General features: G+C 40.0%; 13 protein-coding genes and 2 long non-coding RNA genes across 36 annotated transcripts in view; 8 read left to right on the top strand and 7 right to left on the bottom strand.

Moving 5' to 3' along the window:
- The window catches only part of fli1rs (Fli-1 proto-oncogene, ETS transcription factor-related sequence), a 14,884-nt gene extending 13,652 nt beyond the window's left edge, over nucleotides 1-1,232 (bottom strand). For 2 of the 3 annotated variants that reach the window (XM_029450990.1, XM_029450992.1), the window contains exon 1: nucleotides 1,074-1,232. In XM_029450990.1, coding sequence (XP_029306850.1) covers nucleotides 1,074-1,091 — 18 coding nt within the window. In that variant the 5' untranslated portion in view covers nucleotides 1,092-1,232. Of the gene's footprint in view, nucleotides 1-556; nucleotides 827-1,073 lie in introns of those variants that run through there. The other variant, XM_029450991.1, reaches the window with a different exon arrangement.
- A 3,852-nt stretch (nucleotides 1,233-5,084) lies between these two features.
- Nucleotides 5,085-10,498, top strand: etsrp (ETS1-related protein). 2 transcript variants are annotated; one of them, XM_029451688.1, is made up of 8 exons: nucleotides 5,085-5,494; nucleotides 6,180-6,261; nucleotides 7,639-7,725; nucleotides 7,934-8,008; nucleotides 8,090-8,239; nucleotides 8,606-8,866; nucleotides 9,184-9,302; nucleotides 9,675-10,498. In XM_029451688.1, the coding sequence occupies exons 1-8, from the start codon at nucleotides 5,429-5,431 to the stop codon at nucleotides 9,957-9,959; spliced, it is 1,125 nt and encodes a 374-aa protein (XP_029307548.1). In that variant the 5' UTR covers nucleotides 5,085-5,428; the 3' UTR covers nucleotides 9,960-10,498. The 2 variants fall into 2 exon arrangements, with proteins under 2 accessions (XP_029307548.1, XP_029307545.1); XM_029451685.1 differs by having other exon boundaries at nucleotides 7,606-7,725.
- Nucleotides 10,499-12,188: 1,690 nt separating this feature from the next.
- Nucleotides 12,189-12,845, top strand: LOC115021814 (uncharacterized). The gene is made up of 2 exons (XR_003833757.1): nucleotides 12,189-12,226; nucleotides 12,702-12,845. It is a non-coding gene; the product is annotated as an uncharacterized LOC115021814 (long non-coding RNA).
- On the bottom strand, nucleotides 12,807-16,121 carry LOC115021812 (uncharacterized). Its single transcript, XM_029452493.1, has 7 exons — nucleotides 15,837-16,121; nucleotides 15,314-15,339; nucleotides 14,842-15,207; nucleotides 14,546-14,561; nucleotides 14,392-14,497; nucleotides 14,081-14,299; nucleotides 12,807-13,422 (listed from the first exon to the last, which is right to left on the bottom strand). The coding sequence occupies exons 1-7, from the start codon at nucleotides 16,093-16,095 to the stop codon at nucleotides 13,401-13,403; spliced, it is 1,014 nt and encodes a 337-aa protein (XP_029308353.1). The 5' UTR covers nucleotides 16,096-16,121; the 3' UTR covers nucleotides 12,807-13,400.
- Nucleotides 16,122-16,352: 231 nt separating this feature from the next.
- pycard (PYD and CARD domain containing) lies at nucleotides 16,353-20,449 on the top strand. Of its 2 annotated transcripts, none has more exons than XM_029452495.1 (5): nucleotides 16,353-16,503; nucleotides 17,611-17,869; nucleotides 18,483-18,527; nucleotides 19,315-19,362; nucleotides 19,636-20,449. In XM_029452495.1, the coding sequence occupies exons 2-5, from the start codon at nucleotides 17,617-17,619 to the stop codon at nucleotides 19,896-19,898; spliced, it is 609 nt and encodes a 202-aa protein (XP_029308355.1). In that variant the 5' UTR covers nucleotides 16,353-16,503; nucleotides 17,611-17,616; the 3' UTR covers nucleotides 19,899-20,449. The 2 variants fall into 2 exon arrangements, with proteins under 2 accessions (XP_029308355.1, XP_029308354.1); XM_029452494.1 differs by having other exon boundaries at nucleotides 16,375-16,503; nucleotides 17,497-17,869.
- A 1,458-nt stretch (nucleotides 20,450-21,907) lies between these two features.
- dnajc28 (DnaJ (Hsp40) homolog, subfamily C, member 28) lies at nucleotides 21,908-24,618 on the top strand. 6 transcript variants are annotated; one of them, XM_029450832.1, is made up of 3 exons: nucleotides 21,908-22,045; nucleotides 22,205-22,260; nucleotides 23,125-24,617. In XM_029450832.1, exon 3 carries the CDS (start codon nucleotides 23,138-23,140, stop codon nucleotides 24,320-24,322), a length of 1,185 nt encoding a protein of 394 aa, XP_029306692.1. In that variant the 5' UTR covers nucleotides 21,908-22,045; nucleotides 22,205-22,260; nucleotides 23,125-23,137; the 3' UTR covers nucleotides 24,323-24,617. The 6 variants fall into 6 exon arrangements, with proteins under 6 accessions (XP_029306692.1, XP_029306691.1, XP_029306693.1 ...); XM_029450831.1 differs by having other exon boundaries at nucleotides 22,205-22,269; XM_029450833.1 differs by having other exon boundaries at nucleotides 21,911-22,006; nucleotides 22,205-22,269.
- Nucleotides 24,619-24,654: 36 nt separating this feature from the next.
- LOC115020832 (potassium voltage-gated channel subfamily E member 1-like) lies at nucleotides 24,655-25,120 on the bottom strand. The gene has a single exon (XM_029450841.1). The coding sequence runs from the start codon at nucleotides 25,106-25,108 to the stop codon at nucleotides 24,686-24,688; it is 423 nt and encodes a 140-aa protein (XP_029306701.1). The 5' UTR covers nucleotides 25,109-25,120; the 3' UTR covers nucleotides 24,655-24,685.
- Nucleotides 25,121-26,624: 1,504 nt separating this feature from the next.
- Nucleotides 26,625-31,231, bottom strand: LOC115020831 (sodium channel subunit beta-1). 3 transcript variants are annotated; one of them, XM_029450838.1, is made up of 7 exons: nucleotides 31,083-31,219; nucleotides 30,918-30,979; nucleotides 29,994-30,160; nucleotides 29,109-29,343; nucleotides 27,781-27,940; nucleotides 27,457-27,504; nucleotides 26,625-27,313 (listed from the first exon to the last, which is right to left on the bottom strand). In XM_029450838.1, exons 2-6 carry the CDS (start codon nucleotides 30,958-30,960, stop codon nucleotides 27,465-27,467), a joined length of 645 nt encoding a protein of 214 aa, XP_029306698.1. In that variant the 5' UTR covers nucleotides 30,961-30,979; nucleotides 31,083-31,219; the 3' UTR covers nucleotides 26,625-27,313; nucleotides 27,457-27,464. The 3 variants fall into 3 exon arrangements, with proteins under 3 accessions (XP_029306698.1, XP_029306697.1, XP_029306700.1); XM_029450837.1 differs by having other exon boundaries at nucleotides 30,918-31,231; XM_029450840.1 differs by lacking the exon at nucleotides 30,918-30,979 and having other exon boundaries at nucleotides 31,083-31,185.
- A 4,171-nt stretch (nucleotides 31,232-35,402) lies between these two features.
- Nucleotides 35,403-64,400, top strand: gramd1a (GRAM domain containing 1A). 4 transcript variants are annotated; one of them, XM_029450827.1, is made up of 21 exons: nucleotides 35,949-36,062; nucleotides 37,294-38,305; nucleotides 47,459-47,717; nucleotides 48,638-48,658; nucleotides 48,875-48,959; nucleotides 49,136-49,239; nucleotides 49,452-49,547; nucleotides 49,877-49,957; nucleotides 50,521-50,639; nucleotides 51,137-51,446; nucleotides 52,578-52,731; nucleotides 53,718-53,864; nucleotides 55,759-55,880; nucleotides 56,446-56,588; nucleotides 57,729-57,832; nucleotides 58,733-58,963; nucleotides 59,574-59,658; nucleotides 60,236-60,247; nucleotides 61,621-61,728; nucleotides 62,450-62,571; nucleotides 62,814-64,400. In XM_029450827.1, exons 2-20 carry the CDS (start codon nucleotides 37,836-37,838, stop codon nucleotides 62,481-62,483), a joined length of 2,685 nt encoding a protein of 894 aa, XP_029306687.1. In that variant the 5' UTR covers nucleotides 35,949-36,062; nucleotides 37,294-37,835; the 3' UTR covers nucleotides 62,484-62,571; nucleotides 62,814-64,400. The 4 variants fall into 4 exon arrangements, with proteins under 4 accessions (XP_029306689.1, XP_029306687.1, XP_029306688.1 ...); XM_029450829.1 differs by lacking the exon at nucleotides 37,294-38,305 and having other exon boundaries at nucleotides 35,403-36,062; XM_029450828.1 differs by lacking the exon at nucleotides 60,236-60,247.
- A 2,474-nt stretch (nucleotides 64,401-66,874) lies between these two features.
- Nucleotides 66,875-80,596, bottom strand: scn1ba (sodium channel, voltage-gated, type I, beta a). Of its 2 annotated transcripts, XM_029451086.1 has the most exons (7): nucleotides 80,138-80,596; nucleotides 78,553-78,599; nucleotides 71,254-71,420; nucleotides 69,748-69,985; nucleotides 68,390-68,531; nucleotides 68,087-68,158; nucleotides 66,875-67,682 (listed from the first exon to the last, which is right to left on the bottom strand). In XM_029451086.1, exons 2-6 carry the CDS (start codon nucleotides 78,596-78,598, stop codon nucleotides 68,092-68,094), a joined length of 660 nt encoding a protein of 219 aa, XP_029306946.1. In that variant the 5' UTR covers nucleotide 78,599; nucleotides 80,138-80,596; the 3' UTR covers nucleotides 66,875-67,682; nucleotides 68,087-68,091. The 2 variants fall into 2 exon arrangements, with proteins under 2 accessions (XP_029306946.1, XP_029306945.1); XM_029451085.1 differs by having other exon boundaries at nucleotides 78,553-80,596.
- A 1,398-nt stretch (nucleotides 80,597-81,994) lies between these two features.
- On the bottom strand, nucleotides 81,995-87,746 carry LOC115021492 (uncharacterized). 2 transcript variants are annotated; one of them, XM_029451986.1, is made up of 5 exons: nucleotides 87,598-87,746; nucleotides 85,525-85,888; nucleotides 83,941-84,210; nucleotides 83,182-83,235; nucleotides 81,995-82,911 (listed from the first exon to the last, which is right to left on the bottom strand). In XM_029451986.1, exons 2-5 carry the CDS (start codon nucleotides 85,817-85,819, stop codon nucleotides 82,778-82,780), a joined length of 753 nt encoding a protein of 250 aa, XP_029307846.1. In that variant the 5' UTR covers nucleotides 85,820-85,888; nucleotides 87,598-87,746; the 3' UTR covers nucleotides 81,995-82,777. The 2 variants fall into 2 exon arrangements, with proteins under 2 accessions (XP_029307846.1, XP_029307847.1); XM_029451987.1 differs by lacking the exon at nucleotides 83,182-83,235.
- An 845-nt stretch (nucleotides 87,747-88,591) lies between these two features.
- psmc4 (proteasome 26S subunit, ATPase 4) lies at nucleotides 88,592-95,197 on the top strand. 2 transcript variants are annotated; one of them, XM_029450694.1, is made up of 11 exons: nucleotides 88,592-88,712; nucleotides 89,361-89,459; nucleotides 90,287-90,473; nucleotides 91,169-91,315; nucleotides 91,548-91,657; nucleotides 91,800-91,893; nucleotides 92,101-92,268; nucleotides 92,477-92,553; nucleotides 93,043-93,211; nucleotides 93,991-94,046; nucleotides 94,170-95,197. In XM_029450694.1, exons 1-11 carry the CDS (start codon nucleotides 88,680-88,682, stop codon nucleotides 94,281-94,283), a joined length of 1,254 nt encoding a protein of 417 aa, XP_029306554.1. In that variant the 5' UTR covers nucleotides 88,592-88,679; the 3' UTR covers nucleotides 94,284-95,197. The 2 variants fall into 2 exon arrangements, with proteins under 2 accessions (XP_029306554.1, XP_029306555.1); XM_029450695.1 differs by having other exon boundaries at nucleotides 88,667-88,769.
- Nucleotides 95,198-95,301: 104 nt separating this feature from the next.
- On the bottom strand, nucleotides 95,302-97,850 carry LOC115020758 (uncharacterized). The gene is made up of 3 exons (XR_003833678.1): nucleotides 97,804-97,850; nucleotides 95,930-96,187; nucleotides 95,302-95,569 (listed from the first exon to the last, which is right to left on the bottom strand). It is a non-coding gene; the product is annotated as an uncharacterized LOC115020758 (long non-coding RNA).
- LOC115020755 (beta-1,4-galactosyltransferase 3) lies at nucleotides 97,530-114,894 on the top strand. Of its 5 annotated transcripts, none has more exons than XM_029450693.1 (8): nucleotides 97,530-97,699; nucleotides 98,571-98,663; nucleotides 105,557-106,890; nucleotides 110,359-110,594; nucleotides 111,254-111,441; nucleotides 111,545-111,667; nucleotides 111,957-112,061; nucleotides 112,253-114,894. In XM_029450693.1, exons 3-8 carry the CDS (start codon nucleotides 106,617-106,619, stop codon nucleotides 112,590-112,592), a joined length of 1,266 nt encoding a protein of 421 aa, XP_029306553.1. In that variant the 5' UTR covers nucleotides 97,530-97,699; nucleotides 98,571-98,663; nucleotides 105,557-106,616; the 3' UTR covers nucleotides 112,593-114,894. The 5 variants fall into 5 exon arrangements, with proteins under 5 accessions (XP_029306553.1, XP_029306550.1, XP_029306548.1 ...); XM_029450690.1 differs by having other exon boundaries at nucleotides 98,568-98,663; XM_029450691.1 differs by lacking the exon at nucleotides 97,530-97,699 and adding an exon at nucleotides 97,799-98,045 and having other exon boundaries at nucleotides 98,568-98,663.
- Nucleotides 114,895-116,786: 1,892 nt separating this feature from the next.
- Nucleotides 116,787-119,181, top strand: LOC115020999 (extensin-like). Its single transcript, XM_029451111.1, has 2 exons — nucleotides 116,787-116,791; nucleotides 118,350-119,181. The coding sequence occupies exons 1-2, from the start codon at nucleotides 116,787-116,789 to the stop codon at nucleotides 119,179-119,181; spliced, it is 837 nt and encodes a 278-aa protein (XP_029306971.1).
- Nucleotides 119,182-122,500: the final 3,319 nt, after the last annotated feature.

Below are 122,500 nucleotides of genomic sequence, written 5' to 3'. Positions count from 1 at the left end.
TTTTCGTTTCAGAATGTCCTCATTGTTCCTGCACTGGCCCTTTAATAACTCATTATTTATTTCATAACGAAAATAATGTAACTTGATTAACTTAAAAATGCATCAACCGACATGTAAATATATTTTCTTTAAACGAAACAAGAGAGACATGAGTATAAGCTACACTTATTAGTTCCTCAATCCTCTGAGGCCTCTTTTATTCAAATGCGTTTTTTTCTAGTTTCACTAATGGCTTAATAAGAAAATATAAAACTTAAAATAAAAGCCTTCTAAGGGAATGTCACACGCACATTCGTTAAAAAAAACATCAATCTGTTGAGGCCTATATGCGTGGCCGACATCATCAGATACAAGTTTGCCTTTTTTTCCGTTGCGCAATAATCAGTTTTCAGTGTAAACTTTATTTTAAAAAAGTGCTTTTCGATTTGAAGTGCTGACACGAAGTCTTTTATGTCTGCATTATTGTTTAGAAGATGTGGAATTGAAACATTTAGCCTTTTGCGTTGGTTTCGTCTGGAGAATATTAACAGATGTAAAAGCGTGAAATGTGAAATACCAGTCATCTGATAGAAATGGGTCCTCCTGCTCTGCTGAAAAGGGGCTCTCACTGCATCCAAATTGATCCGTGGCGCCTCCATGGACACCTGCCTTGTGCGCACCAATAAAATCCAGCATCTCTTCATTTAAAGTTTGTAAACCCGCTAAATGTTCAGAAAATGTCACTCTCCCTGCGTTATTTTTTGAGTATGTGTTCCGTGGATAGTGATCTCCCATTTACAGAAAGTAACACATCAATTAGAAGAAGAAAAAAAAAACAGAAATGTGTTTGGAAATCCTCTTTTACGCGTGTAACCGGTCACCAATTAGTGTTTTTATCTGAGTGTAAAGATGTAGTGGTTAGTTGTGTTATTATAGAGCCGACATACGACCACGAACGGGAAGGAAGAGGAAATTTTGTACAAGAAGGAAAGAGTGGGGAGCTCGCTTTGACTCTCTCACTCAGCAGACTGGTGTGGGTGGCTGCCTTTCATTTTCACCACCAGCAGCAACGTTAAAAACGATTAAACACTTACCTTTATCGTACAGTCCATTGCAGCAGCCTCGCAGTCTTTGTCATTTAGTCGTTTTTATAAATGTTGCAGCTAATTTAGCCTTCTAACCTCACTTCAATGCATGCAGGGGTGCATTGGCTCTATGGCGCAAACCATTGCAGTTACAATTTTTTGCTCACAGACCAAAACCGGATGACGAGTTCTCTCTCTCTCTCTCTCTCTCTCTCTCTCTCTCTCTCTCTCTCTCTCTCTCTCTCTCTCTCTCTCTAAATTGGGAAGTGAAGTCACTTTTTAACACTGAAAGCTTCTCATGAAACCGACACTTACTGCTCAGAAGGAAAAACAAAAGGCAAGTTTGTGTGTTGTGTGTGTGTGTGTGTGTGCGTGTGTGTGTGTGTGTGTTACAGTATATTCATGTGTTATTGGAAGACATGACATAAAAGTGGAAACACTCACAATCGTTCATTTAAAACAACAGATTCTTAGTGTTTGCAGCCACAGAGAAGCGAAAGGGGCCACTGAAGGCTGGAGGCCTGTAAAGAGTCAGAAGAAAAACAGCTTTGGTGGTTAAAAGAAAAGACATCTATACAAGATGTGCACTTTCAGGAGACATGTCATATATAAATGCTTAAATGGCACATTAGACACCAGTATATGTATAGTAATGTATAATATAATAATAATTTCACTGGAATAGCTTAACCAGATAACATTAGATACTTGGAAAACAGTTTTTAAAACAGGTGTAAAAACTCAAATTCCCTCTTTTTGTTACTGTTCTTCCACAGCAGGAAACTTTTATACTAAAAACACAAATCAAATATCACTTGAGTTGTATCAATGTCATTAAAAACTCTTAATCCTCATGATTGTTTGCACTTTTTGTAAGTCGCTTTGGACAAAAGCGTCAGCTGTAATGAACTGTAATGTTAATATAATTAGATTTTTAATGAAATGAAATAGTTGCAATTAATTTGTCATTGAACTAATCGATTAATCTACTCATCGTTTCAGCTCCACTGGTAACCAGAAACCAGTGAATCCCAACAGGTCGAAGGTTAAATCTGAGGGGTTGCAACATAGGAAAGCAGACTCATTTCTGGTGCACAAAATGTTCTTTTTATTTCTATTTTTATAATCTTTGCTTTTTTTTTCTTGTGACTTAATGGTGGAATAAAGTCATTTGGTGTTAACAACAGATATAAAGAACCACTGTCCTAAAATGCAACCAAGGATGTAAGTAACATCTACTTTCTTGCACGCACCGATTGATTTATATTTGTATGAATGTTTATCTTTTGAAGGCCAGTATGGACAGGACGAATCATTTGAGAAAGTAAACCCTGTTTTAATGTTCACTTGGGCACCTGGCTGTTGTTTTAGGGCAGACTTGATAACATGTCAACCTATAATTCAACTTCTTAAACGTTCGTGAGCATTTTTAATCGTCCATGATCCTGCTGAATTAACAAAAGTCACTTTTTTAAGCCTTGGAACAATTGTTGAAAGTGACTCCACACAAAGATGACCATAGGAAGTTGTAAAGCAAAATTAAATGTCTTTAAAAACTACTCCTCAGTTACATATTGAGACTAAATATCAGCACTTCCTGTCACTGCACAGGCAGTGGTAGAATAACTAAGTACATTTACTCAACTGTAGATAAGTAAGCACTTTAGATACTTGTAGTTTACCTTATTATTTTCTTTTCAGGACGCTTTCACCTTCTATTCATTACATCTCAGAGGGGAGTATTGTACTTTTTACTGCACTACATTTATCTGACGGCTAATAATCTAATGATGTAATATATGTACAACAGTCACAGGGGGCGTTTTTCTACATTGATTACTTTTACTGTTAATGCTTTAAGTAGCCTACATTTTCCTTAATATACTTATACATACTTTTACATTGTCTGCTGAACATTAGGGCACATTTAGGTGTTAACCTGCCAAAGAGTTGATTTCCCTAAAACATGTTTTAATGAAACGTCTACTACTCCAGAGTACCATTCAAAATTTTATTATTTAAAATGTCCTGCAGATTTGGTGCTTTTGTGTTGCTCCGTGACAGTTTACTTTACCCCACTGTGTCACGTGGACTCCTGATAGTTCACTGCAGACGGTTGTTAATCACCTCGTGTTGTGTAACTTTACCCCGGCTGTGTCCTTGTCTTGAGGTGGGGCTCCCAATCACGACTCCCGTCTCTCGCAGACGCGCACGATTTCACCCAACTCCACTTTTCCAGATGGAGCTGGCGGTCAGTGTGTGTGTGTGTGTGTGTGTGTGTGTGTGCGTGTGTGTGTGTGTGTGCGTGTGCGTGTGGGTGTGCGTGTGCGTGTGGGTGTGTGTGTGCGTGTTGTTTGTTTATACAAGGCCCTGGGCTCGGCCTTATCTACTGCAGCCACTCACGCCGTGATTTCAGACTTTCTTCAGCAACTACTTGTGTGTGTGTGTGTTTTTTTTTTTTACAGGCCATTGTTTTGTCAAATGGTTTCTTAAGATACAGAGATTTTTTTTTCTTCCTCCCACCTAATTAGAAACCGACTGCTCTGATTTCAAAAGCCTGCACTTCATCCCCACCCAAACTCTGGCTCAGTTATTCAGACCCGCCTGCCAGACAATCAGTGACCGAGGCTTTGAAATATGTTGAGGCCATTCAGGGAGAGAATAAAAATAAAACTGGTTCTTGTTTTGGCTGCCAATTATTCATCCGTGTAATCAATATTGTTATAGTTCTTTGTATTCTTTTTTATTTAATCCTCAATAGGCTTAATTATGTAGAAATGTTCAATTTACGTCCATTTATGCGTCTCCTTGATGCCCATACTAGTTAAATAATGCTTAAACAATATGTATCGAGATAGTAATAACCGTACTGATTGGCTAAATATCACGTGTTGCTGTGACATTGTGTATTTCTGTATCTTGTGTTTTTAGGACATTCAACTATCAATTAGGCCTATCTTCATGATCAGTTAATATTGCTGATTGTTATCTTGATTAATCAATTAACCGTTTGGTCTATAAAAAGTCAGAAACTGGGGAGAAATGTCAAATTGTTTTTCACAAATGTCTTGTTTTGTCTAAAGAATTGATTTAAACATTTAATTGATTATCAAAAGTGTATTTTATTGGGCTTTATTTTTATTAAAGGATGAAGTTGCCAAGGAGGAATAAAAAAAACATTTGTTTTGTTTTTACAATGGGTTTTTTCAAAGGTCCACAATCGTGCAGCATATGTTTAAAAAATACTTTATTTTAATTTAAATGTTGGATCAGTTAATGTACTAATAAAACAGATATCCTAATATCTCTGATGATCAATCAGCATTGTCCCTGACACATGAACTGAAAGATATTATGAAGGTATAGTTTTATTTGTGGGACTCGTGTTGAACAGAGTCAGTGACATTATTGTACTGTTTGGGATATAATTAATCTACAGTATCCCCATGATTAATAGTTAATAGAAGAGATTATTATTATTATTAGGCATTAATATTATTGTCATTACTTTTAGAATATAGGTAATCTTTAACAGTAAGTTGTTTATTTGTATTTTTATATATATATATTTGTTATTAATAAATAATCCTACAGTTAGTGATATAAACCTATATTTAAGATAGACCTATGTATGTTACACGTCTATCAGTGGTGGAAAGTAACTAAGTACATTTACACAAGTACCATGTTGATGTAGTTGTAGGCTACTTGAGTATTTCTATTACTTTATATCTCTACTCCACTACATGTCACATTTGTTTAACACCTTTACTTTTCAGATTAAATGTTTAGGCTACACATAGTACAGAGCCTACAATGCGTTTTTTAAATGTTCTATTCCACCAACTAACTTGTGCACATTAACTGTAACTGTACAACAGTAATTGTAATGTTAATACTAGTCGCATACTAATCTATAGTAGCCATTATGAAAGCATTTAATTACATTATGCTGCGGAATGAGTTTTTAATTTGTATACTAGTAGCCTACTTTTTGTTGCTATTACTTTTATAGGTCTACTTGTAACTGAATATGTTTTACAGTGGACATTGATACTTTTACTAAACTAACATTTATACATATTTTCCACTACTATTAGAGCTCGTCGTGATATATTTTACCCGAGGATTACTACTTTGTCAGTGAGTATTTTTATGAATGAATGTTCAGTTGCTCTTTGCTAGGGAGGGTGCGTCTGACGTCATCTTCTATTAAACAAACCTGGTCACGACGCAGAGCGGGCGCGCGCCCCTCCCACCTCCGCAGCGTTTATAACGGGACCGGTCCGGCCGGAGACTGACCACTCGCTGTTGTAGGTGTAGCCGGTAAATAAAGTGAGTAAACCTGGGAGAGACAGAAAGAGATGTACTGGGACACTATCATCAAACCTGGAGACAGAAACATTGACAGCAAAGACTTGAAAATAAAGGTAAGTTTACATTTTTATTTGTAACCATGTCGTTCATTCATAGCAGCAAGCATAGACAACCATCTCATTCATTCATGCATAGTCATATGTCATCTGTAATTATTTATCCCACTTAATAAAGGCACATATTGGGTTCAATAGCAGGATGTTGGTAGTGAACTATGATGGGGTGTTCACTATGTTCTGACAATTTATAAACTACTAGAAAAACAATTATTGAAAATGAAAATAAGTGTAAGTGGCATCCCTACGTTTTGTTGTTGTTATCTGTGACTGTATAATCATTGATGGTGAATTCAAGGAATAAAGCAATGCAGTCACAAATTCAGTTGTAATAAAATCTCTCAGATTAAAAAGACATTCTTCATCCTGAAGAATCTAATGTCTGATTTTTCTCCACAGCACCTGAATGCACCTGAATGCATCAGAAATTAAGTTATTTTAAATGTATTTTTGAATAGGCCCTCCTCACAGCTGTACTACTGCATAACAATAAATAAATAAATAAAAACAGGTGGATAAGTGCTCAACCTGATTACTTATTTCAAGTGTCTGTATAACAGAACAACCCTTTTTTGTTGAAAATAATATGAAGTGAAAGGCTTTTCATGTTGCGTCTGCCTCTTGATCAACAATGAGAGTTGCAATGATGATGAAAGTTGTAATCTCGACTCTTTCAACACAGATGGAGATTTCTCAGACTGGATATTACACAGAAGACTTCAGGACACAGGAAGTGCCAGCTGGCTTCGACTTTGCATCTTATGGTGAGTTTCAATCATTTTCACTTGATGTTTTCTCCATCACAAGTTGAACACCATGACTTTTTGATGGCACAAGGTTTAAACTCTCAGTGATGTCCAGGCAGATTATTTTTCTTTTCTTTTTTTTTTTTATTGTTTGCACGATCTGTTTCCTCTGAATGTGAGCAGCTGAAGGACAGAGGAAATATTTGCCCAGACTGTATCATCACATCTGTCAGAGCTTTCCCAATGAGACCTTGACACCCGGGCGCTCTCGCTAAAACCCAGGATAACGGGGTGTTGCTGTAGTGTGTGTTGTGTGTGTGTGTGTGTGTGTGCGTGTGTGTGTGTGTGTGTGTGTGTGTGTGTGTGTGTGTGTGTGTGTGTGAATAATGCTTGAATGGGCTGAGGTAGGCAAAGACAGAGGGAAAGGGTGGTCAGGTTAAAGACACTCCCCTCTCTGCCTTCCCTAATCCTTTCCTCCAGACTTCCTCCTCCAACAGATTTAGAGTCCCCCCCTCCCCAGACCTTCATCACTACTCTGTCACACTCCCTCCGCTGGCGTTTCCTCCTCTCTCTCTCTTCCTCCCCCTCCCTCCCTCGTTTCCTCTTAGCTGCCTCCATCCATTGAGCTGAAAAAACCTGGTGCTTGGTGCTGATTTGACAGTAAACAAATGCCTTTTACTTGTGTCAACATCCACCGTCAAGACAAAAACCAACAAACTCACCCCATCTTTCCTCTCTTAATAACTCTTTTGCTGAGCTGCGCTTTAATTAACCTCCTGTTTAAAGGACCATACCAATGAGTTTTGCTCTAGCACATTTACTACACAGTAGACATTTTTAGACCTTTGCTTTCAGTTTATTTCAGCATGGAAAGACAGTCCACTTGCAGAGACTTGAAACATACTTGAGATGCTGTAGTGATGCATCCAATGATGTTCCAAAATCAAATATTGACACTTGGCTGCCAAAAAGCAATGCACTCACAAGTTAGGTTATCAGAAAATCAAAACAGTTACTCTGATGCAGTACCTATATGCATCAGAAATTTAGAGATTTAAAAAAAAAAAGGCCCTTCTCACAGCTGAACTACTGCATGAGAGCATGTCTTTGACCAAAAATAAACAAGCAGGTGGACACTTTTCAATCTGATGTATTACTTATTTCGTGTCTCGCACCGTACTGAATTAAATGGAAACCAATATTTTGCCCAGTAGTGATAAAATCAATCAAACTCACATTTTTAAGCATTAATGTCAAATAAAACCATTGGTGTGGTCCTTTTTACGAGCATGAACTGTGCCTCTATCCTGCCCTCATCCTCACTCACTCCCTCCACCTCTCTGTGTTGTGTTTAACCTCCAGACTACCCTGGTGAAGACCTGTCTTTTCTGTTAGACAGTAAAGCACCCGGACAGCAGCAGTACGTCGCAGAAAGCAGCTACCCAGAGCCACCAAAGGCTTCTCACCATTACGACACTAAAGGTGTGTATCTGAAACCTCAAGATACAAATACATATACCCTTCTGGTTGCTTATATGAGTCGTATACAGTGGTGGAATAATTGGAGTACAAGTACCTCAAAGTTGTATTTAAGAACTTGAGTAAATGCACTTAGTTACATTGGTCACTGGTCTTTTGTTGGTGTTTTTTATTTATCTCACTCATTTCTTTTTCTCTTTTTTACCCTCAGTGAGCGCCAGTGACATTTCCCTCTTCAACCTGGACTCATACCAGGAGTTCAACTGGTGGGCCTCATATCCACATGGTGAGCTCATTCTCATACTGTATTTACATTTGTTTTTTAAAGGAACTTCTTTTTGGGACTAATGTTGTGTTTGATGTGCAGATGTGCTGACAGTAGACCAGTCACCAACTGGATACCAGGAGTCTCCACAGACATACCAGAACCTGGTGCCCCAGAACGGACAGTTCAGCCCGGCCATGGAGGGCAGCCACAGCCCCTTTCTAACGGCAAAAGGATCAAATACATTACAAAGTAAGACATTTCACATGTGGAGGTTAAAACTATGGAGTAATGGGAGTGACATAAAAAATAAAATAAAAATCTGTAAAAGAATAAGTAAAGAAATTGGAAAAATCAAGGAAGAAATTAAGAAGAAACACATTTAAATAAATAATAATATTTTTGCCAAACAAGATAAAAAAATAATGGGAAAAAACAAAACAATAGGGAAAAATAAAGGTATAAAAAGTATTATTATTATTTGTCTTTATTATTATTATTATTTATACATGTTTTTTAATTTACTTATTTATTCTTTTATTTATTCCTCTTTATTTTCTTATTCCTCACTCCTATTTTATTTTGCAGTTCAGTGTCTAATTCTTCTCTATGTTCCAGGTGAGACAGATCAGAGCTACTCGTGTCACTCGGCTGAACTATACGACTCTGACGGACAGAGGCAGCCATCGTCTTTCTGGCCTGAATACTCCTCTCCCAGCTTCACTGCCCCCCTGCCTCACCCGCCTCCGGCCTCCTGCCACCCAGACCACGGCCCTCAGACCTCAGAGCAGTACTGCCCCCGTGTGGTCAAACGCAAAAACACACACCTCCAGAGGCCAGACAGGGAGGGCCAGATGACAGGAATGTCAACTTATCCAGGTTTGCAACTTGTGTATTAAGTATAAAAATTAGCACCATCTCAACCAACTACAACATTAAAATGCTACTTGCACATTAATGCACTTGCACTTTAAATACATTTAACTGATAATACTAATGTACTTAAGTACAATTTTAAATACAAATTGGAATTTAACTTGTAAAGAAGTATTTTATACGCTGCTCTGTTGCTTAATTACTCAAGTAAAGGATCACAATACTTCTTCAACCATTGATTATAACAGGTACATATAAAAAAAAGAGGCTGCCATTATAAGTCCAGTTCTGTAACCACATTTATGAATTTATTCATTCAGGTTCTGGTCCAATCCAGTTGTGGCAGTTTTTACTGGAGCTACTTCTGGACTCTGCCTGCTCTACCTTCATCTGCTGGACGGGAGACGGCTGGGAGTTCAAGATGTCCGACCCCGCTGAGGTAAGAACATATCTTGTTTTGGAGTACTACATGGCAATAGTGGTAATACAATTCTGTAGTACACTTTATACTTCACTATATTTCAGAGCTGAATATTGTACTTTTTAACACCTGTTGTTACAACTAAATGCTACATACTTTTGATACTTGCAGTACATTTAGCTGATAATACTTCTTATACTCTTACTTAAGTAGGATTTTGAATGCAGGACTTTTAATTGTAATGGAGTATTTTAACATTTTTGTATTGGCGCTTAGGTAAAGGATCTGAGTACTTCTCCCATCTTTGCTACATGGACAGTTTATTCAGTGTTTTTATTAAATACAAACACACCTCATTTTAACTTTATGTGCTTTGTGTTGACCTCAAAGGTGGCCAAGCGCTGGGGCCAGTGCAAGAACAAACCCAAAATGAACTACGAGAAGTTGAGTCGTGGCCTGCGTTACTACTACCACAAGAACATCATCCACAAGACGGCGGGCAAACGCTACGTCTACCGCTTTGTCTGTGACATACAGGGCATGCTGGGAAAGACAGCCCAGGAAGTCCTGACCAGCCTGAACATTTTGCCCACAAACACAGAGTCGTGGCAGTCGTGCCCCGGCGTTCCTGCAGCGACATCAGAGCACAGCAGTGAAACATGGGCGGCCCAGTAGAGAACGGGTGCCTGGACTCTTGGTGCTGCTGGCTGAGAGGGACCAGCACATTTTACTAGAGTACTACAGTCTATAAAGTAAACACTGCCTCCTCGAGCCCAGGCTGAACTATAGGGTGAGGATTTTAGCCAATTTATAGGCTAGATTTCAGGGAATAGAATAACCCAAAATGTATAAATTCATGCAGTCAGTCAATATGTCACTTCTTCTTAAATAATAGATCATTTTCAATGAAAGTATTCCAATACATGACCCATAAACACATAGCACCTCAGGGCCAAATAACTGCAGCACAGTGGCTGTTGAAGCACTATAAATAGATACTTTTTTGCAACGCCATGTTTTAATTTGTGTATCTATGAAGGAATTGATTTGTAAATAGTGTCTATATGATCGCAATGTAGAGTTTTGTGCATTTATATATATATTTTTTTAAATACAAAACTCATGTCTACCTCTGCCTGAAAATAATCTCAGTTTATGGTTTTCTGATTAGCAACAATCACTGTGAAAGTTTTAGCCGATGTGATGATTGTTTTGTGTAAATAAACTGTATATAAACTAATAAATGTGTGTGAAGAGTCTCACTCCATACACATTGTGGACTCTGCCTTTAATTATTATTACTATATTATTAATTATAATTTATTAGCATACAAATGTGTGTTTCGGGTACTCAATACATCAGTTTTTGTTATATTGCTTTTTATTACCTGAGGTATAACTACAGTTTGTTTTTTACTCCTACTTATAGATATAAAAAGAAACTTAAAAATGAACAAAGGTATGATTTAAATAAGTCATTTTAGTAGCTAAGTATTGGGGCCTAGCCAGTGGTCTACTGATATTTTAGTTAGTGTTGATTAAATCAATTAGTGTGTATCAAGCCTGCTGCATGTATACATTTAGTTATTAAAGATATATTTTGGTATAAATGCATCAATTGTGAGTTTATTGTTTGGCCTATAGCTGCTGTATGCATATACATTATACGATACAGTTTAGCATGTATAGGCAGGGCCTATACTGTACATGCTAAACACTTGAAAGCATCATAAAGTACACCAGGGGTCGTACGTTACTGTTGCTACAGATTGTTAACAACCAGTTGAGAAACGGGTTACCAGATTTCCAAATATTTTTATCACATGGTCCCATGTAGAGAATAAGGTCGTTACATAAATGTTACAAGTTGTATTCATTTATACTGTCTGTAATATTATTCTTATTGTAATAAAAAATGTGCACTTGAAGGGTTGACACCTGAGAAATCATAATGTTGATTTTTCGAGCGACATTGAATGCCTCCTTTCTGGGTGTCACCTATAGACCCATGGAGGAAGATACGACTGCATACAATCGAAACGGCAATTTGAGATCTCCCTGCAGTGAATAGGTTTAGAAAATGCCTCCTAAAACTTGTAAGAGGGCTCTCGCTAACATGTTGGAGAACCTGTCAATGGAGGAGTTCCAAAACTTCTGTCATGGGCTTCTTGACCGCAGAGAAGAGCCGCGAGTCTTACGCAACAAGGTGGAGGGGAAAAGCCGTTTAGACATCGCACAAGTCCTGGTCTCAACGTTTACTGAGCCCGGAGCTCTCCATGTGGCTGTGGAGATACTGAGAGACAACAGCTGCAACGAGGCTGCAGAGGAACTCGGTCAGTATCTTACGGCTACATGATTTGATGCAGAATAAGAAAGAACAAACTGTATTTGGGTGCTTCGTTTTTACTTTCACTTTAGGTCAGTGTAGCATGATTTAAATTGTATTTTAATACTCAATGTGAGTAATGTACATTTCTTTTTTTTAATCATGTTTATTCTCCCATCATCCATTCATCTTAAAACTTTTTCTTTTAAATGCCGTTTTTTTTTACGTGTTCATCTGCGTTTTACTACAGCTGGTTATTGAATGGGCCCACGTAGTTCCTGATTCTCCACTTGTGAAATAATAGTTTCCTGGTAGTTATGCAATACTTGACTGCCTGCCAATTTTAAGTTCAATTGTCATCTCATGAATTATCATCACTAATGTTTACTATGCAGGAAATCTGTCGGTGCTATTAAACATTGTTTCTGTTATACAGTCAGAGCGACAGGACAATAGACATCTCGTAATTACGGTGAGTTGGTCTGTGAAGAATGTTTTTTGTATGCATGCACGGAAATTGTCAACATGTAAAGCTTTGTTACTATACAAATTACATCTTTTCTTAAATGTTTTACAGCTGCAAGACCCTCAGCAGGAGCCATAATGATGGGAGATGGTATGCATTGATGATTCTGAACATGTTTGACTGCCTGCATGCTGGGTGTTGGCTCATTCTAATCTAAAGAAAAAACATAGTTTATATCAAACGTTTCCATCTAAATTGAGATAACCACAATATAGAGGCAAACAACTGCTAATTTATCTTTATATTCATGTATATAACTGTTCATTTTGTCACTTTAAACTTCTTAAGAGCCATTGTTGATACTAGTCTGTGTTTTTCTTTCTGTTTTACCTGGATTCAAATTGCCTATAACATGCTCACGCGGGTCATAGGGAACGTTGCAGCGTGTAATCCATCGTATCTTTGTTACAATTTCTCAGGTTGAATGATCAGTTTTGACATCTTGAATAAGTTTCCCACAGCGACATTTTTGGATAAAGATTTTTGCTGTATAACCTGATATAAAACATGAACTATGAACTCGTGTTATTCATTAATGAGTCGATGTTGTTCTCTTTCTCCTCAGGGAAACACTCGATGTAGCGACGCATGTGTGCTCTCGTTGGATGAACTGCCCAGCAAGATTACTGTCTGCAGAAACCAACCTGAAAGAATGATCAATGCTTTGTGCTTTGTTTTCATAATAAAAAAGCATTTATTGGGTATAATATTCTGTGACTCACAGTATTTTAAAGCATAGGTATTCATCAATATTGTTCAATAAATTTGGTCATCATCAATCAATCAGGTCTTCATGTAGATGAAGGTCTCTAAGAACATTTAGCTGTGTCCGGGTTATAATGAGGCCCTGATACATTCATGTGTTTGACCTGTAAGTGCTCTTTAAACAAATGTCTTTATGACTGTTCATACCATTTAAACAACAATGCATTATGTAAATGTGACGGCATAAGAGTTGCTAAAGAGGGATTTATTAATCTTGATAAATACGGAATTAGTCAAGTCAATTTTATTCATTTAAGCCCAATGTTATAAATCTCAAATGTGCCTTAAGGGGCTTCAATCAGCATGAAACCCTGTCCTTAGACCCTTGATTCGTACTAGGAAAAAAATACCCCCCAAAAGTAATTAATGCGATATTCATACTGGGGAAACATCTTCATGGCTCCGTAATTGTTGTTGTCCCACGAGTATGTGAGTGCCGCAGGAGGACAGGCCACTGACTTCCAAAGAGAACAAGTGATGGTCACCGATGAGACGCCTTTTACAGCTTCCTCCTTTTGAACCTGGAGGGGAGGCAGAGAAAACTGGAGTGAGGCAGGCCAAGGCATGCGTCACCACATTAAGTGGCACTTTACCGAGAGTACACATTAAGTTCAAAGGGGATGACTCCTTGCCCCTCTTTCTTCTTTGTGACACCTTGTGAAGATGGCCTGGAAAATATATTAAAAGTAGGTCACAAAAAAGAAAAACACTCTCTTGCAAGTGCAACACTGAGCTTTGGTGCAGGGATATGGGGCCTAAAATAATCAGACATTTCAAACTACAAGCTATGGAGCAATTTATTGTATTCTGGGGGTTTATAGATTTGTCCCCATTGAATGGAGTAGATTGAATAGATAGATAGGGTATAGGTGTCTGCGTGACACAGTAATAAAAATGTAATTTGTTTATTCACTAAATCGTTGGAGTTCCCCTTTAAAAGAAGAAAATAGTGGGTAAATGTAGATCAGTGACTCGAAAATAAAAGCATTATTTGGGGAATGTTAGTACTTAATGTGAGATGGATTAGACCACAAGACAAAATGCCAAAGCAATTTAGGAGACACTAGAGTTACTTTAGCAAGTCTGCAGTAGATATTTACAATAAAACCTGCAGGACAAAGAGGTCTTTAACAACACATAGTGCGCTACATACAGAAATGGTAGTCAGTAAACACAGACCATGGGGCACTGGTTCGCTGGTCTCTGGTGCTTTGGACCCTTTTTCTTCTGGTATATGTCTTTCTGGCTGCTTGAGGGGTGAAGCTGTTTTTCGGCCTGTTGGTGCCAGCTGCAGCCGCAGCCCGTATTTCGTCACGCTTCAAAATGTATCGGACAGCAACTTCCATTTTGCTCCCTGGGTTGCATTTTGACTTCATTCTCCGGAGGTAGTTGACATAGCTGTGTAAAAAGGATGGAGTGGAAGCCTTTAATGTCTGCTAGCGTTACTAACACCAAGATCCACTGCAATTAACTAATGCATTCTAACACACCTGACGTCCTTCGACTCGTACAGCTCCTGCAGTGTCTCATCTTTGTACTTTCCAAAGCCAGCAAGGGCCTGTCCTTCTTGGTCTGACTGGAGGGATCTCTCATAGTCACGACGAATTTTGATTTCTTTCAAAACCTCAGGATAAGCATTCGCGTATTGGGTCAAGGAATCCTACATATGAAAATACATTTATGTTATTATTAAAGCTACATGGTTCATGTACAATGTAAATATTGATGTTTGGAGTGCTAGCTGTAGCCGCCATGTAAAGGTATATTGCATCTTTTATGTCTGAAAGATTTGAACTTCGGGGTGAAGGCACACTGAGTGCAGCTGTAGGATATCTGAAGAGGGACATATCGGCTTGGAGGAGAAGACCTTGAAACAAAAACATTTTGGGAGCTTGGTAATTCTACAGTGCGCACAGCATCACCCTTTTTCTTTGCAGTACCTTGTTGGTCATCAGCGAGTCCTGATGCATTGGGTCCCGTTCATCCTTCTGGTGGCTATTCACTAAGTAAGCAATGTAGCCCACATTATTCTCCAACAGCCATTGGAAGGTTTTACCTTTGTACTTGCCAAACTGAAGCTTATGCCTGCTCAGAACGAGACTCTCATTAGAAGGGTCCCCGCCCTCAGAGAGAACGAGGGCCTTCGCTTCCGCCTCCACCTCATCTGGAGTCTTCACCTTCACACGAGGACCTCGGGGCACATTAACTTTTAAGGGCAACTGGCCATCCGCATGGTTCAGAGCCTCCTGAGAGAGTTTTGTCTCCAACTCCCCGGTCGAGGTCCTCCGGAAGGTGGGGACACCTTTCTTTAAGAAGTGGAAGACAAATAGGAAACACGATTGTGAGTAACATTTTTAATGACCACAATGTTAAAGAGAATATTCGAATGTCATTGTGCGAAGTTGAACTTACATCCACACAGACTCTGGTTTTTGCATCTGTAGAGAGATTATATGATGGTTAAAGGTGGATATAAGATAGTTAGTATTAAATGTTTCCACTGTGCCACATACAGTGTGACATAGACCCCTCCGATCTCATACAGTCTCAAGAATACTCTGGTGTAGGGACTTCTCAGTTATATCAAGACACTGGAGACATTTAACTTTTCATTTTGAGGTTTAATCTTTAGGAATTTTATGTTTGACAATCCGTTTTTACTCGACTGGTGTTAAATGTTCCCTGTAAGATATTTTACAAGAGATGGAGCTCAAATCTTTTTGCTTTCAGTTCATTACAGGATTTTGAGTGTCTGTCTGTCTGTATGTATATATATATATATATATATATATATATATATATATATATATATATATATATATATATATATATATATATATATATTATATATTATATTTATATTTATATATATATATTTATATTTATATATATATATAATTTTAGTGTGAAGACAAAATCATCAGTGTTTACTCACGCAGTTTCTCTGCTTCGTCGTTGCAGTTCATCTGCTTCAGTATATCCACAACAACATCAGAGGCTTTGCGCTCGGTGAAGATTGAAACCAGAAGGTTTGTGATCTGCAATATACTTTTATTCTCCACATCACTGAGGCTGACCTCTTCTTTGCTGTCGTGCAGCTCGTGACAAAACGTAAGAAAGTCAGAGCCACACAGATCCTTCAGGCACTTCTTTATATCCTGTTTGATTGTTATGCGGGCCATTTTCCTCCGCATAGGCTACAGTATATCCGGAATGATGGCAACCCAGCTTTCGTGTTTCGCGCCAAAGAATTTAATTCGGATCCGCCTCCGATGACACATGGGTAACGTCATCCTTATTGTATACAGATTATATTACAAGACTATAAAAAAAGTGGAGCCTTCAGAGACAGTCGGAAATACTAACATTAATTGCGCGCTAAACCTCTCCCATTCATAACCTCGACTCTTGGCACTAAAAGCGCCAAAGATATCTCTCAGTACTCTCCGGTCACGACAGAGCAGCCTTTGGATCTGTCCACGTGTTGACGCAGTGTGCCAGCTGTGTGCTTTTAAACAGCTTGGATGGTTGTTTCTTTTCTTCCCGAGCCTTTCTAAACCAAAAACACGGGGACAAAAGTGTAAGGAATGGATTAAACATTTGTAAGTAGCCTATCTACCGCAGTAACCAAGTAGGTGCAACTACGTAGGCTACATACTCCGTTTTACTAGACTTCTAAAGTATTTTCTTTATTTGTTATTAGTATTGTTTTTACAATCAACAGTTGAAAAGATGTAGGCACTTGCAAACAGGAGGTTAAATGCGTCGGTCGAGGTCTTGGGCCCCTTCCTCAGGTGTTTCTCAGGTGTTCAGATATTCCAACCTTATATGTTAATTGTGGCAGTGTGAGTTAATATTTGTATTTCTTTCTTTAGTTAAAATAGTAAAGCAGAAAATGGAAACCTGCATCTCAGGCTTTCTTTGATGGTTTCCTGTATTGTATTTAGTGTGCAGGGTCAGGCAGTCTGTCTTTATCTCCAGTGTAATATATTTACACAAACATTGACACCTGTTGGTTTACAGTGAGTACGAATGCATATGGGTGTGCTGTTGGTTGTTGTTTCTCATGTCTGGGGGGGGGGGGGTCTTGGTCCGAGGGGGTGAGGGGCCTTTTGCATGTCTGTGTAATAAACTCATAATCCAAGACTATAACAAAGAAAATCCAGTGATGATAAACAATAGACTAATACCAAATCAAGCCCATTCTTGCAATGCAATACAATACGGTATATGTGCAGCATCTATTAGCTCAGTCAATCACAGAGAATGAATTGGCAACTATTAATCGTTCCAGTCATTATTTAAGCGAAACGACTTCAGCTTCTCAAACATAATGATTGGCGGCTTTTAATATTTTAGAGTAAATTGTCAGTCGGACAAAACAAACAAATGAAGACATCAGCGTGGGCTTTTTCCCCCCATAATTGTTTAAACATTTTAAATACTTAACGAACAGTGTCGCTACAGTAGGCTATGTAGACCTATGCCCATGTATATGTAGACATAATACATGTATACTGTATATGTATATATCAATAATATTCTATATGTATATTATCGATATTTCCATATTGATCATAACATTTTTCCGACAGTATCTGAAGGCAACACGTCTTCTGTTTAGATCTTGGCACCCGCTCGTTTTCAGGAAGTCTGTGCGTCTTTTTGAGCTGATCTTCAAAGAAGCCACTTTTTCCGATATTTCTTAGTGAACAATGGCTCCAAAACCCATACGAAGAGCTTTAAAAGACATGTTGGCGAACCTGTCAATGGAGGATTTTGAGGATTTCTGCCATGAGCTTGTTAACCGCAGAGGAGAGCAACAAGTCTCACTTAGCAGGGTGGAGGGGAAAAGCCGTTTAGACATCGTACAAGTCCTGGTCTCAACGTTTACTGAGTCCGGAGCTCTCCATGTGGCTGTGGAGATACTGAGAGAGAACAACTGCGGCGATGCTGTAGAGGAACTCCGTAAGTATCTTACTTGATATAACTATATCATGCTTTTTGAGAACATAACTAACTAGTCTGCAGAACAACACGGGCCTAATTCTTACCTTCACTTTCGAGCAGTGGCTCGCCCAACTTGCTCCATCTGCAGTCAGTTACCAGTGAATAGTAGTTTATCTTTATTTTTGTTATACTATGTAGCTCAGTGACAAATGATTTTTTAAAAAAGCTGGTAAATCTATCTTGATATAAAAGATTAAATGGCTTTTCATTTAGAATCACGAACATTTCATAAGCGAGTTAAAAATATACAGACTTACATAAAAACACCAGAGGATACAATAAAATAAAGTAAGTATAGTATATACAAGAGTGGTATGATAAAACCCAGCAACATATTAAATACTCATACATTTCCTGTATGTAGGAAGTTTTATATAGCAGTTTTATGTTCGGTAAAAATCTTTTTTTAAACTCTTTTAGTTTGTACAACATAAAGAAAAACAAAGTACACATGAGCATGTGACTATTGTTTTAAGATAGACTTGAACATTTTTCATAAAGCAAAGTAAGTAATCTCATGCACAAACCCAAACTCCCAGTATTTATAACGGTGTCTTTCTATTTCTTGCAGTTTCTTGCACGGGCGGACAGTCCTCAAAACCTGGTTCCAGCGAGAGTGAGTTACTTTGCTGTTTAAAAGAAAGAAAGAAGATGTTGTAGAAAATGAGTTGCATTGTTTGTGAACATTAAGACATATCCTTCTCTAACGTGCACTGTGCTCTTGGAGTTGCCACACAGTATTTCTAGCATTAAGATGTAAATGTTAAGATAAAAAACTGTGCTTTGACATTTGAACTTGTCAGTTAGCAAGTTCAACCAATACAATATGTTATGTAGCTATTATACAATATTAGACTAGAATAGAAGAAAACTTTATTTTCCACCAGAGTGAAACTTTGTCTTTAGTGCACTAAAACATAAAAGCCTTTAATGGATTAAAATGGAGAGATTTTGCAGGTTTGCAGTTCAGTTCTGGGAGAGACTAGTGATAGAAGAGTGAAGGGAACATTTTAATCAAAATGTATATCAGGATTACATTTCCTGTGACAAACTGCACCCTTGACATTTATGATGACACTGACATGACACTTGTGCTGTACAGTTACTAAAGGCACAAGATTTTATGCCGCATTCATTCACTAGAAATAGGAATTACCTCGGGTACGAGCTGGGTGGTTGTAACAGAACTGGGGAAGGTGGAAGGTATTTATGGTTTTGGTCTTTTATTTAGTTGCAATTAGAAAAGAATAGAATGTTTTAATCTGTTATTAAACTGGCAATACCTAATATTGATCCTATATTTTTACCATAAAAGATCTTGTTTGCTGTGTGTCTGGAAAAACAAGCATAAACACTAGACCATCATTAAGCAATTTACATTTTTTTCCCTAACTTTGTTTCAGCTGGAGCTACTGGTGTACAAACCAAGGCAGACAATGGCTGCACAGATGGTAAGATGTCTTCTCAGTTAATGTCTTGTTCTATGTTTGTGTTCAGTCATTGATCAGATCTGTCTACAAACCCAGAATAAAAACAATTCTGAATGACAGTGTGTACTCGTCCTTGGACCCACATGCCGTTGAAAACGTTTCAATTAATGCAAAACTCATACCTTTGAACTACCGAAATCACTCTCGCATAATATTACAGCCTTTTCTTAGAGATGTATCAAGTTGGCTTCATGTTATTGTCAAATCATTATTCATTATTCCCTCTTTCCTCAGGGGAGCACTTTGTGGACAAACATAGAACACAGCTGATCAACAGAGTGTGCAGCATTCCCGAAATTTTAGATGAGCTCCTCGAAAAAAAAGTAATCCAACCAGGGGATTATGAGGAAATCATGGCTCTCCCCACCTCTCAGGGTCAGATGAGGAAGCTCTACAGTGGTCCCCTGAATGCAGCTGGACTTGAGGGCAAAGACGTCTTCTACAAGATCCTTGAGAAAAAGCAGCCTTATCTCATGAATGAACTCAAGAAAAACTAGTGATTGTTAGACCAAACATACACTCTTGCCTGCACCAAAAATGTTTTTAAAACAATAACAATAGAGTAATACTTATGTAATGCTATGTCTCTCTGGGTGTTTTCTAAAAGTAATTGCTTCTGTGCTTCATGTTTAATCAGTGATCCTTAATTTGACTCTAAATGAGTCAACACTTATATGGTGTGTGGTGTCTTTTCTGCCCTCATCAGTGAGGCTCTTTTTAATGAAATACATTTTTTCCTGTAAGGCTAAAACCGGATTCAGCAAATGTGTATCTGACAATCATGTAAGAAATGAATGAGGGTTCTCACCAGACATGTAACTGCAAATGGATAGTCTGTTTTTAACCTAATTATTTGATGTATATTAAAACAATCATGAATGATTATCCATAAGTGTGGCATGTAAAAAAGATTTAAGCTTTGATTTATGCCAAATATGCTAAAACATTGTTTTATCATTTAATTCTACCAAATGAGAGTATGTTTACTTTTGGAGGGTCATCTATTTTGTAATTTTATATACATTTTAAATAAAATCTTCTGATTATGTGTGGTTTTACATTTTGAGTGTCTTAAAAGTCAAAGCAAATGTAATGGCTTAATAGAGTTTAAAGTATGTGCTCGTCTTTTCCCCCCAGGTGTTAAATACATACTTTTATTTATGTCTGATTGTTCAGTAATCAACTATTTAATTGTTTTATGATTGTATTGAAAGCTTTTCCTTCTCCTACATTTGGATGAAGCACTGCTGCAGGTGAGGAGCATGTAAACACTTTGTGATCTTTCCTCTTATCTGCCTGACAGCAAACATTACTGAGGGGTTCTTCTGTCTCTGACAATGTGCAGTACAGTGGACATTGGTTTGAGGAGTAAAGATCTAAAGATAGTCTGATATTACAACGTGTGTATTTATTGATTACACCTGATACCTGGTATAAAAAGAAATACATAAAAAGCGGTGTATGCTGCTGGAGCAGAGTGATATGTGATATATGCCACACTGATAAAAAGGTCCTCATTCAAAGTATGTCACACCTTTGCCAGGTAATGTTCTCGGACGTTTATATGCATGATCGCATTCTACTAATAACCATGCTAACATTATATAAGTATCGTTTAGTTATTTGGCTTTACATTTCTGTCATCGATTAGTCACACTGGTGTTAGACGAGAGACACGTAACGTTATAACATCCTTTATTTACGGTGCTATGTTGTGCATTATTGTTTATAAATAAAATATTAATGTATGATAAATATGCATCACTGGACGTGACTAGTGTTGGGTTTTGAGACCCAAAGGGCGCTGAGATAGTCTTTCAATTGAATCCAGTAAACTTCTAGTTGATCAAGATACTTATTTATTTAAAGTGATGATGACAGCAATGTCAAAAAATACCCTCAGCCGAGGACACTTTCACACACCAAGTCCACAGTCCGAATCAATAAAGAGCCAGTTAGCTGTCTGTTGGTACAAGTGAAAGTGTTACAAAAACATCATAAACATTTTGCTATATTCTCTACAGAAGGGTGTCGTCGTCCCTCATTGGTCCATGTTGGCGCGGTTATGCCCCTTGGTGGGCCGTCTTGTAGGTGGCGAGATGGAGGTGGACCTGAAACTCTTTGAAGAGAACCTACAGTGCTTCATTCATAACTAATATAGTGCTCATTATACATTTGTGCAGAAATACATGTTGTGCAATAATACATTTTGATTGAGGTGGACGAGTACATGTGATAATCATTAAATGTGACACAATACAATCAGGAGTTTATTTACTTCTCACTAGTGTGACAGTGTGACAGTGGTATAGTACTTTTAAGCGGCACCTGTCGTTAGGAAACTGTATTTGGCGGTGGATCACCATCAGCCACGCTTCTACCCCTCTCGTCTCGTGCCGTTTCCGGGTTGGGGGCAGAGTTACCAGACGGACGACAGAGGGCGGTAATACAACACAACGGCAGAGAAATGCGATAAGAAGTAGTAGAAGAAGAAGGTCGAGTGCGTAAAAAGAAGTAGCAGAAGAAGAAGAAGGTTCAGTATGTAACAACATAAGGAGCCACCTTCACCCAGACCGGTGATGCCTTTCTGTAGAGGTTTAAAGTTGTAGGTCATAAACATTTAACGTTCGTCCATTAATATACCGTAAGAATGCGTATTACTGTACATTTTTTAGTGTTTGATTCGCGTTAAATATCTTGTTCTGGATTATTTTTGCTAATCTCTTTTTAATGGTAGCGTTACATAACTAGCAGTGAATAAGGCTTCAATTTTAATCTCATTTTTGTTGTTGTCATTTGACAGTTATTGATGTGGATTTGTGGGTCCTGATGACCAACGTGCAATATCGCTCAAAACAGGCATGTACTGTAAGTCATTATATTTAGCTTCAGCTCGCATGACACTACTACACAACTGTCTGATCTTAACTGAAAAAGTCTTAACAAAAGTCTTAGCTTTGATTATGATAACGAAGGAAAGGGTTACCACCACCATCATTTAGTGTTTAAATAAAGTCAGAAGGAAAAATATTTGAAAGAAGAAGAAAAAAGGTTTATTTTGCAAATATATGATCACATACAGCGAAGGGGTCTGCGAGTCCCCAACAAATGAGGACACAAAGTCAACAAAACACAAGGGTTACATGAGACATATCATTTTAAAATTTGGTAAATATTTATCGAAATGTAGGCTACTACCAAATTTTATGAATGTGCTAAAAATAAGGAAATTCACTAACATGACAAGTGAAGAACATTGAGTTACCCTCAATCAATCAATCTTTCTTTATTGCCCCCAATTTGGTTTACAGATAGATGACACAATTAACACCAAACCAAAGCAAAAATAAGAGATAAAATGTAAATCCACAAGTAAACCCCACTAAACCAGATTCTAAAACATCCAAAGACTGAAACATTCTTCAGTATTGTAAAGAAACTGTATAATGAGAGAGAAACAGGCTTACTGCAACACACACAAAAGATGATTTTGTCCTTTTGGTGTATCCATCTGCAATCTTAAAGTGACAACTAGTCATGGCGAGATGAAGCTTCATAAAGCATTAAAACTTTCCGGCAAATTGCTTCCTGACAAAAAGATTGACTTTGTTATTTCCGTAAGATATCTCCTACCTGACAGAATCATCTACCTTTCTGTAAAGATCATTTATATGACTGGTTGTTGTTTTTTTTGTAACTTTTTTCCCTTTTTCAAATCCGCAGGAGTGTGCCAGAGATGAGTTGCACTTTCCACCTCCTGGTTTCCCGCAGCGGCTTCTATCATGGCCGTGTTCTGCTTGTCTTGTCTCGACAGCCCCTGGCGCTCAGAGCACTCAGCTCCATGCACAAGATCAGCTGCAGCCTGCGAGAGAGCTACAGGCTCCTGCAACTGACTGACGAGGGACACAGCAGTCCTGGTCAAGTGAAAGAGGCCTACTTGCGACTAGCCAAGCTCTACCACCCGGACTCTGGCGCTCCGACTGCAGATGCAATGCTTTTTTCTCGGGTTGAGGAGGCCTACCGTGCTGTTCTGGTACACCAGAGCAAGAACAAGCAACCCGATGGAGGGAAGGAAATGGAAGATGAGGATAAGCCCAGAGGTAAAGCACTTCCACACAGACAGTACCTCAGCTACGAGGGTGCGGGTTCAGGCACACCCAGCCAGCGTGAGCGTCAGTATCAACAGAATCGCGTTGACCGGGCATCCGAGCAGGTTTTGGACTACCGGCAGAGGGAGCACGAGAGGGCAGCCGCTGCAGAGGGGGCGCTGGTGGAACGGGACATTCGTCAGCGCAGCCGAAAGATCAAGATCACCCAGAGTGTGGAACGGCTTGTGGAGGACCTTATTCAGGAGTCCATGGCGCGAGGAGACTTCAGGAACCTCAGTGGAGCTGGAAAGCCCCTCAATAAGTTTGAGTACAATCCATTCGCCGATCCTATGACCCACAACCTCAACCGCATCCTCATAGACAATGGTTACCAGCCACCCTGGGTCATCATACAACGCGACATCCGAGAGACCACTGCTCAGATCCGAAATAGGTTATTGGAGGGGAGAGCCAGGCTCGGTGACCCCATGACCCCCATAGAGCAGAGCCAATGGGAGCAGCTGTGTGCATCCGTAGAGGAGGAGTTGGTGAAACTTAACAAGACGGTGGACTACAACAACCTCATCGTACCGATGCTCGGCATGCAAATGGTTCACTTTAGTTTGTCACGAGAGATGGACCGCGCCGTGAAAGGAGCCGAACAACACAGACTGGACCAGCAGAGAGCGAGAGAGAAGGAGGGAGAGGAGAGAGAGAAGGAGAGAGAGAGGAGCAAGGAAGAGAACAAAAGAGCCAACGCAGTAACTAAGCCTAAAAACACCAAACAAGGCCTGATTTCTTGGATGAAGAATTTGCTCAGATTAAAACACTAAAACTCTGATTTTAACTGAACAGAAACATTATTTGAGACCAGTTGTTTATTTATTTATTAGTTTTCATTAAAACCAACTATTACAGTCCATGGGGTAAATGCGGGATTGTCTTCAGGTGCTCGTGAAGAAGCAGCAAGGAGCAGTCGTGGTTGCGTGACTGTAAAATGTGAGAAACTGCACGTGTTGATAACAGACTACAACATGAGGCAAACGTATAAAACATGTTGTTTCTATGAAATTACTCATCTGAAAATACAAACCCAACACTGTATGTTTTGGTTGCTATGTGACATTAAAAGTTAAGGTAATTAAAAAATCCAGTGTTACAGAGTTTTAAATGTTTGAATAGCTGAATGTCTCGTTCTAGTTTGGCAGCTGCTCCAGTGTTGCAGGGTTGCAGATGACGACGGGCTCCTTGCTGCTGGCTCCGTTTCCTGCATCTACCCTGTGCAGCGCCTGAGCGACGGCTCTGGACGGGGTCATCACCTTGGTCCAGTCGTGGGCAATGTATTGGTGGTACGGATCATCAGAGCTCTCCAGCTTCTTGGAGCGAATGTAGCTGAGCATAATGCCGAATGTGAAGAAGCTGAACATGCCAACCACCAACAGGATGTACATCATGCCCTCAGACTGAGCGTTGGCCCTGACTCCAGCCACGTGGTGGGCAGCCTGCTGGGTAGTGTAGTTCTGAGGTATCTGTGGAGACAGTATACCCGTGCTGTTGAGGCACTGCTGCAAGAATGAGAGCAGGAGCGACTGCAGCTCAGTGGTGTTGATGTGTGACATGTCTGACCTCTGCTGGACGCTCGGCAAACTGCAACTGAGGAGGAAGAGGAGGCAGTAAGAAAAAGATTAATCACCCCCTGCTACAGAAATGATACTTTATTCCACTATTGTATCATTTGTAGTATTCCTCCTTTTTTATTATACAACACCTCTACAGGCAAATAAGAAAAGCCTGATTTCTGACGACTACATTCACAAGTTGCTAAGATATTCGACATGTTTTCCCCTTGATAGAATTAGTGCATGTTAAGGCATTAGAAAAAAAGATGGAGGAGCTAAGTGAGAGGCATAATAAGCAAGACTGAGACTATCTCAGAGTGGGACAAAATGACCTCTACCTCCAAAGTGATTTTAAAATAAAAACCCATTTATCCGGAATTTATAAATGTGTATTAAGTGAATCTTTAATATGTTAAAGTTACACATTGGAAATATATTCTCTGATTCCTACACAACAAACCCGCGTTTAAGATACTGGATCCAAACCTACTCAGGGTTAGTAAGGAGAGTGAAGGTGAAGCGATATAGAAATCGATTCCTACAGGTTAGGTGTGCCTCATTATTCTCGCTTCGTTAATTAGAAAGAAAAGCCTACCTTTTAATGATCTGGAATAAGTTCCTGCTGGCATCAGCAGACATCGATCATTTCAAGTCTTATCATATCTCCAGTGGGACTAGAAGCAGCTGGTCTCAAACTACACGTCGAATAGAAGCTACATCCTCCCTTGTCTTGGTCATTATGTGGCCCTCCTTCGTGCTCGTTGTTTTATGCAGAAGAGATATGCAGCATGTTCAACTTGTCAACACGTTTAATGAAACGAGGAGGTCACAGGGCAAGGTCAAAAGCTCAGTATAGTGAGGCAGTGGTGTAGCATGAATTAAACCACTATCCTCTACTGGTGACTGTAGATGAGCATGTTTGGAGTGAGGATACTGTCTTTACATCAGATCACATTCAAGCAGTGTTGATTTGGGAAGATGTCACGATGATCATTGGAAAAATATATAAGTGGCTTTAATATATTTATATTACGACTGCATGTGAAAAATAATTTTGTGCCACAACCAATCAGGAAAACAACAAATATTAAGATTTGCTAAGAGATACAGTCTCAAGACTGGTGTTTGAACCCAGTTTGTGAACAGTGTGTGTGGTTGTATTGTCTAATTTATCAAAAACAATCTCTAATGTCGCATTTTGCAGTTGGGAGGTTTCAGGCTGCAGCAGGAGAACAAAGCTGCTTTCAGACCGGAGGTAGTGTGGACAGCACAGTCTGCAGCACAGCTCAGACTAGATTGAATTACAACACAATCACCTCCAAATGTCCTCCACTGGTGTGTGTGTGTGTGTGTGTGTGTGTGTGTGTGTGTGTGTGTGTGTGTGTGTGTGTGTGTGTGTGTGTGTGTGTGTGTGTGTGTGTGTGAGAGAGAGATTTAGGATAGAGATTTATGCAGATGAATATTTGTGGACTCATATTCTGTAGTTGGGATTGGCAGGCACAGCAGAGTCCAGAGATCAATGTTGGCAAAGTATATTTTTGAAAAGACACATTACACAGAATTTGCACAATAAACAGGCAACATCCAGAAACCGTGTATAGTTCTTCAACAGTCGATCATTGTCAAAGTTAAGACCTCATCATTAGTTTCAGTTAGTTAGTTTAAGTCTTTGCCAACACAGCAAGGGCATCAAGCTAAATTATTTATAAAAACATTTATTTTATTCAAGTTAATTTACAAACTTGGACGGATAGAAAAGGACAAACGCCTCGTTTTAGATTTACTTTAACAGCGTTCTTGCCTGTTGACACCAGCGTGTGCTTAACAGTGAGCGAGTATCATGATTCACTTTCACGTTACAATCTCAAGATATAAAGACTTCTTAGATACCTAAGGTCACATTAATGACAACTCTCCTTTGGTATCATTAAGACACGACATTAATTATAATTCAACACTGAGAGGCCTCTTTTTCTTCCTTGTAATGTAAATATAGCAAAATCATTGCAAAGATGGATTTTTCTTTTGGTATTTCTGCTCCTGTTGTGTCGTCAAAAAAGATGCAAAACTCACACAGGTTGCATTTAAATAACTGGGCATCGAGCAAGGCGTTCGAAATCAACCTCTTATGAAGTAATTATGTCATTTTTAGCCGACTCGTGGTACAGTAATGAAGCTTGACTCTTGCAGAGATGATCTTTTTACCTGGTGGATACAAAATGAAAAAATAAAATTGAAATAAAAAGCCAGTTTAAGAGAAAGACAGTCTTTCATATGATTGCATTTTTCTAAATCAGATGTTGTGCAAGCCAGTAAATCTTTATAATGATGAAAGATAACTAACTCACTGGTGAAGTTACTCTATCTGCACCCCGTCACTGTTGTCTTTTGACAGCCTGGAAATAAACGAGAGAAGGTAAAGTATGTGAGAAACAGCAGGGAGAAAGTTACAATTATTTAAACCTCATACATAAATGGTCAAACTATTTTATATATATATATATATATATATATATATATATATATATATATATATATATACATATAGTATACTGTATTAAAATGTATGGCATTATTTAAGAGCCACGACCCAGTGTATTGGTTAAAGGCTTAAATATTCATCTGAAATGAGTCACCTAAGTAATACATCACATACAAGACAAATGACTCACTGTGCCTGAGCCTTGAGAGCTTTATTGGCATCCCGAACTTCATACTCCTCTGAAATCTTCTTGTAACAGTAAACCAGAACCCCGATGAGCCACAGCTGCAGAACCACGATCAGCACGTACATCATGATCTCTGAGATCACCGACGTCAGCTCCCGATTGGCTGAGAAAGAGAAACCAACAATGCAGCGTTACAGATGTGTCTGCAGGTTTAAGACTGCGTCTTCTGTGCAGGCTCATAAACATTTGAAGATAAAAGTAAAAACCTTTTTCTTCATTCATGACAATGCATATGCCACATCTCTCTCCTCTCTCTCAGTATATATATCTATATCTATAGATATTATATTATATATTATATATTATATAATATAAAATATATATCTATATATAATAGATAGATATAGATAGAATAAGAAAGGATATATAATCTATATATATTATATACTATATCTAATATATAAATAAATATATAATATATACTATATATATATATATATATATAATATATACCTATATAATATATATATATATATATATATCATATATAACTATATCCTATATATATATTATATATATAAATACATCTATAATATATCTATTATATATATTATATCTAAATACATATATACTATATATATATATATAAATATAAATACATATATAATATATATATAAAAAATACATATATATATATAAATTAATATTTTTACCCAAATACAAATGTCAGAAAACCTTTCACAAACCTATCAGTGAGCTGATACGCTATGTCCATGTTTTATTTCAGTCTGGACCACCACTTTGTATCAGACTGAAATATCACAACCACTATTAGAGGGATTGCCACGACATTTTGTGCAGATATCCATTGTAATAAATATTGATTTTGGTGATCCTGTGAGTTTTCCTTTGCTGCCATCGGTAGGACAAAATGTTCTCTTATCCATTGAAATATCTTAATATCTAGAAGACGGATTCGCAAAAAGTTTGGTTTTCATGTTCCCCAGAGGATGAATCCTACAGACTCATTAATACAATACAAGTTGGAGCCGATGTTACAACAGTTAAAAGCTGCTTACACATTGATCTGTATTAAGAATCAAATAATGTCATACATCAGTCACAGGGGCAATATCTTCTGCAGAATTAGTAGGCTACTTTCATGTTTTGCATAATAAGTCTGTACTTTTAAAGGATTTTAAATAAAGGACTCTTACTTGTAACAGAGTATTTTTTACATCGCTGCTAGAACTTTTACTTAAGTGAAGGATCTGAATACTTCCTCTACCACTGCTGACAGCCAGCCTTTTCACAGATACACCCCAGCTTACCTACAGCCACCACGTTGAGCTCCACGTCCTTCTCCACGGTGACGTGCTCGTTATACAGCGACAGGAAGAGGGTGCGGAGGATTGTGCAGCGGTACATCCCTGTCTCATTGAAGGTGACGTTATGAATGTAAATGGCTCCTATTTGGATATCTTTGTTTTTCGTCCCACGCCACTCCAGACGTTGGCTGAAATCTTGATGGAGGATGTTGGCACTGGGGTGGTCATAGTGGAAAATCTGAGAATAGGAAAGAAATGGGAATTTTCTGGATATTCTTGTAATCCAAGCATGTATAGAGCATAGAAGTCTTGCTCAAACTATACTATACACACTACTATAACTTATTTTTATAAACTGCAACAATATACATTTACTTCTTAGTAGTTTCAACTGATGGACAGTGTCCCTCTAAAACAGCAGCATTACTACAAATATTGAATTCATGTGTGATAACATGGTTAAAGATCTACTTTAGTTCAATGTAAAAGCTCATTTAAAATAAACAAATGTATGGACATAAATATATATATATATATAAAAAAAAATATATATATATTTATTTATTTATTTAGACAACTGTATATGTAGCCTAAATAAAAAAACTGCATAAATCTTGTCCAAAAATGTCCAGTTAACAGCTTTCCAGTTTCCAAAGTTCATGGAAAGCGGACAAAATGCAAATGCAGAGAAGAACACAACTAACTGAACTAGTACTTGAAAAGGTAATTTAAACAATAGGCCTAGTAAAATGTACTTTCATCTTTGGTAATAATACTTCACGGCACAGTGTCAGAGTTGCTCAAGTCTCCTCGACAAAAAAAAGAGATCCCTTTTCATTCACAAACGGCACTTTTATCAGTTCCTTTTAAAGACTTTGGTGAACGCACATGTCTGAACTCCACCTCTCCCTGCGGTTTGAAGTGCCAGTCTACAGTGGCTCGGGCAGACACCTCCTCTCTTTTCTTGCAGGAGATGCAGCCCAGCAGGAATCCTTCTCCTGCCACGGCTTCAGTCATGGAGTCCACCTCCGCGCAGCCACCGTGGCACTGAAACACTAAAGAGGGAGAAGAAGAAGAAAAGCAAGAAACAGAAGTGGAAAAAGTATTTTAAAACCAGCACAGTGAAAGGAGACAATGATGCAAGAGGGGAGAGAAAGAACTTGCATGCAAGTTAACTTTTCATTCATCATTTAGACTTTATCTCACTTGATAGGACAATCTGGTATAGCTGTATAAAAACTGATGCTGCAACGCATGTATGTTTGAAACATAATGTACGTCTGCAAGATGTTTTCAGGCAAGTTTATTTGTGTAGCATCTTTCAAAAACAAAGCAAAGTGCTTCATACAAGGCCTACAAAGGCATTGAGACACAATATAAAAGAAACAAAGCAATATAAAAAGGATACATAGGATTTAATAATGAAATAGATAAAACTAAAACATTAAACAGGAGAATAAAAATGACAGTCCACTGAGAGATTTGGCAGAATAGTTACATTTAATTTAATAAATTAAATACAGTAGTTTTATAGACGGTTTATCAGCCACAAATATAAAAGATATTTTCACGATTCATTTAAAGTAAAGTACACGGGTTGAGATTGAATCAATCGTGTTTTAATTAAAAAGCACTTATCACATCGTCTATTGATGGCCTCTTACAATTTAGATCCTTTTTTATTTTTAAGATTCTTTTTTTATGAGAACGCTCCGAGGACCCTGAAAAGAAAATTCACTTTAACACATGCAACTTCAACCACCAATAGTTTCTCCGAGCTTAAGGTAAGGACGTAAATGATTTTGGACTTACCGAAAAGATTGAAGACAACTAAAAGACACAAGTGGCATATCATTTTTGCTGGAGCGACTTAGCTGTTGAACAACAATATTGAAATATCTGCGGCGATTAAGATTTCATTTCTGTCATAATGCCTCTTGATCCCTGATTAGTTCCACAGTTTTCATGACAGTTCACCATTTAATCCAGAGTGTCAGTCCATGAGTCCAAGAATCGTGTATTTCCCAAAGGCCTCAGAAACACAGAAAATGTTCACTAATCAAAAAGTGTCCGTGTTTCTTCCCAGTAGTCTTAAGACTCCCCTGCAGTCTCGTGTGACTTTAGACGAGCTATATTAAGAGCGTGTGAATCCGGGAGAGGTGGACGTTGTGAGTGTTGAAAGCCAGCAGGAAACCTGAGATGATGAGACTTATTTCATAACTACAGCGCGGCCGTCTGACACCAGACTACAGGCAAGTTTCTTCTCATTTATAGATTCACAAAGGAAAGTTTTCTCAAACCAGGAAAGTTTCCAATGTCCTAAAGATTTTCTTTGTTTTTCTATGAATATTTAAGTTATTAGTGAGGAGCTTAAAATGCTATGAAGGCTTTGCTTATTGCATTTGCTTATCTTTAATGTTATACTTTCCAACATGTATTCATGCTGTTCTATGTAGTGGCTTTAATATTCATTCTTTAATAAAAAAAAGAGGCAGCAGGGCAGGCATGCAAAATCATCTCTCACATGTTTTGTTAAACAAATCCTTTCAGAGAAACACACGCTTAAAGTGCAGCAAACAACTTTCCAGAGCTTAAAGGGATAGATATACAAACATACCTTTAAATGCAATATGGTACTTTATTTTTATAGTACTCTGTTCTCCGATCCCTTTCCACAGGTCAGAGGTCACGGTTGGCTTCAGAACCTTGCAGCTGGCAGGGATTCAGTTCTTTGCTCAAGGACACTTCGGCAGAGAAGCGTTTGCTCCATGTGTTGAATGTTAAGTCACTAAAAGCTCCTCTTTTGTCTTTCAGGTACAGCTAATCACCCTAATACTTAGGTGCTATTTAAGTTTCATTAGTTTATTGTAGGTATTTTTACGAGCCGCAATGTTGTTTTCAACTTTTGAGTCTGTGTGTGTCATCATGGCAGTTTATTTCTATATATGTGTGTGTGTGTGTGTGTGTGTGTGTGTGTGTGTTGTGTGTGTGTGTGTGTGTGTGTGTGTGTGTGTGTGTACTGTAGTTATTTTTACGAGCCGCAATGTTGTTTTCAACTTTTGAGTCTGTGTGTGTCATCATGGCAGTTTATTTCTATATATGTGTGTGTGAGTGTGTGTGTGTGTGTGTGTGTGTGTGTGTGTGTATACTGTAGTTATTTTTATGTGACGCAACGTTGTTTTTAACTTTTGAGTCTGTGTGTGTCATCATGGCAGTTTATTTTTATTTTTGTGTGTACAGTGTGTGTGTGTGTGTGTGTGTGTATGTGTGTGTGTCTCTTTGTCTGTTCAGTATATGTATATATATCTTTCTCTATGAGTCAGTGTCTTCTTTTAATGTTCTTCTAAAAACGTAATTTTATTGGAACGCTTGTCCTGATTTTAACTGAGTTGCCATTTTATTGGTTTTTAATTTCTATATTATTTATAATTTCTATTTAATTAATAATTTATCATTATTTGGCTTCCTGTAAAACACTTTGTGCTTTGATGAGTGCTATATAAATAAAGTGTATTTTCATGTACTGTAATAACGTGTGATCCAAAGTGATAAGTATAAATAAATAGTACTCATTTCCTCTTGAAGGAAAGATTTGTATGTTTGATTGTTTACTAGCTTATATGTTATATTATATTTAACCCTTCTGGCTTGTGGTATTATGTATTGATGAATTTGCCACACCACTTTTCTTTGCTGTTTAGGAACAATCCAAGGAGTTGAATGATGATAAACATGTCTTAGCTCGTTTCAAATCTTCATAAAGCGTATCTGTTCATCTTCTCTTTCTTTTCAAAATGTGATTGCGATATGGAAGATTGACTAACTCTTTCCATCGTTGCTTTCTGACAACCAATAAGTACTCTCTATTTTCCTCTTAGAGTGCTGCTGCAAACTATATTAATTAATTATATCAATAAATAATTTACTTAATCGTTTCACTGCTTCTGGTTCAGTTACTAAACCATAAAAGGTATCATCTTCAAACTACATAGCTTCTCTTCTTATCAGTTTTGATATCTGACAGTCAGTCAATGCCAGTTGGGCATTCAGCAAAACAAGGCCACTGAAGTCGAGGCTGACAAAACAGACATTGACTGAAGGCCTCAACTTGCGTGTTGAAAGATATTGACGTGGGCGATACAATCAGTGTGTTGACTGAGAATGAGTGGTTTTTCTTTTTTCTAGGAATGCCTCGTCACATGTTAAACATGTCCCGCTCTGAGGCCGTACATGCATAAAAAATAAAAGGACATAATATGAGATGTGTTTCTGGCAGCCAGGCGGTGTGTTTATGTATTTTGGCTGGAGGTCAGGGATGTTGTCATGTGATGTAACCAGATGACACGGTGAGGCACTTGATAAGGGTCCTTGCCTCTTTTAACCTTGTGGTAGCCTGTGAATGATAATGACAATAAAAATCAGCCAGAGCCATCTTAAAAACGACACATGTGACCAAGAGAGGGAGAGAGAAAGACCTTGGGTGGGCACATACACGAGGGGGGGAATCTTCAAGGAAATATTGACATATGAGAAACCCTGCGTGTGTTTGTATTGTTTATATGGGGGGGTGAGCTGTACCTTTGTGACCCTACACACGCACACACACAGTGAGTGACACACCTCCTTTCTGGTGATGTTTTTTTTATTTTTAGCACAGATCGAGTTTCCAGTCCCCCGGTTCAGCAGCCTGAGGTGCTCAGCAACACAACTCTCTATCCTGGAGCGGTTTCTTGACCGCTTGGCTGCATATATAGCACAGATGTTGGCTCTCTGTTTTAAAACGGAACCGGTGAAGTGTTAATTCCAGGAGGCAGTCACAGGGAGGGAAAAGACAGAGGATGCCTGGCAAATCTAAGGAGAATTTAAAACTGCAAAGTCATTGGGATGCTCTGCCATCGATTTGAAAGGATACAGAAGAAACTGCTGGTTGAAAATCAAAACTGAAAGGCAGGTAAAGGCACATACATTAGAATAAAATATGTGAATAATTTTTAGGGTATATGCTGTTAAATACTGTATATTCCCCTTGAAAAGATAACTCAGACTTTGTTTCTATCAGGGTTGTATATTTCTTCTATTCTATGGGTTCTAAAGTTTAATGTGTGAGCATTTCTGCCATAATGTGTATGTTTTTTGGAATACACAGACTGGAACATGCAAAGAGTTTGAACATGATGGGATGTGGGGATTAGACTTGAAACAAAGTTGAAGTAGAACTTCCTGTGCAGTACACTAAAATGGTTGTGTTTTTTAAAATCCACAAGAGCTGAAAGGATTAGTCAATTAATCAATTAGCTAATCAACATAAATCTAAGACGCAATTGTTTTGATTATTAATTATTTAAGTGCTTTTTTAGACAACAATACCAAACATGTGCTTGTTGCAGACTCTCAGTTGTGATGCTTTGTTGCATTTCTTTCTCTTATGTGATAAACAGAATATATTTGTATTTATATGTTTTTGATTATTAGGAAGAATTACAGATATTTTCTCAATTAATCTGTAAAATTCTCTGTATAATCTATTAAACCCATGTGTGTCTGTTAAAATCTCAAAATGCATGCATCATTTTAACTTTAAGAGTCTTGTCATTGCTTTTTCTTTTGTTTCCAGCTTCAGACAAGGTGACTTGACCTGTTTACTGTATGTGTACAGGAGGAGAGGATATCCAATCTCCTACAGGCTGCATCCTACTTATACTAGTATGAAGCGATGCTGCTGTAGGAGGCGAGGGGTGAGATGAATTTGCCTATATGCCATGCACACTATGCCACACTGTCTTTTTGTTGCTGCTAAAAAAAAAAGATATATTATTAATTACTTCAATTTCTGCTTAATAAGGACCCACAATCTTCATATACAGTTGTATAGCAATTGTGTGAGGTAAAGGATGAAGGTTACACATAATGACTGCACATAACAGTGTTAGACACTAGAGGTCGCAATGTTTCTATCCATTAATTTCAGTCTCATAACAGCTCCCTTCAAATTAACTCTGAAATTATACTTAATCTGTGGATTAGCCTTGTGCTTGTTGTTTATAGTGTACTGAGAAAACCTGTTGTGGTGACTTCATGTTTATGTGGCAAACATCCGATTACTGAAACTTCGTTTGTTTCTCCTCACAATAAAACAACCTAACTGTAACAACAATCCCAGTTCTTGCATGTAACGTGGTCGAGCTGTTTTAATTTAATTAAATGATTATAGTTGATGTTTGTGTTGTGATGTAAACACTCGTCTTCTTGTCTCGCCACATCCTCTGGACTGTTATTTTCCCGGGCTGTACCACAAAGTTTGTCAGAGGGGTGTTCGTCTTGTTTCGCTGGTGGTTTTGTACCTTTGATAACATAATAATGATTTGATTTTATAATTTATAGAATGTAGATATGAAAAAAGGTTGATGACTTTATGTTTTATTAAAGATACGTAGCAAGGATAATTATTTTCTCGAAGAGACTTCTTGTATCGCCCCACGTACTAAGTTAATCAGTCGACAGACAGCCGTTCCTTTTCACTTTTCGACAAAAAAGCTTTTGTCTGTTACTTTAAAACCAAATTAGTACGCTTCTAATGCTAAGCTAACTTTGGTCGTTAGCTTTACATTTGGTTTGACAATAGTGTTTTATACCGAGTGTTTTAAAGTGAAAATGGAAGAAGTCGGCGTAGAACTTTATGTGCTGGAAGTTAAAGCCTGATTGCCAGATAGTCATCTTTTTGTGAGCTGTCGGCCTTCAGAGCTCGGGGTTAACGTTAGCTACATTCGGCTATGTTTAGCGTTAGCTGGCTTAAAGCTAACTGTTAGCTACAGCCGGCAGATGCTTCTTCACGTAACTAAGTATGTTGATGTGTTCCTGCGAAAAAGTGGATTTTAACATTACTTCCCGCACCGTCGCTCGGCTTGTTTTCGAAGCCGAGCAAGATAACAGAAACGGAGGAAATTCATCCAATGGGAGGTAGGAGTTCAAAGTTTCCCAGGCTAGAAAGTTTTATTCTGTGTCATATTATTAAACCCCGATTTTGTTTCTGCAAACCTTTTGTCCTTGGGTGTTTGAATGCACATATGTTGTCATGCCAGCAGATATCAGTTGCTGGCAGTGTTTCATCAACAATAATGAGTGCAACAATATGCGAGTACTGAATTTGAAATTGCAGGAGCAGCTGTTTCTGAAAACTTGTTTCGCACTGCAGAAACGTGTATTTGCATGTTTGTGCTGTAGTGTTCCGCGTCTGAAATGGCTTGTTGACTGTGGGTGATGTGCGATAATAGCTTGACGTGGCTTGTGCTTTATGGCAAAAAGATCAGGCTTTTCTGGACCAAGGAGTGAAGGCTATACAGGGATTATGGTGGATTACTCTGGACAAACAAGTCTGTGCCAAGATTGGTCTTGTTCAAACAGATCACAGCAAATGCTATCAGACGTGCTTGGGCCCTTGCCTTGGAAGTGTCTGCTTTGAAGGCAAACAATGGAGTGACACACACACAACCCTTCCCTGTTGGAGGACACATCTGCAGTATGTTTTCATGTTATGACCTTGATAGCCTATAGTGGCAATTAGACTTTGTTAGTCGCGGTTTTAAACTATGTATTTAAAAAGAAAAGGTGTTCTCGAGATCTGCTAAGGTGTCTTGACAGTTGCTGTGTGAGATTGTGTGTTTGGAAATTCTGGCTTTTAGGTAGAGCACCTGTTTTTTGCCCAGTGACTGATCTGTATGGGCTTTCCTTGTGACACATGGGGGTTAACGTTTCTTTTGGTTTCTGTTACTGTCCACTGATAATGAATGCACAGTGACAGGTGTCAGTCAGTCCCATGTTATCCCAGTTTGGGCTATTTCTGAGTTACTTGAAGGGAGAAATTGAGCATGAAATATGCAGCTAAAGTAATGATCAAAGGCAAAACAGCACAAGTAACATAAACTACCTCACCACAAATAGATCCTATTGATCGGCCCTCTAACGGGAAAGTATTCCATTGCAAATCATCATCATCATATGATACCTCATATTCCCAGAACTGGCAGAGCAGACAGTATCAAAGACCAGACAGAAATAGCTCTAATCTCGCAGTCATTTGTTTCAGTGAGAAACTTTAACGATTTATATTTCGAGATACATTCTTTTAAAGTGGTAGTCAGATGTAGGCCAGCCTTTTGAATGCAAAGTTTCTGCTCTTGTCACTCCTCAGGTAGCTACTTCCAGACACAAATCTCTCTTTCTCTGAGCAAATGCAAGCTTGAAGTCTGCCAAACAAGGGAGGAGAGCGAAAGAGTACTGCAGAAAGAGTGACACCGGACAGTGCGAGAGATGCAGACGAGGAAGGGTTAAAGCTCATAACCACAGAAAAGGAATAATAAAGCATTTAGTTACTCTTTACCAACATACAGATTGGACAACTGGAAATGGATTGCCTAATGAACACACAAGCCTGTGAAGTTATTTGACAGACTTCCACCAGTTTCCTGTTGCATTGTTTTTGTCTGTGAAGAAACCGCTTCAACTCTGTTGACTAAGAACAGTTACTTGCCTGATATGAAGACACGTCTTTAAGTTTACAGGAAATAGTTAGTGTTACCTAATGTGTCAGAGTTGATTTCCCCGGAGGGAGTGTTTCTAAAATATATCAAACGCAAGAATGACGAGACCATCTCGGCTCTTCGTGGGTCTAAACTTTAAAGATGCAACAAGCCAGTGTTGGTGCCCTTGACTTGATTGAAAGAGACAATTAAGATGACTATGTCCTCTCCCGTGGGACTAGAAGGCATCACTCTGGCTCAGCCCATTCCCGTCCCAACGCTGACTATCCTGCCGCCATCCTCAGATACAGAGTCCTGGTCTCGCTCACCTAGCCCGAGACCATCACGTTCTAGCCGCTATGGTCGATCCCACCGCAGCAGGACCAGAACCAAGAAGCGAAATGAGGAAGAGCAAGGCTGCACTCCTAAGCGACAATGGGGTAAAACAGCGCAAATTATAATGAAGGAGACTGCGGAGAAGGGCACCATTCAACATCGGAGTCCCTCGCCCTCCTCCTCTGTGGCCACTCAGATGGAGGGGGAAGAGCAAGGTCAGGATATCCCTTCACAGGACCTTCTCCTGCCTCCGTCTCGCACCTGGTCTCGTAGTCCCTCTCCTAGCCGGCGCTCCCGTTGGTCCTTCAGGAGCCTGCTCAGTAGAGACTCTGATTGGGAGGGCTGCAGGTTAGTGTGCTGGATTCATCCCAAATAACCAGCCAGTGATTTAAAGAAATTATAATGAAAGAATGCAGAATTCGTCTACTCCCTCATGAGGCCCAAACTTGAATGTTTTTTTCCCCTTCATTCATTCAGTTGACGCTTCTCTGAGGATGGGTTCACTTATCTAACAGCAGCACATAAGGTTCAGTGGATTATAAACAAGCAACCACACTGTCAGCACTGTCTTTGACTATCTCATGGGTATTCTACGCTTGTCTCTGTAAAACCTCAGACAATTTGCATGCAGGCCTTCTGACACCAGATTTGGCTGCAATGACTAAGCAGAGTGAGTAGCCTCTCATTTGTGCATGTTGGTGGTGAATAAAAAGGCCTTACATCTGACAGATTTACGCTTTAGGTGACTTTTCTCAAATGCCACGCAAGGTCAACTATTTTGGAGTTAATTAGCTAATGCCTAAAACTAGTGAGGACAGATTACACTGTTAAAATCATGATTCATGGTATGATATGACGTCAGATTAAAAAGCAGGCCAACACTCAGATGGTTGAATTTCGGTGATGATCAAGAAATGCCCTTGCTACCCTGTACTAAGAAAACAGACAAACATTGTTATTTTAAAAGAATAGTAAAATTGTTAAAGAAAGATGTGCAAAACTGCAAGGTTATATAAACTATAAACAAAGAAAGGGAGACCACAGAGCTGGGTCAGTCACAAGGAGCTAGAGGCGGGGTTCATGCGCCATTTATCCTTCCTCTGAAGCATGACATCACCTTCAGCCAATGGGAGTGGGCTCTTAGTCTGATGATGTCACCTGAGTCCAATCAGAGGAGGTTCTGGGCACCACTGCAGAGGGCAAGAAGAGGGTGATTCTCTCATCTGCTCTATATGAACAGCTGTGCCCTTGTCCTTTTCATTTACACATCATTTTATTGACCCAGTTACATTGTTTTGCAGCGGCTGGATATTATTGAAACTATAATATCCAGAATTTATTTATGACCCTTCCAATGATGATTGACATATGTTTATATACATATGTTAAACAATGTTTTATAAATTGAAAAAATTAAATATTTTTATTGCGATTATTTTTTGATTAATATTGGGATAAAGGAGGGAATTATCTTTTTTTGGATCATTGTTCTCATTTTCATTGAAACATATACTAAAATTATCAGGGTGGGATTTCTTTGCGAGATCTGTACCAAACAAAAAGTCTGTAGAATATGATTTGTAGGCCGAGACATCTCTGCAGCACCACAATACCTAATTTAGGATAGTATTTTGGCACACATATTGCGCCTCCATACAAGTTGGATATTGCACTAGTCCCTATTGCTTTTTTTTCATAAAATAAAACAAATTCAAATTTATGATGTCCAGAAAAAGATGATTTGACTGAAGTGTTTGTGCAGCATGACAACTCCCCAGACAACGTTGAGTTGCATTTTACAAACAACTTGGACAAGGCTTTAACGTCTTCTCCAAAGTGCTAAACTGCCCCTGCAAAAAGTGTACTATTTTATGACAAATGTTTATTTTTCTTACTCAATAGTGGAAAGTTTCTTGCAGATAAAATCAGCTGTGGGGAGCTGACACACGAGATGCGTCAGAGATTCATTGTAACCGGAAAGCATCTAAACTGAATCTTCTAATCACTGACTCAGTTCATTAAAAGCGGTGGGGCAAATCACACACAACTTTCATCATGTCCGTGTGTATCGTTATTTATAAGAGTTATTTTATATGGACTCCTTTTTTATAGAAGGATAGTTCATCCTGATCATGCCTTGCAGTCGAAGTCAGCGATTCTGGAGACGGCTCGCTGATATTTGAGCTCAACACCCAAACAAATACCCCCGTCCAGATTAACCATCCCTATCACGTCAACTGACTTTCTCTTTATACATCCATAGTCTTTGCACGAGCATGATCGCCCCAGAACAGACGGCTTGCGGACAGTGAAGAGACACTTGCTGAATTTCACCAAAAGTGTATTTGGATAAGAATCGCTGACAGCACCTTTTTTAAAGCCAGGCCCGTTTAAAAAAAAAAAAAAAAAAGGCTTCTTCGACAGACTGTTGCACAGGAAGTTTCTCACTCTATCTTTAGCCAGAGTGAGATCTAAGTTGCTAAGCTTGTGTGGCTATAGCCCCTAAACAATTGATAAGGTGTTAAAGGTGGCTCAAATTGGTTTACTGTGTTTTTAGTCAGTTTCCACCTTTTAGACAATTGAAGCAATTTATTTGAGGACAACGGATATAATTCAACCAAAATATTGGTCTTGACTTTTGCTAGTATGACTCATTGCAGTATAAAGAAATTGATGAACAATTCAGGTCAACATCTTTTGTGGGGGTTTTTTTTAGGGCTAAAGCGGCTTTCACATGCGGTAAAACAGCTCTGCGCTGGCTGTGCTGTTGTTTTCCTATAGACAGAGAGGTTGACCTTTTCAAAGCACAACCAATGAGATAACGGCCGTATGAAGCGGCACAAGGGGCACAAGGGGAGTTAACCATAGAAACAAATTATCCAGCTGCTTTCACCATAAAGCGCAGAGAACATTTCCTGTCATGTGAAGGCAGATTAAATTCATGAAGCAATCTTAATTTCTTTCTATCTAGAACACTTGTCAATAAAGGCATAACTGCATATGATGAATTCTAGATGCTCATTTGCTGACTGCACGATTTGTTCCCAGCCTTTTGAATGTTGCGGTTGAAAGAGTTTATTGATATAACATATTAACATTCTGTCTGTCACCAGATTTGCTAAGGTAAAGCTGCGTTCACTTGCTTTGCTTTCTACGGTACAGCTCAAAGGGTAGTTACACCTTACACAGAGACTTTGTTCTGCTTATTTTCATGTATACAGGTTGTGACATTCTCATAACCTGTTTAGCTTTACATGTGTGTAGACTGATAGGCCTCTAGTCTGTAACCAGTCTGAAGTCCAGTACAGTATGAAGAGTGTAGGAAACATGCACTTTTCAGTCATGTACGCTGTTTGAGATGGCCTCAGGCATAATTTGTTATTGATGACTCCACCGGTAATGTACGATATGGATTTTTTCAGCTGATGCCGATAACAGATAATTACATGCTTCTCATGGCTGATAGTGATTAGATAACAGAGTCGACACAGTTCATAACCGGCAGTTCATAACCTGCAGTTCATAACCTGTAGTTTATGCACACCTGAGGGTAAGAAAGGCTAAGATGTAGTGAGCAAAGAAGGTTTAATATTCCATAGCTGTGACTGAACCGAATCTAACTGACATCACTAATATTAACGCATCAAAAACAAACTGTTTCGACTCAAATGTTCATTTATTTCAGTAAAGTACATAAAAAAACGTGTATTGCAAACTGCAATCGTGCTGTCCACGCCTGTCTCTCTAGTCTTCTTCTTCTTCTTCTTCTTCTTCTTCTTCTTCTTCTTCTTCTTCTTCTTCTTCTTCTTCTTCTTCTTCTCCTTCTTCTTCTTCTTCTCCTTCTCCTCCTCCTCCTCCTCCTCCTCCTCTGTGTTTAAAGACTTTTAACTTGCATACTGCCACCTACTGTATCGGAGGATGTAGATGCTGCTTGTTAAGTAAATTAAAGCAATTTGGCTTTGTATTTATTGGCCATAATTTCATACGTAATCAATACGTAATGATATAAATGTCTCGGTATCAGCCCATCATTTATCGGTACTGATGCATATTGTGTATCTCTAGACACAACATTGTATCTTGTTATACCGTGTACATATACAGGGTTATCAATCAGCTCGAAGGTCAAGTCTGAAGCAGAGGTTATTTTAAAACTCTACAGGACTATACTTTATAATATAAATGTCCACAGAGACCAACGCTAACTTACAATGACATAATTGCAAAGGACGTTTAGCAGTCGGAACACAGTGACCTGCTGACTGTGATTGCTTGTAATCATGACCTGTCTTTGTCTTTTTGCAACACATTAGTGCAGTTATCTGACTTTTCCAGACAGCAGTTGCTGTGTTTACATTTACTCTGTGATTGATTATTGATCCACTTTTGACAGTAGCCTGATTTAAATAATAATAATAATAATAATAATAAATTGTATTTACAAAGCCTTTCAAAGCTAAAAGCAATCTCAAGGCAATTTCAGATATAGTTCTTGTTCCCTTCATTCTTTGTGGTCAGTATCTTATTTCCAGCTCCATTGTATCTGTTTGAACCCGTTTTTTGTAATCAGCTTTTTTAGTCATACTTACTGTTTTGTTTTACGTTATTTATAGTGTTTACCCTAGGCTCTTTGGATTTTGCATCATGTGTATGACAGAAGCTACAATCTCCTACTTAGCCTAAAGACATCGATCTGTGCTCTCACAGCCTTGAGATTGCTTTTAGCTTTGAAAGGCGCTTTATAAATACAATTTATTATTATTATTAGAAGTCCAGACTTTTGTCCTTTTTCTTGCTCTGTTGAAATAAGAGGTTTTCTGTAGGCAGGAAGGAAAAGGCATAAGAGCAAGACCTTTACGTCGTGTTTACGCACTTCCTGTAACATTGTTCAGCTATTCTTCTAAACAGCATTAAGTCTCGTTCTTGGTCCACCCAACCCATGAAACTAACATTATTATGGGCCATTGGTGAACCTCAGAAAAACAGATTACATAGAGGGAGACTGAATGGTGGAGATGTCGGCCTGGCTCAGCCCAGCGTGGATTATGATGTGGACTCTAATCCAGAGGGATGGACAGAGAGATTGAGGGTTAAGGGATTGCGTGGGCTCTGGCCTTTGGCCAGGTGGATTCACCACAGGCAGCCATGGGCTCTTTATTTACAATGCTAGCCATGTTTTAAGGCTGTATTTTTTTACTCAAGGGCTTCCAACTGATAGTGTGAAAGTATTCATCCCAAATGATTAACAACCTAATGACATCACTTTCATATTTCAGACATATTCAGTTTGTTTGGAACATGTAAATTGAAATAGCAACTTCAACTAATAATAATTAGTTTTTACTTGATTAATTGTTTGGTCTATAAAATGTCAGAAATTAGTCAAAAGGTCCCATGACAGTTTCCCAGTCTTCAAATTGCTTCTTTTGTCCGAACAACCGTCCAAAATCCACAGACATCTAATTCACTATCGCAGGGGACTGAGAAAAAGACATGTATTCACATGCGAGCAGTCAGAACCATTTAATGTTTGGAACTTTTGGTAAAAGATGGCATGAACTATTAATTATCAAAATAGTACACTAATTGTTTACTCATGAGGATCAATCTAAGTCTCTTAAAACACACAGTACCTGCGTTGGAAATGCTACAAAGGAATGGGTGAAATCAACTGCTGAAACTTGTTTTGTTGATCTGTTTGGTTAATGAATAGAAGAAGCAGAATATAGAGCCTGACAAAGGCATTCATTGCAAAGATAGCAATGTTAGTAAATATTATTTTGACCTCCTCTCTGTGAGGTTCTGGTCCCTCTGAATTCAGATAAAATCCTCAGTCTTGACTCTGCTTATCAACCTTATCAGTGTCCCCCATTTCAGCACCACATCACTGTAAAAAAGCAAGGCCTCACTCAACACATGGCGGCGCCTCCTCCCCTCCCTTCCACCCCTCCTCCTCCTCCTCCTCCTCTCTCCTCCCTCCCACCCTCTCCCTTGTTGCAAAGGGGATTACGGATGGACTCAGCGACTGCAGCCCGTTACTGGGTCCTCCTAACGGCATAGGGAGCTGCAGTCCGTCCGGTACCTGGCTGCGAGGTGCAGGGGCGCAATGAGAAATTAACATCCGACCGCGGGACGGTGGAAGATGGGTGCATTTCTACCCCGAGGATAAGCGACGAAAACAAAGCAGAAGAGCGGACATACATCCCTGTAACGTCTGGCTTGCTTTAGCTGCAAACACACACACACACACACACACCATATCGACACAATAGTGAGCGACAAAGTGTGTGTGTGTGTGGTTTTTTTTGTGGCCATTGGTTGGATCGCAAATGCCTCATGACATGTTCGAGTAAGTGACATAAACAGCTCTTAGTGTGATGGATAGCATATCATGCTATCCATTGATCTGCATGTTGTCGTCTTATCCCGTCCATCGTGCTACGTTGTGTTGTTGTCAAATGAGTCACAGCTTTGCAGATACCACTGATAACATGGGTGGGACACGGCACGGTTTATGTAAAAGCACAGGTGTGCAGCCGTAGTCTGATATTGGCTTTATAAACTGATCGCTAGCTGTGTTTATGTTCATGCTGTCGGTGTTCATGCCCCCACACACACCTCCTCCCTCCACCCGTTTCACTGACCACAGCCTCCACCCTTGCTAGTGCTTCTTAATTGAAACGAGTTGTATAATTCATTCGTCTTCTGGCTCTGTCCCGGTGTTTGTCCCGTTACATTGTTCTTTTAATAGACCGGGTTGTTTTGGTTAGCCGAACCGGTGTGCTAGCTGATCTGTGCACGCGCGCGTGGGACAGGAGAGAGAGGACAATATTAAGGTTAACAACAACAGAGATGGCTTACTAGAGGGTTGTGTTGGCAGTGCTGGTTAGCCTTTTACATTTCTGCTGCTGACGGATTTAGCCTCGGTGTGTAAACACATGCTGACACCGATTCACATCACTGTGTCCTGGTCTCACTCTGCCACGCAGACTTACGCACAGCAAGCCTCTTTACATGCCCTCATGTGTTACCTCAAGATAGCTTAATGCTACTTGTCATTATGCCGCTCTGATTAGCATTGCAGCAATAAATAATGTAACATTTAGGGGGTTTACTTCCCTGAGGTTCAGGGATGGAGCCTAAGCTTCACTGCTCCTCTCCCTGCCATCAGTGGTGATGCCTGGGAGGTGAACATTTTTTGACTCATTCCTTTTCCACTCCAGCTCCTGTCACTGTCAGCTGCAACCGAGTTCACAGGGTCAGAGCAGTACTCATGCCATTTTTATTTAATTTTCTCTCCATTTAACCATGTGATATCACACAAAGTGGACAGATCGAGTGCCGTCTACACATGGCTTATAATGGAGAGCTATGAAATATATAAAGACTATAATACTGCAAGAAGCAACACTGTTGGGAAGGAATGCTGGCAGAAAACCGCTAATTGTGTAAATGTGTAAGTTAGAATATTATATTATTATCAATGCATACCTGTTTATTTCTAATGTGACAACTGCACATTGTAGAGCTCTTAAACTTTGAACTAAATGCAGCATATTTACATGTTTATACTGCAATAAGGTACACACACTGTGTACAGACAACATCGACAGAACAAGACTGTCGCACACTACAAAAAAGTATAGACAATATCCAGTTGAAATGCATAGCATGAGTTTCCTTAGTGAAAATATGTGGCTGTGTTATGCAAGGTCAACAAAATATTTCAGTTGCTTTGGTTTTCACATGTAATGTCTCATACATAAAGATGCAAAAGGGGAAAAATAGATTTTGAAAAGGTCTAAAGTAATAAAGTAAGAGCATTCATAAATTCACCAACAGTAGCTCTGACAATTTCAAGTCTTTCTGTACATTGCTCCAGGAAAAAGTATATTTTAAAAGTGTTTTTGCTGAACTCCATCCTAACAATACTAGTTTAGACTCCAGTTGGGGTAAAGTGTGTGTGTGTGTGTGTGTGTGTGTGTGTGTGTGTGTGTGTGTGTGAGAGAGAGAGGGAGAAAGAAATGAGCGCTAGATGGAAGCAATTAGGAACTAAATGATCTGGGCCATTCACCACTCTCGGCATAAATAAGTATTGGAGATGGCACAAAAATCACCATCATAATCATGGAGACGGCAAAAACACGACAGTTTGTGTTAAAGCAATGGTTTACGAGGAAAGAGGTTGTTCGATGTGTGGAGAGCAGTTTGGCTCAAAGGGAGTAAATGAAGTGATGAGTTCTTGGTTTAGATTCATTAATGCAATTAGCAACCGTTTGCCCAGAATAACCCACTGCAGCATACGGTTTAGTGAGCGAGCAGAGAACTCAGCGAGTTGTAGAGGCTGTTAAATGTGGAGTTGACTGGTTAAAGCACTTCGGCAGCTAAAGCTGATTTCAATGCGTCTGCTCAGGGTAAGGGAATCGACATTGATAAATGGATGAGTGTTTTAAAGACGGTTGTCTCATGGTGAATGTGGAACTGAGGAATGATGTGAAACCATGGAAACTGTGCTGTGGCTTAAATATAGCCATTTTTATGTGTCGCTCGTCTGAACATTAGATGCAAATGTTTTGGCAGCAGTAGGATGACTCATGACTGTGAAGCCTGAACCCTTACATTCTGTAAAATGTAAAATATAATAAATGGAATAGTCTTGTAATAGTTTAGTCCGAGTGATCCATTGTCATAGTTTTTTCTAATCCCATTTCAGTCACGTGACTTATCGTTTGAGCCCTGACCACACTGTTACTTAAAAATCTAAACTCTTTGCAGCTTTCTAATGGTGCTAGTCTTGTAACTAGCAGATCTTTAATAACATCTTCAACCCTCTGAAGTTCTCGATAGACTTGTGTTTTACTCTAAAGGAAACTGTGTGTTTTGTAATAAGCCTTCTTGGTTGGACGGTCTTAAAGGGAAACGTTGCCAATATTCAACCTGTTCTGTACCATTACAATGTTGGTAGTATATGCAAATGAACAATGTTTAACTTCCCTCCATGTTGCCAGCACCCAGATCTTCCCACTCATCCAGCAAAAGTCGGAAACGCACGTGTCATCCGGGGGACTTTTGCGGGCTGTTTGAACAGATTGCATACAACTGATACGGCAGTACAGCCCCAGAGAGCGAATGAGCAGGGAGCTCTGGATGCTGGCAACATGGAGAAGTTAAACATTGTTGATTTGCACATAGTACTCACATTGTATTGATACAAAGCCAGTTGAAAGCCGTCAAAGTTGCCCTTTTAGACCCCGTACTTAACATCTTTAAATACCCTCACTGTCTGGCTGCTGTTCCAGTCAAACTCAGTTCAGCTGATGGCACTAACTGTACATGGGTTTTTCTTTGGCCTTTAGTAGGACGTTTGAGATGGCATGCTATTACCAAATAGGAAATGCTTGCAGCTTTTCTTCATAGCATGACATTAAAGGCGTGAAACATGAAAGAGTTTCCTCTGTTGTCTCTTGAGTTAAATCTCTCTTGGTCTTTTTTTGTCTCCAGTACGGCCAGTAACTCTCCACGCAGCACCCCCGGCAGCTCTCCCTCCCTGCGGCGCAGGGTCCTTGGGGGTAGCAGGGCCAGTGAGAGCGAGGGGGGAGGAGGAGAGAAGAGCTGTGGAGGAGGAGGAGGAGGTGGTGGAGGAGGAGGAGGAGGCGGTGGAGGAGGTGGCTCAGATAGTCCCCTGCCCTCCATATCTTCTGCTTCCTCCCTCACATCTGCCTACCCACTTGCTTCTCGCCACTTCAGCCGCAATGCCAAGGTAACGCAGAATATCCACTGATGTGTAGGGCTGCCCCCTCTTAGTCGATTCATCGACTGATTGGTTGTTTTAGTCTTTAGTCGGCTTGTATAGTCGATTTAGTCATTTTTGAATGTCTTTGTTAAAAATGCTGAATGACTTATTTCCAAGAAACTTATGAACAAATCTCTGGTAAACACAAGAGTTAAAGTTGTGCTTTCTTCTTCTTGTTGTGTCCACATCAAAGACTCAAACTATTTCCATGATGACTTTGATCTAAGAGTTTGATCTAAATCAACATTTTAGTAACATGGTAACAAAATGTTGCAACATTTCTAATCAATCTGAGCGTTCAGCTGCATTTTCAGTTAGACTTTTACAATAAATTGATAATAAATTAACATCTTTAATATTGTTGTGTGTGTGTGTGGGGGGGTAAAAGGCATTCCACTTCCATGCTAGTAAATTGTCATCCGCACAATGTTTGTTTTGTATTTATCCATATTGTGAGCTGTTACAATACCGACTGGTTTTGTTTGCACAGTTAAAAGTGTTAGCATGTTTGCGCTCTGTAAATGTCCAGACCACACGTCTGTGGTTTTGTTTGCCTGAGGGATTCGTTTAAGCTTTCACATCTCTTTTTATTTCAGGCTCATTGTTGTGAAAAGAACAGCTTGTTATACTAATGGCATGCCTGTGTGCATTACAGCTGGTCTGTGACACTTCTTTTTTTAAATGGAGAAGTGCTGAAAACTGCAAAACCTCAAGGTTACACCAAACAGGCTTAGCCTAGTGACTGGACCTGCAGGATCACATGCATTCATACAGCAAAGTGTGTTACTCTACCAGCTGATAGATTTTTCCATACCTGTTTTACTGTAATCTTTTCAGTCACAGAGAAATACGAGTTCACTACTAATATACTGTTCTTTTCTTTACAGAAAATGCAGAGCTGGTACAATGTAAGTATATATTAACAGCCTGTCATTAGGCATTTTCACTCCAGGGTACTTTATTTAGCTGATGTTTGTCTGTTTTAAGTTTCAGACGAGTGGAGCTAGTTTGTGGTTTAGATATTTAACCAAACATCTCAGGGCTCAAGGCTAGCGACTGTTGGGCAGGCAAGTTGTGAATCAGATCACCATGTTCCCCTTTCTTTTTCCTGTCCTCGCCCTCAGGTTCTCAGTCCTACATATAAACAGCGGAACGAGGATTTCCGTAAACTCTTTAAGAAACTTCCTGACACGGAGCGACTTATAGTGGGTGAGTGAGACACTGAGGGGGCAAAGTCAAATTAAACTCTGTGTGCTGAGCTCAAGTGGAGCAAACTACACCGTGAGAAGATTAAATAGCAAAACCCCTCCCTGTTAAAATCAACCTCTTGAATTGATTTTTTGATACAAGCCGTGTTTCCCCTCCCCCCCCGTTCCTTTCCTCAGACTACTCTTGCGCTCTGCAGAAGGACATACTGCTTCAGGGCCGCCTTTACCTGTCAGAGAATTGGCTTTGTTTCTACAGTAACATCTTCCGCTGGGAAACCACTGTAAGTCATGCACACACACTGTGTACACATTTGCACGCGCACAGTCAAACAAATCCCTGTTGTAACCCGGTTCATGTGACACCTGCAATCAGATAGGAAGTACTTTTTAATGCACTTGTTTGCTGATCAATGGAGATACGCTCAGGCCACTGGTGAGATAAGAGTATCGCACTCTGAAGCACACACATGGTAAATCTCTCTCCTCATTACAGATCACTATCCTGCTGAAAGACGTGACCTCTATGACAAAGGAGAAGACTGCCAAGCTCATCCCAAACGCCATCCAGATCAGTACTGACAATGAGAAGGTCAGACTGGAACACAAATAATGTTGAGCTCGAGTTTGTGCCTTAAGAACTTAAGACTTTAATTTAATTTGTTTTACCAAAAGGAAAACCTTAACAGTTTAAGTTAACTGCTGCTACGAAAGCATGTAAAGTGTTGCCTGTTGATAAAAGTTTACTTTTAAATGATCCTTTTTTGCTAGTGAAGCAGTCTAAAATGAGCTGACTACAATTTATCTCCACTGTGACAAAGCAAACATCCCAACAGAGGGAAAACATCAGTCAAATCACATTTTTCTTCTTTCTTCCCCCCCCCCCGCTTCTTCCTGTCACACTGATATTCACTCTGTCAGCACTTCTTCACATCTTTCGGAGCAAGGGATCGCAGCTTCATGATGATTTTCCGTCTGTGGCAGAACGCACTGTTGGACAAGGTATAATCTCCTCTCCCACCCTCCTACCGCTTTATGCTGCTGCCTGCTGTGACACGGCCGGTAGTTAACATCTGAGAATAGAGCAGAGCGTGAATAGGCAGGAGATGGCCACAAACACAGGCTTGGGAAAACAATTTAAATCACCGTTATTTGCAGCGCTTGAATATAGACATTTGCAGAAACGCAGCAGCAGAGTATTAAAGCACGTGGCAGCAGTTGCTCGATGAGACAAATTGACTTTTCATCTGCAAAATGCTTTCAAACTAAACACTGAAGTCGCCGCCAAGAATACTCTTTAAATGCTATATTTTGTTTAGAGTCAGAGGTGTTAGACTTACTTATTTGCTGCTATGATGGATTAAATGTGTTATTTGTAGCAAAATGTAACATTCAAAGAAAAACAACGTCTGCGATTGGTTATAAAAGATTCAACTTGTATAATGCGTGACCTTGTATTGATGATTAAGTGGCTGAACCGACTGATTGGATCATCAGTAATCAATACGTAATGTTAATTTGATGCTGATTAACTGCTGAATAAGACTATTGTGTTTATTTTGCAGTCTCTATCTCCCAAAGAGCTCTGGCACATCGTACATCAGTGTTACGGCACCGAGCTAGGCCTCACCAGTGAAGACGACGACTACGTCTCCCCCACCGCCAATCACATGAACGGCCTACTGTGAGTGTCCATGTGTAAAAAAACGTGTGTGTGTGTGTGTGTGTGTGTGTGTGTTAAACATAAGTAACATTTTTGGAGTAGAGTTTGTGCCCCCAAGGCAGGAATCTGCTTCTTTTAGTTGTTTATTAAAATACGATTGAGTGTCTACTTCTAGAAAACTACTATGCATGTGCTGTGTTATCTTTTTCTTTGCTAGCGCTGAGAATGTTGTTTACTATTACTGACGTTTAAGCATCAGTTATTTAGCTGAATACCTGGTATTACAAAAGGGAGAGAGACAGACAATTGTAATTGTATTCTGTTCGCTAAAAAAGAAAAAGCAGTAGAGAAAACAATCTTTATCAGGTACATTTATTTTAGTGTTTTTTAATATCAGCTAGACTAAAATTGCATTAAGGATTTTCTTCCCCTGCCCTTAAGCTCTTTCCCAAACACTCGGCTGTTTCTCTGTCTTTCTCTCACTGATGTGTCTCACTTCCTCTCCCTCTGTTCCCCAGGCCAGGAGACGAGTCAGTGTCGGTTACAGATCTACTAGACCTGAGCTCAGTGTCTGTTCCCTCTACGGGCAGCTCGCCCCCTCCCCTGGTGCTCTGCGGTCCAGCCAGCCCTCCCTCAGCTAACAACCTTGCGGGCTCCTCTCCCCCTTCCTCCGCCTCCTGTCTGCCCATAGAGGTGCCTTCGTCATCTGGACGCAGACTCAGCTCTGACCCCCTCGATCACAGCCCGCCCAGCTCCCACAGCTCGCTGCCATCCACCACTCCCACCTACGCCTCTGCCTCTGCCCCGGCCTCTGCTACCGCCTCCTTTGTGAGTGTTCTTCTTGACACCCACACATGCTTTGACGTACAACAAAAGCTAGTCTTTAGTTTAGTGTTATGCTGTCCTATCTTTTTATTACTTCATGTGCAAGGCAGTTGAGCAAGAATAGTAAAATATATATATATATATATATATTATAGCCAGCCGGATACATAGACACGGAGGACACCTGGACTCACAACAGTCCCATAAACTGCGGCAGGTTCACATACACAATAGTGTAACTACGTCACAATTTACGGGACTGTAGTGACTCAAGACGGCTGTCACCTTTGCTACGTTTTGACTGAAAGTAATATATATTTTTAACTAAATCAAAACCTATAACAAAGTTGTGTGCAGTGTATTCATTGTTTTACAGATGCATGTAGTGGATTCTGTGCTTGTGTAAAGCCAGTGATTAACAAATCAGATTTGTACACTTGCATATCCAGTACAAGCTGGCATTAGAAGTGCTTAGTAGTAAAACTCAAGCTGATGTTTGATTTTAATCTGTCCTGAATAAACTATTCACTGACTCTTGAAACACACGACTCTTGTAAAAGATTTAGCCTTTATGCAAATCTGGCCCTATCTGTACCTCTAATAGTTTGTCTTTTTAACTGGTTTAAAATCACTGAACAAAACAAACGCTCTGGAGGAAGGCAGGCTCATCGTATAGCACCTTTCAAACACGAGACAATGCTTAGATAAGGCCAAAATAATACATTAGATCAACATAAAGACACAAATAAAATCACATGAAACAGAATTAAATGAAGTGAGATACAAAATGCAGGATGTGGAAAACTGTGTAGTTGTCCTGGTTGTTTCTATGTCCAGTCCGCTGTGCTCAATACCCGTTGCTGTGGTTGCTTCCCCTGCAGTCTTGATTGGGATAGTAACGGATCAAGCCCGAGCTAAGCTAAAGTGAATAAATGGAGTGCTGTGTTGACTGTGTCTGTTTCAGATTAATTACTCGGCTGCAGTGGTATGTCTGCTCAGACCGCGTCAACACGAGGTCATCTCAGCTGAGGCCTCTTTCCTCTCAAGTCATATGACAATGGGCTGATTTCCCTACAAACCTCTTGCTAACTGTCCTCTGGTGTGTGTGTTTTCTTTCCCCCCTCACTGCATCAGAGTCTGGAAGAGGGCGGGGACAGCCTGTCCGAGTCAGCCAATCATATGCTGCCCCCGACAACCACCAGTCTGGGAAACCTCTCCTCATTGGACATCACCATCGATGAGGAACTGCCCACCGACCCCAGCAACTCATCTGACACGCAAGAAGAGAGTGAGTGTTGTTTGGGTGAACACACCACCACAAGAACCCAGAGATGATGAGAAAGTGTACATTATATAAAGATTAGATTAGAATATATACTCTATATGTTAATGCTCTTTTTCTTAAACAACATTTTCATTTCATTTTAATGACGTACTTTTGTTATTTGAGAGGATTAATAATCAGGGACACAACTTGAAGCACAAGGCACCATCAGGGCACCACGTCATTTTAAACATCAGTGTCCTGCTGAGCTTTAATTGTGTCTTTAAGCCTTTTTTGATAAACTCTCAAAGGATTTTATGCTGTTATTCTATTTTAACCTCTATTCTCTATACTCGTGGTGTCCTCTTTATTTAATAGACTGTGCTCATTCATGGTTGTTAGCTTTAATCTGACTGTGAACTAACTAAAGGTGCTAAAGGTTATTTATAGTTCTATTTCTCTCCTCCTGATCTCTGGGAACGATGTGCTTCTTTCTGATTCGTTGCTTCCACCTCTTCTGAAATCATTTCAGGGAAGGTTTTTTTCCGTTGAATCTGTCCTGAACCAAATAAAATAATTCCTTTTGGAAGTTTATGCTTTGCTGTATTGGCAGATGATTTACCTAAAATTGCCTCCAAGCTGACAAGATTGTGAAATAATTGCCTGGAGGTTTAATATTAAACGGAAGATGTTAATGTGTAAACTAGAAAACTACTCAGAAGACTTCACCTGTTGAGGTATACGCCAAATGCATTCAGCAGCAATCTGTGTTTCCTCTGCAATAACTTAAAGTCATTATCATGGTTAGAGTAAGTGTGATTATTCAAACGCCAAATTTATCTCTTAAAACAAACGCACGTAAATGTCTCTCCGTTTACATACACTGGCAAACGTTTAACATTACATTTGGCAATATATAACTATTTATACCATTTTATATACCTCAGAACAAAACTTGAAAACATTTTTTTAACCAAAATAACATTTTTAACTCTTGACCCTGACTTCAGGTGAGGTGGAGTCCTTCTGCGCTGATCTGAACGGGCGGCTGCACATCAACACTGCGGTCCGCATGAGTGTGGACAAGTTGCACGACCTGATCTTCTCTGCTGACATACACTTCATCCAGCACCTCTTTTCCCAGCGACACTTTACTGGTAGGTAAAACACACACACACACACACACACACACACACACACACACACACACACACACACACACACACGCACACACACACGCACACACACATTGAGACACACATGAGTTGTAGCCCCTGTATTACGATCCATATCTAATTGCTCTGCCAGATTTTAGTATCTACTTGTACACAAGTCTCTCTACGGTTACACGACTCCCATTGACTTTTAACGGTGAAATATTAAGGTGTTTATTGGGTATTGAGCCCATGTTTGAGAGAACTCTGCGAGCTCTTTCTCATGCTGTGAAACTGTGTTCAGCTTTTGATAATTATGACATCGCCCAGAATACGTTTCAGCAACCAACTTGGATTAACTTGTTTCATAACATTAAGCGCGAGAGAGCAAGTTTTTCCTGTTGACACGGTGACAGTTGGGGCTCAGTGTCTGTTGTTGTTCTGAACCTGATGTTGGCTGTTGGTGTTGATACTGTGACAGTTAGTGCCCTGCCAGTAACTATTTGTGGTGTTGCCACAATGACCGTGTTTACTTGCTCACTAATATTCCACTATTATTCTAAATGTGATGCAGCGTCATGTAAACAGCGTATTATTCTTTCATGTGTACTGTGCATATGGAATATACATCTTTATATATATACAATTATTTTTAGTTTAATTATCTTAATGTTAAAGGCCAGCCAGCGCTAGCCAACAGTCAGAATCAGAAATCCTTTATTAGTCCCACAACGGGGAAATTTACCTTGTTACAGCAAAAGAACAATAAAGTAAAGTGGCGAGTACACAATCATGGAATAGAATAAAATAGAGTACAAGTAGTATAAGTACAAAGTTGTAAAAGTGAATAATGCACATGGCAGTGGTAATTGTACCCCCGAGGCTGGAGAAAAGATGCATGTTCAAAAGAAAAGCCCACATTTCTAGTCGGAAGGTGAAAAAAAGATTTAGATCTCAAGAGGTTTTTTGGATATGAGCCAATATCGGAACGCCTTTACAAGAAGGTGACTAATGGATTGTGTGTGTGTGTGTGTGTGTGTGTGTGTGTGTGTGTGTGTGTGTGAGAATATTAGTGGGATATGAGTTTTCATTAGCCTGCATATAAACAGTAGTAGGAATATCAGATTTTTCGTAATCAAAGTAAAGTGTTATTTGTTCGTATAAAAGTGTTCACTGTTAGTCGTCCAGTAGAATAAGAAAAATACATCTTCAAACATCTCTACTGTTCATCTTTTAATAAAAAAAAATTCAATATAGAAACAAGTTTGTGATCTCAATATTAACCACAAATAATAATGATTATGATCTTTTACTATAATCGAGCAGCCCTCGTGCCACCCACCCCTCAAAGACTTGCTGTCCACTGTATTGTGCCACTAATGAGGGCGCCACACTAGCTGTTTACGCTGTGTTACCCACCCTCCATTACTGGTTCTCTGCCACTCAGTTTTTCCTGCGCTGCTTTGCCACTGTACAGCTATTTCATCTATTTATCTATACGTCAGGTCATCTTTGCATAAACGCAGAATATATTTCGGACTTTTTTTCTGTAGTAGTCTTAAAGAGGACAGAGGTGAAGCCATGGAGGTGAGTCGGCCAGTGGCTACCCACGTTGGAAGCCCAGCCCACGTAGGAACACTGTGGAGCTCTAATTGGGGCATTTCTTTATTTCTTTCTTTCTTTTATTTATGAAGGAGTGTGTGTTGTCCCTCCCTCCAACCCTTCTCTTGGTCTCTCTCCTTTTCATTTATACATTCTCAACCTCTTTATACAAAACATATTACTTATAACTCTCTCTCTCTCTCTCTCTCTCTCTCCCCTCCTCTCTCTCTCTCTCTCTCCCTCCCCCCTGCTCTCTCTCTCTCTCCCTCTTTCTCTCACACACACACACACACAGACCTCTCGGTGAGTGAATGGCAGCAGGACAGCAACAGTGGGAATACCAGCCGTGTGCTTAGCTACACCATCGCCCTCAACAACCCTCTCGGCCCCAAGACTGCCCCCGTGGTGGAGACGCAGGTCAGTCCTTGACAAACACCGACCTTTTATTAGCTTCATTATTTAACCCCTGGAGTGGAACTTCCTCTACTTGTATGTAGTTGTGTAGGGCTCCAGTGCCGGCACCAGACCTCACACTCAGAGCAAATCATTGCCGCCATACATACAAAACTATTGACTTCATAAGTCCTTCAGTTACAAGATGGTTACATGTTGTCGAGTAGAAGTTACTTATAAATATTGTTCAGGTCCATTTGTACATCCAAAGCAGGTATGAATGGTGAAAAACCTTTTCCCTGAAACACTAAAGGATTTACACTGAATACAGAATAGAAACATACAGAGACTGAAGGCCGCTCGGCTCTTCATATAATGAGTGATAGAAACGAGGGGTTAAGAGAGAAGTTCACTAACTGCTCTGACGGCACCTCTATGCAGCTGTGTGTGACAGTGCGTGTATGTGTGGTCAGTAGTCCATTTACTATTACTGCTGCCTTTTTTTTTTTTACAGCAATTAAATATCATGTATCAGAGGAAACTAAAGTTTGCATACCATTAACTATGCACCTCCACTTCCTGCTTCCAGACGTTGCATAAAAGCAGCGCCCGGGGCGAGTGCTTCGTGGTGGACTCGGAGGTCATCACCTCAGGCATCCCCTACCAGGACTACTTCTACACTGTCCACAGATACTGCCTCACCTCCATCAACAAACACAAGAGTCGGCTCAGGTAACTTTGACTTAACTTTGAATAATTCCTACAATTTCAATGGAGTCCGAAGAGCATTGAAAGAGCACACTGCCCCGTCTTATACACCTGAGCAGCTGCTCAAGTGTGGGGTTTTCCACTGATGACCTACAGTATAATCCACTTGCCAGTTTCCTGAAAGGTTCAGTTTGGAGCAGAATAGATGATACAGACTGTTGCCTAGTGGTTCAGTCCCTGAGCCTGCAGGAACTCTCATGACTTTATCCCGTTAGAGCTTTCGCTTCCTGGTTTTGTCAAATGTCCCTTTGCTCGTCGGTCCGAACACTAAACACCTTCTGGAGATGTTGCTTTTTTTATTTCTATTTCTAAGCCTCCCTTTCTCTTCTGCAGACTTTTCCAGCCGCACGTATTGTATTTCACTTGATGGCACTTCAGCATATTTCCTGTACAAGTGCGGTGGGTGTATGCATGTCAGGATCAAAGAGCAACGGCATCCTTCTTAGCACTTCTCTTCTGACGGGAGCCTCAATAGACTAGATTATGTGGCTGCAAGTCATGTTTCATTTAAGCCAGGGCTTTGACTGTCTGCTGCTCAGTAACTGTATCACTAGTCGGTGTACAGGTCATTAGTCAGTAATCGAGCCAACTAGCAATGTTACTTACCAACATGAAACTACTCTGAAAGGCTGCTGACAAGTTGTGTCCAGAAAGTTTGGTCCTTTGTTACAAACTGCTTTACTTTTAGATTGTTTTCTCTCCCGCTCCAGTCTTTCTGTCCTCTTTCTAAATGACACGATTGCCTCAAAGTCCACCTGAACATCAGCATCAGTGCAACTAAAACCATGTGCACCTTCCAGAGGGGCCCTGAGTTGCTCTAATATTGTTTTAGATACAAGAAGCAAAGACACTTGATATCTTAGCCAATAAGTGCTTTATGTAAACACTTGGAATATTCAGTTGGATTGATTTGAAATGAACATTTTAAGAATTGCAGGAATTTGTTTCGGCCACCTTTTTTTGACAAGTTCCAGCTTGTTGCTGGTCGAAACTTGAGAACTGAATTGTCCTTCACTTAAAGATATGAAAGCTTTTTCTTTGTGAGCACATCAGATTGTCTTTATGTGTTTTTAAACAGGAGTTGTTTGCTTTTCCTCTGCCCAGAGTTTCCTCAGACATCTGCTACAGGAAGCAGCCGTGGAGCCTGGTGAAAGCATTGATAGAAAAGAACACCTGGAGTGGCATTGAAGAGTACTACAGGCACATGGGTGAGTCACAAGGTCCCCCCCCTCTTCCAGCTTATCTCTGTATACACACAGCTCGTGGAAACCCTATTCAGGCTTATTTCCCTTTTTTGTCAATAATGCAACAAAAGTCAAATGAAACTGTGTAAGCAGAACAGCCTTGACATGAAAGCCAAATGCACAGTTTCATGTTGCAGACCACGAAACACAAGAGCACTGCCTATTGTCCATTTGTGAGTGTTGTAGGCGTAATATGTTTGCAAGCATCATGGATCCCTATTAATACTGCTTGTATTAACGACTTTGTCTTTTCAATATAAAAGGATGAGAGTCGGCTCATGTGCTCCATGGTGTATGTACTTTCTGTTTTGACAGAGAAGCTTGAATTGTTCCATTTGACTGATCATGTTGCTTATTGTGCAGAATGATGCATGTGCATTGTCTGACATTAGAAGGTTGTTTTTTTTATATTCATCTACTGAAGCCAGGAAGTTTCTCTGTGCTCAATTTTTTTAATCTGAGTTCAACAGCAGGATGTGGAAATCACTACTGATTTGGAAGCCAAATCATAGTCCAGTATGAAATGTACTCGAGTAGAGAGAGAGAGATGTGGATATTTGAAACCTCCAGCGCACATACACTGAGAATGGACTTTACAAGAGGCATCTTGTATCCAGTCTTTAGTCCTTCAAAGGAAACGTTGCCTATATTCAACCAGCTTGGTGATATTAAAATGTGGGTAGTATTTGTAAAGGAAGAATGTTTAACTTGTGTAGATCGTACGTCGGCGTGTTTTGTATCCGTCAATACCAACAATGTGCCATCACTTTGTACTTAAGTTTTGATTCTCATTTGGTTCTTCTTTCCTCACAATGTGTTCTGATTCCTGTGTATTTTAATTCCTCCATTTAATGACTTTTGCAGAGAGCGAGGTGAGCAAGCTAGAGACGCTACTGCAGACTGAGGTTTCCGTAGTGACCACGGGCGACGCACTGGGCGCAGACGCTGCCAAGACTCCGCCGGCCCTGCGCCGCCGCAAACGCACATGCTCTCGACGGCAGGGCGACAAGGAGAGAGAGAGGGAGGGAGGAGGCATGGGCAGCGGAGACCGAGGGGTCAGAGGAGTGGGAGAGGACAGAGACCGGAGAGAAGCCAGTAAGTCCGTGCAGGAGACAGTTGTTGCAAAGCTTTGGGTCAGTGCTGGGAATATTAATCCTCGCCACTAACATTGAAGCTCATGCGCTCAAGCAAAAAGTCATTGAGTCCGTCTTCTGTGCAATACTGCCGCCTGGTGGTTCTGTTTCACATTCTGCACTACGGAAACATTAGTCGTCCATGAGGGGGAAAAGGAACTCGAGCACACTGATCGATTTGCAGCCTTTAAAACATTACTGTGTCTTCATCAGAGGATAAGTGGTGGAGCGTTATTTCAAATCTATTGGATAATAAATCAAGTTGCTTTAGTCACTTATTCTTTTAGAGGTGATGATAACGGCTTTGAGAGTCTGGATATTTTTGGTTAAGATACCTTGAAAGTGCTTGAATTTTACTCTTTAGAAATAAAGCTGTATGAAGATGAGATGTCAAGAAATATAGAAACTAATTCAGACAAAAACTTTCAAAAATTCACAAAAGAAACTGGAATGCTTTGTTGCCGTTTTAGCCTTTTGGGACGTGGAAGCAAAGTGTATTTAATTTACTTATCACTTTACAACACATTGATCACTAAAAAACCTTTTCTTGTTATTTATTTCTCTTTTTTCAGGTGCTCAGTATTTGAAGCTGGGAGAGCGTTCACGTGGTGGAGGACCCAACAGTATATCCACCATCCTCCTCATCGTCAGCTTCATGTAAGTTCAAGTGTGTGTACTGTGTGTACTGTGTGCACTGTGTGCACTGTGTGTACTGAGGCCATGAATAGCGGCGGCCTTTCTGAATCCTGGGCTTCCTCTCTGGCTGTTTTAACTCGAGGCCGTTTCGAGCATGTTTTGTGTTTTTACTGCTCACTGATTATATGAATCTTGTGTCGCTGGTCCTCTCGCACACAATGACTTACTTTGAGTGAGCGTTTCTAAATGGAGATAAAGTTATATTAGAAAGGGACTTTCCGAGTACAGTTTACACAAAGCATGTGTGTGTGTGTGTGTGTCTTTGCATGTGGTTCTCCTCATACAGGAAATACAGTATGTCCTTTCCTATATTGTATAATATAGTGGATTTTCAGGAGTTCCTACTTGATCAAATCCCTGGTTTGATTGTGTCATTTTGACGATGTTGGCTTTCTGCTGTCTTGGTTCTATCCACGTCTGAATGCTCCGTCATTCAGACGCGTTGGATGTCGATCTTCTGCATACTAACAGCCTCACAATGCCTTTCTTGCTGTTTCTCTTCTTTTCCCTTCCTTTCTGCGATACTTCTTGTGAATAGGATCTGTATCAGGTTCGTATGAGGCTTTAATCTTTATACCACTGGCTGCATAAATAAGGACTATATGTAAATGAGGAAAAATCCACCCTTTTGATACGGTTGCGGTTCACTGGACTTGCGCATGAAGCAACTTTTTTGTCTCTAATTCTTTCAAACAAATTTGACTCAAACTGGAGGGATCTTTAAGTCACGAACATCTTAAAGGTTCGACAGGCGTTTGCTGTAGTTCACTAACAACACACACCAACTCCGTGTGTGTGTGTGTGTGTGTGTGTGTGTGTGTGTGTGTGTGTGTGTGTGTGTGTGTGTGTGTGTGCCACTCGGACATTCTTTAAGTCTCCTTCATACCTGTAGTTCGGTTCATTTGTTCCGGAATAAGAACGAGATTAAACATTGTTTCCTTTGATGACTGACAGCAGGTCATGAAGCCCTTGAGAGGATCTTATGTTTTTATTCATCTTCTCCTGTGTCCTAGGACGAAAACCATAGTATTTCGGAGAGATATCGTTGCCGTGCCTTCACTACATTTCACTTAATATTAAATGAGGAATTGCCAAAATGAACATCGTAGGACACGAGCTCAACACACCTCTGTTCGATCAGGGAACATCCCCACGCTCTGTGTTACATGGTACATCGATAGATTTAATAATATTTTAACTTTTAAATTCCAACTAAAATCACACATTTATCGCATAAAATACTGCGGTTGATCCGTTCAAACCCCAAACAAACGAACCTACTTGAAAACGTTTTTTAAGCCGCTGTGCACCAGAGTTTGATTGACAGCTTTCACACCCGCCCAAAACAAGCAGCACTAGCCAGCAAACGTTTGTATGAACTGAACCAAACAGGTTGGGTTTGAATGATCACTATGATGTAAAAGTGTTGCTGTTTCGGTCCACCCACTTCTCCTCTACATGATTCATGGACCAGCAGTTTTAGTTGAGCGTTAGCTACAGAATGACTTTCAACAACCTGCAAAGAAAAACTAGATTAGTGTTCGACAGGTCTTCTGGTCTATGAAAGTAAATAGTTATCCGTGTCAGTAATGTGCGATTGTTGAGTCGAGATAGTAGTTTTAAACTGGAAATATTGCGACATGACATGTACATTTGAGCAGTTGCAAACAGGAAACACAAAACACAAGACCGGCATAAAATTCTGCAGAGGAGTGCAAACACTGACATATGTGTCGGGGTGGATTTTTCCTGTGTCGTGAATAAGTGCTGCGTTGTAATTGAATTCTTGAACACTGAAATACTTGTTGTCTGCTCATTTTGTGGCCGCAGTATTGGCATTGTACTGTTGATGTCTTAATGTTTTTCTCTTAGTGATCTGTTGAAGCATGTTTCTGAGTAAGTGTCTTCTCTGTGTCCCGTCAGTCTGGTGGTGCTGGTGGCTCTCAACATGCTGCTCTTCTACAAGCTGTACGCTCTGGAAAGAGCAGCCCATACACTGGAGACATGGCACTCCTATTCTGTTGCTGACAGGTAAACACACCGCACTGTTTTCCATACAAATATAGACTCCTCTGGTTGGGTTGGTAATTGGCGTGCGTGGGCCTCCAGCGTATAGAGTTTGGCATTTTTACGTCTTCAGCTCAAGTGTTTTGGTTTTTACGCCCCGCAGTGAACTATTTTAGGTCACTCGCTGTTCTCCTCAGAGTAATATTCTTGGTGGCATCAGGCAGCTGTTTTCAGGAGAAAGCTATAAATAAATAAAACACTGTACACTACCCGCTCAGCTCCAAACAGCAGACGGACAAAGTAGCAACTAGCTTGTGAACATAGTGGAGCATTCAGCAACTAAAGAGCCAGATATTTACCTCAGGAGTTGGTAGAAACCAGAACAGAGCTAAAGGAGTGAATATTGAACTTAAATTCATCCGGCCGAGAGAACTTCATATGAATACTAATGTTTGCTGCGTATCTGCTGGATGTTTTAAAAGACAACTGTTTGCTAACATGTTCGTCTTATGAACAAAATAAAAAAGAAAGTCAGCGTTTAGTTTACTGCTTGTTTCTACTGCCCCCTAGTGGACAAGAAAAACTGTTATTTCAGGTTGCAGAACATGACTACACTGCTGACTACGCCTATAGAAATTCTAATGACTCTGCACTTATCTTGTTTCCTCTCCTTACCTCTTCCGCTCCCTTTTCCCTCCTCCACCCTTTTCTCCCACCCTCCTTTTTTCTCCTCTCCTCTCCTCAGTCCAGTTGCCTCAGACGGCAGGAGAGTGGGCTGAGGTCTTGCAGCTTCAGAGGCAGTTTCACCAGGCTCAGCTCAGCAAGTGGCAGCAGATCCTGCAGTCCTCTGTCACGCTTCTTGACCAGGTGTGTGTTTTGTGTGTGTTTATTTGACTTCTGCAGGGACCAGTCAGCATGAGAGCTCATCTCCACACAAACCGCTTGTGCTTATAATGTGCTGGATCGTCGCTGCATTATGTAATCCAGTGCACGGCAATAGCAAGTTCATTTCTAAAGGACATTCTGTGCGCATGGTACTTCAAATAGTATATCTCACCTGATCTCTCCCCCCCCCCCCCCACATCACCCGATCTATGTTTATCTCCCAGATGAAGCAGTCTTTAGAAAAGCTCCACCGGGGCATCGTGGTCCCAGAGGTGCAGCAGGATCCCCCTGATGATACCCCAACAGAGTCCCTGACTGAGGCCTGAGCCCCCCCCCTGACTGTCTCCCATCTCTGAACACACCCTGGCGGACTAGTAGAGTAGAAAAGAGCGGGACTGGTCAACTTGGATCAGCGCACAGTTTGCTCTTTCCGTCACTTCCAAATCAAATAACCAGGAGTGGGACACGCAGGGGGGGAGACTACATTACCCACAACTCTCCTCGCCTGACTGACTTAAAATGGCGACGTTCGCCTTCAGCCTCAACCAGTATCAACTTCAGTGAACTCGTTCGGACTGGAAGCCGTCAGGACCACAGCAATAATTCACCTGCAGCTGCCAGTCACCTGTATGTAGTGAATGGAAACAGGCCACTGGTGGGCCGACTCAGACCATCCACTCCTCAAGACTCTTAGAGACATTTCAAATGGCCAACCACGTTTCAGAATAACTTTAAATTCCCCCCCCCCCTCTCTCATTTTATGACTATCACAGAGTTCCTCTTCTGACATGCAACATTTCACAGGGATCAGGGATTCTAGAAAGTGGGAGCTCCGCCTCCTAGTTCTGGGAACAGTGACATACCTTTGCCTCTCCAGTGAACGCCTGCTGAAAACAAAAAGAGGGACACACCACCTGCTGTGTGGACAGAAAGAGCACGGGAGCTCACGACATGGAGATTTGTTCCTCCGTGTCCGAGTTGAGCCCCCATCAAAGGCCGTCAGAGGAACCTTTCATCAGCAGACACTTTAGTTTTCACCTTTTTAGATGTAAATAACACATCTGAAGATTAATCTCAAACACCATCCCACTCCTCCCAGTCTTTTCGGGGTTTTAACTTTTTTTCAGAATCAGTGCGTTGGGTCGTTCGTTAGGACAGCAAGTTGCGTCTCACTGGACTGTTACAGTATTTATTATTACCGATGACTTTTGTTCTGAAGTCCTGTCCTGCTCTTAAGAAGTCATTTGGGTATTTTGTGCTCTGATATGCTGTTGCAGTGCGGACCAAGAGGAGCTACACGAGAATGATTACTGGTCACAGCAATAATGACAATAGTGATGCTAGTACTTTTTGAATGTTTCAAACAAAGTAGTATATAATAATAATAATAATGATGCATTGTGTGTGAATGTGTGTAGAGGCAGTGAAAAACAACAAGCAAAGAAGAGTTTGACTTGACAGATGTGTGCGTGTGTGTTCATGAGGAGTCCTCAGTGTTTCAGATGTTACAGTTTCATATTAGCGTTCTTTTAGTTTGTTTTTGTTGAGATTTCTCCTTCATGTTTTGGTTGCTCACTCTTTGTATCACAGAGCCGGAGCTTAAACTTAGACTTGATCAAATACCAGAGCAGGTCGGCTACTTCGTTGTCCCACGGGGCCGGACGTTTCTAAACAAAAGGACCAACCAGAAAGAAGAAAAAAAGGGAATCTGTTTTGCAGTATTGTTTTTTTGTGTGTTTGTAAATTTAATTTGACTCATTTGTCTTCTCTTTTTATTCAGTTACATTTTCTATCTTTATTATTTTTGTCGTTTATTTTCAAACATGAAAACATCTCACTACTTCTTCTTCTTCTTCTTCTTCTTCTTCTTCTTCTTCTTCTTCTTCTTCTTCTTCTTCTTCTTCTTCTTCTTCTTCTTCTTCTTCTTCTTCTTCTTCTTCTTCTTCTTCTTCTTCTTCTTCTTCTTCTTCTTCTTCACCACTCAACCCCACTCTTCTTCTCTTTCCTCTATGTGCTCGTCCCCCCCCAATCACCCGCTCTCTCTGTTTCACTGAAAATGACGGCTACAGAAGCATGTGGGCCACGCTGTGCATGGCCATCAGCAGATAACAAAATGGTGTAATATTTATTGAGGGAGGGGGGGGGGGGGGGAAGGGTTTTTTTGGGGTAGATTAAGGGAGAGAGAGACGGATGAGTTGCGGGGTTGATAATGTACTGTAAAGATGTGATTGTACACCGCACCATGGAGAGAAATGAAAAGTTCTAAAACATGCAACATGAGTCGGTGTCTTTACCTTCAAAAAGATTGGGGTCAAATTCTGCAGTGGATTGTGTAAACTGTGATTTTTGCTTTTGATTTATGCGTCTGTTATTTGGTCCGAAGTAGGTCTTTGAATAATTAACAAAACGGTCCATCATCACAATATCCTAAAGCCCCAAAATATTACTGCTGCATTACATTATGAGCCAGAAAAGGTAAGTGCCACACTTTTTTCTAGAGCTTCAACTTCCAATTTGTTTGCTTTATCGATAAGTGACTTTGTCCTAAATGCTTAGTGTGTAAAATGTCAATCGCAAGTTCCCACAGCCCAATGTTACATCGTCAAATGACTCTTTGTGCCCGACAGTCCGAAAACCAAACTTACAATGATATGAAATCGAGAAAATAAGTAAATCCTGACACATATTTGAGGCTTTGTAACATCAAACCGTCATACTGGGGAATTATATTTAGAAAAATGCAAAACAAATTCCTTTCGCTGTCTGGACATCATTTCCTGAGTGACTAGAGGATGTGAGCCACGCCCTGACTGATCCACACTCTCTATCGCATACAGTGAAATCCTCCATCTGATCCTCCAGCACAAGTTACAATATATTGTTTAATACTTAATGACCATTAACCAGCTGAGGTACAGGTCACATGTCCGATTAACATGCGTTATGTATAAACGTATACTCGCTGGTGTTAATGAATGTATAGTTTAATAGAAGACTTTTTTTGTGCATGGAAACTAACTAACCTGAAAGTACACATTTATCATTTAATTCTGAGACATGGCCGACTTTCTCAACAAACAAACAAAAGAATCTGCGCATTACTTGATTTCATTGTGGCAAGCAACATTTCCACGTCTACACATAACGTGAAAACTGCAGTTTTATTTGTACATGTGGACACAAAGTAGACAATGTGGGGAGCAGTGTGTAACATTGAAACATTGAATGGAGGAGATATCACTTGTTTTTGTTTGTTTGCATCTTATTGGACATTCTGTGTCGGTACTGTTCTCCTTCCATCAGTATCTCAAGTTGTATCAAACTCAGTTTTGATACAAAAGAGATGCACAGTAAACGTGCTGCACAGTGCTGCACAGTAAACGTGTTGCACAGTAAACGTGCTGCACAGTAAACGTGTTGCACGGTAAACGTGCTACACAGTGCTGCACAGTAAACGTGTTGCACAGTAAACGTGCTGCACAGTAAACGTGCTGCACAGACTGTAAACGTGCTGAACAGACTGTAAACGTGCTGAACAGCAGTGTTTAGCTGCCATCTAGTGTTCGCCGACAGTCAATAACTGGCCGTCTGGAAAGAGAAGCAAACACTAAAGATTTGTAACGAGGCTTCACCTCTGTCCTCTTCCATTTTTGGTTTCCACTGGCTTCACCCTGCGAGGCACACTTGACAAGTTCTGTGGAGCGTTTGTCCACGGCAGTTAGACCTATAGATACATATATATATATATATATATATATATATATATATATATATATATATATATATATAGATATAGATATAGATATCTAATTGCCAAGCTCTTAAGTTTCTACAAAAACACTAAGCCATTTGTGTCAAATTACACATCAGTGGGAAGTTTCCACTGTAGACAAATTCAGCTCAAAGCTACAAATTGATCTGGTGCATTAAATGTGTGACTTCATGGACCATTTTCATTTCTCCTCCGCACCACGGCAGTAAGCATTTTGCAGGTCACAGCCAGTGTAAACAGCCTGGTCGTCTGCTAACGAGACTTTCATTCAAAGGGAATTCCACAGAAATGTAGCTTTAGATCGTTGTTGCACAAAAATCAACACTTTGTAACCGTACCGCTGATTTGTCGTCATGAGCTCTCAGGGACGCAGTAAAACATCACTGTGCTTTCTGAGTTAAGATAAAACAGCACTTCATCTCAGTTGCTTCCCCAGTCCAATATACAACATTAGAAATATGACATTGTCTAATGACTGCATGTTCCTCTGTTTGAAAGCTGGTAAATCAAAACTCTGAGAAAACTAATCATTTTAATCAAACAACCTCCAGAGACGAGCTAAACATGTAGCAGAAGAATTCTCATTCAATAGAAATAACACTTCACTTCATAGTTCAAATATGTTAAAATGTCTGAAATAAAAAAACAAATAGGTTGGATGTGTTGTCAGACGGGGTTTGGACTGTGGACATTGGTTTCAGGCTGATAAAAACTTTGATAAGTGTCCTTAAAGTTTAGACTTTGGCCTGTTGTGTGAACTCTGCTGATATGCCGTTTCCGCTGTAGGCCTACTTTCTACGGGCGTTTTGCAGCCAAATTTACGAGTATTTAATATATTTGTTGCTATTGAAACGTTGATTTATCATTAAAAAAAATGTAATATGTGCACCAAAGCTGAAGAAACACCGACACCGTCAAAGTTTTATAAACTATCGTGTGAAGTGAAATATGATAAATCTTATTAAAAAATAAGCATGCAGTTAGTTGATATACAATATAGGCCTTTAATATTTGATCATCTGTGCATATACACCTACAGTATATACGGTTCAACCCTCTCTCTCTCTCTCTGTCCCGTCGGACCCCCACCTGATGCAGCCCTCCTGTCCCCCAAACACCAGACACTTCAGTCCTTTTCCATACTCTTGCAGGAAGTCACTTGGAAAAAAAACCTTTCTATTAAAATCTGTCTCGTCTCTGTGGTTGAATCTTTCCATCGTGTGTAGAGGATGGCGGGATGTAAGCGACGGTCAGAGGAGACTGAGGCCTGAACGTGGGAATGTGAGGTTCCTCAAGGAAGCCATCTGGAATGATCCTCGACCTGAAGTAAAACAAACAAAAAATAATAATAATTTAAAAGACAAAAGTAAAATGTAGTGACACTTCAACTTTGAGTACAAAACTCTATCTAATCTGAATAAAATGTCAACATATTGTTTTTATTTGAGAGTCAATGATAAAAGACATAGAGGAACAACACAGGACACACTGTTCCACCGTCCACTAAATAAGGCTGTCCTCTTTCTGTTTGCTACAATCTTCATTATTATATGAATACAATATTCAGTACACAAGAACATATATTCCAAGAAATGTAATAACATAACAAGTGTTGGAGGGATGCTTTCAACCCAGTTCTCCCCTAGTGGTGGTGACAATACAACAATGCAAATCACAAGAAGAAACTGAATTCAGACATGAAGTTTAGTAAGAATCCAGACTTACCGGTGTTATTCTGCCACTTGTACACCTGCACAATTATCTTTACTTTCCGATGCTATAGCTAAATACTCCGCCCTGAAGGAAAGAGAGAAACAGGAAGTCAAGGTCAGGGAATCCGAACAAGATATCAGTACAGTGAGGAACATTTTATTGTGAAAAGAGAAGATTGAAACCAAAATTGTGTCCATGCTGTCTGAAAGAAGAAACTAAGGTGGAAGCGGTCGGTGGGAGGTCGTTTCATACGCATGGCCGACCTCCCATATAAATAGAGGACGTGTGTGTGCGTGTGCGCCTGTGGGGACTCACGCGCTCTCTCTTAGCGCTTCCTCTCCTGCCGCTGCAATCTTCCTGTAGCAGTAAATCATCTCAATCACGAGCCACACCTGCAGCCCGATGATGGTGACATACATCATCACCTCTGACAAGATGGATGCCAATCCCCTGGTGACTAGAGAGGAGATAAGGAAAGACATGTTGTATCTGTGTGCATATAGCAACAGGGTTAGATTCAATCTTACCAGAGAGCTGTCGAGGCCATACTTTACATTTTTACTATTTGAGTCATAAATCACTTCCTGGATCCTGCTGCAGATACAGTTAATCTGTAGTCCACAAGGGATTCAGTGACGAGCTGCAAGGAACCATTATATTTACTGTCAATCGATCTGTCGATAATTGTCTCGATTAATCAACTAGTTGTTTAGTGTATAAAATGTTGATCAGTGTTTTCCAAGATGACGTCCTGAAATGTCTTGTTTTGTCCACAACTCAAGGTCAGAGAGGAGGAAACCAGAACATATTCACATTTAAGAAGCTGGAATCAAACTACTTTGACATTGTTTTATTAAAAAACAACTCTAATTAATCAATTATCAAATAAGTAGGTGATTCATTTAATAGTTAACAATGAATCTATGAATCTCAGCAGCTCTACTTAGAGTCCTGCTGTGAAACCTCGACAGGTTACAGATGTATATCCACGAGTTCATCTGTCTGATTCAAGTACTGAACATTTTAGCTGTGCTAATTTAAGCACACAAATAAACACAACATATTCTCATTATATTAAACTTTTAAGTTAATATGGCCAACGTGGTCCTTAGTCTAGTATTCACATGCCAATGTTTTTGGTCTCCACCAACTTATCAGTGAAATGCTCCACTGTGTTCGCCAGCGAGTCGTCGCGTACAGAGGGCTAAAAACAGCTTCCTGTTAGATGCCGTGAAACAAAAATATAAAACCAAATGCTCCGTCCATGTATGGGGAACTTCAATGAAGTTGAATTATTCTTTAAACCTGCATAATAAAGTGCTTCGGCAGCACAAAGTTGGACATAATATCCCGTTATAGAGTTGATATGGTGAACTCGCTGGGAACACAGTCAGTTTTATTCATTTGGTCTTGTGTTTCTGTCCACGTGGCGAATGGAAGTCTGACATTCACTTTCTTTGCAGCTGTTTTGTTCTACCATCTGTGGAAAATAAGCTTAAGCTGCTAAATGCTCCATTATGTTCAGATAGTTGCTAACTTTGTCTGTTGTTTGGTGCAGAGCAGGTAGTGTGCAGTGGGTTCATCGGTGAGACTTAATTTAAAACGGTGTAAATCAGTGTTAATCTCTTCCCTGCTCAAACATACAGCACAACATCGCTCCTCTCTGTCCTTACGTTTCGGCACCACGTTCATGGTGATAGTCTTGTTGGGAGTGATTTGATAGTTGTATCTGGGATACTTAAGGGTTCGGTTGAATATGCACTTATAGGTTCCCCTGTCATTGAAGGACACGTTCTGGATGTAGATGGAGCCGTCCTGCAGGTCATTGGTTTTTTTGCTGCCATTCCAATGCAGACGATCGTAGAAGCGTGAGTCGAAGATGTCAGCCGTTTGATTTTTATATCTGAATAACTGGAAGAGAATTACACAATAGGTTTTCTATGAAAGGGAGACGAAGCAGAATAGAGACGGTCAGCAAAGTGATAACAAGGTTTTCAGAAATACAACTATTGGAAGACCATACTGGTGTTTCTGCCTGTTGTAATCAATTTAAAACAAATCATGTTAGCTTTGCATTGTTGCAAGTGTTGAGGCGGATGAATGTGTTTTCCCCCTCCTACATGCAGAGACAGTTAATTACACTAGGCCTAAGCAGTGAAAATTAACTTTCAGATACTTGAAACATGCATATATTTCTATAAAGGATAAAGCCAGCGATATGTTATACATTTTTGTTACTGTCATCGCATAAAATAACCCGTCTGTGGTTCCTAATAAGGATGTAAATCTTGTAAAAAAAAAAAACGAGTCACAAATAGATATAAAAAAAAAAAACGGCTGTCGAGGTCATCCGTGCAAGCAGCTTATTACGAAAGATCATGGAATTACAATTTCCGTTTATGTCATGTAATGCCATTGCGCCCTAAATTACAGAGCTAATCTACGTCAGGTTCTACATCACATACGTAACGTACTTATTTGAACCCAAACCACGATCCTCTGACTAATAATCTTTGGCTTGTAGACATATTTATTTACACGTGTGAATAAATACAACAGAAAGCTTCTGTGTTCTCCTGTTAGTAGGTGTAACACAAACTGATGTTCTGTGTTAAAGACTGAATATTCATACATAAGTGTTAAGTTTGCATGTCAGTTTTCCTGTCATTCTTGAGCACACAGACAGCCGGGCTCTCTCTCATCACCACTGCTGCTGTTTTTCTGTATCGACCGAGCTGCAGCTACGACCTCACCTCTGCACTTCCTGGTGAATTAGTGGGCACGGATTCTAAATGGCAGCTGAAGGCTAATGGGATCTATCCGGCTATATGAATAGAGTACACCATAATGGCCTCTTTGCTTCGCCTGGGGAGGGCTGCTTAATTCATCAAAAGTGCTTTCTTCCAGTCAACACATGGGGCAAAAAGTCTATAGTGAAGAATGCAAGGCTCGGCTTTCTTTCTCAAGTTATAGCATTGCAGCCGTTTCCCAGTATGATGGATATATTTGGGGCTTTGTGCTGATTTTATGTCTTGCTTTATCAGGACACATTATAACTTATTACATCAGGCAGAAAACTGGCTGCATTTAATGTCATGGACGTTCATTTAACGGTGAAACGGTCAACTTTGTGCTAAGCTAGGCTCACCGGCTGCTGTATTTACCATACAAACACTCACATGGGTGAAGTTGTCCTCATTTGAAGCCTTGAACCACCAGTTGACGAAGGCCATGGCGGGAACCTCGCCCCTCATCTTACAGGAGATGCAGCCCAGTTTGAAGCCTTCGTTTGCCACGGCTTCTGTGTTCGAGTCCACCTCCACGCAGGCTCCTCTGCACAGAGACGCTACATAGTGAAAAGGATGAAGAACACACAGTTAGAAACCTCCTGTATCACTTTATTGCTCTTTGTCTATTTGCAGGTGACAAGGTAGAGGGGTGAGCCGTGAGTGGCCATCATCCTCTTTTCATGAACCCCTGACTGGATGGAGAGGTTGATACACGTGCGGCTCCCTGGTGTTTTCCAGTATCTCAGGAATTGTAACTGTCTAAACAGTAAAACATTGTTAGCTACTGTAACTCTTGTATTTGTGCGTGCTTGCTCCCGATTCCCAATGCATGCATGTTTTTTTCCTTTTGTATCTGGCATAGATTTCTTTCTTGCATTTCTTTTACTTCCACCCATCATTTCAGTATATTGATTGTTGTGAATTAGATTTCTTTTTTTTTGTAATTTACATTTAAGCGTTTTTAAATCTGTGAAACTGAGGGGAAATAAAGAGGTTGCAGTGTACGGTACTAGTTTCTTGCATTCTGTCAATTGTTGAATGAGCTAAATACATATATAGAAGCATGAGTCTATATATGCCATCATCATCATGACACTTCTCATCGGCCACGAGTTACAAACCTGTAACTCCAAATGTTTCTTTCTCACACTGCACCTTGCAGTTTCCGCTGAGGCCTCAGCATGGCTCTCAACCAATGATCTTGTACTATTGTCAACTTTGACCTCTTGGGATGCGTTTGTTTCGAATCGCAAGATGGGGGGGGGGGGGGGGGGGGGCGGGGAGGAAACACAACGCTGATCAGATGAACTGAAATCATTAAAAGTTTGTTTGAGATTCACAGAGGCTGCACATCGTCCATGGCCTCATATACACAGATATATTAAAACAAAGGTCTTACTCCCTGGGATACAAATATTACAGCTCCAAAGTCAGACTTTTAAAAGAATAACACAAATAGAAATGCCAGCGCACTGCACAGAAACATGTAGGGGAGGAATCCAGAAGGGGGACTTAGAGAGAAATTTAGCTTCACTAGTAACAGCCATTTCTGCAGAAGCATGGGGGGGGTGGGGAAGATGGAGGGAAGAGGCCTAAAGCCGACTGATGCACTGCAGAGGGAGGGAAGAGGGAAAAGGGAAGGAGAGAAAGTTAAGAACATAATTTAAGACTTCACAGGCCCGAAAATATAAAGCAAAACTTAAATGGACCCATTGCTACCATATTTAAACAAGAGATGGACCCGTGCATTTAAAAACAAACAGACCCGAACCCAGCTGGACCCGAGAACGACCAAACCCGAGCCTGAACTTTATTGATTTCAATCATTATTACTGATATACCTTTACTGATACTGTCATTCTAAAGTGGTTTTGATCAGTAGTTCCAAAATTCAAATGTCTTATAGGAGGCTTAAATACACAAGGCGGGGTATTTTTGTCTTCAGTACGTTTGGCCATGCTGACATTTGTCCTATCACAGCTTGGAGTTTGCAATTCAATCAAGGCAACTGCAGAGGTACCGCCTGGTGTGCACCTCAGGGTGGAGAATCACTGTCTACATGTCCGGGTGCTTGTGTTTCAGATCTCTGCAATTACTTTAATGAGTTCAATGTTGTAATCACCGATGGAACGATATGACTTTACACAGACCACAGACACATCACAATAACTTAAATGTCTGAACCTACAAAACAGGGTTTGGTTAAGGCCGGGTTCTTGGGTTTTCGGGTTTTCTGTTCCATGGGTCTGCTGAGGATCTCTAGATTACAGCAAACAGACCTGAGGCAAACAGCAGATACTTCTCCTGAACTGCTTGTATTGTGTATGTATTCACACAAAGATATAACATTTTGCTTTATATTGTTCTCTTTAATCTCCGCTCTAATTAGCTTTCTTGTCTGCTCCAAACGTGACTTGATTGTTTGTGTTAATGACAGCCTGCGGTAAACTGCACCAGCTGTCAGCGCCGCCGCTAATCCTTGGCTGCTAATAGAGGTCAATGAAAGTCATTCATCACCTAATTCCGCCTGTACAGTCTCACAGGGAAGCATTTGGAAATGAGTTTGTGCAAATCTTTGGTTAAACATTAATACGTGATATTTTGACTCAAGTCTGTGAGAGATTTTTTATCACATCAGCTTGTACTGTGTAGAAAGGACTGGCAGGAAGAGACCAAACAGACACAAGAGCAATACATCCCATGCAGATAAACACAGGAGGGTTTGAGATGGCTCTGAGAAAAGGAGGTGAGACCTGGAACACAGACAGAAGAGACACATTACAACGACAACAAAGCACACGTTTGACTGACAGCAGGAACATAAATTAAGAGGATGTCGGAAGACAGAAGAGAGCACTTTGGGTACGGGACGGAAAGAATGTACACAAACAGAGACAGATTCAAATCTAGCAGGAACAGCAGCACACACAGATAGCGCGAGGAAGTAATCCTGAGGGAGGTTGGTGACGCGGCGAGAGGTGAGATTGTGCAAGGTGAGCAGGTATGCTGCTGACTGTTTGAAGCTGAGACAGCAAATTAAGAAGACAGCGAGAAGACACGGCGAGAGAGAGAGAGAGAGAGAGAGAGAGAGAGAGAGAGAGAGAGAGAGAGACAAAGATGCAAGAAGACAACAAGAACTGCACATCCAAAGTGCAGACTCAACAGAGTCAGAGCCACCCTCGGCAACAATTCTCACCAATAGCAGCAGGACACACACACAGAGCGTCAAAAGTGCAAATCCATTGCGTAATCTCTGGACCGAGGTTCAGGATTAGGCAACGGATATTCCAGAAAATGCAGATTAGGAGTTTTTTTTTCACTGACAGGGGGGCTGGAAGCTTAATCCCTCCTATCATTTGCTGTATACCCCTGAGGGCTACAAAGCAAAAAAAAAACTGACTAATAGCTTTAGCTGCACAAAAGACCATCCGCCCACTGAGGTTAGCTATCTTTGCATGTTGCTGGGAGCTAAAGGAGATACAAAAGGGATCAAGATTATTTGCTGAACTAGCCATAAGAGAAGGAGAAAGTAAAATTGGATAAACGACAGCAAAAGAGATGAGGGACAACATCTGTTTCCATGGCACAGAAATAAACACACGCATATACTGTAGTCATACATAACCTAGACTCTAGAGAAAAGCCAAGCATCCATGGCATTTCCCTTGACACCGACCAGGCAACAGACTTTCTACTGGAACAAGTTGACCATTCAAGCAAATCTTTAAAGGCGTCTCTTTCATTTCACTCTACAAAGCTGTCATTGTCGTATAGCTGGTGTCATATCGATGGCTCGCTGATTCATCAGTGACAAGCCCGAGGGATCCCTGCCTGCTTTCTTCTTGTCTTTATATGATTGTTTTTTAAACAGCTGCTCCATTGGTTCAAAAGCAACTCTTAAACTCTTAAATATTATTACAAATGAGCGAATATCTGTGTCCTAGATATGACGTTTATTTATTGTTTAAGAGACATAAAACCACCTAAATCTGTTGTGAGCTCTGTTCTCTGCAATTTATGCACAAAGGCTCTTAGTACTGCGTGTTCAACGCCAGATCGGAATCTGTTTTGAAGAATGAAACACATTAATTATTCAACTTGTTGCTGACACTCAAAGCATTTCTTGTCCCACAGCGGTCTCTACAAAGCTTTTTTATAAGAAGACATATTGACTCCAGTTCTGGGCTCCGGGTGTTGTACATGCTGCCTCACTAACACACCTGAATGGAGCGAGACCCCATTAATGTTAGTTACACCTGTAACTGTGTGTGGAACAAGAAACCCTAAATGGGATGCAGCCTTTATTAAAGTTATTATTCTTTCAATTGGGATTACAAAACTGTGAAGAGATGCATTAAAGATGCATGAATCAGTCATTTAGGCTGTTAAGTGGCAGAACTTTACAACAGACTAAGGATTGCATAGGTTTCACTATTATTGTGTTAGCGATCTATTGTCTGTTTACACATCCTGCAGAGAGGGAGCAACATTAGTGTGTCTGGCCACGTGATGAATGTGAGTCCAATGCTCTACCAACTCCAGGGGGATATATTTTGCTCTTTAGCTGCTAAATGTCCGACTATGTTCACCAGCTAGTCTCAGGTGTGTCTGCCTGTTGGGCGGGTAGTGTACAGTGTTTGATGGAGAGGTTAGGCTGAACCAAAACAACAAAGTTGCAGGTTGTAAAACCAAAATGATGAGCTGAAAGACTCTTAAATGCCCTGTGCTATAGTATACTACTATACTATACTAAACTAGACTGGACTAGTACCAGTTTAAGGCTCAAGACATTTTGCGACTTCAATCCTTGATATCTTTTACTTCCTATTTGTCAAGACAGGTGTCTCTCCAAACATACATAAAATCATCTGCATGCCCTGATTCATAATATGCATTTGTTGTTCTCTGCCCTTGTGTGGCTGTATGGAAGGTCATCCTGTCATTCTGTCCCCCCCCCCCCCTCCACACAGCTGGATGGGTACAAGGGAATGTTTTTGTTCAGGCTGCAAGGCTGCTGTGATGGAGTGCATCAATCAGTTCCTTGTTTCCTGCTGTTTGTATGATGCCATCAATATGGATCCAGACATCTTATACACTGTGTTGTAGCAGCTATTGCATGTTTTCTAGAACAGGCTTGTACAGCGGATTATGTTACATTACATTTTGATGGGCTATAAACTATTTATTTTGAAATGTTTGAAAAATCTGCAAAAAAGCTTTAAAACAAAAACAAAAATCCTTCTTTCTTGTGTCTTTTTTTCCGAGTTTAAGCAAGAAAAAATACAAACAGCATCGAAACTCTTTTCCAAAATATTCCTCAATCAAAAGTACAGATCATGACTCAGATTTAATAGCTTTTTCAAGAACTTGCTGCAGTGCATCGCTCGAGTACTTGTAATTAGTTTACGTTCTATTCCACTTAAAATGATGGCGAGCTTCTCCATGATGTGATTTGATGCAGTGGTTGGAGTGGAGCGATGGAATCGACGTGAATCCAAATGGCTCGGCTTTCACCATAAGTTCGTGCTCGAGCCATTTGCAGACTTAATGGCTCTGTGCTGCAGAAGAGTCTCCCGCATGCATTACTTAAGGTTGCCATAGGACACATTAGGTTTTATGGGCCTCTGGTCTGGCTGACTGGCTTGTGAATGATTGTTTTGTTACATTTGTAGAAGAAAGAAGTTTTTTGGCACTTTGAGCATCACAAAAAATAAAGTGCACTGTATTCGGGTGAGCTACAGGTGATATCTGAGTCTGCTGTCCCTTTATTTCTCCTTTTTCTTCTTTCTCTGATTGTGTTTACCCTCTGCAGCCAGCACCAAACTAAAGTCAGATGGAGCTTAGTGTGATAGATCGTAGAGGGGGAGCTTGTGTCATCATCCTCGTTAATATTTATCTGTTCTATATGTTTTCTTTCCTCGTAGATCCACTGCCAAAAACGTCCATCTCTTTTTTTAGCACATGCAGAAGCACTTGTTGTTTTCATCGCCCTCAATCTGTTTCTTTTCCCTTGTTTCAGGAGATTCCATGCAATGTCCTGTCTTGTCGTATATCCTCATCCTCACTGCGTCCGGTTCCAGATGTGCTCGCTCACTTCAGCCCTTAACTAACCCGCCGACTCCTCAACCAAACTCTTCTTGCCAAGCTTCACTTCTCCGCTCACTGTCTGCTTCCTAGCGCCACTTTCTGCAGCTCTGCCTGCTTGTTTCAACTTGAAATCCTGGAGGAACTTCCACTTCATGCAAAGGAATAACAACATCACTACATGTATTCTATATCTTGAGAATATGAAGCTGTGTTAGCTTGTGCATGCATGTGTGGTTTGTAGCATTGTTGTCAGTGACGGAGTGCGAGACAAAGAGCAGCTGGCTGACAGTGGTGAGTGCTCAGCAAATCTCTCTTTTAATGCATTGCTTTCTTTTTGTGCTCAATTTTAAATCTCAGTGCTTAAAATTAGATCATCTGTAATGAAACATGGCAACTAAAAAACGTCTGACATTTTTCGAGGAACATATAGATATAGATATATTTAATTTAACTTGGGATGGGTACGTACAAAAAAAAGCATTTAAAGGAAAAAACAGTTGTTCTGTGATTGTAACCCATTTACTCATATCTACATCATATTTATGTTTTTAAATAAATGCCATAAATAAAGTGACATGGCTGCGTGTCACACATTTCCTAACATAGGCTTGTTAAAGATTATTCCCTTGCAGCGTTGCTTCTCCTGCTGAGGGTGTCAGGAGACTGACCGTTGTGATGGATTATGAAGCTCGGGCTATTTTTGGTTTTTTGTGCTGTAAAGTAATAAATGGTGGTAAATGGCTTGTTGTGAAGGTGGGAAATTGAGTCGTGATATCTCAAATGTTACAGATACCAGCAGGAGGAGTGGAGAGGTTGAAGGCACGCGTTTTCTCTTTTATGATGCTAGTTCTTTAGTTGCACATGCAGTCAAGACTTGACCTTAGTGAAACACACCAGCTGCAGAGTGCAGCTTATATAACAGGAAATCACTTACATCATTCTTTCAACTAAATGTAAATGTGTTGATTATTCGAGAAAGACATCGTGATATTAATGCATAATGAAAATAATTATTAGCTGCAGCTTTAAGCTGTGAACAAAAACACACACATTAGACACACACATCATAGGAACACTATGAACACTATACCCCAACGTAACACACAGGATTAATCTACATTGTTCTACACTTTTGCTGTGTGTGTGTGTATGTGTGTGTGTGTGTGTGTGTGTGTGTGTGTGTGCGTGCGTGCGTGCGTGTGTAACACCGCCACATGGCCTCAACTCATTACTCAAAAAATACAAAAAAACACTCACAGCTGGGCTTTTAGCAATCCAACTCAATGATGAAACACCTGAACACACCGACACACACATCCATAAACACACCGACACACACACACCGACACACACACACACACACACACACACACACACACACACACACACACACACACACACACTCGAGAAAATTCCCAAAACATTTCCAACAAACAGCAGTCAGCAGTAAAGAGAGCAACATCAGACATCAGACAACAGGAAACACCTCAACAGTAACAAACTGAACAGTCAGTGAATGGGAAGGGTGATGGGTGAGGGGGTGAGGGGGTGAGGGGTTGAGGGGTGAGGGGTGGGGGGGCAAGGCAAACGCTGCCCACTCACCTTGAAGCGCCAGGAGGGCCAGAGGCAGCAGCAGCAGCTCGGACATCCTGACAGGAGAAAGAAGACTGGTGGTGGCTCTCAACGGTGTCAAAACACACCACTCACACTCACACGCACACGCACACGCACACACACACACACTCACACTTCAGAATAGGAGATACAAGACAGATCTAAACAGCAGATATTCCAGTTTGTTGGTGAAAACCTCTAAAATGTCCTGACTAGGATTAAAAGTCTGAGAGGTGAGAGGAGGAGACTCTTTCCGGAGGCTGTTGGGACTCTGGGTGTGGTGCGCCTGGGTGTCTTCTTCTTCTCCTCCTTTTTTATTTTTTTCAGCTCATACAAGGGTGGGTCTTCTTGCTGATCTGGTCTTCTTAGGCACCTGAAAACCTAACAGCAGCAGTGTGGAAGGTGTGTGCCCTACTGCTTCGTCTCTTCACCGTCTCGGGATCTAAATCGCTCTTGTTTTTTTTTGCTGAAGAGTTTGTCCAGCCTCACAGTGTGTGAGGGTGTAGAGTTACCAGAGGGAGGAATCACTCTGAGTTTCAGGTTACGGCCTCTTGTCAGCACCAAAAGGCCTTTTGTTCAACTATTTATATATAATGGCGGCACACCCTTAGGCCTGTTTAGCTCCACAATGAGACACCAAATACTGGCAGTACGGGGACACACAGACTGCTTGGTAAATGGCACTGTCAGCGATTGACCATGAAAGCTACTAGACGACTGATATCGTAGGGACGACGCTGACAAATTTGTGTTGAAAATGGAAGATGCCGTGTGAGAGAGAGTCGTGCAACGGAGAGTTAAAAAGTAATAGTGCATATCAAAGTTGTGTTAAAATGTCAAAAATGTTGACAGGAAACCTTCAGCTGCACTTTGCCCTCATGCTGCACATATGACCTGGGCAGAAAGGAGGGTCGGTGCCTGATAGATGCACAGTCTAAGTGAAATGGCAAATGGAAGCAGTGTGAAGTATCCTCTCGCTTGTTTCCAATTACAGTAATAACCTTTTTTTATCAATCTATTGTTATTGCCTCATATCAGTGCTATTGCTTTCTTTCTACATTCCAAATTGCAGCTTCACAACTACATATCTCTTTAGGTAAAGCTCCAGGCAGCGATCTAGGGCAGAGTTTGTTTACTTCTGACTTATTCACGTGAAATCATCCGCTGTTTGTCAGTTGTGCCATGTGTTTGTATAGCTGCTGGCTCTGCACGGCGCTCACAGGCTTGAATACAACAGCACAGGTGGCTCTGCTGCTCAGATGGTTCACCAGCACATGCCTTTAGTCTGAAGGCGGGTTGAAAGGCATGCATTGAACATCTTACGGAAGGTTATTTACACCGCTACTCGCCCATCTGTGCGTCTTTGGAGGCTAAAATAAAGTGCGATATTCTTTTGTGCATTTAATCGCTGTGGCTGTGGAGTAATAGTATGGAGTTACTGTGTTACTGTACTGTGATACAAGAAACTATAATCAACTAGTCTTGCCGTGAATATGATACAAAGTCCTGTCTGTCCTCTTTCTTTATGTTAATCCCATAAACGCATCACAGCCAAACGCAGCGTCCTCTTTACCTGTCACCTCTTTATCAAAAATCCCCTTTTGAAAAACTAATCCTGCGCTTTTCCTCCCTCACTGATATCCTTGAAACGTTTCGTCTTGTTGATGATGAGTCAGAGGTGGACGGTTTCCATCCCGCGTCAGAGAGTCAGATGCTGGAAGTCGCTCCGCTGTCTCACCGGGGACCATCGGAGAGATTTTGGGATCAGGGCACGACACAGAAAGAAGACAAAAAAAGATTTAAAAATCTCCTACTTCTTCCTCTTATTTCCTCCAAGAAGAGATGCACGGTGGGAAATGTGTTTTAAAGACCCGCATATTCCTCCTGGAGGGGTTGAGGGTGACGTCAAAATGAAGAAAAAGCGGGAGAGAAATACACACACAAAAAAACTAAATCAGTAATCTCCAGATGTGGTGTGTCAGTGGAAGGATGCCGCGCTAATCAGTCTTTGGGATGGGTGAAGGCTGGGGGAGGGAGGTGCATGCAGGAGGAGGAGAGAGGGTGTGATGCTGCAGAGGGATGGAGTAAGAAGAAGAGGAGGAGGAGAGAGCCGTTGTTATGGCAACAGTGATTTTATGTGATGATTTAATCTCTTTCAGAAACCACCACGTGCTGGAAGAGAGACCAGATATCACAGAAATGTAAAGATTTTCTACTTGTGTTTGATTCATGCAAATGCAAAACACCAATCCAGGATAAAAAGGATGAAAATAAGACAAGGGGGGGGGGGCTCTTATCTCATAACCTGCCCATGGCTGTAGGCTACTTGGAGTTAAAAATAGCAGCTATTTATTTCATATTAAAATACTGAAAAAAAACAATGTAACTTTCCTTAATATAGCCTACTGTCAATTCTTACCAGGGCTTTAAATTGTGCTCCTGTTTTATATAATTTATAAATTCCCCCTTTCTTTAAAAACAAAAAAACAAATCAGCATCTCCACCATCTTTAGCCACTAAAGAGAACAGATTAAAACAACATGTTCACTTTAATGTTGACATAATGCAGGATTTTGAACATGTGCAATCCTGATTAGTGAACATCTCACTGCCTCTTTAGCACAATAGCTTCACCTCTGACATGTGGGGGATGTCTGGTGGATTTGAAAGGGGTTAGTGTGTGTCATTAAATCTCTCATAACTTCATGGGAGTTTCTCATTTACTCATCTGTCCTGTTCACACTCCGCCTGGCTAACATTTCAAATGTCAACTGCCAGGTTTCAAAACCACTTTTCCAGCTTCCATTGCTCTTTGTCTTAGTCATTAACCCACATATACACACACACACACACACACAGACCCACACACCCACACACTCACACAACACATGTGCCATGACCACAGGTGCACTAACTCGCTTTCTGACTCAACTCAGAGGGGACTCAGTCCACACTTAGCGTGTGTGTTTGTGTGTGTGTGTGTGTGTGTGTGTGTGTGTGTGTGTGTGTGTGTGTGTGTGTGTGTGTGTGTGTGTGTGTGTGTATGCGCTGATCTCTCTTTTTGGCCATTTCATTATGCCAGCAGTGAGGATTACTGTGATGATTGCATGCCTGTGCTCGCCCTGACAAATGCATCGTCTGTGTGTGTGTGTGTGTGTGTGTGTGTGTGTGTGTGTGTGTGTGTGTGTGTGTGTGTGAGTGAGTGTGTATGTATGTGTGTGTGTGACCTTCATGTCCCTAATTCCACTAACATCTCTACTCCTTTTTTTTTCTTTTTTTAAATATGTGGATTAACTTCAATCACTGCAACAACACACTGAGTATGAATATCCTCTCAGTGAGACGTATTGAGGGTAAACTTGTTTTATTGTCTACACATAAACATATCTTCATGTTTGATGCATCGATAGACGATACATTTGAATGCTTGGTGGTTTGGTTCATGCTTAAAGTTAAACCAGTGCTAAATGGTTTCCGGCTCTCAACGCTTCTCCTGTCGTGCAACTGTCCTCAGTCACCATGAGAGGGCGATAAAGTATCAACAATACGTTCCCTTATTTCGATACAATGGAACAGAAAGGATGTAAAGGAACTGACTCGTAAAACTTAGAAAAGAGAGAACCAGACATTTACATTTCTGAGGAAGGAGGAAGGTGTGGGCTGGGTTTTACTTCAATATTCGGATTTAAAGTTAAACATTCCTGTGAAAACCACACAGAACACATGACTGTAAAAATGTCACTGTGCTTTCAACTAAAGAGCAATGATAATGAATCAATAGGAGCAATAACATATATGTTTATATATTTAATTCACAGTCAAATGCAGTTTATATTGTTAATTAATAGAAAAATAATAGATAAGAGGCCACAGATGTAGCTTATCACACTAAATAATAGGAATAAGAAAGCATATACAGTATGTTACAGAGACTAGTACATTAATAGTGACTGAATGGTGCATTATAGATTTTGGGATTCTGTTTGCGCTTTCTAAAAGAAAGCCACATTGGTGAAGAGGGACATCCTGGTTTTAACCACGAGGACGTTTTGGGACTTTGAAGGGTGCTGCCCTTGAATTGGGATGCAGCCATATATTAATATTTGACATAGCAGGAACAGTTATGCCTGCACTCTGATCATTTTATCATGAATAATATCTTATATGTGAATGCTCCCCTTTTAACTTGAATTGATCTCCATTGCTAAGCCTCTCAGTTAAAGCCATATGTTGACAAACATCTGCACATCAGGGTGGCAGATATGAGACCCAGCAGGATGACAAAGGGCACCAGGAGGAGAGCCGTATACAGGAACCACGGCTCTGGAAACAACTTCACATTTGGCTCTGAGAAAACACAAAAACGCTGATGTGAACATATCCTAAGATTAAATTACACATTGATACAGTGTTGGATTTATTGTAATCATTTCTCCAGTAAAAGCAAATTAAAATTAAAGGGAAAGTTCAGCCAAAAATAAAACAAAACCAGCTATCTGCATTGAATCCACGAGGACTACACATGCATTTGTGTAATGTGTGTGAGTTGATCATCTCAGAACAAACTATGAAACATTTTTCCAGCAGAAGGTTTGCTGCTGTTTAGGACAGGCTCACCGGAGACAGTTGTTGGAGATGTCAGCGAAACATTCTTTTCAGCATCTCCACCATCTTGAGCCACCAATGAGAATAAAACAACATCTTCACTTTAATCTCTCACCCCGTGTTACCTTGATTTCTTAAAGAAAACTTAGTTTGTCTCGCATGTCTCCACGGTGAACAAAGAATCCAAAAGCGGAGTACGGTTTTAGTCAAAGGTGTGTGTGTTTGGGAAGTGGTGAGCATACGACTGGATAAATGAGAGTTGGAACATATTGCACGAGTTGTGTGAGAGTTTGTAAACGGAGGATTTGATATAGTTTTGCTGTTGTTCAACGTGGCCCCCCCATTTACTTTAATTCATCAAGACTTTTTCTCCATGTTTGGATTCTTCATTTACTGTGGGGGCATGCAAAAAAGAAGAAATCAAGGGATCACATGGTGACTAATTGATATATAGAAATTGCCATTTTGTGGATGAAGTTTTCCATTAAAGAGTCGGTTTAACACCTCCCACGATCACATACTTCAATGTTTAATCTTGATGACGCTTGATTTCCTCTGGCAAAGGCACAAACCGCCGTGCAGTTAAAAGAGGGGACCAGAGTCAATTGATAATAAAGTGACTGCACATACTTGATTAACTCAAAAGAAAGGACTCAGCATTAAAGAATAGGCTCACATTTTTATCTTAATACAATACACTATAGTGCTAACCATTCAGTGTGTTAATGTGCATGCATGAGAACTGGATCACAATAGGAGTGAGATTATTACCGGGCAGATTGTAGCGGAAGATGCTTTTCGTTAGCAGATCTTTGTTCAGGTGCAGCTGACACTCATATTCTCCTTTGCTCCTCGGAGAGACGGTCTCAGAGAGGGTGACGAAGGGCAGAGCTGTGCCACCTTTTCCTGGAGCAGAGCCGACAGGTTGGAGTTTGAATCCATCGTGAAAAATGGACAAAACTAATCCGGGATCTCGCGTCACATTCACTTCACACGAGAGCAGAGAGTCATTGTGACCCGTGGGGTTAAAGGTCATGGTGTCTGAAAAAACACAGCATGTGGAGGTAAACACAGATATATTGTATTTATCTATTTTCATGAAATTCTTCCGAGCATTAAGACCAGTTTTCATAAACACATGCACACAAGAAACCTGGATAGTGATAGAGAATGTTTGCGTTAAAGAATTAGTTTAAGAAGCGGTTTGCATGTTCTGCAATAAGCTTTTTGATACTTGTTTTACATGAAGGTTGTAAGCGATCATATTTCTTCCCTTTACCGAGCAGTTTAGACTTAGAGATGGCATATTTTAACTGTATCAGTGACAAATTAAAGGTTTATTTCTGATCTGGTTGTATTGAAAGAGTGCATCTTTTGTCCTCTTTGTACAAATGTGTGGTAACTTTTACAAATAGCCAATGGTTCAGCTGTGGAAACTGACGTTTCTCTAAATCCCTCATCCTGACACAGAAAACCAGGCTATGCAGAAAGCTGACAATAACCTGTTAATCCTCTTCATCCCAAACTAGACCACAAAGTCTCAATTACACAAACGTATTTGATGCTAAACCCTAAAATGAAGTGCAAGGCTTTAAACTATAAATGCAATAATCCTAATGATCTTTAATGCTAAATATAAGTACTAAACTTCGACAACTCCTCGCCATGAATAGGCCATTTCAGCCTGGAACAAAGTGTTGGGCTGCTGGAGGAGCACAAGGATTGTAAATTGTAAACATTAAACCAAAGTTGCATAATACATTGTGACCATTTCAGAAAAGACTATTCAAAGTAAATGCCCTTAGACTTTTGTTTATGTTTGTTCTTCTTAATATCACCCATAATGTATAACTAATCAGTTAAACAATGGTCAGTTCTTTAAAAGTTCACACAAGGTCAAAAACACTTTACAACTTGACCCTGATGAAGGTCCCAAGCTGAAACGCGTTGGTCTTATGATGAGTTGCTCGAGTTTTGATCTCTTCAGACCTTCTCCATGCACCTGGGGAGTAGTTGCTCTCCATGACAAGTTCACAAAGACCAAATCAATGCAAATATGTTGCATACGTTGGGTAGAGACGATGGACACATGTGCATGGAGCACACTGGAGCCCTCACCCTGCCTTACAGGCCTTGTCTATCCTTAAAAAGATCCTAAATGTATAGTCTTAGCCCTGAACCTGATTCCTACCCCTCAGATGTTATCCCAGTTCTGTCTTCAACTTGAGCCAAACCCCACAGAGCCCTGAGATGAACTTGTAGTTGTAAATATTGATAATATATCCTCATCGCTTTCTCTCCCTGTGAGGACATTTGGTCCAGCAATATATCAGAAATCAAAAGCAATGTATTTACCATAAACCATCAGTAATGTTTCATTTCCTTTCTTCCTGAAACTTTTATCCCTCTTTGTGTTGATGGAGAGTTTGCAGAGGTACCTCCCACTGTCGGCCCACTGGACGTTCTTGAAGCGTATGGACTTGTTTGAAGTGTTTGGATTATTATCCAGAGTGTCAACACGTCCCTCATATTTCTCAGATGGGATCCACACTCTGGGATTGTCAGTGCCGTCCGTTGTTAAGTATATCCAATACAGAACCGGTGGGGTCAACATCTTTTCATCATGGGAAAGATTGAGATGGCACGGCATTATAACGTCATGACCCAGAGCAGCGGTGAGCACAGGAGGACTGCTGGACTGTGACCAGAGAGCCAGCACCTGAAAATAGACCAGTAACAGGATGTCGGGTAAGTATAATAATTTCCTGTGTTGTGTTGCGACTGACAAGGTGCAAGCAAAGACCACAATGCAAGTTTTTTTATTTTGACATTTGAACAGCTATTTGTTTAGCTTAGTAGAAAAAACTATTTTGGATTCCTGATCATGTTAATCACATTTTGTTTTTCAGATTACTGAGTTACTTTTATGTCTGTTGAGCGCTTGAGCATTGCACCTTCAAATCACAGACAAACAGCGTCGTACGCCGAAACAACAGGCTGTAGAAAGATATGGATGTAAGTTCTGTGATTGCGGCCATAGATTTCTGAGGGGATGTTTTATAACCTGACGTTTGGGGTTGTGCCGTCTTTGCGGTTACTGCACTGACATGCTTCCAAACCTTTTCTCTTTTAGACCAAATAACATAAAAACACATTATTCAAAGCACAATGAAGAAGTGAAATTAGACTAAACTTTCCTTCTATGGAATAATTGGGGATTTTCTGAGCAGCTTCAAAAAAGGTGTTCTTGTAATAAGAGGATATGTATATTCTTTTGTTTTTGAGGTTGCCACTTAATCGATGTCTGTGTCATTGGTCGCATTTACCAACAACCTGTGGGGTAAAAGTTGTCACGTAACGAGATGTTTCATCTTTTCAAGTCCAGAGTCGCTGCATTATCTTGGACAATTTTACCAACAATGTTATAAAGCTTTATAAAGGAAGACAACAACCTTTGAGTATAAATGAATGATACAAAAAGAATGTGAAAGCCAAATGCTCAGTTTCACTTTAAGAAATATTAATACAATTATCTAGGGCATCCTCGACATAGATAAATGTTTATGGCAGATATCACATAACCACAGCGCACTCAAATCTAGCGGTGTACTTTTGAGGAACACCCCTCTCTCCTTTTCTCTATTGTTTCCCTTTTGCCTTTATACTCGTATCCAAAAAGAGCAAATATATCAAAGAAACAATTATGTTTTTGATATTTGTAATACCCACAATCATGGGAATTGTATTGTGCTACCCACTAGGTTTGTTGACTTTACTCACAGGAATCCAAAGATGCCACAAAAAAAGTCCAGAGATTGAGAAGATTTGAGCGTGGTTAAAATAGTTAAGACCAAGGTGTTAGCCCGTAGAGTTCTGTCAAATCCAGATTGCCTTTATTAAGTTTCTGTGATTAAAAGTATTCATAGAATAACTACTGTAACACAAGAACTGCCCCTACATCCACGGGTGGTAAAAGGTAATTTGGCAAATAAAAAAAGCAGACACGTGTCCACTAAAGTTAAGTTTGACGGTTCTCTCTCCTTGGATTGATGCAGAACAAATGCAGAACTAAAAACAAGTTGTCAGTCAGAGAGTTGCCGCTGCTTCTTCATGTAACCTGAAGCTTGTTGATCTTTTTACAAATCTGAAAAACACACGTATAGTAAACGTGCACACACCTATGTCAATACCACAGCAAAGAAACCACGAAAGAAAATGCCTGAATGAAACCTGATCACTTGCAAGTCATTAAGATTGGATTTCAGAAATAACATGTAATAGCATGCAAAGGAGCCCACAAAGCATTTATGATAAAACACACCTGTTGAATAGCTAAATCAATACATATACGTATGTATACATATCGCTGTACTTTTTAATAACAGCCTCAAACACACATGTTTCATCTACAAATCAAAAATCTTTTACCTGAGACCATAAAGTAGATAAACAGCTGTTGTGTCAATCCCCAAGTTGTCACCTTGAAGCTTTGATGCATTTCAAACAAAGTTTACTTAAAAGTTTCTCTCTTAAAAAGACACGTTCCTCCTCTGAGAGCAGGCTGTTGAAGTGCATGCGTGTTCTGTCACTTCCTCAGAACATATGATTTCACTGATGCCTATAAACGTGACACTCATTATCATTGGTTTGACGCTACAATGATAGCATTTATTTTACTTCTACAAAGACTTTTTACAAATTAAAATGCAGTATATACAGTACATGTACTCTAAACTTCACTGATATGGGATTGAAAATTAAAGCAGACTAACAGGATCTGATTATTTGGTTTTAAGACAGAAAAATAATGTAGTCTGACTAATACAATCTCTATTCAAGGTCCTGTTAATTTCTTGTTCTGGAGCTATCGACTGTATCTCATTTTCTTCATCAACAGATAAAGTTTGTTCAACTTTCCTGAAAATGTCCTTTATTCTGGGCACTTTTTGGGCTTCTCAATCAACTTGTCTTAAAAGTTGAGCTTGACAAACAGCAGTCAGGTCAATAAATGTCCACTCAAGGTCCACTTACTTAATTTTTCTAGAGCCTCAATTTTTAATAAGTAACAAGTATCAGTTGAGCCTTGAATTGAAACCCCTGTGGCGCATTTTCAAAATGCTCACACACACATGCAGAGGTGGCAACAGGATATATACGCTTTCTGCAAACCCACCTGTCTGTGGTAAAGTGTGTGTTGTGAATGTTTATTGTCAAGAAGCTTTTCACCACAAACAGTACAAGGTTTTACCTTGGCGTTTTGGTGCATAACAATAAGATAAAAAGCAAGATTGCAAAAGTCAAGAAACAGAATAAGAAAATAGGAAAAGAATATATGTATAAAATATTATTATAAAAATTAAAAAAACATGTACAACAGGCTATATCAATTCCAAAAATGTACATATCTTCATTATATAGCCTGAAACGATTAAATACGATGAACTCCATTACCCATACAACCCTCTGCCAGCGTGTTACGTCATAACGTCAGACGCTAGGCATATTTCAACATGGAGGACATCGTAGCTGTAGAAAAGAGCCCGGTATGAATTAGTGGGATTGTTTCCTGATTTTCTTTTAAAATTGACAGAGTTTCTGTGGTAGGCTTTTGTAAATTTAAGTGTTTGAGTGCTGTTGTTTGTTGGTGTTTGTCGCAGTATTTTACCATTTCTTAGCTCGTTAACATTCCCGAAACGTAAACCTGCCAATTCATTCTCTACTCTGTGTAACGTTAACGTTAGTTGCTATGTCATGCAAGTTAGCTGCTAGCTTTAGCCTAATGTTTTTGGAGCTGTAGAAAATATATTTGCTTTAAAGTAGGTTGATGGAACTATATTCACATCATTGATGTTAGACGATGTTTTTATTAATCACCGGTGCGTCGAAAACTGCTGTAAATAGTCAGTTTTCGCTTTTACGAGCCGTTTAAGTTAGCTAGCTGCTAAAGATAGCTAAGCTAGTGTTTGTCTCTTTGAAGTGCACCGTAATAACCGAGTGTACAGTCTTTGTTTATGATTGAGTTATTGTAAATTATGATTATTGCTTTCATCTGTTCCTGAGCTGAAAGTAGTCTGTACCATAAATCTATATTTTCCCCTTGTTTGTTTGGGTGAAATACAGAACAAGCTCTTCACTTATGTGTGATGTTAAATATAATAGTTTGTTAAGTTTTTGTGGCTTCTTCTCTACAGGAAGAGATGCCGGCAATACTGACCTCCAGACCTCAGACAGGACTGTCCTTCCTGGCACCTGAACCAGAAGACCTTGAGGACCTTTACAGCAGATACAAGGTCTGATATCTGTTTATACATTTATGTTAAAAGTTGCAATTTCTCAAAATATATCTGAATATGACAAACTGTAGGCTTCAAAGGTGAATTTAGTACCTTTTTAATCTGTGTCTTCATGCATATAAGAGATCTGTGGTTACAATGGATTTGGCTAAAGACTAATATAAATCAAACACTTCAAGCTAACTTGTAGAAATTACCCTCTTACATGAAATTACACTAGCCTGGTTTTAATCCTCTGAGATGAATGATTCAAGTGATGTTATTGAGTGAAACAAAATGTCTATTCAGTCTGATTTATTAGGATAGAATTACATATTTACACAAGGTTTTTCAATATATATATATATATATATATATATATATATATATATATATATATATATATATACCTTTTTACTTTGGTTCACATTGAGCATCACATCAGTTTCTAATATTAACTTCTTTGTGCACCTGTAAAGTAAACTAGAATACGCTGATCAAGAGTGATATGAAATAATTACTATCTAGTTTACATAGACATCTTTGACTCTACTTATATTTAGCGCTGCCTCAGAAAATAATTAGATGTAATGTGCATTTAGTCTGGGTTTAAAAACAGGCCAATGCATTCATAATTTACCATCTCAGCAATTGATTTTGATTGATTACATTTTGGGCCTTGTAACATATTTATTTTTGATTATTTTTATGCATAAGGTCTTTAAATTAATCCTAAATGTCCACACACAAGCTACAATCGTTGGTCTTTGATCTCCAGCAAGCAGATTTGTGGTACTTTTATCCCCAGCAGGCTCTCACCCTTCTTTCCTTTTGTGTGCTTGCAGAAGCTGCAGCAGGAGCTGGAGTTCCTGGAAGTGCAGGAGGAGTACATTAAAGATGAACAGAAGAACCTGAAGAAAGAATTCCTCCATGCCCAGGAGGAGGTGAAGAGGATACAGAGCATCCCACTTGTCATTGGCCAGTTCCTGGAAGCTGTTGACCAGAACACAGCCATTGTTGGCTCAACTACAGGTACCATCTAAAGACAAAATGTGTCTAAATTAGGGTGTAATGATTCTCCAAAACCACAGTTTGGTTCAAACTTGGTCTTGGTTTCAGAACCGCTGCACCCCTAGCCTAAATGTTAAATACCTACACTGACTAAAAGTCATTGTATGCTGCCAATATTACTTTTAAGTAATAAAAACATGGACAGTTCTGCTCATAAACAGTGGCCAAATAGTCTATGTATATTGAGACCTAAGGGACATTTCAGATGCATAGCATTTAAAGACTCACTAGCGGATGTTACACCTGACATCTAACTTGCACTGAAAAACACTGGAATAGAATCTGTTTCCTGTTTCCTGTTGTCACAGATATTTCATATTGTGGTCACATCTTGATGTCAAGCTCAATGTTAATGGGGTATTTTCTGCTCTGAGGAAAAATTCAGTTCTTACTAGCATAAAGACCCAAGGGATAAACAGAAGAAGAAAAAAACTAATAAATAAATAAATGGTAATGAAATGGTAAATGATGCATACATGCTGTATATTTGAATGCTTTATCATGTTCAGGCTTTCACAGTCTTGAGAGAGAACCTAGAAGAGATGTACTGCGTGCTGTCAAATTTAAATTATTTAGTGTGAAGAACATGTTTTAAATGTGTAATGAGTTCTGTTTGTGTTCTTTCTCCTTTTTATTCATCTTTGTTCCGCCCTCAGGGTCCAACTACTATGTGCGCATCCTGAGCACCATCGACAGAGAGCTGCTGAAGCCCAACGCCTCAGTGGCCTTGCACAAGCACAGCAATGCCCTGGTGGATGTTCTCCCTCCTGAAGCTGATAGCAGCATCATGATGCTGACGTCGGGTAAAACACTCAGTACCACTCCTAAAGCTTTTCTGTTCATGTTTTAATGGCTCCTCAACATATCTGGCGACGTCTTTTGTACTACGAGTTTCACAGAAGATTGCATTCATGATTTTTACCTTCAAACAAATACAATAAATGGCCAACTGATCAAGAATTCAGTGATATGACTTGAATCTGTTAAAGAAAGTCTGTGATCTTGTATAAAGTTTCGCTGTGTTTCCGCTCTCAGACCAAAAGCCAGATGTGATGTATGCTGACATTGGTGGTATGGACATTCAGAAGCAGGAAGTCCGAGAAGCTGTAGAGCTGCCACTCACACACTTTGAGCTCTACAAACAGGTCAGATATTCAAGAGAATATTTATTATTTGTACATTGACAACAAATATTTTTCATGGATTCTTTTTACACACTTGTCACCGTTAGTTAATTAACGTGGATTTCTTCGCTAGATACTTAAAAACTCTTATTGCCTTTCTCAGATTGGCATTGACCCACCCAGGGGTGTCCTTATGTATGGACCTCCAGGTTGTGGTAAGACCATGTTGGCTAAGGCTGTGGCCCACCACACTACAGGTAAGTCCTCCTTGTTTTATACCAAATTAGACAAAAAGTCATTTCATTATGTTGACAATGCAAGATGGATTCAAAGACTATAAAACATACATAATGTCATTCTTTAAAACAACACAGATTTCCACTGACTACAAGTGATACTACAGTAGACACTGCATTTTAGTTATGGATTATTGATGAGTCTTTGTCCAATCTCTCTGTCCCCAGCGGCGTTCATCCGTGTGGTGGGCTCTGAGTTTGTTCAGAAGTATTTGGGTGAAGGCCCTCGTATGGTGCGTGATGTCTTCCGGCTGGCGAAGGAAAATGCCCCTGCCATCATCTTCATTGATGAGATCGATGCCATCGCCACTAAGCGTTTCGATGCGCAGACTGGAGGTATGAACATGTGTGGCTCGCATGTAGCCTTCCTGTATAAGAACCAAAGTTTTGTTTTTAGATTTCAGTTTCTCAGTGACAAACATTACTCTGGATTTACTCATTGAAATCTCATTTGAACATGTATGTGTTTTTACGGATCACATCCTTGTAAATGCAGTAACCATGGTAAAAAAAACTTTGTGACCTTGTATTTTCTGTTCTGCAGCTGACAGGGAGGTGCAGAGAATCTTACTTGAGCTGCTTAATCAAATGGACGGCTTCGACCAGAACGTCAATGTTAAGGTGAGCTAAGTCCACCTGTCTGAGAAAGCTCTTTCCTTTCCCCTTGTGACTGCACCATCTCCGTATGTACTGACTCGTGGTGTCACTGATGGTGCTTGAGCACTGTCACAGCAGCCCTTCATTTACTTTAGCAACTACCCAAAAGGTTTGTTGGTAATCTTCAATTTTATTTAACCAGGTTCCCATTGAGATCAAATATATATACATATGGGGCGTCCCGGTAGCTCAACGCACAGGCATCCCATATACAAAGGCTTAGTCCTTGCCCACAGCGGCCACTAGTTCGAGTCCGACCTGTGGCGTTTGCTGTATGTCGCTCTCTCTCGCTCTCTCTCTCTCTCTCTCCCTTTCACAATCTGCACTTCTCTATCACAAAGGCATGAAACGCCCAAAAATATAACTTAAAAAACTACTAAACCATTGTGGAACCAATTAAACCCCCATACCGCAATATGTTTACCATCATGCTCACGTTTGAACCTGTGTTAGGTGATCATGGCCACCAACAGAGCAGACACGCTGGACCCGGCCCTGCTGCGTCCTGGTCGTCTGGACAGAAAGATTGAGTTCCCCCTGCCCGACCGCAGGCAGAAACGTCTCGTTTTCTCCACCATCACCAGTAAAATGAACCTCTCTGAGGAGGTGGACCTGGAGGACTGTATCCTTTGTAGTTTAATAACGGCACGTTTTGAGTGGTGCGTGTGTGATAATTTAAGATTTGCTTTTAGAGGTAATGTTTTTGCAAACAATTTTAAAGACATTTTTGCCCCAGGCTCTCATTCTGACCTTGGTTTACATGTATGTGTGTCTACTACTTAATAAGTCTATTTGGGTAGATGGACAATCTGGCTCATGATGGGAAGTTGCCTAAATGTCCTGGATGCTAAAGTTGTGTCGTTGGCACTGTAAACCATACAACAGGGTAGAGCTTGTGTCTTAAAATAAAGCCAGTTTGTACAACACAAAATGGTAATGCCGTAGTATAGTTAGTAACTAGATGTAAGAGTGTACCGTTCTGTCAGTGCTTATCTTCCAGATATAGGAGTGGGACTTGCACACTATCTAACCTTTTTCTCAAAACACAGAGCCTGACCGTGGGAACTCATCTTTCTGGGTTTTTGCTTAAAATTCTCTGCTGCTGTTGCAGTTCTTCTTCTATAGAATTAATGAACTGTGATGTTTGGCGTCACTTATTTGTTTGCCCTTTTAATGCTTAACTCTGAGTGATTGGGGTTGTGATGGTACATTAACATCCCATTTGGCTGAAGACCTCTTTCTGTGCATGCTACCAGACTCTTCATACAGGGAAACCGTGTAGATGTCCTGAACTGTTTGTTCGGCCTGCAAACTTAACACATTTACAACAAATGAACTCTTTTGTTGCTTGTATTTTGGCTTTGGGGCCGTGTTGTTTAGTTGTCCTTAACAGATGTACAGATGTGGCCAGACCAGACAAGATCTCTGGAGCCGATATCAACTCCATCTGCCAGGAGGTGAGCTAGAGCTTTAATTATCTGTTCATTTAACCCTCGCCTCGGGGAAACAATCTCCTACTTTTGTGTATTTGTTTTTTTTGAGTTTCATTCTCCTGTTTCTTTCTTCCTCTGCTGTCTCAGGCTGGCATGTTGGCAGTGCGTGAGAACAGGTATATCGTCCTGGCCAAAGACTTTGAAAAAGCTTACAAGACCGTCATCAAAAAGGACGAGCAGGAGCACGAGTTCTACAAGTAGAGAGAAACGATACAGTTCTTGGGGGGGAAAAAAGTGTCCAGGGACCGAATTTTCTTATTGATTTACGCCTGTGTGTCTGTATCTACAGTGTGTCTTTAGTGGATTTGTAGTCCCTGAGCATTGATTTTTGGATTAAATTTACTCACTGCAGCACGAGGCCTAACGTCAGATTAGCCCGTCTCCAGCCTTGAGAAGAGACACTACCATGTGAAGGAGTGTTTTTTTTTGTACAGGCACTCTACTGGTTCTGAAAAATATCTGGCCCCGACTTTAGCTAAGACGGAACATTTGTATCTGTGTACTCACTTCAAAAGACATTACATTAAAAAAATCCATTAAAGATGTTTTCCATAAAGAAAGTTAATCATGGTCATTGTTTTTCTGCCTTGAATTATACATATATATACTGTACTATAGATACTTAATTATAAATCTAGCATCAGTGTTATGATTTTTCTTGTTAGAGCTGCAACATGTAGTCAACATTTCTACTAGTTTATTGATTAATTAATTGGCAACTACAGTAATTTAATTAAATGTTTTATTGTCTCTGTCATCTTTTTAAACAAAACTAATCTACTGGTTCCAATGTAGCTATGGACTTATTGTATTAATCTTCTATGATATAACATTAAATACCTTTTTTAAGGTTTTGGACTATTGGTTGGTCAAAAGAAGAGTTTTGACATGTCATCTAAAGCTTTTGGAAACTATAGTCCTGTATTGCCTGACCTGTATCCACACTACCTTTGCACTGTTCAGTAATGGTGCTATGTTTCCTGCTAGTAAAATGTTTTTTGAGGGGCAGCACCTACCTATTTTGAGGCGAGGTAGATGGGAAATGTTGCCATAAAGGGTGGAATTGATGATTTGGACAAAAACAATGTGAATAAACTTGTATTTTAATCTGGTAATTATTTGTCAAATATGAACCATAACTCTCATACGCACATAAAAAGTGTTACCTAAGCTAGTATCACATCAAACAATGGACTCATGCTCAACATTCATATATGTATTTAGTAACATCTATGAGACAAAAACTTGAGGTTGTTGGTAGTTAGCGGCGATGGCCGTACATCATATACGTGTACTGTCTCGTGGATGTGCTCCAGCCAGTGTTCTCTTGGAGTTGACAGAGTTTTGTCATGTGGACACCATTTCTGGGCCGGGCCTCTCGTTTAGTGCTTACATGCCGTCTTCCATGCTGCTCTGCGGCCCTCTGCTTGTCTTGTTTTAAGCCTGCCCATGAGTCGAAGCATTGCAAGCTGAGGTTGCTGCTCTCCCTTCAGGCCACAAGTGGGGGGAAGATCATTCATTATGACATCCAGCAGTGTCAGCAAAACAACAACACATTAAGCTACGCAGCAACTATGACCTTTGTCCACCAATCGTATGTATTTACTTTGACAGGTTAAGGTCCAAAGTCCCTGAAGGGATTGCTCAGATTCTACTGTAGTACATTTAATTGAAGTTACAATAAGGAACATCTAAAAATTATTATTCTGACCAGAAGTTTCAAGGTAACCTGCTGTTAAATCACAAACTACAAAGTACATTTTAAAAACACAATTTGTGTGTAAATGAACCCCCTGAATATGACTTGATGTAGAAATTTCAGTGGAAATCAAAGTAATGGTACCCACATATGTTTCACTTGGTCTCTGGTAGGAAGTCTGCAAGTGACCTGGTCAAAATAGTAGGGCCAGAGAGGGAGGGTCGCCTGTACTGGACTAATGGACATCTCGGCAAAGATTTGATCCAGCTTGTGGTTTTGTCCAACGTACTTTCCAGGGAAGAGTCTCCACCACAAGACTGACACCAAAGCATCCATGCTGGTTTGAGCTGTTGGCCTGCGAGGAAATAACTGGTACGGACGTGGTTGGACTGCCATTTTTCTAACTCTGTCCCATGAAAAACAGACGAGATCAAATTCAGTGTACTGGCAGCCACAGAAAGTGATTTTGTATTTCTGCACAATAATTCTGTTTGGCTTTTTTTCTTCTAATCAGAACTGGCATTGGCTTTTGAAATAAAGTGAGTATATGATTATGATCAAAGGTGGAAGAACATTTAAGTAAAAAGTAAGTCATGCATTCAAATGTTTCACTAAAGTAAAAGTACAAAAGTATTAGGATCAATATAGACAAAGTACTAAAAGTAAAATTACTCATGCAGAATATTTATTATAATGTTGGATTATAATTATTGATGTCATCACTGGTTCCTGCTCATATAATGACTTTATATTCTTGTGACTTTCCACCCTATTACAATGGTGTACCATTAATCTGAATCTGCAAAGTAATTTAACAAGACGAAGTTAACTCAACTGTGGCGGCGTAAAGAGTACATAAAGTAGCAGAAATTAGAACGTAAAGTATGACTACTTAAGAATACTAAATTACTTATCACCACTGATTATGAATAGTCAAAATAAATAATGAAAAGTAAATGATTGTTACTTACCTAACTGGGAAATGTTATCTTCTGTTATGATGTGTAGCATTTTTGTTTTGTTTTCTTTTTTTGTCCTGTTCTAGAACAAGTGGCTTTATTCAAACTCAGGACGATCATGATGAATTCATAAATGCATAAGTGCTAGAACTGATAATAAAAAAAACACACACACCCTGCAACACAGATTACTTTGTTCAACCTTAAGCTTAGTCAATATGTGTTTGTTGTAAGCTTTGTAGAGATTAGAAGTTATTTGTTCTGTATTTTTTATTTATATGATATTATATATAAGATCAAAAGTGATCATGTTTTGACTTTAAAGTCATATAAAGTCTTAACAGCCAACAAGTCCAAACTAAAATCCTAATTCTAACCAGGTTTCTATAGTTTATAGATACTGTACCTTAACTATGTAATAGTTTCCTTGTACTGTTAAACACTTCATTTATATAACCCTTATATGTTTTTACATTGCAGTTTTTTACCTAAAGAGTGTTGGTTTGGTTTATTCATAGTCTTTATACAGCATTCATCACGTGAATTGTTATTAAAGAGTAGATATGCCTAATATCACCTACTTATTATACCTTATACGGACGTTATATTACTAATTAAATACTAGTGCTACTAAGTTATCTACCACTATCTGAGCCACTACTTCTGCAGATACTACCAGAATAGCCACGTATCACACTGTGTTGAATATTTTCTCTTGTATTCAAAAGCGAAAGTGGGGCAGTAATGTAAGTTGGGGTTTCCAGTGAAAGGGAGGGGGGGGAAACGGCTGTGCGACACACCGACTCTGCTCATTCGCTGTTGGACTACTGCACATTACAGCGACCACACAACATCAACTTCAAAACATATCGGAAATACGGAGGAGGGGGGGTATTGTCGGGAATATCTACGGCTAAAAGCAACTTCACAAGCCAAGGGATAAAAAGCAGCCCTGTCTGGTAAGAATACAATAGTTAAATATATCGCTAAAAGACACCGAAAACAGCACCAGTGACTGCTTGCTAGCTAATGTTAGCCAGCTAACTAACTAACGTCAGTTAACCTTGTGTAGCGGCTAGCTCGGCTCGGCTCGGCTTGACTTGATTAGGCTCGTCTTCCCCGACACAGCTGGCGAGGATCAGTCGAAGTTGAGTTTGGGAGAGAATAGTTGCCTCTGCTTAAGTTTACTGTGATATGTGTTGTAAAAGTGTGGCTGATTTATGTCTCGCTTTGTGTAAACATGTTCACATAGTTGAAAGATTGAACGTTGCCGGTAACTTAAAAGTAAGACCCCGTAAGTTGACGGTAAGTTGACGGTAAGTTAACGTTACTCGTTACTCATTAACGTCCTTCACTGTGGCTGAAACAATAAGACGCATGTTTTCTCTTGCTTTTTTATTTTTATTTTTATTTGAACGTGTACATTATTAGTTGACTTATCGAGGAGCTACACAGCCAACATTGTCAAAGCTAATGTTACTTAATGTCCGCTCAATTGAGCTACTTTAACTACTTTTAAGTTTTAGCTAAAGCTAACCTTAGTTAACAAACCACTTGGAAGTTTGTTTCTGTGTCACTGCTACAAGTACAATTGCGACACAAGCCTATGTTTTTGTAAAATCGTTATTAACTGCTGGCAGACAACTCTGTTGATTGATTGCTAACTTCCTTTGCTGGTGAAGGTCACTATTACGATGTCAGGGGGTGTTGAAAAAATACTCATCGTTTGCGCCATTTCATGCTACTTTCTTGCTTTTACGTCGCTTTACTTCCAGCTGACACAAGTTTCACAGCGTCTATTCCATGTTTCATGTTTGCCCTCCCCAGCAGAACAAAAGGCTCTGCATTGCGACCCCCTCCCCCTCTGAGCTGTCAGATTGATTGAGTCAATACTTGAAGAATGAGAGGATCAGTATTGTACCAGTAAGGACTGCTTTTTTTTTTTTTTTTCCCGACAAGATGATAGACTAATAGTTTAACTTGGGGTGTTATCTTTGTAGTAATGTTACACAATGATTCACTCTGCACACCCAGTTCCTTCTTGTTTTGTATTGTTCATACAATCTTTTACACTTATTTAGCAACTGATAGGCATATTAAAAGGCATGAATGAAAACCTATGACACATTTTTAGCACAAAACATTTTTATTGTCATAAATTATATATGTACATAAGTGTTGATAGTAACTGAGTTATACATATAAGCACCGATAGCTTTGATGTAAAAGCAAATATGTTGGCCCATTTTAAATGCAACATTAACTATTATGTTAGCTTGTGTCTTACTTTGTAAAATCTGCTCTTCTGACATCTGTACTTTTCCGGCCTCTTAATTATTGGCAGAGAATAAAAGGTTCATCTGGGCATGATAACTGGCAGTTATTGCAGGTTTTGAGGTTGGTTGTCAGACACTCTGATATGATTTGTTTTCTTCTTTCTGCATTAGATATACTGATGAAACAACTTTTGGCAATCACTTTAGGTCGGTCGTTACAGTCGTTAAAAGTTACAGAACATCTCAACATCAACTCTTCTTTCTTGTGTAACTTGTTGCTCCAATTTTGGTGTGGGTTTTCTGGCCACATGAGACTTTCCTTATCTCCATGGTTGTAATTGCTATGTTTGCAACTCACTGCAAGTCACAGTGATTGGATAAGTGCCTATCCCTGGTGTGTTGGTTATAGCCAGAGGTGAACACTACACTATGGAAACTGCATAAGCAATCAAAGGCAGAAGGATGACAAGAAAAAGTGTGAGGAGGAAGAAGGAGGATGATGTGTTTTTCCCCCTCTCCTCAGCAGTCTGTCCCAGCAGAGTCGGACTCGAGGGAACAGCCATAGAGACATGTACCAGCTGCACCCGCGATGAATGGCCAGGGCTCAGGATGGGTTGCCATGACAAGGACGCTGGCACGCGTTGTTATGCAGACACCTCTTTTCTCAGGGCATGTTTGCACATTATTTCATTGCCTGGTCTTGTTTGGTGCTTGAGAGAAAAGGCCTGCTTGCATATACAGAACCTGAATAACATTTTTACTTTGTTGTATTTTTGAGACGGACTTTGGTTTGTGTAAAGAATATTTCCCGAATGCTTTGGCAGCCTAGTAAAGACAAATCATGATTTTGTGTAAGAGCTGTTTGCTGGCCACATCTGTTCGATCTGTTTCACTCCTACGTGCAGTAAACACCAGTTACGAAACCAGTTCAAATACGCCTGTTAAGTAGCTTACACTCACTTTTTAAGCCGGTTTGATATTAAGGCCATGACACACCAAGCCAACGATCGAACGCCAATCACTGTTGGGACTTTGGAAGATAAATGGAAGAGAGGAAAACAAACAACTGGAGTCGAAGAGGTCACACACAGACTCTTTTATTTACTCTTCATCTCATCTGATCATTCAAATGTAGTTATTTCACTACAACATGGCCATCTGGAATGAAGTGTTGAACGAGAGTGGTGTGAAAATCTTTGACAAACGCTGCTTTGTTTTTAATGTGTGTGTCGTTTCCTGTTTCCCTTAACCCTGAGATTTATTTCCTCTCACGCAGGCATAGAACATACGTGATAGTTGGTTGTTGTCTTTGCGGTGTGTTCAAGTGCAACCTTTTGTGCAAGACGCAGGCAACGTGAGACGACGCAACAGTCGGCTCCGTTGCCACGAGTTCTTTGAGGTCTGTTTGATGTGTCTGGGCCTTTAAGCCAAACACCAGACCGGACCAGTATACCAAATTTTACCACTAGGTGTCTTACTTGACTAATCTGCCTCCCATGAATTTTTTTCTGCAGTATTTACACGTTTCCTCATTGTTTTGACGTGATTAACTAAACCAGGAGTCCATCCAACGCCTCCTCCTTTTAAGATCCGTCATTAGGGAATGTAGTCTAAGGTGCGGTCATGTTTCAGGGCTGGCTGAAGAGATACAATTGATAAAGCTACCTCTTTCCCACTGAACAATACATTTATGTACACATTTATAATGTTTCAACACCACAAATCAGTGTTTTTGTCTGCCTGTACAATTTTCAGTAAATGCTGTGGAGAGTGTGACACAATATTGACTATTGTCAGTGGAAAAGTACACTGAAGACGAGGTCAAAGCTCCAGGGGGTGTATATCAATGCTTCATTCCAGACTTTGTACCATGTGATGACACTAGAGTTGTAACAGGAGGCCCAACATGACTTTAAAGGCATCTGTTGTATTTCAAATCATGTGAGGTGACGGTGACCCAAACAACACATTAATGCAACATATAGTTAGACGTTACTGTGGAGATTGGGGAACCTTGCTCTGGATCTGATGCATTTTCTGACTCTGACAACCTAGAATGAGGTCAAATCTCAGCCATGTCTAGAGGTAATTAGAAAGCAAACTACCACTAACACTATCTATGTTTTATGACATCCCTCTGCTGTAGGCAGGACTTGAAGTGGATTAAGCTCAAGAAATTCTGTTTCATACAGACACTTTACAAATAGTGAAAACTAGCTACTCCAGCAGTTTTCTCCTATAAACCCATTCCATAGTTATTCAAAAACTCTGCTGGAGTCCTGTAAGCCTTTTTCCAGACCTCTGAAATGCACCCCAACATCTTAGATTTTTCTGAAAGCAATTCTGTCTAATCATGCTACAGTTAGGTTAAAACGCAAAGAAAATTCAGGACAAACTATGTCCTCCTCTTCCCTTACTGCTCTCCTTATGCAGCCACATATCTGGACATTATTCCAGTTGACCACACAAAGTATATATAGATTTATATGCGTTACTGATTTTTTGTTATCTTTTTCTGGTATTAGATGTACCTTAATTAAATTGTTGTTTGAGTCTGAGCCCAGTATACGGTGTGTTAAGTGTTAAATCTTAACATAACGTGGATGGTGTCAAAATGTGAATGTGAATATGAATTAAAAAATTTCGCTCCACTTATTAAGAGCAACGACTGCACATAATTTCCTATAGCATGTGAACAAATGCACTGTAATTGTTGCCATTTATTTTGAAAAGGCTCCTATTTTTCAGCTATGCCATTTTCTTCCTGTTTAAAGAGAGCGAGGGGAGTGTACAGTTAAGTGACCTCTCCTTTTGACTCTTCTTTAATGACAGCTGTTTTTGTTATTTTATTGTTAGATTTGTATAAACGTTTCTTGTGCCTTGTTACCTTGTTTTCCATAGTTGGATGTATGAATTCAAAATCTTATGCTGTATCCCTGGAAAAAAAAAGCTTAAAGTGAATCTCTGGATATATATATATATATATATATATATATATATATATATATATATATATTTTTTTTTTTTATATATATTATAATTATAATACAATACAGTAGAGGATGTGAAATGAAGCCATAATACACCAGTGTGTGCACGGATCTCATCCAGAGGACATTTTCTCTAACTGGACCTCTTTACATTTTAGTTGAATACCCCTGCTCTACTGTATTGTCAAAAGTTACTTGTTCTGTCATCCATTATTCCATTACTTTTCCTGATGTCTAAAAGTCATAATTTGGGTACTGACAACACTAGCTCTGACCAACTGTGAAATATCCCACGACGGGTCATAAATGAGTGTTGCTGCATAAAGGCTGCTGATAGTTCTGGTCCAGGGAATAGGCCACCTTGAAAGGAGTACAAAGAAAGAAAAGTGACTCGGGTGTTAATGCTAATAGAGACTCAGTAGGAATGCCTGGTTAGGTAAACCTCTTCTGTGGTTTTCCCTACTGTGACTTGGTTTAGTTGCACATTTATCTCCCTCTGGGGCTGTCAATGGGCTGTGCATGAATGCTATGATGTCCCTTTAGGATTTGAACAGCAGTGTATAAGCTATTAGTCCCCAGATGATGATCTAAATATAACTCCTATACTCTAAACTCCCCCCCCCCTCCCTTCCAATCCCATTTTATTTCCTTGTTGGCTCTTCATTCTAACCCCCCCCCCTGCTAGCTTTCTCGACTCCTCTTGCATTCACTCATGTGTGTGCAAGCATCCATGTGGACATACCATATATATGCAATATTAATGTCCCATGTGCAGAAAAGAAAAGGTCCCATTTGTCGGCTGTTATGTGCCATCACTCTTTTAAAGCACACATTGTACAGTGATGTAAAATAAATAAAATGAGGAGAGCGGGGGTGCAAGACCAAAGAGGATTGCTTTAGTGTGCTAAAGCATGTTATGTCATGCCAAACCTGCCTCTTTTAAATAAAGGAATGATATCCATGCAGGAGAGACAATGAAGTGAAAAGAACATAGTGTAACCAGACTGTTGGCTGATCTCTCGCTGCCCCTCGAGCACATTGTTTGCTATATCCTTGTTGCTATCTGTTTGCTATCTCTTTGTTTCACTCTTCAGCCTTTTAGCTAACACAGATAGATTCCTCTAAATCTAGTCACTGGATCTCTTTTATATGCGTGTTAAGTCAGTCCTTTAGCTTTGTTCAAGGAGGTGCCTTCTGCCACGTTCTCTCACTGTAAGCCAGCTCAAGCACAATATGTCCCCCAAGCACTAAAGCAAACCAGACTCATCATTTCTCCCCTTTGTAAAGACATGAGTATATTTCATTACAGATGAATGTGACACTGGAATATGGGAGAATAGGAAGGGGCGTCATAGAAAGTTTCTATGCAGTCCCTGTGGGTTTTCCTAATGCATGTTGCTTAGTCATGTAGTATATAAAACTTGCACTCCACATGAACTTATCAGCGATGTTTTGTCCTTAAAAACCTGAGAGGTTAATCATTTATCTTTTATTTAGAGAGCCTGAAAGACTATGAACCAGTTGGTAAGTAGTAGTCATTATTTAAAAAAAGATTAATGTTTTCCAGGTCACTCCTTTTTGTGTTCTGGATCACATCTCTGAGTGGTCGAGTAACATTTCCCCGCTGTGGGATTAAGTGGTTATGGCATGATTTTATAAAGCATATCCATAATCTATGGGGCTATTATAGGGGCCAGGCAAAGTGAGAGGGGTCAATCTCCCATCTGCTCACAGTTCCACATGCAGATAAAAATCATCTGTAGAGGCTTTCCTCTCCTTTTTGATCCACATATCCCCTCAGTGAAAACTCTTTATTATCCTTGATATGAAAATCCTCGCAGTCAGCTGTCAAAGCAAAATGCAGAAGAACATAAAGAACACTTCAGTTTAGTAAGCATGAGATGTCATGAGTATATCTTTGTCGCTGATCGTAGGCTGTATGTTTCAGATACAGTTTCCACAGTTAAAGGTAACTTGGTTTGTTACATTGAGTTTTGTTCACTGCTGGAAACGGGAGATTCTTAGCTTTCAGTGATATCTGTGTTGTTTTTCGAAATATAGAAATGAGCCGTTGCGACACGACTGATTTTGATAGAACTCGTCACATATAAAGTTTATCATTTTCAGTGAGGAAACAGGAATGTGATGACACTATTCCGACCGATTTCCGGTTTTGTCGGTTGAATTTATGCAATCTGGCTGAATCGCATTTGTAATTATGACACATTCTGGCAAATTTAAAAGTAGCCATCATTTTGGATCTGTGCCGACAGCGTCACAGCGCTAAATCCAACTTGTATTGCAACCTCATTCATAGGCTCTCTGTCTCATTATGTTCCACTCGGACTCGCTGCACTGAGTCAAGTGCGAAACCTAGTGCAGTGGTAAAATTCAGTATAATCGTCGAGCCCAGTGTTTAACTTTAATATCAATTCAATGTTTAATGTCAACACAATATGAAATAAAGTGGGGAAACCTTTTTTTTTAATTTTTTTTTTTTATAAATAATCAAGACTAGTAATGGTAATTAATCACGTGTGTGTTGAAAACAAAGCAACATAACAAAGAGTAGGCAGTCCTCAGTCTCACTATCTCTAGTCAGAGCACTGAAGTTGTTTTTTGTTCTTCGTCTTATCTGTACCTTACTAATGCTTACTAAACTAATGCATTATTTACCCCTGTGTTATTAGCAAGATATGTTCTTAGGGCTGAAGACGTCAACACCATGCTAATGATTCCATAGGAATGAACTAAACTGGCACCTTGGGCTTATAAAGCACACATTATCCAAGCAAAAAATACAATTCTTGAAAACAAGCCATCTTTCACCCCAAAGAAGGTATAGGCCTTTATGACTTAGAACATAAGATTTTAAATCAAAGTGCCTTAGGAGACATTGCAGCTCTATATGGTTTTAGACATTTGGTGCAACAGACTTGACAAATCTTGACTTTTGGGAATGAAATCTAAGCTTGTAGGTGAGAGGTTGGAAGCTGCTGTAGTAACAATTTCTTCTATCCGTATCCACTCCTCCAGTCTGGTAGCATTCATTGGGATTAGGATTAGTGTTCTAAGGGCTGTCTTCTTTAACAAGCACTAATTGGTGACTGTAGATATGTTGAACACTTCAACAGACGGCACCAGAGCAGGGTTAGGGGTTAAACAAGGTCCGCAAACGCCACATTGCAGCAGCCTGCAGCGATGGGGCCATTAAGTTTGTTGGCTCTAGAACTGGGAAGTTCCATCCACATTGGCGGTGCATGGCTTCTCGTCTGCCATCCGCTGTGGGCAGCAGGCCTCTCTTTGGGGAGGCATCTGCACTGGAGCCCATGCTGGGCCTGATTAATCAAGGCTATCCAACTGTGCTGCTGAGTCTCCATGTAAACAAACACAATCCATTTGTTGGGCCTGCATTGCACACAATCAGTCATTGTTTGTGCGGTAAACGCATTCCGCTGTAAATACAAAATCGCTGATGTCAACAGTTTGAACCAAAGGGGGTCAGTCAATGTAACTGTCCTTCATCCTCTTTTGTGTTTGTGTCTTTCAGAGCTGTGTTGGAGTGAAGGTCCAGTTTGTGTCCATCCAGTGAGCTGAGTGGCTGCCGGCCCATCGAGCTGCTTGAGGTGTCTCAGAGCTGTGGATTGCATCATTATACGACAATAGCAATTGCAATCAAAGCTCTCCCTCCTCCTCTTCCTCCTTCTCCTCCCCCATTTCTTTTTCTCTAGGCCTGACTCTCCACACACACAACCCTCAGACCACTCCTCCCACGCTGGTCATGTTCCACTCCCCCTGTCTCTCCAGCCAGTCAGGCAGTGAGTCGATGGAAGCTGTGTAATCCTCTGTAAAGTATAGGGCCTATACGGCTGCATATGCTCCCTTTTGTCATGGTGGCTGTTGTTGCAGAGGCCTCCCTCAGGAGAGCACATGAGGGAGAACAGAAGGCAGCATAAAGCTCACAAAGGGACGAAGAGAGAGAGAGTGAGTGAGAGACACTGACGCTGCCATTTATTTGACCGGAGGAGAATGAGCTTCACAGGGCAACGGATGGCATTCAATGGGGGTGAAACTACATGATGTGGCACTGGCATTACCATCCCACGCCAATCACAAATTGGACCAACAGTCAACTTTGGAGATATTTGCCACATAGTGGCCTGCAGCAAGGAATGCAGTGAAACAGAAAAATAGACAAGACTTGTTTTTCTTGATTTAGAATATTTTTCTATTTTTCCTCCCCTTGGTGGTTTTTTCAATTACAGCTTACCAAAAGTGCCTTTTTGTGTCTATTTTTTTACTCAACTTGCGCAATATTCATACTCCATATTGCCACAAAATATTGCATGTAACTTAACATACAGTAAGTGTCACATTCAATGTGTGTTGCCATATTTTAGAGGAGGTACCTAGTATATTTGACTTTGCGTGGGCCAACACCATCCTCCGTCAGTTGACAATCATCACTTTTCTGAACTTTGTTTCTGCTTGGGGAGAGCCTATATAGTTCCAGCATTAAATCCCTGAGAGTTGGTTTCCGCCAGACCAACGTGACTTTCTGCACTGCCTTCTCCCAACATTTGTTGCTTTGACGACGCAGAGCCGTCGCCATGGTCAGTATCCAGTCCAAATGGCGCTACCTTTTCATGTTCCTGGGCATCCAGCTGGTGGTCATGGCACTGCTGTCCCGAGAGGGATACCAGAAGAGAGTCTCCTACTTCATCCGCATCTTCCGCAAACCTGACACCACTGGTGTGTCGGGCTGCAACCACACAACAGCAGGCACCGCTGGAGGGGACGTATATGCCAACCTCTCCCACATTTTCAAAGCTCATAACCATGGAGATGAAATGCCCTACTGCCCTAAGACGTCCCCTCTTATAGGTGAGCGGTCTTTCCTGCTTCTGTGTCATTCCATAGTACCTGATTAGAGTAGTTGGTAATTAGTCTGTGTTACTGGAGGTAGATCACTCTCTCCTCAACATGTGTTAATCAGCAAATACAACATTGATTTACGAACACACTTAAATGGCAATTACATATTGTTGTCATTCATTAAATATGTCCCTTTACCTTCACTATGATTTATGACTTACTGATGACAGCTCATGGGTCTCCCTGCAAATATATTCCTCTTTTGTCAACCAACATTATCTCATAATTGAAAATGTAAGTCACCAGTTTGGCACTTATTTCTGCTTCAAGTGCATTGTTCACGGAAATTGTTTGAAATCAAATTTTTATACGTCATTCATGCTGTGCTATTAGAAGTTGAGAATTACTTTTTCACACTTGACTCTTATTCAGAGTGGGACAGCCGTCAGTCATCTCCATTAAGCTCAACACAGTTGATCTATCACTTGTGTCATGAGTCATGAGTCATGAAGATGCTGCTGCTTGGTGGTGTTGTTTTTATTATCTGCTCTCTGATGCATACAGCTTACAGCATGAAACAAAGTTATGTTGTGATGGAGGTGAAATAAGTTCAAGTTAGGTAACTTTAACAAACTAACTGTTTTAGTATTCAGAAGACTTTGCCATCAATTTTAAAATACATTCTGTGAACTGAAACTGTATTACTTCTTATCAAAACATAATTCAAAAAGGTCATTGAGGTATTTCAGAAAGTGAACAGAAACCTTCTGGAGTTTCACTGAAACTGGTTTAAGCAACATTTATCTTTTATATGAGGGGACCATGACTGGTCGGTCTAACTTAGTTGGTGTCTTACTTGCTTTTCTGTCAATTTGTCAGCATTGATTTTTCAAACTTATATCAAAAAGGGACAAGGTAAACCAAAATCCTGAATCAAGTCACGGGATAGCAGACGAAGACAATAAACACTTTATTCATATAGCACTTTTCTTAACAAGGTTACAAAGAGCTTTCCAGAACAAGACAGATGGCCCTTATACATCAATGTAGACAAGGAGGTGGGTGCAAATGAGCAATCATGAAGGGAAATTACATGCAAGCAGATGCATCAAATAGCCACAATTATCAGTCAAGATTATTAGTTGTGATTTGTCCCTTTTTATATATATATATATATATATATATATATATATATATATATATATATATATATATATATATATATATATATATATATATATATATATATATATATATATATATATATTCGGTGAGTTGAATCAAAAAACTTTATTGTCATTTCGAGATTTCCTGGCTTACTGTAAAAGTGACTGAGTAATTGGTCATAAATATTTAAAAGTGCAGCAGGGAGAACAGGCCGTGGTGGGGGTGAGTGGGGTCTTTTATGATGTTCTGGGCTCTGGTGAGGCAGCGTTTATTAGCAGTGTCTCTGATGGAAGGAAGAGACGTCACGATGATCCTCTCCGCTGTCCTCACCACTCTCTGCAGAGACTTCCAGTCTGAGGTGTTGCAGTTAGAGATGCAACTGGTCAGTATGCTCTCTATGGTGCCTCTGTAGAACGTGGTGAGGATGGGAGGGGCGAGCTGTGCTCTTTTCAACCTGCGCAGAAAATGCAGGCGCTGCTGTGCCTTTTTTCACCAGTGAGGAGGTGTGAAGGCACCAGGTCAGACTGTTTGTGAGTTGCACCCCCAAGAACTTTGTGCTGTCTGTAGTCTTGACAGCTGACAACACATTATCAAAGTTTGAATCGCTCTTTAGCACTTTTTTTTTGTAAACACACTTTCCAGACAGCCATTTGTTTTTCTTCATTTTATCATGGATTGAATAAAAGTTTGCTGAGACTTCATATTTAACTTTTAGCGAAGCAAAATTGATCTTGACCTTGAAAATTGCAGTTTGTAAAAAAAAAAAAAAAAAAAAGGCTTTTTCCTCCAAAGCTTTCAACCTCACACATCTCATCTCAGTTTGCTTAATGACAACTGAGAAAACTCCATCCATTCAAGACGACATTGATATCTGTAGGGATTGGTACAAAAACTCAGTATTAAACGGGCCCTGGGCCATAAATCACTAATTACTAAGCTCCGATGTTACCGGTTCTACTCTCCGTGTTGGGGAAATGAAAGGAAAAGGATTTCCTAACTATTTAGGCCACATGCACATTATCGTGCACCTTCTCTCACCAACTCTTAATCTTATTGCAAATTAGAAATAGACATTTGCATATTGCATTTTTCCAATCCTGAAGAGATCTCGCTCTACACACACACACACACACACACACACACACACACACACACAGAGAGCGCACTTGGTGACATTGCTCGTTGCAACAAGTCTTTTGCATGTAAGGGTGGAAGTACAAGCAAGCTGGGATTTAATTATGCGTTATGCCACCATCAGCTTTAATGACCAAAATAAATTGTAAATCCAGATTTATTGCATTCAGGGTCATGTTTCCACATCACAAGCGTTGGAAATTTTACTGGAGCAGTTTCCCCCCACTTCAGTTAGTATTTAGTTAGTTCAGATTGAACAATATGGCCCTTTTGTTAATACGTCACTGCCAGTAAATGAAACGAAATGCTGTTGCCTGAGGCTTTGACTACTTTCCATTTGACAAAGGAATGAAAGGTACTGCATTTATGTACAGCAAATATCCAAACCGGTTCAGAGGGAATTTCTCAGCCAATGTATGTTCGAATTTCTTACTAAATTTATGTTACAAAAAAAAAAAGTCTGAAGATATTAAAGTTTTAAATTGATTGATTATTGATTTGCAATAATGTCGGAGATAAAAAAGTTTTTTATCAGATTGTGGGCTTTTGGGATACACCTATTACCGGTAACTAAATGTGTGATTGTTGTGACTCATGCAGGAAACGTTTTCAGTTGCAGGTCGGCACCATCAGACCTGTAGCAAACACTGTTTACACTTTTAACTACAGTAGCGAGGCAGCTCATAGACTAATATTCGTAGGTACTTCATACAACTGCAGATCAGAAGTACAGGCTTAGTAAAGGCTTGTACTTTGATCAATATGAATTAGTAATTAAAGTAAGCTTTATCATCATTTTAAAGTTATTGAACAAACTAAATCTAATTTTAAAAGACATCAAAAACTTTTCAATTCTTGTTCGTGGGCATTTCCAGTGAGACGAGCAGGACGCGTGTACAGAAATAATGAAGTTATGGTGCTTATTCAAGTGTATTGCTCTACGTATTGTTTTAACAAACAACAAGCGCTTGAATTGGTACATTTACAAGCACATCCAGCTCTGTGCCAGCATAAGGATTTTTCTTTCCAGGAATAAGTTCAGTTCAGTTTGTCGGTTCATTTTAAATGTCTCATTCAAATCATAGCCTCACTCCCTAACCAGATTATTTGCCTTCACTGAACATACAGTATCTTGTTTCCTGCTGGTAATGACAGCAGACTGTTTTCTGCTCACAGGTGGGCCGATTCACGTCAAGTTTCCATCCGGGCTCACTCTAGCAGAGGTTCAGAGGAAGAATCCACTGGTGGTGCGCGGAGGACGCTACAGGCCGCCTGACTGCGGGGCGAGGCACCGAACAGCCATCATCATTCCCCACAGACACAGAGAACACCACCTTAAGTTCCTGCTATACTACCTACATCCTTTTCTGCAGCGACAACAACTCAACTATGGAATTTATGTCATTCACCAGGTAAAAAGCTCACACCCAAGTCATGTTATACACTAAAGGAGAAGTCAAAGGGAATTAAAGTTCATTTAACTTAGTTTTTGGTTGGTATAGATTTCACATTTGGAGGAAACATAAGCTTGTTTTTTGTTTTGTTGGAAATGGACAGCGATCATCTAGTTAATGGGGTCTGTATGCACAGTGAGTTTGTTATCCGCTACAGTTCAGGCTAGATGAGGAGTGCCCTCTAGTGTGCTGTCACTGCATGTGCATGTTGGAGGATGAGAATGCTCAAGTGGCTTAGATGGTTTAATCTCCTTAGCTGCTGGTAACAATTGATTTGTGCTGCTCCTCAGCACTTTATCTCTTACACCTCTTGAGCTGGATTTGTCATTGCACAGCCATGTTGTTAAGTCTGACTTTTTGTCTTGTCTCTACTTAGACTTATTTGTAGGTATTCTCTAATAGGAAGCAAGAAGGTTTTTATTTATTTACTGTACATGTTTTAATTTATTCTGATAAATCAGGAATGTCTGCTGATTATTCAATATCACTCCCTTCATCACAGACTCATCTGTGTTAAATTTAATATAAATATAAGATATACTTGTAGACTTGTGTTTAAGGTGAGATGATTGTGACACAGAGTGCTCTGACATTAAGTCTCTGTTTTTACTCCCCAGGCCGGAAACTACACTTTCAACAGGGCCAAGCTGATGAATGTGGGTTTCCGTGAGGCCATGAAGGAGGAAGACTGGGACTGTCTCTTCTTCCATGATGTGGACCTCATTCCAGAGGACGATCGCAACACATACGTCTGCGACTCCAACCCCAAGCATGCAGCCATCGCCATGGACAAGTTTGGCTACAAGTATGTCCCTTCTTTTCTGTAAATGTCCACTGAAGACTTCGTTCTTCACAGATAGACACATTCTATGTTCCACATTTATCTGCAACACTTAAATCCTCTCCAGGCTTCCGTACAAGATGTACTTTGGAGGAGTGTCAGCTCTGACACCACTGCACTACCTCAAGATGAACGGCTTTCCCAACAACTACTGGGGCTGGGGTGGAGAGGACGACGATATTGGAGTCAGGTGAGGAAAGTTCAGGCCACAGATTCCACTGTGGAAATAATGCGTCCTTAGCCGCTCAAACATTGAGACATTTCCACTTTCCAAGCTCTGCTTGAATAACACCCGAACTCTGAATAAAAAGTAGATGTCTGATATGACATTTATAGCGAACACTAATACTATACTGTTGGTCCGACTGTCATGGATACAAGATCAATGTTTTGGTTTATGCCCCTCGAACCACATAAGGAGATGTGTGTGTGTGACCCAGTTGTATCGTGTGAAAGACGTCTGTTTCTCGCCTTCTCAGGGTGTCTCTGGGAGGGATGTACATCAGTCGTCCATCAGTGAAGGTGGGCCGCTACAAGATGATCAAACACAAGCTGGACAAAGGCAATGATGTGAACCCAAAGAGGTGCGGTAAACGAGTTGATGCGTTTGGTTTCATTTGGGAAGTTTGCAGCAGATCTGAATTTAGTTTGCATGCAGATGAACCAAAATACTATTACAATACTATTTGACATGTCTTTGGTTTTTATTGTACAAGACAAATGCAGCGTTCAATAGTCACAGATGTTGTCTTTGTCTTTGCTCTTCATTTTAAAGGTTCAACATGCTGGCCAAGACACGTCAGACCTGGAAGTTGGATGGGATGAACACAGCCGAATATGAGACAATCTCACGGCAATACATGCCCCTCTACACCAACATCACTGTCAACATCGGCACTGAGGCCGGTCTACATCGACCTCCCCCAACACCACCTCATCCTGCCAAAGCTGCAGGTAAAGCTGCAGGTAAAGCTGCAGACAAACCTGCAGACAAAACTGCAGGTAAAACTGCAGACAAAGCACCTGCCGAAGTCCCAGCAAAAGGCCCAGCCAAAACCTCTGCCAAACTCGAAGAGGGCCTCTCCGAGAAGAAGTCTACCCTAAGAGACCGCTAATCATGTTTCACTCTGCCATTACTTGGATGGGATAATCCTATTAGTACATGCTGTAGGACGGTGGTTTTTCTCCTCAATCGCCTGGAGTCCTTTTGCCCATTTTAAGCTTTTTCGTCAGTTTAGAGGAATTAGTGTGTGGACAGTGGGGCACTCATTTGGGTGATTACAGATTTATAAACGAAACAAAAAAACGATTGACCTGAATTCCTCCACCCTTAGATGACGGCGCTCCACCTTGGTTCATCACTGATTCTTCTTCCAAGGGAGTCAGTGAAGAGTGGCGGGTAAAAGTTGGACTCTGTGAGTTTATATATCTACAGTGCTGTGGTCGCTGGTTAAACCTTGTGAGGCCTTAGAAGCTTGTTTTTCTTTTTGTCTTTTCACTCGTACCTTACATTATTTAGAATATTGGGTTTATTAGAGCAGTAGCTGTAATTTCCAGCAGTCGCACTCGTTTTTCGTCTAAATGCCAATGAATACATTAGTGAAGGAGACGGTTTCCTGTTGAGTGTGTGTGTGAAGCTGCTACAATGAATACTGAATGAAGGAACTTGACAGATGTGTATTAGTTTTATTTCTGCTTCTGACATAACGGCGCACATATCCCATCTGTCTGCAAATGTCTGGGTTCTTTGTTTAGAAAGGGTTCCTACACAGATATGCTGATCTATATGTTTTGTTTTGTGTATCAAAAGATGGACTAAATCTTTCTAATGTTTTCAAAGTTATAGATGCTGTAAACATAATTTTGCCTCCTGTTATTTTCAGTTGAATTACTAGTGTGAATGGAGTAAAAGTTCTGTACGCCAAGGTACAGTTTCTCTATGTAGCGTTAGTGCATTCAGTTTAGCCTTTTTCAAATATCAGCATATCCGATATCTACATTTGATTAGAATTTTTTTTCCGCGCGTGTATTTGCCTTTATCCAATAGAGCGGGTCTCGGTGACAGTGATCAGTCCTCTGCCTTCAGGTGAGCATGAGATTCACAATGGAGTCCGTCTTGCTTAATATTTCTTAATTTATATTAAGATATATGTTAATGTGCAGTTTACTTGATATCTTATGTTAATGTTTCCCTGAAGAGTGCTTTCTTTCTCCCACAGCACTTTATATGCAGTCAATCTTTATACTGTATCTTTTGCCCACCTCATTTCCTTAATCTAAACATACCGTTGAGAATTTAACTAGAAAAAGCGTTTGCTCTGCCATTTAAAAAAAGATTAGTAAATGCTGCCGTTTAAAGCTCGTGTTTACAGTAGCCAAATTATTCCATGTAGACAAACAAGTTTGTTCAGAAGCACCGCATTACAAACCTCTGGGATTGCTGTTGATGGAAGTTTTTGCTGTTGTCACAAGGGATCATTGCAATTTAGCATTTTTTTTTTTCCCCCCTTAGTTCAATTGAAAAATGATATTGTCCTTGTTTGTGTTTTGAGGTAATTCTATGACATCTTGGTCTGATTTGATGATTTAAAAACCTCACAAAATAATGTCGAAATGCATCGTCGTCAAGATATCGATGTGGGGTTTTCAGTCGACACAGGCTGTCATTTTGTGAAATTTAACTGAGATGTGTTCATGATGTCCTTTTAGCAATATTGTTATGCAAGTTATAGGCTCGCAACAAGGAAACGGGCTGTTTCTTTCTCTTTTCTTTAACTCTTTTCATTTCAAACACATGCAAACAATTTGTCCCGTGGTGTCATGTCGACCCAGTTTCTCCGCAATGCGACTCTGAAAGCCTTCACGTGGAGACATCTGCCATTTCCTTCCCACTTGTGCCCGTACACTGCATGTCGGCTCTCCGCCATCCTTCTCTTCGCTTCTCTCCACTCTGACAGATTTGATTGTAAACGCGTGAAAAAGAAACGGTACCTTCATCCAGTGAGAGACGCTGTACTGGCAGGTGTACAGGTTGAAACCAAAGACGACTGAATGGAAAGCTTTGACGGATAAAAAGTGTGCGTGTGTGTGTGTGTGTGTGTGTGTGTGTGTATATATACAGTATACCTTGTTTGTTGTTCTAATGGACAGACCTATCATCTCTTCCTATCATTATTTGTAGCATCTTTCAATACTGTGTACAAATAATCTCAAACCAGCATTTATTCAGATTTCTTTTCATTTACAATCCACAAATAATTTTTGTTTTGTGAAGAGATGAAGATAGTTCATGATGATTTCTAAGTGATATTTTTTTTTCAACTGTACTGAAAATGTATTGTTATCCTCATGTCATTGTGGCATTTGCTGCTGAAGTGGAAGAGGCGAGCTCTGAGAGTGGTTTCCTGTGATTTTCCTTAATAGATGACTATATACTGTATTATCATTTGATGTGAAATCATATTCAATTCCCTATGGCCTTAGCAACACACCAATACTAGTATGTCAACATTTGATCACTCATACGATAGGCTCTTTATATCAAGACTTAATATGCATGGCAACAAACCTATTAGTGCGGAAATGTTACCGAGCACAATGTGAAAATGATACATATCAGTGCTCCTCTAGAAAAATGAATTAATGCAGCTCTGCACCAGATGATTTCTAAGACTGTAAATATTAGTCTCACTGCTAATTAGCTGATTTTTATATTGCATAATTGACAGTAAACTTATCAACAAATGATGCTGAACGTACGTGTATACTTTTCTAAACGGGGAGAGGTGCACAGATGAAATGTTGTGCCTGTATAAAACATTGTGGCTGCCACAAGTGCCTTTTAGAGTGTACAGAATTTTACTTGTAGATGTGAAAGTCAAGTTGATAAATAATTCTCTGTAAATGTGTTTGCATCTTGACGAGTAAGCATGTTCCGATCAGTTTCAACCTTATTGTTTTTAACTTGTATGTAGTCTCATCTTATACAGGTACTTATGTAGATTTGTAGGGGTCTATATGCTTTTTTTTTTCTGGCTTTTTACTTGTAAAAAACTAATTGTTTTTATAAGAAAATGTTATAGGAATTTATTTTGTCTTTGCTTTTTGTGTGTGCTCATTGTATTTAGAAAAAGCTGGTGAACAAAACTGTCTGTTAGAATTTGTGTTTTTAGTAGTTACATTTTATTTTTTGTTTATTTCAGTTTTAACCTGCAGTATGTTGTACAGCCGACCAGTAATACACTCTGAAAACGCATTTATGAAAATGTTTATTGTGATGTGATGAAACCTCATTTTACAATAAAGGTCTCTCTTGCCAGGCCATTTATTTGACTTGCAGAGTTTTACCACTAGATGACGCCATGATGTTAGTCTGTACTTTAATGGCACAGTGCACGTGTTATTACTCGCAACAGTTGCTCATTGCTGCTGGATGTGTGTGTTTAAGGTGTTTAAGATTAAAAGCAACTTTATTTACAGATTAACTACTTGGACACATGAAGTTCTGATTGTTTCTTATTTGAAGTTAAATACTAATTTAAGGATTTATGTTTCTCTGTCTGTTTCCAGACCCTTTGATAAACATGACACAACAATTTGCTACTTTAAATAAAAGTTTTAGTAGGAGGAGGCCTATCACGGTCAGTGTTGCGATAAATACTTTGTGAATCTTAAAATATAAAAGTGATGTTGACTCAAGGCAGGATTTACATCTTTAAAAAAATAATCTAGAGTTAAATTGAAGCTTCTCTGACAATCCCATCATACATTTAAAATGTAAATGTTGCAAAGACTGGATTCATTTCAAAGTATTTTACTTTGTACAAATGTTTCCACTCCCCTCTGTTCTGTGTGTTTTCATAGTGTCTCAACTCAGATTATAGTTGCTCATCTAGAAGTGATTTTACACAACATTACACCACGATCCTCTGATTCAGGCATTTGTGTGTCTTTCTCCACCACCAACCACCCGAGGTTTCTGACACTAAAGGAATCAAATCCTTTATTAGTCCCACAACGGGGAAATTTACAGCAAAAGAAGAAAGTAAAGTGGCGAGTACACAATAGATAAATAGAATAACAGAGTAACAGTATAAGTACACAGTCGTTGTAAAAGTGAATATTGCACATTGCAGTGATAATTGCACAACAGTGGACGAATAGTCTGTTGTTGGTGTGGTGGTCTACCAGGGGCCGTGATGATTGTACAGTCTGACTGCTGCAGGGAGAAAGGACCTACGCTATCTCGGAGTGGATGTGTGAAGGCTACAGTGACTTAAGGTTTGTGCTGATCATCTTCACATTACCACATGAGGTCAGTTGTGACAAACATGTGGCACAAGTGAAGTGATGCTGAAATGTGTTGAGTAAAAATGGCAACTTCAGTCCCTGAAGTCTTTTACACTGAAGAATGTTTTCTTGACTGTTTCATATAAAAGTGATGACGGATGACCACATTAGACAGAAGGGTGAGTGCTGCTTCCGCTTTTCGCTTGTCCAGTTTCAGCATTTCAATCTCCAAGGGAAGGTTTCTGCGAATAACTTTCTGTGACTGCATTAAGACTGACTTTATATCAACTACTACTAAAGCCTACAAATGAAAACAAGTGCCAGCTTTCTAAGCAATTATAGCTTTATTTGCACATCCTTCACAACTATTGTTTTTAAAATGGATACTAACGTATAAAATTGCGCATTTTTTCTTTAAGGTGTTCAAAGTGGGAGTGCAGGAAGTGAGCATTCATTATTGCTTGCAAAAAACACAGTTCCTCTTTCACAATCTTCTCCAGTGATGCTGCTCACTGTGAAAAGAAAGTATTTCCTGGATTAATACAGGCTAGAGATATTTTGGTGTTCTGCACAGTCGGGTGTATTTCAAATCTGGTGGATCCTCCAACTCAGATTTACAAACCTTTTTAAGGACCTTCATATAAGCACTGCACACCTTAGCCCCGTCGTTTACATAGAGATATTCATAGTTATCTTAAATGTATTTGTTCTGTAGGTTGGAGGCAGCAGAGAGGACCCACAGCACCCGTTATGTCAGTGAAATAGTAATTTGTATTTCATTAAAAAACATCTATGGACACTGTGTGAGAGACTCCTAAACCACAGACTGGTACCCTTAAGTGCACACTTATTGGACCATTGACAAACAACAATGCTACTGATACCATGAACCTTATTAGAGTTTAAAGTGCTGCTCAAAGCCTCTGATATCCATCAACTTCCAGAAAAGAAAAACACATTTACGTGAGGGACTGCTCCTGCACCGGCTTCAATTTCATCTTGAAGAGGCGCTCCAGAGATTGAGTGTTGCACTTCCATAAAGTTGGGAGACTCGTAAGAGCCAGAATCAATTATTGTCTGATACATCGGCCTCCAATATAAACAATATAGAAACAGTGACCTTATTTTACATACTTTTCATTTCTAATGTAATGTTTTAAAATGTATTAGTACGTTAATTAATTTCATAAATGTCAATATTGTTATACCTCATGATTTTATGCATATTTTTAAATTATATTTTATATTAATATGCTTTCTCTTATCCACTATAAATTGAGCGTTTTTTTAAGCTATTTTTTGTATTTTGCCAACTCAGCTCATGTGTCCCTCCAGAGATGTGTCTGTCACTTGGCTGACGCTGCATTAGTTAAAGCTGAACACTGCCAGAAGAATATTCATATCACACCTCCATCAGACACACCTGATGGTGCAGTAACAAATGGCGTGAACCAACAAGTGGGTGTCTGTCACACCATTACCTCCGGACGAGAATATCAACGTTGGATAATTCTGTGAAACCTCAGATTACGTTCGATAACAATGTTTTTATAATTATTGTTTTCCACAATATTTCCAAATAGTGCTGCACACTCCATCCACCACCCCAACCTCCACCACCCCAACCTCCACCAGCCCAACCTCCACACGCTCCATCCACCACCCCAACCTCCACACGCTATATCCACCACCCCAACCTCCACACGCTCCATCCACCACCCCAACCTCCACACGCTCCATCCACCACCCCAACCTCCAACCTCCACACGCTACATCCACCACCCCAACCTCCACACGCTACATCCACCACCCCAACCTCCACACGCTTCATCCACCACCCCAACCTCCACACGCACCATCCACCACCCCAACTTCCACACGCTACATCCACCACCTCCACACGCTACATCCACCACCCCAACCTCCACACGCTACATCTACCACCCCAACCTCCACACGTTACATCCACCACCTCCACACGCTCCATCCACCACCCCAACCTCCACACGCTACATCCACCACCCCAACCTCCACACGCTCCATCCACCACCCCAACCTCCACACGCTCCATCCACCACCCCAACCTCCACACGCTACATCCACCACCCCAACCTCCACACGCTCCATCCACCACCCCAACCTCCACACGCTACATCCACCACCCCAACCTCCACACGCTACATCCACCACCCCAACCTCCACACGCTCCATCCACCACCCCAACCTCCACACGCTTCATCCACCACTCCAACCTTCACACGCACCATCCACCACCCCAACCTCCACACGCTACATCCACCACCCCAACCTCCACACGCTACATCTACCACCCCAACCTCCACACGCTACATCTACCACCCCAACCTTCACACGCTACATCTACCACCTCAACCTCCACACGCTACATCCATTTAAAATCTGACATCGTTTTTTACACAGTTTATTGACCAACTGTGTGGTTCAAGTTTGACCTCCTGTAATTGGATGTTGTCACCGTTTTCTTGTGCAAAGAAGAATTATTACTGACACTTGGGGAGTGCTTGCTGTCAGCTATACCTCCAAATATAATGTTTAAAATAATCTGTCGGCTTGTCTGTCCGATCACGTGTCCTGTCCTGTTGGACTTCCTTGTAGTGAAGTTGTCACGTTCCCAGATCTCAGCAAGCACTTCAAAACTAGAAATGATGGTCAAAGCTTTAACAATAAGATTCAAGTTGTAAAAAAAAGAAGAATGATCCTGTAATAAAATAATGTGTGAATCTAAAACCTGCCCCCCCCTCCCCATCACAGGTTCTGTATGCCAAAGACCCAATCTGCTGATGGGGAGAGAGAAAGATGAGGGAGGAGGGAGAGCAGTAGAGAAAGCAAATGCTGAAGGAGTGAAGACGACTCTCTGAGCTCCACAGCTGATAAGGTAAGAGCTCTGCTGCTCTCTAATCTACAATTATTATTCATTACTTTTAGATTTCCTTAGGTGCAAATCCTCAACATGCTGCTGAGTTTTGCATAACTCTTTATTTTTATTTTCTCTTCTGTGTTTGAATTTCTCACTTTAAAATCCATTCTTTACAACAGAATGGCAGTGAGTGGACTAATGTGATTATATAGAGGCTGCACTAAAGGGGCAGACACTCACAGCAGTGCATGTAGAATCAATTATGTTGCTTGATTTGATCTACGTTTGATGCTGTAACATGTTTGTTTGGATTATAGCCAATAATGATACACAGAATATATGTAATGGGCTATCTGTTCTGTTTGATTATGAGTGTGTTTTGACTGGAGACTAGAAAATCATGCCATTTTTCTATTCACCATTCATGACAAATTATCACCCAGTTATTATGTTCAACATTTTTTGTCATCACAGCCACGCTAACAGTCATCTTGTGGAAATACAAGGCTCTCATTGCTTTAGGTGTCTGGGGTGTCTGGCTCAATTCACTGTTTTTCAGTCACTGAACAAATACTGATTTTTTGTAATGAGTCTCATTTCGACAAAATGGCAGTCAACATTCCCAATCCCTATTATTGGAAAAGGTAGAGAACATGTAAAACACACGCCAAGTCCAAGCCGCACAGTGGCAGTTGGAACGCAATATGGGAACTTAAGCCAACTAGGACACATTTGAGATTAGTTGCACCTTTGGGAGTAAAGATCCCATGTAACCCAGAGACAGCAGCATGTTGGGGCTGTGGATATGAAATCCCTCATTGGTTCAATAATCCCTCATTGAGATATACATTTACATTTTTAACCCAATATTTTTGGGCATATGGACAATAAGAGAAACTGATTTTCTCATAACTTTTATTTTGTGTCATTAGCGCCACATTTGAAATTCATTAACATAATAAATAGAAATGTAATTCTGAAAGGAATGAAATAACAAGTTGAATGTTTTATTGAGTTTCAAATTGAGTCCCACAGATTTTAATTTTGGAAATGTCCGAAGTTAAATGTTTGAGTATTTACTTTGGAATTTAACTTGGGGACTTGACTTTCAAATGAAAATATTTTCCTCTTTTTTTCAGCAAAATTTAACAAAATAGGCACTTTGTCTTTTAAACCACACAAGGTTTTAAGCCTGCTGTTAGTAATTAGTTGTCATCTATTTCTCCAAGTCCAATAAAACGCCAAAGTGTTAAATGATTAAGCTGAAAGCCTTTGAGGTGGTTCTAGGTGATTAAAAATACAATCCTTTCTAGCAGTTTTGTAAATGGAAGCCATCCACTGCGTCTGTCCAGTAAAGTGGACAGAGGGACAATGGATCCATTCTCAGTGTGTTGTTCCGTCACCCATCTCTGTCCAGCACAATCCCAGCAGCCCCCTCACCCACCCACACACACCGTCTCTCCCCCACACCATCTTCCATGTCTTCACCGTAATACTGTGAAAGCATGTACGTGTGTGTATGTTTAGACTCTGTCGATTATGGTGTGTGTTTTACTCGTGCCACAGCAAGATAATTAGTTACTAAACTGTAGTGTTAATACAAATAAATGATGATATATTATTATAGAGTACGCTAACCAGCAGTATATAAAGTAACTGGAATTAGTTCCATCTTTACTGCAACATTAAAGCAATGTACACATTAAAGGCACATTGAGTAGGATCTTTCCTAAGAAAAAACAATGTATAGACTCATACAAAAATAGTCTTATGACCCACTACTAGTCTTATGACCCACTACTAGTGTGTGGTGGCGTGTGGTGGAGGTCCTGCATCTTTACATGTTGCTGTGTTCGGGGTGTTTATGGGCGTCAACCTCTATGGAAATGTAACGACCACCAGATGGTAAGCATGCATCCAAGACGGAGCTCCAAAAATGGCAGCCACGGCGGCAAATAAAATGCAAATATTGCAAATTGAAACGCCAAGCAGACAAAGATCGTTCCAAAACGAGAGTGAATCTGGAGTTGGCTTTCACCTGCTGACGAGCACCGCTACCCTCGTTGAGCCGGAGAGGAGGAGCCAATGTTGTGTTTACAAATCGCAACAGACAATTCCAACTATTTCTGCCTTTAATGTTTCTCTAATCATAATATATATTACCATTCTGCAAAAGGAGTGTTTTAATACACTGTACAGTACACTGCAGTATTACTTCTTCCACCACTGCCAAAAAAGTGACTGAAGTCTCAGTTGTACGTATTTTAAGAGAAGCAAGCAAATGAGCTCTGAACAATCATTTATCTCAAACTCATGAACTAAACAATTTGGGGTTTTAAAGGCCCGACACAAGAACACAGGTGTTTTTAATTATTCTGATCAGCTCAGGTTGAAGGTGGGCGGAGCAATGCCGGTATTACGTGATGTCACAGGACTGTGTAATATGAAGGTGTAGTTTACGCTGGTGCAACAAATCCAACATGAGAGTGAAGGAACTGTCGATCAAGCCCAATCTGTACACGCCCACACAGCCCTGAGGTTTAATCAGCCAAAACAATTAAAATCATCTCATGTGTGGGATTATTTATTAATTACATTTTCATTTTAAAGTTATTAAAGAACACAAGACCCTAACCCTAACCCTAACCCTAACCCATCTCTAATTACGTCTTTGGAAAGATTGGGAGTGGGTGACAACGACAATGTCACAATCTCATTTTGTTTCTGAGGAGGGACAGTCAGACACAACCACAAAACTCAAGCATGAAGCTTTTGAACAAACAGCTGATGATGTTGCTTTTCTGCTGACGTCTGTATGATAGAAGTGTTGTATTGAAA

This window comes from Cottoperca gobio, chromosome 16 (genome assembly GCF_900634415.1).
Source record: "Cottoperca gobio chromosome 16, fCotGob3.1, whole genome shotgun sequence".
Taxonomy (NCBI): Eukaryota; Metazoa; Chordata; class Actinopteri; order Perciformes; family Bovichtidae; genus Cottoperca; species Cottoperca gobio.
The sequence above is the reverse complement of the archived record's forward strand: the minus strand, read 5'-3'. Positions and strand labels throughout refer to the sequence as shown.

What these genes read in the sequence shown, in the direction of transcription:
- etsrp (XM_029451685.1), top strand. Translation starts at nt 5,429, where the DNA reads ATGTACTGGGACACTATCATCAAACCTGGAGACAGAAACATTGACAGC. An exon ending in GCAAAGACTTGAAAATAAAG is followed by an intron (nt 5,495 to 6,179) that starts GTAAGTTTACAT and finishes CTTTCAACACAG; the next exon opens with ATGGAGATTTCTCAGACTGG. An exon ending in CTTCGACTTTGCATCTTATG is followed by an intron (nt 6,262 to 7,605) that starts GTGAGTTTCAAT and finishes TTTAACCTCCAG; the next exon opens with ACTACCCTGGTGAAGACCTG.
- LOC115021812 (XM_029452493.1), bottom strand. Translation starts at nt 16,095, where the DNA reads ATGCGGAGGAAAATGGCCCGCATAACAATCAAACAGGATATAAAGAAG. An exon ending in TACGAGTCGAAGGACGTCAG is followed by an intron (nt 14,300 to 14,391) that starts GTGTGTTAGAAT and finishes CTTTTTACACAG; the next exon opens with CTATGTCAACTACCTCCGGA. An exon ending in CAGCGAACCAGTGCCCCATG is followed by an intron (nt 13,423 to 14,080) that starts GTCTGTGTTTAC and finishes CCTCCCCTCCAG; the next exon opens with GTTCAAAAGGAGGAAGCTGT.
- pycard (XM_029452495.1), top strand. Translation starts at nt 17,617, where the DNA reads ATGGCTCCAAAACCCATACGAAGAGCTTTAAAAGACATGTTGGCGAAC. An exon ending in AAAACCTGGTTCCAGCGAGA is followed by an intron (nt 18,528 to 19,314) that starts GTGAGTTACTTT and finishes ACTTTGTTTCAG; the next exon opens with CTGGAGCTACTGGTGTACAA. An exon ending in AGACAATGGCTGCACAGATG is followed by an intron (nt 19,363 to 19,635) that starts GTAAGATGTCTT and finishes CTCTTTCCTCAG; the next exon opens with GGGAGCACTTTGTGGACAAA.
- dnajc28 (XM_029450836.1), top strand. Translation starts at nt 23,138, where the DNA reads ATGAGTTGCACTTTCCACCTCCTGGTTTCCCGCAGCGGCTTCTATCAT.
- LOC115020832 (XM_029450841.1), bottom strand. Translation starts at nt 25,108, where the DNA reads ATGTCACACATCAACACCACTGAGCTGCAGTCGCTCCTGCTCTCATTC.
- LOC115020831 (XM_029450837.1), bottom strand. Translation starts at nt 30,960, where the DNA reads ATGATATGCCACTTGTGTCTTTTAGTTGTCTTCAATCTTTTCG. An exon ending in AGTTGTCTTCAATCTTTTCG is followed by an intron (nt 30,161 to 30,917) that starts GTAAGTCCAAAA and finishes CTCCCTCTTTAG; the next exon opens with TGTTTCAGTGCCACGGTGGC. An exon ending in GAGAGGTGGAGTTCAGACAT is followed by an intron (nt 29,344 to 29,993) that starts GTGCGTTCACCA and finishes TCCTATTCTCAG; the next exon opens with ATTTTCCACTATGACCACCC.
- gramd1a (XM_029450827.1), top strand. Translation starts at nt 37,836, where the DNA reads ATGACTATGTCCTCTCCCGTGGGACTAGAAGGCATCACTCTGGCTCAG. An exon ending in CAGAGACCGGAGAGAAGCCA is followed by an intron (nt 58,964 to 59,573) that starts GTAAGTCCGTGC and finishes CTCTTTTTTCAG; the next exon opens with GTGCTCAGTATTTGAAGCTG. An exon ending in TCCTATTCTGTTGCTGACAG is followed by an intron (nt 61,729 to 62,449) that starts GTAAACACACCG and finishes TCCTCTCCTCAG; the next exon opens with TCCAGTTGCCTCAGACGGCA.
- scn1ba (XM_029451085.1), bottom strand. Translation starts at nt 78,598, where the DNA reads ATGTCCGAGCTGCTGCTGCTGCCTCTGGCCCTCCTGGCGCTTCAAG. An exon ending in ATGAGGACAACTTCACCCAT is followed by an intron (nt 69,986 to 71,253) that starts GTGAGTGTTTGT and finishes ATTCTCTTCCAG; the next exon opens with TTATTCAGATATAAAAATCA. An exon ending in CATGAACGTGGTGCCGAAAC is followed by an intron (nt 68,532 to 69,747) that starts GTAAGGACAGAG and finishes TCTCCTCTCTAG; the next exon opens with TCACCAGGGGATTGGCATCC.
- LOC115021492 (XM_029451986.1), bottom strand. Translation starts at nt 85,819, where the DNA reads ATGCCGTGCCATCTCAATCTTTCCCATGATGAAAAGATGTTGACCCCA. An exon ending in AACATTACTGATGGTTTATG is followed by an intron (nt 84,211 to 85,524) that starts GTAAATACATTG and finishes GTGTTTTTTCAG; the next exon opens with ACACCATGACCTTTAACCCC. An exon ending in ATCTCCAACAACTGTCTCCG is followed by an intron (nt 82,912 to 83,181) that starts GTGAGCCTGTCC and finishes GTGTTTTCTCAG; the next exon opens with AGCCAAATGTGAAGTTGTTT.
- psmc4 (XM_029450694.1), top strand. Translation starts at nt 88,680, where the DNA reads ATGGAGGACATCGTAGCTGTAGAAAAGAGCCCG. An exon ending in TAGCTGTAGAAAAGAGCCCG is followed by an intron (nt 88,713 to 89,360) that starts GTATGAATTAGT and finishes TCTTCTCTACAG; the next exon opens with GAAGAGATGCCGGCAATACT. An exon ending in TCAACTCCATCTGCCAGGAG is followed by an intron (nt 94,047 to 94,169) that starts GTGAGCTAGAGC and finishes CTGCTGTCTCAG; the next exon opens with GCTGGCATGTTGGCAGTGCG.
- LOC115020755 (XM_029450688.1), top strand. Translation starts at nt 106,617, where the DNA reads ATGGTCAGTATCCAGTCCAAATGGCGCTACCTTTTCATGTTCCTGGGC. An exon ending in GAATTTATGTCATTCACCAG is followed by an intron (nt 110,595 to 111,253) that starts GTAAAAAGCTCA and finishes TTTACTCCCCAG; the next exon opens with GCCGGAAACTACACTTTCAA. An exon ending in ATGGACAAGTTTGGCTACAA is followed by an intron (nt 111,442 to 111,544) that starts GTATGTCCCTTC and finishes AATCCTCTCCAG; the next exon opens with GCTTCCGTACAAGATGTACT.